This window comes from Rana temporaria, chromosome 6 (assembly GCF_905171775.1).
Source record: "Rana temporaria chromosome 6, aRanTem1.1, whole genome shotgun sequence".
Classification (NCBI taxonomy): domain Eukaryota; kingdom Metazoa; phylum Chordata; class Amphibia; order Anura; family Ranidae; genus Rana; species Rana temporaria.
Window position 1 is genome coordinate 31,384,275 of NC_053494.1, and position 122,650 is coordinate 31,506,924.

Consider the following 122,650-nt stretch of genomic DNA (forward strand, 5'->3'; position numbering starts at 1 on the left):
GAATGGGAGAAACTTCCCTAAAATAGATGTGCCAAACGTGTAGCATCATACTCAAAAAGACTTAAAGGGGTTGTAAAGGTACAATAAAAAAATAAATAAAAAGCCTTTGCTCAATACTTTGTTGAAGCTCCTTTGGCACCAATTACAGCATTAAAAAGGGGGTTGTAAAGGTAAAAAAAAAATCCTAAATAGCTTCCTTTACCTTAGTGCAGTCCTCCTTCACTTACCTCATCCTTCATTTTGAGGATTCAACACAATGATACGATGCTGGAATTTTGAAATTACACCGGCGTATCAATAGATACGCAGGCGTAATTTCTCTGTGGATCTGCCCCACATTGTTTTGAGGGTTTTATACAATCTTCAAGCCTAAAATTAATCCTTTTATGCATGTGTGCAAAAAATGTTTTATTGTCTCTGGCAGTGTAAGGGTTAATCAAAACAATATTCAGCCAACTAATTCATTATGAAAATATTTGGGAATTTGTATAAAGAAAGGTGTATTAGAAAAACAGGAACTGACCCCTGGCTTATTTTAGACGTTAAAATTTTCATTTTAAAATGTTACCAATTTGTAGAGTATTCAGTGTTCAGAAAAGATCTTTAGGTAAAATATGTTGATTTATTATAAACACCCTTTGAAAAGTAACAGGAATAAATATTCTGCCAGGTAGACACCGCGTTGATATGTCTTGTTTGTTTTGGTTTCCCCGCTTCTGTTTCTAAAAACAAAGCCTGATTGGTCAGTGCGCGGCAGTTACTCAGCCAGAGCACTAGAGGGAGACCAAAGCAGCACACTGTGACGTCAGCACACGCTTGCTCTATCGCAACGCACAGCGGCAAGTGGAATCATTCTGGAGTAGAGAGCGCTGAAAGCAGACGTGTTTTCTTTTCTCTGCAATAGAATTTCATTGATAACTGTGAGAAAATGATTTCCATAGTATTAGGACTTATTTTTATTCTTCTACCACTTGCAACACGTAAGTATTAAGATTAGAAAATTCGTTTTTTTTTTTTTTTTTTCAAAATATAAACGGTGCTTAGAGTAGAACTAAAACTGGCTTTGATATGATGGTTACTGATATGGAATTCAAACAGTAAAAACGAACTGGTGAACTTTAAATCAAGGCAAAATACTGCAAATAGTGTACATTGTAATCAGGACTTGCTGAAATGACATCAGATGAACATCTGGGGCTGTTTACCAGATCTGGGGCTGTTTACCCGATCTGGGGCTGTATACCAGATCTGAGGCTGTATACCAGATCTGGGGCTGTTTACCAGATCTGAGGCTGTTTACCAGATCTGGGGCTGTTTACCAGATCTGAGGCTGTTTATCAGATCTGGGGCTGTTTACCAGATCTGAGGCTGTTTACCAGATCTGAGGCTGTTTACCAGATCTGGGGCTGTTTACCAGATCTGAGGCTGTTTACCAGATCTGAGGCTGTTTACCAGATCTGGGGCTGTTTACCAGATCTGAGGCTGTTTACCAGATCTGAGGCTGTTTACCAGATCTGAGGCTGTTTACCAGATCTGGGGCTGTTTACCAGATCTGGGGCTGTTTACCAGATCTGGGGATGTATACCAGATCTGAGGCTGTTTACCAGATCTGGGGCTGTTTACCCGATCTGGGGCTGTATACCAGATCTGAGGCTGTATACCAGATCTGGGGCTGTTTACCAGATCTGAGGCTGTTTACCAGATCTGGGGCTGTTTACCAGATCTGAGGCTGTTTATCAGATCTGGGGCTGTTTACCAGATCTGAGGCTGTTTACCAGATCTGAGGCTGTTTACCAGATCTGGGGCTGTTTACCAGATCTGAGGCTGTTTACCAGATCTGAGGCTGTTTACCAGATCTGGGGCTGTTTACCAGATCTGAGGCTGTTTACCAGATCTGGGGCTGTTTACCAGATCTGAGGCTGTTTACCAGATCTGAGGCTGTTTACCAGATCTGAGGCTGTTTACCAGATCTGGGGCTGTTTACCAGATCTGGGGCTGTTTACCAGATCTGGGGATGTATACCAGATCTGGGGATGTATACCAGATCTGGGGATGTATACCAGATCTGAGGCTGTTTACCAGATCTGAGGCTGTTTACCAGATCTGAGGCTGTTTACCAGATCTGAGGCTGTATACCAGATCTGAGGCTGTATACCAGATCTGAGGCTGTATATGCCGTTCCTTCACAGCGCATGCGCCGGTAGACGTCACCCGCTGATGCCCACTAGAATATCTCCCAAAACGGTGCATTTAAAAATAAAGAGAATGTTCTACCACTGTAATTCATTTGTTTGTATGTGCTAAAAAAGACTGCTGTCGCCAGGGGCGGACTGACAACTCATGGGGCCCCCGGGCAATAGAAGATTATGGGGCGCCCGGGCTTACAGATGGCCACCACGCCAGGAGGCAGTGCAAAGGCGGGGCAGCTAAAATCGCAGGATTTTCACACCAAAAGCATGTCGGTTTCGGACATATCAGGGACAGATGTAAAAACAAAACATAGATTTTTACATACTGTCCCTGGTTTTACTGAGCCTGGCATTCCTGATGGGGCCCCCTAGTGGCATGGGGCCCTCGGGCAGTGCCCGAGTGACTCAATGGTCAGTCCGCCCCTGGCTGTCGCCATACTTCTGCCACACAGCAGTTGAGAGCTGTGGCTCTCATACAAAGAAGCAATCGTTTTGCCCCCCGCCCCTCCTTGCCATTTACAGGACACTTTGTAATCTGCAAACCAATACCTACTTAAGGGGAAACTTCACTTCCTCATGGTGGGTCCTGCCCTGCCATTCTCTCTTCTTGCTTCATCAGGGGGCCAGCTGTACCGTCTAGGTTCCTGAAGCCTGCGCCCTAATGTTGCACTGCAGCGCATGTGCAGAGTGGTGGAGATTGGCTGGCCCATGTGCAGAGTAGTGGAGATTGGCTGGCGCATGTGCAGAGTGGTGGAGATTGGCTGGCCCATGTGCAGAGTGGTGGAGATTGGCTGGCCCATGTGCAGAGTAGTGGAGATTGGCTGGCCCATGTGCAGAGTAGTGGAGATTGGCTGGCCCATGTGCAGAGTAGTGGAGATTGGCTGGCGCATGTGCAGAGTAGTGGAGATTGGCTGGCCCATGTGCAGAGTGGTGGAGATTGGCTGGCCCATGTGCAGAGTGGTGGAGATTGGCTGGCCCATGTGCAGAGTGGTGGAGATTGGCTGGCCCATGTGCAGAGTGGTGGAGATTGGCTGGCCCATGTGCAGAGTGGTGGAGATTGGCTGGCCCATGTGCAGAGTGGTGGAGATTGGCTGGTCCATGTGCAGAGTGGTGGAGATTGGCTGGCCCATGTGCATAGTGGAGATTGGCTGGCCCATGTGCAGAGTGGTGGAGATTGGCTGGCCCATGTGCAGAGTAGTGGAGATTGGCTGGCCCATGTGCAGAGTGGTGGAGATTGGCTGGCCCATGTGCAGAGTGGTGGAGATTGGCTGGCCCATGTGCAGAGTGGTGGAGATTGGCTGGCCCATGTGCAGAGTGGTGGAGATTGGCTGGCCCATGTGCAGAGTGGTGGAGATTGCCCCAAATTCTCCTGGGATGCGTGATGGAGATTTTGGGCATGGAGAGGCAAGAAAGCCCTATGCCGTGTACACAAGACCGTTTTTAATGTCATGGAAAAAACGTTGTTTTTCTCGACGTGATTCTTGTCAAGCCTGCCTTGCATACACATTAAAAAAAAAATGCTTGAGCAAATCGCGTGACGTACAACACGTACAAAGGCACTATAAAGGGTAAGTTCCATTCGATTGGCGACACCCTTTGGGCTGATTATGCAAATTTCCCTTCTCATAACCTGCTGCTGAGCATGCGTGTTTTTTCCCCCGTCGTTAAAGCGTACACATGACTGTTTTTCACGACGTGAAAAATGACGAGAAAAAATAGAGCATGTTCTAAATTTTTAATGCCCATTTTTCACGTTGAGAAAAATGCCTACACACGACCAATTTAAAAAATTGCATTTTTCTCGTCATGAAAAACGGTTGTGTGTACGCGGCATAAGAGCCCAGTCACACTAGGAAAATCCATGTGAGTCGCACAGTAACATCCTGCATTTTCTGGTGCTATGCACATGCACTTCTGTGCTGTGCGATTTCAGCCCATTCATTTTGAATGAGCTGAAATCGCACCGCACCAAAAGTAGTGCATTACTTTTGGAAACGCACTGCAACAGAATCACATGGTACCGGATTACATGCGAGCAAACACACTGGCCCGGATTCACAAAGCACTTACGCAGACGTATCTCGAGATACGCCGCGTAAGTGTAAATATGCGCCGTCGTATCTATGCGCCATGCCCACAAACTGAGATACGCCTAAAAATAGGCTTCATCCCACCGACGTAACTTGCCTACGCCGTCGTATCAGGGGCGCATATTTACGCTGGACGCATCTGGCGCTCCCATTGATTTCCAATTCAAATATGGAAATGAGGGAGATACGTCGATTCACGAACGTACGTGCACCCGGCGCATAATATACGCGGTTTGCGTAAGTTGTACATCCGGCTTAACCACTTACCCCCCGGACCATATTGCTGCCTAAAGACCAGAGTACTTTTTGCGATTCGGGACTCTGTCGCTTTAACAGACAATTGCGCGGTGCGACGTGGCTCCCAAACAAAATTGGCGTCCTTTTTTTCCCACAAATAGAGCTTTCTTTTGGTGGTATTTGATCACCTCTGCGGTTTTTAGTTTTTGCGCTATAAACAAAAATAGAGCGACAATTTTGAAAAAAATGAATATTTTTTACATTTTGCTATAATAAATATCCCCCAAAAATATATAAAAAAACATTTTTTTTCCTCAGTTTAGGCCGATACGTTTTCTTCTACATATTTTTCGTAAAAAAAAAATCGCAATAAGTGTTTATTGATTGGTTTGCGCAAAAGTTATAGCGTTTACAAAATAGGGGGTAGTTTTATGTCATTTTTATAATATTTTTTTTACTAGTAATGGCGGCGATCAGCGTTTTTTTTTTTTCCGGTACTGCGACATTATGGCGGACACTTCGGACACTTTTGACACATTTTTGGGACCATTGGCATTTTTATAGCGATCAGTGCTATAAAAATGCATTGGATTACTATAAAAATGCCACTGGCAGTGAAGGGGTTAACACTAGGGGGCGGGAAAGGGGTTAAGTATGCCTGGGTGTGTTCTTCCTGTGGGGGGGGGGGGTGGCCTCACTAGGGGAAACACTGATCCTCGGTTCATACATTGTATGAACCGAAGATCAGCATTTCCCCTGCTGACAGGACCGGGAGCTGTGTGTTTACACACACAGCTCCCGGTCCCGGCTCTGTACCGAGCGATCGCGTGTGCCCGGCGGCGATCGCGCCCGCCAGGCACACGCACGGGAGTCGGGGGCGAGCGGGGGCGCGCGCGCGCGCCCCTTGTGGCGGCTGGGAGAGAGGACGTCATATTACGTGCTCTCGCCCAGCAGAGCCACCTTGTGGACGTATATCGACGGTGCGCGGTCGGCAAGTGGTTAAAGTTATTCCCCATATATGAGGAGCAACCCATGCAAAGGTATGGACCAGGAAACATAAGCCGTCGTATTTTACGTAGTTTACGTTGTACATGAATATGGCTGGGCGTAGGTTACGTTCACGCCGTAGGCAGTGATCCGTCGTATCTTAGGCATTCGTTCCGACGTGATTCTGAGCATGCGCACTGGGATGCATTCACGAGATGGTGCATGCGCCGTTCGTTATTCGTATCTATCTGGTGCTCGGCCCATCATTTGCATGGGGTCACGCCTCATTAGCATGGCTCACGCCCACTTCCACTTACGACGACTTAGGCCCCGTACACACGGACAGACAGTCCGCTGAAAACGGTCCGCCGGACCGTTTTCAGCGGACATGTCCGCCCGGAGATTTCTGTCTGATGGTTGTACACACCATCAGACAGAAATCTGCGCGTAAACAATACGCGGGGACGTGTCGAATCAGTGTGACGCATGCGAGGGATGGCGGCCGATCGGACGTGTCCGGTGAGTCTTTACAGACGACCGAACACGTCCGACGGACAGGTTTCCAGCGGACAGATTTCTTAGCATGCTAAGAAATGTTGGTCCACTGGAAAAAGTCCGCTCGGCCGGGAATCCGGTCCGGTCGGCTGTACACACGACCGGATCTGTCCGCTGAAACTGTCCGTCGGACAAATATCAGCGGACAGATCCGGTCGTGTGTACGGGGCCTTAGAGACCCAGCGCAGATTTGGCAGCACTGGCTTTGTGAATCCAGTGCTTGCCTCTCTGCGATGCGTCGGCGTAGCGTAAAAAAGATACGCTACGGCGGCATAAATATGCGCCGATGTATGTGAATCTCCCTGACTGTGTTTGCGATCTGCATTTGGGGTGTCGTTATCTTTTGCATTGACACCCACTGCAGATCACAAAGGTAGTGCGTTTTTAAAGCGGTGCGGGAAACCTTCATGGAACATTGCATTCTAGTGTGAACGGGCTCTAATGTGGGGAAGTGCGGGGCCGGGTCGTTTTTAAATTTTAAGAATGAAAAGAAATGTAACTGTCTGATTTTGTAATGTAGAAGTGAGGGGTGAAGTCATTGGTGAGGGGGAAGTTTCTCTTTACCTAAAGCATCACCTGATCATTTCAATTTGGACACAATCTGGTTCTGTTTATTAAAATGCTTCGGCCCAGGTTCACACTGACCGCGGGAATGAAAGATTTAATTCCCGCATGTCAGTCCCGACTTCAGGGGCGATTTCAGAGATATCTATGTGGGTTTCTGCACAGATATCAATGGAAATCGCACCCCCAAATCACCAAAAGTAGTACAGAATCAATTTTTGGGATTCGGTGCGGCGCCGCAGATCCAGTATCGCACCGATTTGGACGCTGCCATTGCCAGCAATTGTTGCCGATTTGGCATGCGTATTTGACATGTCAAATCGCATTAATGTGAACCAGGGATTAAAAGTGACAATGTTTGCTACTAGGGATGTCCCGATACCGATACTAGTATCGGTATCGGTACCGATACCAAGCATTTCCCTGAGTACTTGTACTCGGGCGAAATGCTCTGATGCCTCAGCCGATACCTGGGCAGGCATGGGAGTTGCAAGTTGTGAAGGATGCTTCAGTTTAAATTCTCCCTGCTAAGTAGTAGTGTGTGTGTGTGTGTTAAGTGTAACAGGTGATTTCAGGTGTGACTCACCCCTCTGCTAACAGGCTTTTGAAATGTTAATGACCCTTCCTCAGCCAGTCCTATTTCAAAGGGTAATTGTGTGTGTGAAGGAGCCCTGTGTTTACTGTTTACTGTGATTAGATAAGTGGCTCATGTTAATTATTCTGATTGCTTCATTGTGGTAATTATCCCTTCTATATGCGGGGCCAAGCTGTCTAGATAATGTATTCTGTACAACTAGTAAAATTACCTTCACTGATGTCATTATCTAAAGAAAATGTGTTTTCAGGGTCGATTCCGAAGTGTCTGCCTATAATCTGTATCAGAGCCCCCACTGTGTGTGAGAAGGGGGTGGAGATTTCATTGTTCCTTGATTGAGGATTTAGCTTGAAAACTGTATATATACCAGCAGCAAGCTGCCATTAAAGTGTCTGGTTCCAGCATTCAGCCTTGGCTCATGTGTGGATGATTCTGTGATGTTCTGTTATGGGAAGAAGGGACTGTTTGACGGGGATATCATACCAATACCGTCACACAAGTGTTCTCCCCCCGTGCTGTCTTTCCCCCTTGCTCCGTGCTGTCTTTCCCCCGTGCTGTGCTGTCTTTCCCCCGTGTTCCGTGCTGTCCTCCCCCCCCCCCCCCCGTTTTCCGCGCTGTGCTCTCTTTCCCCCGTGTTCCGTGCTGTGCTCTCTTTCCCCTGTGTTCCGTGCTGTGCTCTCTTTCCCCTGTGTTCCGTGCTGTCCTCTCCCCCCCCCCCCCGTGTTCTGTGCTGTGCTCTCTTTCCCCTGTGTCCCGTGCTGTCCTCTCCCCCCCCCCCGTGTTCTGTGCTGTGCTCTCTTTCCCCTGTGTCCCGTGCTGTCCCCCCCCCCCCGTGTTCTGTGCTGTGCTCTCTTTCCCCTGTGTTCCGTGCTGTCCTCTCTTTCCCCCGTGTCCCGTGCTGTCCTCTCCCCCCCCCCCGTTGTTCTGTGCTGTGCTCTCTTTCCCCTGTGTTCCGTGCTGTCCTCTCTTTCCCCCGTGTTCCGTGCTGTCCTCTCTTTCCCCTGTGTTCCGTGCTGTCCTCTCTTTCCCCTGTGTTCCGTGCTGTCCTCTCTTTCCCCTGTGTTCCGTGCTGTGCTCTCTTTCCCCTGTGTTCCGTGCTGTGCTCTCTTTCCCCTGTGTTCCGTGCTGTGCTCTCTTTCCCCTGTGTTCCGTGCTGTGCTCTCTTTCCCCTGTGTTCCGTGCTGTGCTCTCTTTCCCCTGTGTTCCGTGCTGTGCTCTCTTTCCCCTGTGTTCCGTGCTGTGCTCTCTTTCCCCTGTGTTCCGTGCTGTGCTCTCTTTCCCCTGTGTTCCGTGCTGTGCTCTCTTTCCCCTGTGTTCCGTGCTGTCCTCTCTTTCCCCTGTGTTCCGTGTTGTGCTCTCTTTCCTCTGTGTTCCGTGCTGTCCTCTCTTTCCCCTGTGTTCCGTGCTGTCCTCTCTTTCCCCTGTGTTCCGTGCTGTCCTCTCTCCCCCCTCAATTTGTCAGGATGGAGAGCGGAGGTAGGAGCTGCTAAACCCGGCTCCTACCTTTTCAGAATGAACAGAGTCAGTGATCACTGACTCTGTCCAATCATATAACTGAGCATCGTAACCAGGGCTCAAGTCCTGCGGGAACGCATGGGAACGGAGTTCCTGCACTTTTTTCACATCAGGAATGCAGTTCTCGTTGCAGGACTAGAGCAGCCGAGCCAATCTTTCACTAAGCGCCGATTCCCAGCTCGAGTCACTGTCAGGGGCAGGCGAACCTTAGTAACCCTTTATGTTACTGGCCGCTTCCTGTATATGGATTCATCGGGTAGTGTGCGGGTATTCCGTCACTTCTTCTATGCCGCAATGTCTCCTGGGAGCTTTTGTCATTGTTCCCAGGTCTCCCGCGAATTATCGCATGATTTAGAAAGAACTTGCTAACTGAGGTACAGTGGATCGAAAGAAAAAAAACCCTGCGGTTTAGTAATTATGCATATGAGCGTATCATTTTTTTTTGGTGGGGGAGTGGATCTTGGGTGGGAGTTCCCATACTTTTTTCCCCAGGACTTGACCCCTGATCGTAACCTGTGTTTACGGTGCTTCAGTTTATGAATGGAGAGAAGCTTCCCTCCATTCATTTCAGCTGAAGCTGCAGAGAAAGGGACTGGGGAATCTGTGTTCTTAGTCCCATTCTCTGTCTTAAAGGGGGGATGTCAGAGGTCTGTTAAGACCCCTGATATCTCACCAAAGACCCCCAACAGGGCTGATTAAAAAAAAAAAATTGCAATAAATATTTTTTAAAAAAATAAAATAAAAATAAAATGTAAAAAAATAAAAAAATGTAAATAAAAAAACACACTGACAATCCACCCCCCCCCCCAAAAAAAAAATCACTGTAAAAAAAAATACAAAAATGTAAAAAAAAATAAAAAATACTGTCACATGACATTAAAAAAAAGTATCGGTATTCGGTATCGGCGAGTACTTGAAAAAAAAGTATCGGTACTTGTACTCGGTCTCAAAAAAGTGGTATCGGGACAACCCTACTTGCTACACTTCCAATTTGAAAATGTACTTATTTCAGTATTTTATTTTAAACTTCACATGATGTATAAAGTCGCAATCTCATGCTCTTTTCTTTTTGTCTTTCCAGCTATGCCTGTGTACTATGATAATTTCCAAAACAACCCGGACCATAGCAATGATGCAAAGGACTATTTCCAGTACTACAGACCGGATGATTTTGGCAACCCCCAAAGCATGCAAGGTAACCCAACTTATGATGCAGATGGGATAGGTAAGTTTAAATTTATATTTACAGACGTTTTTTTCTATCATGTATTGAATCAGAGGAGAATGGGCCAGGAATATCCTTTTGGATAATCTTGCCCTCTTACATATTTTTTTACATTTTTTCCCCGAAAGGGGAAAACCCTTAAAAAGGCAATGTGCATTCAGGCCCGGATTCACGTAGAATCGCGTATCTTTGTTCGGGCGTAACGTATCCTATTTATGTTACGCCTCCGCAACTTTGACAGGCAAGTGCCGTATTCTCAAACCAAAGTTGCGGCGGCGTAGTGTAAATAGGCTGGCGTAAGCCCGCCTAATTCAAATGTGGTAGATCTGGGCGTGTGTTATGTTCATTTTATGTGACCCCACGTAAATGACGCTTTTTACGAACGGCGCATGCGCCGTCCGTGAAAGTAACCCAGTGCGCATGCTCCAAATTAACCCGCAAGAAGCCAATGCTTTCGACGTGAACGTAAATGACGCCCAGCCCTATTCGCAAACGACTTACGCAGAGGACGTAAAATTTTCAAATCCATCCATTGGTACGCCTCATCTACGCCTCATATAGCAGGGGTAACTTTACGCCGGGAAAAGCCTAACGCAAACGGCGTTTCCGTACTGCGTCGGCCGGGCGTACGTTCGTGAATTGGCGTATTTAGCTGATTTACATATTTCTAGGCGAAAATCAGCGTACACGCCTCTAGCGGCCAGCGTAAATATGCAGTTAAGATACGATGGCGTAAAAGACTTACGCGGTCGGATCTAATACAAATCTATGCGTAACTGATTCTAAGAATCAGGCGCATAGATACGATGGCTCGGACTCAGAGTTACGACGGCGTATCTGGAGATACGCCAGCGTAACTCGTACGTGAATCCGGGCCTCAGTGTGTTATTTATGTATTCTTTATTATGTGTACAGCTACAAAAAAATAAAAATAAAATAAATGCCATGTCCAGCCAGCAGGAGGTGCTCTGTGCTTATTTGTAACCTGTTTATTCTTAGCTGCTCTGTTGACCAAAGTCTTTTGCGCACAGCGCTTAGGGGCTCATTTATTACATGGGGCCACCGATGGCCTAGTCATAAAATGTGGTTCCGTAATATGGAGCCCTGCAGCATATCTACATAAACCCCATCTATGGGCAGGAACAGTTTTTATAGGGTTGTAAGGAATGTAATACGTTTTTAAGCCGTGTCCTAAATAAAAATATCAGCTTTTTCCTGTGCAACCTTATCATGAAGGCTGACCTTACAGCCTACAAGTCCTGGAACACCTGTCATGGGGTGACCGAACCTGCTGTAGTTCGTTCGCTAGAGCAAAAGAATCTACAGGGTGGGCCATTTATATGTAAAACAGAAACAAAAGTTGGATTCAAAATGGCCGACTTCAAAATGGCCGCCATGGTCCCCACCCATCTTGAAAAGTTCCCCCCCTTACATATACTAATGTGCCACAAACAGGAAGTTAATATCACCAACCATTCCCATTTTATTAAGGTGTATCCATATAAATGGCCCACCCAGGTGGATCCATATAAATGGCCCACCCTGTATATTGGAGTGTTTAATATAATTAGGCACATTTTGTCCCCCCATCCAGGGCCTGTCTCTGCCCAGCTATTCATGGCTCTGACTACTGCTACCGTGTTTCCCCGAAAATAAGCCCGGGTCTTATATTAATTTTGGCAACAAAAGACACAGTAGGGCTTATTTTCGGGGTAGGTCTTACCATGTAATGTGTGATCTTCTCTCCCTGCCTGACAGGAATCCCCAGTGTGAACTGAGTTAAAATGCTTGTAAAATCATATAATCCACTCTATTACAGTAGTATATAATGTACAATGTTTTTGTAATATAATTGTCCCAAATACCTTTGTTATAGCGCCGCTCTGTGCTTCTGCGACCCGTCAGAGCTCTCTTCCCCACATTTATATTACAGAAACACACACATTGTACATTATACACTACTGTAACAAAGTGGATTATAGGATTTTATAAGCATTTTAAACTAGGGCTTATTTTCGGTGTAGGGCTTATATTGCAGCCCTCCTGGAAAATAACGCTGGGTCTTATTTTCGGGGTAGGTCTTATTTTCGGGGAAACACGGTATCTATATCTGGGAATAACGTTTAAAACTCATATGCAGCACATGTTTTGTCTTTTTAAAAGTGAATGTACAGAAAAATACCTGTTGATCCTGCAAGAAATCTAGTGTGCTCCTAACTTCCTGTTTGAGCACATAACCCCACTGCTATTGCACTGATATATTGGGCAGTGTTGGTGGTTCCCCCCTGCTGGACTGCAAAACAACACCCCACTTCCTCTTCTCCATAACATAGAAGGAGGTGTTTTGTAGTGCAGTTGAGAAGCACTCGGGCAGGGTTAAAAATAGCGCGTGGGATTTTGGTAGCAGTGTTGTCAGCTCACAATAGGAGGTTAGGAGCATCAATAAGTATTTGTCTGTACTTTACATAACATAATATGTATATTTATTTTGCCCAGGCAAAAAACTTTAAGCTGATTTTACACACCAAATGAATCAAAGGAATGACTTGTCCCCCCTGCTATTCCCTCCCTGCCTGCTCTGTTCAGATGGGGGGCTATAGGGAGTTTCAGTGAAAGAGAGTCCGAAGGCAAACATCTTATGACACACCTTCTCTTTAGAAAACCTATAATGTTTTATTAAAGGGGTTGTAAAGGTACAATTTTTTTTCCCTAAATAGCTTCCTTTTATTTAGTACAGTACTCCTTCACTTTCCTCATCCTTCCATTTTGCTTTTAAATGTCCTTATTTCTTCTGAGAAATCCTCACTTCCTGTTCTTCTGTCTGTAACTCCACACAGTAATGCAAGGCTTTCTCCCTGGTGTGGAGTGTCGTGCTCCTGCACCCTTCCTTGGACTATAGGAGAGTCAGGACGCTCTATACGTTGCAGATAGAGAAAGGAGCTGTGTGTTAGTGAGCGTCCTGACTCTCCTGTAGTCCAAGGGAGGGGGCGAGCACGACACTCCACACCAGGGAGAAAGCCTCGCATTACTGTGTGTAGTTACAGACAGAAGAACAGGAAGTGAGGATTTCTCAGAAGAAATAAGGACATTTAAAAGCAAAATGGAAGGATGAGGTAAGTGAAGGAGGACTGCACTAAGGTAAAGGAAGCTATTTAGGGAAAAAAATTGTACCTTTACAACCCCTTTAATCCGGTGTTATTAAAAAAAGGTTTAACCACTAGAGGGTCGCGCTATAGACAAAAGACGTCCTGTTGTTGTGATTCCCCGTGCGCGCCGCTGGGGGCGCGCAGCGGGGAAACAACGTGCCCGGCGCATCGCTCGGGAGCCGGTGCGAGTGCCTGGCGGCCGCGATGTCCGCCAGACACCCGCGATCGTCGGTGACACAGCAGGACGTGGAGCTCTGTGTGTAAACACAGAGCTCCACGTGCTGTCAGGGAGAGAAGAGACCGATCTGTGTCCCTTTACATAGGGACACAGCATCGGTCACCTCCCCCGGTCAGTCCCCTCCCCCCACACAGTAAGAACACAATGAGGGAATACATTTAACCCCTTCCTCACCCCCTAGTGTTAACCCCTTCACTGCCAGTCACATTTATACAGTAATTAGTAGGGTTGTCCAGATACCGATATCGGTATCGGGACCGATACCGAGTATTTGCGGGAGTACTCGTACTCGTGCAAATACCCCCGATACCTAAATAGAATACTTCCCCCCCGCCGCTGCCGCCGCCGCATCGAAAGCCGCCGCATCGCACCGCACCGCTGCATGGGTTAAACGCCGTGCGGGAACATCACAGCTATTCAAATGAATGCTGTGATCTTCTCCATGCGGCGGCAAAGGTATGGGGGACATGGCTGGACTCGGGACATGGCTGGACTCGGGACATGGCTGGACTCGGGACATGGCTGGACTCGGGACATGGCTGCATATGTGAGGGACATGGCTAGAGGGACATGGCTGCATATGTGAGGGACATGGCTAGAGGGACATGGCTGCATATGTGAGGGACATGGCTAGAGGGACATGGCTGCATATGTGAGGGACATGGCTGCATATGTGAGGGACATGGCTGCATATGTGAGGGACATGGCTGGGGGGGACATGGCTGCATATGTGGGGGACATGGCTGCATTTGGGGACACATTTAAAAAAAGTATCGGTATTCTGTATCGGCGACTACTTGAAAAAAAGTATCGGTACTTGTACTCAGTCCTAAAAAAGTGGTATCGGGACAACCCTAGTAATTAGTGCATTTTTATAGCACTGATCGCTGTATAAATGTGAATGGTCCCAAAATTGTGTCAAAAGTGTCCGACACGTCCGCCGCAATATCGCAGGTCTGACAAAAAAATCGCAAATCGCAGCCATTACTAGTAAAAAAAAAAAAAATCATAAATCTATCCCCTATTTTGTAGACGCTATAACTTTTGCGCAAACCAATCAATATACGCTTATTGCGATTTTTTAAACAAAAATATGTAGAAGAATACGTATCGGCCTAAACCGAGGGAAATTTTTATTTAAAAAAAAAAAAAAATTGGGATATTATTATAACAAAAAGTAAAAAATATTGTGTTTTTTTTTCAAAATGTTCTGTTTTTTTATGTTTATAGCGCAACAAATAAAAATTGCAGAGGTGATCAAATACCACCAAAAGAAAGCTCTATTTGTGGGAAAAAAATGATAAAAATATAATTTGGGTACAGTGTTGTATGACCGCGCAATTGTCATTCAAAATGCGTCAGCGCTAAAAGCTGAAAATTGGTCTGGGCACGAAGGGGGTTTAAGTGCCCAGTAATGAAGTGGTTAATGTAAATGATTACCTAAATGAAAATGTATAAAACATCAGTTTAAAAATGTATAACATAACCAGATATCTTTATCAATGTCTTGTGCTTTTTTGCAGGTGTCAATACTAGAAGTTATGACCAAACGGAAGACCAAGTTTCTGCGGCCATAGAGCCGCAAGACGAACCGACCAATGAGGAAGACCAGGTCACTGCAGCCACAGAGCCGCAAGAAGAACCGACCAATGATGAAGACCAGGTCTTTGCAGCCACAGAGCCGCAGGAAGACCTGACCAATGAGGAAGACCAGGTCTTTGCAGCCACAGAGCACCAGGAAGACCTGACCAATGATGAAGACCAGGTCTTTGCAGCCACAGAGCCGGATAAAGACCTGACCAATGATGAAGACCAGGTCTTTGCAGCCACAGAGCACCAGGAATACCTGATCAAGGGACCATTCCAAGTCGCCGCAGCCACAAAGCAGCAGGAAGAACTGACTGATGAGGAACTGCGAGAGCTTGAAGTCCAAAATCTCTTTAACGTGAAAGAGAACAAAATAATAGACATTATTATAGGCGTTGGAGCAGCTGTCTTAATGCTGCTTATTCTTTTGGGTTTGGGTGGCCGACAAATATACTTAAAGTAAGTTCATTTTATACTTTATCATCCTTTCTGGATCTTATTACAATATTCTGTCATTCAGCTTAATGAAAAGAGAAACTTATGAACTCATTAATCTTAATTGTCTTTTATCTCTACAGACTTAAGAAGAGACGGTTGAAATCCAAATGGAAGGAAGCCAAACGAAAGAAAGGCAAACGGAGGGTACCAGAGGTAACAGTTGAGGAAGGCCTCCCAAATGATACTGATGCCACCCCTCCGCAGAACACACCTCAGGAGTCTCTGCCAACTACTTCTGAAAGAAGAAACGATAAACAAAAGAGAGGCAAACAGAAGGTACCAGAGGTACCAGTTGAGTCTCCACCAACTACTTCTACGAGAAAAGAGGTCACCTTCGACCTTCCATTGCAAAGAAGTCCAAGTCCACCCTCTTCGTTAACAGGATTATCTATAGTGCCATCAGTTGAGTCTGGGAACACATCACAGTCTGCTGCTAAAGTCCCATTGGTGGAATTTCCCATCGATCCATCCAATGCTGTGACTTCAACTACCATTTACTATGGGCAGTCAAGTGCAGCCTCATCTATCACTTTTCAGTTTATTTCGAAAATTGACAAGGTGTCATTCACAAGAACGTACCTACTTATACACCCTGTGGGGGGACAATGATATAGGGGGGGGGACAATGATATAGGGGGCACACTGGTGTAAGAAATTACTCTGAAGTAATAGAAGACACAGATGTAAGGGGGGCTTTGATGCAAGGAAGACACTATTGTAAGGGGGGACACTAATGTAAGGGGACATTGATATAAAGGGGGAAGTGATTTAAGGGGGACTCTGATGTAAGAGGTGACACTAATATAAAGGGGGACTCTGATGCAAGGAAGGCACTATTGTAAGGGGGGACACTGATGTAATAGAGGAAATTGATGTAAGAGGGGACACTAATATAAAGGGGGACTCTGATGCAAGGAAGGCACTATTGTAAGAGGGGACACTGATGTAATGGAGGAAATTGATGTTAAGAGGGGACTCTGAATTAGGGGGGACACTAATATAAAGGGGAACTCTGATGCAAGGAAGGCACTATTGTAAGAGGGGACACTGATGTAATGGAGGAAATTGATGTTAAGAGGGGACTCTGAATTAGGGGGGACACTAATATAAAGGGGGACTCTGATGCAAGGAAAGCACTATTGTAAGGGGGGACACTGATGTAATGGAGGAAATTGATGTAAGAGGGGACTCTGAATTAAGGGGGGACACTAATATAAAGGGGGGACTCTTATGCAAGGAAGGCACTATTGTAAGGGGGGACACTGATGTAAAGGAGGAAATTGATGTAAGAGGGGACTCTGAATTAAGGGGGGACACTAATATAAAGGGGGACTCTGATGCAAGGAAGGCACTATTGTAAGAGGGGACACTGATGTGAATGTGAAATATTTTAGTTGTTTTTTAGTCATGTGAATTGTTTTCATTTTAGTCGTACTTTAGCCATGTGAACTGTTTAAAGCCGCCCCGTACACACGGCCGGGTTTCCCGTCTGGAAAACTCCAGGGAGAGCTTTTGGCCAGGAATCTCGGCCGGTCATTTGTCACATGACAAGGGGACAGAGGAAGAGGGGGAGTGTGCCCTCACCCCTCAACAGCGACGTGCTGAAACGGAGATGTGCTCTGTGTCAGCATTGGCTCTCTATCCCCCCCCTGGAAGCTGCGCCTCCCCTCTGCATGGTGCCTGGGGCAAGTGCCTGCTCAGCCCCTCCCTTTTTCCTGCCCTGATGCGGTGCATACTAGCACATTATGGTATTAACTTGCAGCGGAGGGGGCCAGCTGATTTTTTTATTCTGACTTTGCTATAGCTTAAAGGTTCCAGAGGGCAGCACAGCCATTTAGTGGTTAACACTCATGTCTTGCATCAATGGTGTCCTTGATTTAAATATCAGCCAGGACACTATCGGCATGTAGTTTTCTTGTTCTCCAGGTGCTTGCGTGGGTTCTCTGGTTTCCTCCCACACTCCTAAGCAGGGCCGCCATCAGGAATTATGGGGCCCCTTACACAGCTTCAGGCATGGGCCCCCTGGAGCAGAGTAGCAGGGGGGGTTGCTGCTGCCTGAAATTGAGAAGCGGGGGGGCTGCCGCGAATTGAGAAAATTGAGAAGCGGGGGGGCCCTTTAATAAAAAGAAATAAAAAATATATATAATTTTTTTTTTTTAAAAGGGGGGTTGCCATCTGGGGCCCTTTAATAATATATATATATATATATATATATATATATATATATATATATATACAATTTTTTTTTTTTTATAAAAAGAAATTACAAAAAAGGGGGGTTGCCATCCTCTGGGCCCTTTAATAAAAAAAAAAAAACCTCGGGGCCCTTTAATAAAAAATAAATAAAAAAAACATATAAATAAAATAAACATTTATAAAAAAAAGAAAAGGGGGGGGGGGGGTTGCCATCCAGTGCCCTGGGGACCTCTGGGCCCTTTAATAAAAAAAAAAAAATATATATATACAACAATAAAAAAAATAAACATTTATAAAAAAATAAAAAAATGGGGTTTGCCACATTGGGCCCTGGGGACCTCTGAGCCCTTTAATTATATATATATATATATATATATATATATATATATATATATATATATATATATATATATATATATAAAAATAAATAAAAAAAAATAAAAAAAATAATATGAAAAAAAATTGTATAAAAAAAGGGGGGCCTTTAATAATAATAATAATAATAATAATAATAAATATATATTTATAAAAATAAAAGAAATAAATATATATAAAAAAAAGTTATTTTTTTAATTAAAAAAAAGGGGAGTATAAAAATAAAAAATAATATAAAAAAAATAAAAAAAAATTGTATAAAAAAAGGGGGGTTGCCATCCGGGGGCCTTTAATAATAATAATAAATATATATATATTTATAAAAAAAAAAAATATATATAAAAAAAAAGTTATTTTTTTAATAAAAAAAAGGGGGGGTTGTCATCCAGGGCCCTGGGGATCTCCGGGCCCCTGGGGACCTCTGGACCCCTAAAAAAAAAAAAAAAATGTTTTTGTTTTTTAAAAGGGGGTTGCCATTCGGGCCCCTTACAGGTGTACTGCCTGTACCCCCCTGATGGCGGCCCTGCTCCTAAGACATGTTGGTAGGTTAATTCTCTTCTGTATGCCACTCCCAAAACACAGCAACTGGGGAGGGTTGAGGATAGACCTGCTATCCTACCTAGTAAAAATGTTGCAATGAAAATGCTAAAATCGCGCCGGACTGCAGCATAAGTAGTGCATGCTCTACTTTACAAAACACAGAGCAACTGAATCGCATGGTATTTCTGTACCATGCCATCCGGTGCAGGCAAACACACTGCGTGTGCGACTTGCGTTTGGGGTGTTGTTAGCATTGCGCCGACACCCACTGCTGATTGAAAGTGCAGTGGGTTTTGACCATGGTGAGGGAAACACGCATGAAATGCGGGTATCTTGTACCGCGTCCTAGGGGGGAACTAGCCCTAATGGCACTGGCTGGCACCCCCAGAGTGCAGGTACCCTGTGCAACCCGTGAAACCCACCTTAGTACTCCACTGTAGGAACGCCATTCAACTGCAGCACTGATCTGTTTATACTCGATCTCTATTATGATCGATGTGAATGGAGGAATCTTTTTCATCGCATGTATGCCCATCATTAGAAGTGGGTGGATGCAGGGTGGTTTATTTTAATGGTGGGCATACCACACACCTTTTCTGGAAGAGATTTCAGTATATATATAAAAAAAAAGCTTGTTGTTTTATTGTGTTAATGTTCAGTTCTTACTGTGTTTTACTGTTAAAGCAGAGTTCCAGGCTTTTTATGATTACTACAAATAGTGTAGCTGCTGACTTTTAAAGGGGTTGTAAAGGTAATTATTTTTTCCCTAAATAGCTTCCTTTACCGTAGTGCAGTCCTCCTTGACTTACCTCATCTTTCCATTTTGCTTTTAAATGTCCTTATTTCTTCTGAGAAATCCTCACTTTCTGTTCTTCTGTCTGTAACTAGACACCATAATGCGAGGCTTTCTCCCTGGTGTGGAGAAAGCCTCTTGAGGGGGGAGGGGGCTAGCAGGAGTGTCAGCACACTCTCTACTTTGCAGATAGAGAAAGGAGCTGTGTGTTAGTGGGCGTCCTGACACTCCTGCTCGCCCCCCTCAAGAGGCTTTTTCCACACCAGGGAGAAAGCCTCGCATTACGGTGTGGAGTTACAGACAGAAGAACAGGAAGTGAGGATTTCTCAGAAGAAATAAGGACATTTTGAAAGCAAAATGGAAGGATGAGGTAAGTGAAGGAGAACTGCACTAAGGTAAAGGAAGCTATTTAGGGAAAAAAAGTTTTACCTTTACAACCCCTTTAATAAACAGACACTTACCTGTTCCACGGTTCCAGCGTTAGAGCTACTCGAAGCGTCGGGCTTCTCTCCCTCCTCTCCGCCGGTGCCTCTATTGACACTCTGCGCACCCGGCCCTGGCATCTTTTGGCTTCACGGCCAATTCAGGCTTCCATGAACGCACACTTCCATAAAGCATATGGCTTTAACACTTACCACATACACAGATGGGGAGCCATTAGCATATGTGTTTATTTACATGGGACTGCAGAGGCTGTCTGCGTTTCGCAGGGGAACAGCACCTCTTCCAGTTGGTGGTCTTGCCCTTCGGGTTAGCCACTGTGCCTGGGTTTACAAAGTGCTGGGGCCCACCTCTAGCAGGACTAAAGGCCCAGGGTATAGCAGTGATGGCATACCGAGGCAATCTGCTGCTGATAGATCAGTCAGTAGCATGGCTGGACCTAAGTGTGTCCAGCATGGTCAAGTATCTGGAACTCCCGGGTTAGGATCCCAGTCTAAGGCCGCGTACACACGACCGAGAAACTCGACGGGCGAAACACATCGTTTTCCCCGTCAAGTTCCTTGTTCGGCTGTCAAATAACTTGTCGAGCCAAATTTTCCCATTTCCCAACGAGGAAATAGAGAACTGGCGAAAAGTGTACACACGACCGGTTTTCTCGGCAGAATACGTCTCCCATCGAGTTTCTTGCTGGATTCTGCCGAGAAAACCGGTCGTGTGTACGCGGCCTGAAGGTACATTTATACGTTTTATAAGAAGCTTGGAGCATTTGGGACGCAGCCCAAAAAATTTAACACAATTTTTATTTTGCCTCAGACAAAGTTTGCGCTATAAGAGGGCTGGTCTATGTGGTCAAGGCAAGGAATCGTTCCTTACATTCACCTTTTGCTTAAGGTGCTAGGGAAGATGGTGGCTTCATTCAGGGTGGTTCCCTATGCTCAGTTTCGTTCAAGGCTGCTATAAACATTATTCTGTCTGCCTATGCCTGGAACAAGTAGATCCTAACCTGGCATTATCCAAAGGGTCTGGTCTCAGGGATACGCTGGAGTCTCAGTTTGTGGTCCTTAACCAAAAGATTGGCAGAAAGGAAGATCCTTCATGCTGGTTACCTGGGAGGTGGTGGCTACGAAGACCAGTCTTGGAAGAGACCACTGCCCAGGGGAAGTGGTCAAGCTCCAAGAGAGCCTTGTCCGTCAACATTGTAGAGCTTCGGATGGCACGTCTGGTTTAATGGCCTGGGCGTTTAGGTTGCAGGATTGTTCTGTCAGAGTACAATCCGACAATGCCACACCAGTGGTTTACTTTGTTTTTCAAGGAGGCACTATAAATCACGCAGCCAGAGGGAAGTAAGCCATGTCCTGGCTTGGGCAGAGGTGCCTTGCCTATAGAGGTGCCTTGCCTATCGACAGTCTTCGTTGCATGAAATGGAGAATTGGCAGGCGGTTCTCTGGAGCCGTCAACAATTCTTCCCGGGAGAATGGCCTCTACACCCCCGACTTTTTTCTGAACAGATGCCAGAAAAAGGGTACCCCGGACATAAAATTGGCATCCAGGTTCAACAAGAAGTTGGACAGCTTTGTGTCAAGGAGAAAGGATCCACTTGCATATGGGACAGATGCGTTAGTGACCCCGTGGGACCAGTTGTCACTGGGTTATGCTTTCTCTTCCCCCAGTGCTGCGACTACCGCGGCTTCTATGCAACATCAGAGGGGAACGGAAGCTGGCCTAATAGCTTCGGCATGACCCAAACGACCTTACTGTGCAGGGATTGTAAGAGTCGTAGTAGAGGACCCAGGGTCCCTTACAACTTGTCCAGACCTACTTCTCAAGGGCCGGTATTCCATCCTGTCTTGCAAACATGGGAATTAATGGTTACAATTAATGTATGCCCATCTTCCATGGTTTTCTCTGGCTCTCCTGTCCCAACAGGGAACCTGAGAATGCAGCCAGTGGTTCTGCCAGCTGACCATAGAGCTGATCAGACACCAGAACGGCTCCAATCATCTCTATGGCCTAAGAAACCGGAAGCTACAAGCATTTCATGACTTAGTACCATTGTTCCAGGCAAGATGAACTCCGAATTGCAGATGAGTTCGGCTATGTACCCAGCTAAAAACAGGACTAACATTTATTTACTGACACACACTGGTCAACATACAATGACTGGCATGCACTGACCTACACTAACAGAGGACGTCCAGATGAACATAAACTGACTGGTCCATTTTTTAGTGAGATGCACACAGACAGACAACCAAATTAGGAGAGAGTAGATCGCACACACAGATTATAGGATGAGGCCTACTACAAACATACACCCAACATTAGAAAAATGATGACTAGCATCCAGTAGGGTAGCTTAGTGTAGTTTAGTGTAGGTCCTGCCCTAGAAGAGTCTACCTTGCCGTGGTGGGCAGGCTTGGAATCTCTTGGTCAAAAGTGTGTCAGTGAATGGGCGAGAGGATCACTAGATCTTTACTTCTGGTCAATTGATTTTACCAAAGGACTCTTGGTTTAATCAGATTATATATAGTTGGCAAAGGAAAAAATGTGTATAGGTCCATAATTATACTTTCATAAACACACAAAAAAAATTGGTATATTTACATTCGAATTGCTTCATCTTTTATTTAATCCTTTCATGACCGGGAGTCATTACCATACAATATATGGAGAGACAGATAAGAGAAGAAGGATACATAAAGAATCAAATGCCAGGAATATGGCAAAAATGGGAAGAAATTTGGTCCTCGACAAATATGATAGAATATCTATAAATGGAAAGTAATAAATAACCGCCTCAGTGATATACTAAGGAAAAGAAGGCGGGAAAGGGACATATAAAAAGGGGAGATAAATGTCCCCCCCCACCTTTTTTTTGTATGTTTGTTGTGTTATGGCATAGTGAATGGGTTTGGAAGATAGTAGAAGTATGTGAGTGAGACGGTAGAATATTTTTAAAGATAAGAAATAGGAACAAAGGGCCAGATTCCGAGAGAATGGCGTAAGTTTAGGCGGGCGTAGCGCATCTCATATACGCTAAGCTGCCGTAACTTAGACAGGCGAGTACCGTATTCACAAAGAACTTGCGCCCTAAGTTACGGCGGCGTAGCGTAAATGGGCCGGCGTAAGCCCGCGTAATTCAAAGTAGGCTGGTAGGGGGCGTGTTGTATGGAAATGAATCGTGACCCCACGTAAATGATGCGCCTTAAGAACGGCGCATGCGCGCGCATGCTCAGTATCACGTCGAATTTTCTCCGTAAATTACGCCGGCTCAATGATTAGTCAACGCGAACGTAACCTACGCCCATCCCCATTCACGTACGACTTACGCAAACGACGTAAAATACGACACTGTTCCGACGTTTCTGACGTCCATACCTTAACATGACTTACCCCTGCTTTATGAGGGGTAAAGTTACGCCAGTCGTACGCCTTACGTAAACAGTGTATTTTAATACGCCGGGCGCAAGTACGTTCGTGAATCGGCGTATCTAGCTCATTTGCATATTCAACGCGGAAATACACGGAAGCGCCCCTAGCGGCCAGCGGAAATATGAACCCCAAGATATGACGGTGTAGGAGACTTACGCCGCTCGTATCTTGGCCAAATTAAAGCGTAACTGATTCTATGAATCAGTCGCATAGATACGATGGCGCACTTTCGGACTTACGACGTCGTAAGTCCTTTGAGAATCTGGCCCAAAGAAGCTAATAGACAATAATCAAGGTTCTGTATCAATACATAAGGAGAAGGAATACATGTATACTGTAATGAATCTTGTATAACTGTAAAAAAAAAAATTGTATATAAGCTTATAAAGAGAAAGAAATAAAAAAAAATTCACGTAAACAAAAAGTGTTATGTACGCACGATCATTTTTCAGCATGAAAAAAAATGATGTTTTTCGGCATGTAGAAAAAACAACGTTTTTTACAACTTCATCATTAAAACGACGTTGCCCACACACCATCGTTTTTAAAAAATCATATGTGGAGTTACACCCCAAAATTCATACTGCTGCTTCTCCTGAGTACGGGGATACCACATATCTGAGACTTTTTGGGAGCCTAGCTGTGTACAGGACCCCAAAAACCAATCATCGCCTTCAGGCTTTCTAAGGGCGTAAAATTGTGATTTCACTTCCTCACTACCTATGGAGTTTTTTTTTTTTTTTGCACAAAGTTGTCACTAAATGATATATTGCTCAAACATGCCATGGGTATATGTGAAATTACCTCCCAGAATACATTCTGTTGCTTCTCCTGAGTATGTGGATACCACATGTGCAAGACTTTTTGGGAGCCTAGCTGTGTACAGGACCCCAAAAACCAAGCACCGCCTTCAGGCTTTCTAAGGGTGTAAATGTTTGATTTCACTCCTCACTACCTATCACAGTTTTGGAGGCCATGGAATGCCCAGATGGCACAAACCCCCTCAAATGACCCCACGAGGGTTTATAACCCCTTTAACCACTTAAGGACCGCCGCACAACTATATACTTCGACAAAATGGCACGGCTGGGCACAAGGGAACAGTGGACCCGATCGCCGCAACTGTCCCGCGATCGGGTCACAGAGCTGAAGAACGGGGAGAGGTAAGTGTAAACAAACCTTCCCTGTTCTTCCTAGTGTGGCTGTCACTGATCGTCTGTTCCCTGGCGCGACGATCAGTGACGTCACACGCACAGTCACGCCCCCCCCACAGTAAGAACACTCCCTTAGTACACACTTAACCCCTACAGCACCCCTTCCTGGTTAACCCCTTTACTGGCAGTGTAATTTTCACAGTAATCAGTGAATTTGTATAGCACTTTTCGCTGTGAAAATGACAATGGTCCCAAAAATGTGTCAAAAATGTCCGATGTGTCCGCCATAATGTCGCAGTCATGGAAAAAATCATTGATCGCCGCCATTAGTAGTAAAAAAAAAAAAATTATTATTAAAAATGCAATAAAACGATCCCTTATTTTGTAAACGCAAAACACGCTTATTGCGATTTTTTTTTTTACCAAAATATGTAGAAGAATACGCATCGACCTAAACTGAGGGAAAAAAAAAATTTGGGGATATTTATTATAGCAAAAAGTTTAAAATATTGAATTTTTTTCAAAATTGTTGCTCTATTTTTGTTTATAGCGCAAAAAAAATAAAAACCGCAGAGGTGATCAAATACCACCAAAAGAAAGCTCTATTTGTGGGAAAAAAGGACGCCAATTTTGTCCAGGGAGCAAAACAAAAGTGTAAAGGGAGCAAAACAAAAATGTCCAGGGAGCAAAACAAAAATGTCCAGGGAGCAAAACAAAAGTTTCCGGGGAGCAAAACAAAAGTGTTTGTTTTGCTCCCTTGACACTTTTGTTTTTCTCCCTGGACATTTTTGTTTTGCTCCCATGACACTTTTGTTTTGCTCCTGGGACACTTTTGTTTTGCTCCCTGGACATTTTTGTTTTGCTCCCTGGACATTTTTGTTTTGCTCCCTGGACACTTTTGTTTTGCTCCCTGGACACTTTTGTTTTGCTCCCTTGACACTTTTGTTTTGCTCCCTGGACATTTTTGTTTTGCTCCCTGGACACTTTTGTTTTGCTCCCTGGACACTTTTGTTTTGCTCCCTTGACACCTTTCTTTGCTCCCTGGACACTTTTGTTTTGCTCCCTGGACATTTTTGTTTTGCTCCCTGGACATTTTTGTTTTGCTCCCTGGACAATTTTGTTTTGCTCCCTGGACAATTTTGTTTTGCTCCCGGGACACTTTTGTTTTGCTCCCTGGACACTTTTGTTTTGCTCCCTTGACACTTTTCTTTGCTCCCTGGACACTTTTGTTTTGCTCCCTGGACATTTTTGTTTTGCTCCCTGGACAATTTTGTTTTGCTCCCTGGACACTTTTGTTTTGTTCCCGGGACACTTTTGTTTTGCTCCCGGGACACTTTTGTTTTGCTCCCTTGACACTTTTGTTTTGCTCCCTTGACACTTTTGTTTTGCTCCCTGGACATTTTTGTTTTGCTCCCTTGACACTTTTCTTTGCTCCCTGGACACTTTTGTTTTGCTCCCTGGACACTTTTGTTTTGCTCCCGGGACACTTTTGTTTTGCTCCCGGGACACTTTTGTTTTGCTCCCGGGACACTTTTGTTTTGCTCCCGGGACACTTTTGTATTGCTCTCGGGACACTTTTGTATTGCTCTCGGGACACTTTTGTTTTGCTCCCTGGACACTTTTGTTTTGCTCCCTTGACACTTTTCTTTTGCTCCCTGGACATTTTTGTTTTGCTCCCGGGACACTTTTGTTTTGCTCCCTGGACACTTTTGTTTTGCTCCCGGGACATTTTTGTTTTGCTCCCTGGACACTTTTGTTTTGCTCCCTTGACACTTTTCTTTTGCTCCTGGGACATTTTTGTTTTGCTCCCTGGACAATTTTGTTTTGCTCCCGGGAGACTTTTGTTTTGCTCCTGGGACATTTTTGTTTTGCTCCCTGGACAATTTTGTTTTGCTCCCGGGACACTTTTCTTTTGCTCCCGGGACACTTTTGTTTTGCTCCCTTGACACTTTTGTTTTGCTCCCTGGACATTTTTGTTTTGCTCCCTTGACACTTTTGTTTTGCTCCTGGGACACTTTTGCTTTGCTCCTGGGACACTTTTGTTTTGCTCCCTGGACATTTATGTTTTGCTCCCGGGACACTTTTGTTTTGCTCCCGGGACACTTTTGTTTTGCTCCCGGGACACTTTTGTTTTGCTCCCTGGAAACTTTTGTTTTGCTCCCTGGACATTTTTGTTTTGCTCCCGGGACACTTTTGTTTTGCTCCTGGGACATTTTTGTTTTGCTCCCGGGACAATTTTGTTTTGCTCCCGGGACACTTTTCTTTTGCTCCCGGGACACTTTTGTTTTGCTCCCTTGACACTTTTGTTTTGCTCCCTGGACATTTTTGTTTTGCTCCCTTGACACTTTTGTTTTGCTCCCTGGACATTTTTGTTTTGCTCCCTGGACAATTTTGTTTTGCTCCCTGGACATTTTTGTTTTGCTCCCGGGACACTTTTGTTTTGCTCCTGGGACATTTTTGTTTTGCTCCCGGGACAATTTTGTTTTGCTCCCGGGACACTTTTCTTTTGCTCCCGGGACACTTTTGTTTTGCTCCCTTGACACTTTTGTTTTGCTCCCTGGACATTTTTGTTTTGCTCCCTTGACACTTTTGTTTTGCTCCCTGGACATTTTTGTTTTGCTCCCTGGACAATTTTGTTTTGCTCCCAGGACACTTTTGTTTTGCTCCCGGGACACTTTTGCTTTGCTCCCGGGACACTTTTGCTTTGCTCCTGGGACACTTTTGTTTTGCTCCCTTGACACTTTTGTTTTGCTCCCTGGACATTTATGTTTTGCTCCCGGGACACTTTTGTTTTGCTCCCGGGACACTTTTGTTTTGCTCCCTGGACACTTTTGTTTTGCTCCCTGGACATTTTTGTTTTGCTCCCTGGACACTTTTGTTTTGCTCCCTGGACACTTTTGTTTTGGTTCCTTGACACTTTTGTTTTGCTCCCGGGACACTTTTGTTTTGCTCCCGGGACACTTTTGTTTTGCTCCCGGGAGACTTTTATTTTGCTCCCTGGACATTTTTGTTTTGCTCCCTGGACATTTTTGTTTTGCTCCCTTGACACTTTTGTTTTGCTCCCTGGACATTTTTGTTTTGCTCCCTTGACACTTTTGTTTTGCTCCCTGGACATTTTTGTTTTGCTCCCTGGACATTTTTGTTTTGCTCCCTGGACATTTTTGTTTTGCTCCCTTGACACTTTTGTTTTGCTCCCGGGACGCTTTTGTTTTGCTCCCTGGACATCTTTGTATTGCTCCCGGGACACTTTTGTTTTGCTCCCGGGACACTTTTGTTTTGCTCCCTGGACACTTGTTTTGCTCCCGGGACACTTTTGTTTTGCTCCTGGGACATTTTTGTTTTGCTCCCTGGACAATTTTGTTTTGCTCCCGGGACACTTTTCTTTTGCTCCCGGGACACTTTTCTTTTGCTCCCGGGACACTTTTCTTTTGCTCCCTGGACATTTTTGTTTTGCTCCCGGGACACTTTTCTTTTGCTCCCGGGACACTTTTCTTTTGCTCCCTTGACACTTTTGTTTTGCTCCCTGGACATTTTTGTTTTGCTCCCTTGACACTTTTGTTTTGCTCCCTGGACATTTTTGTTTTGCTCCCTGGACACTTTTGTTTTGCTCCCTGGACACTTTTGTTTTGCTCCCGGGACGCTTTTATTTGCTCCCTGGACATTTTTGTTTTGCTCCCGGGACGCTTTTATTTGCTCCCTGGACACTTTTGTTTTGCTCCCGGGACACTTTTGTTTTGCTCCCTTGACACTTTTGTTTTGCTCCCTGGACATTTATGTTTTGCTCCCGGGACACTTTTGTTTTGCTCCCGGGACACTTTTGTTTTGCTCCCGGGACACTTTTGTTTTGCTCCCTGGACACTTTTGTTTTGCTCCCTGGATATTTTAGTTTTGCTCCCGGGACACTTTTGTTTTGGTCCCTTGACACTTTTGTTTTGCTCCTGGGACACTTTTGTTTTGCTCCCGGGACACTTTTGTTTTGCTCCCGGGACACTTTTATTTTGCTCCCTGGACATTTTTGTTTTGCTCCCTGGACATTTTTGTTTTGCTCCCTTGACACTTTTGTTTTGCTCCCTGGACATTTTTGTTTTGCTCCCTTGACACTTTTGTTTTGCTCCCTTGACACTTTTGTTTTGCTCCCTTGACACTTTTGTTTTGCTCCCTGGACATTTTTGTTTTGCTCCCTGGACATTTTTGTTTGCTCCCTGGACATTTTTGTTTTGCTCCCTGGACACTTTTGTTTTGCTCCCGGGACACTTTTGTTTTGCTCCCGGGACGCTTTTGTTTTGCTCCCGGGACATCTTTGTATTGCTCCCGGGACACTTTTGTTTTGCTCCCGGGACACTTTTGTTTTGCTCCCGGGACACTTTTGATTTGCTCCCGGGACACTTTTGATTTGCTCCCGGGACACTTTTGTTTTGCTCGCGGGCAGTGGCATAGAGTGGGTTGTCAGCACCCAGGGCAAAGCAAGAAATTTGGGCCCCCTAATCCGCTGACTTTTAGAACTCCCTTCTGAGTGTGTGCGGCGTGCAGGGTTGAGGGGGTGCGCTGTGTGCAGCGTGCAGGGTTGAGGGGGTGCGCTGTGTGCAGGGGTGTGCTGTGTGCCGCATGCAGGGTTGAGGGGGTGCACTGTGTGTGGCGTGCAGGGTTGAGGGGGTGCGCTGTGTGCGGCGTGCAGGGTTGAGACGGTGCGCTGTGTGCGGAATGCAGGGTTGAGACGGTGCACTGTGTGCGACGTGCAGAGTTGAGGGGGTGCACTGTGTGCGGCAAGCAGGGTTGAGGGGGTGTGCTGTGTGCAGGGTTGAGGGGGTGCGCTGCGTGCAGCGTGTGGGGTTGAGGGGGTGTGCTGTGTGCGACGTGCAGGTTTGAGGGGATGTGCTGTGTGCATGGTTGAGGGGGTGCGCTGTGTGGGGTTGAGGGGGTACGCTGTGTGCGGGGGCGTGCAAGGTTGAGGGGTTACATATGTGTACATCTCCCCCTCCCCCTCAGCGCAGTTCTCCTCCTAGGCTCGGTTGCCACCATGCACTACATACAGAGCGAGCACTCACAGTGTCCGTGCAGGCTGACAGGAGGTGACCGGGGATTCTGTCTGTGTAGATACTGCATCTTTTTCCTCCTGGCCTAGGTTTCCTCCAGACAGTCCTGGGGTGGTCGGTGCAGAATCAGAGTGCAGGGGCCCGTAGCAGCACAGTGACAAGCAGGAGTCAGACTCGTCACTCAGGAGAAGCGGCGGCGGAAGTCCGGGCTGTGGGGCGGGCTAAGAGAACGCGGGCAGAGCGAGCGGGGATCCTGGAGGACTCAGTCACATGTATGGAGACGGAGGATGCTGCCCTCGCCTGCCCTAAATTCCCCTCACACTCTCTGAACGCTGTAACTGCCCGATCATATTCCCTGGCAATGCTGGCATAATCGTCTTCACTCAGTCTGCACTGTTCAGTCACTTACTGCGGACACCGCAGTGAGTGACTGAACAGTGCATAGTGAGCGAAGACGATGATGCCGAAGAAGAAGTGTTCAGTGTTACCCAAGCTGCACCACATCGCAACTGTTTTATTATAGCGCACAGCTGCTAATCTCCCGCTAAATCTCCCGCCTGTCACTGCGCCCCTCCAAATGTTGCGCCCAGGGCAACATACCCCCTTGCCCCCCCCCCCCCCCCACGCTACGCCACTGGTGACATGTCACATTAAAGATTAAAGTTGAGAAGTCGGGGGAGGGGGTGTTCTGCTGTCGGAAATTACATCTTACATTAAAGTGAAAAGGCGGGGGTGCTGACTTCTTGCCTCTTCTCCCATGCAGCCAGCGAGTTGAGAAGCGGGGTGAGGGGCCGAAAATGACTTCTCACCAGACGGGGCCTCTAGTAATTTGGGGGGCCCTCCACAGCCCTAAGCGGCTTGCATAATGAGCCTATAGGGCGGATCGGCCCTGCGCATACCAGGACATTATGACTTTAACAGATGTTTACTTCTGCTTTAACATTTGAAACTTATTTTTTGTGGGGGGAGGGGGTTATCATTTTTATTTTTTTTTTACTTTATGCTAAGTGTACAAAACATACACTTCACTCATTGCAATGTAGGGCAGTGCGCTGCCTTACTTACAGTGCGATTCGGCACGGTGCGCAGCGCTAAAATGCAGCATGTCTACATTTTAGCGCTAGGCTGGGTTGTAGTGTGCATGGGACACATAGGAGATAATTGTTCCCTTTGTGTCGGTGACACACGTTTTACAATACGGTAACATGTCTGTCGCCGCAGAGAGCGACAATTAGCCCTTACTAAGGTTGAAAAATGCCTTTACTTTAGGTGTAGGCCACTCAAGTACCTCATGAAGCCTGACACTCATTTGCACAGCTACTGGACAGCAAACTTTAGGATTTCTGACAAGATCAGTGATTTATTATCTTTTAACCTATAAAATAATTGACAATATCAGCTGACGTATTTTATGAGAAGCTTGGTATTAACATGATCATGCTACAGTAATAACAATCAGTTCTGAGCTGTCCCCAGAACGAGGCTTGGTTATAGGTGGTGCTTTTAGCTGTGCTGAGGTCCCACAACGAGGCTTGGATGTAGGCGGATCAATTGTGCTGAGGTCCCACAACGAGGCTTGGTTGCAGGAAGGAGCTTGGTACACAGTGTGGGAGATCCAATGAGGACTGAGAACTGATATCTCTGCTGGACTATAGAGAGGAGCCCCGGGGACAGGTACTGTGATGTGCTGCTGCAGGGTTATCAGCCAGAGTGGGGTGGTGTACAGATAACACTGGGGGGAGGGGATTATTGATGAACACACGTGTGGTAAGGGGGCATTCCTGGCTGAGAACTGTGACCACCATGGGGCTCCTTTCTATATATCCCAATAGGACATGCATGGCGCTAGACTGGTATACAGGGCATTTCCAGGGACACTGTGCTGTGTATCCCGGTATGACATGAATGGCACCAGACTGGCATTTCCAGGGACACTGTGCTAATATATCCCAGAATAACATGTATGGCACCAGACTGGCATTTTCAGGGACTATGTGCTATATCTCCCAGTATGACATGAATGGCACTAGACTGACATACAGAGAATTTCCAGGGACTCTGTGCTATATATCCCAGCATGACAGAATGGCACCAGGCTGGCATACAGGGCATTTCCAGGGACACTGCTTTATATCCCAGTATGACATGAATGGCACCAGACTGGCATACAGGGCATTTCCAGGGACACTGTGCTATATATCTCAGTGTGACATGAATGGCACCAGACTGGCATACAGGGCATTTCCAGGGACACTGTGCTATATATCTCAGTGTGACATGAATGGCACCAGACTGGCATTTCCAGGGACACTGTGCTATATATCCCAGAATAACATGAATGTCACCAGACTGGCATACATGGCATTTCCAGGTACACTGTGCTATATATCCCAGTATGACATGAATGGCACCAGACTGGCATACAGGGCATTTCCAGGGACACTGTGCTATATATCCTGGTATAACATGAATGGCACCAGACTGGCATACAGGGCATTTCCAGGGACACTGTGCTATATATCTCAGTGTGACATGAATGGCACCAGACTGGCATTTCCAGGGACACTGTGCTATATATCCCAGAATAACATGAATGTCACCAGACTGGCATACATGGCATTTCCAGGTACACTGTGCTATATATCCCAGTATGACATGAATGGCACCAGACTGGCATAGAGGGCATTTCCAGGGACTCTGTGCTATATATCCTGGTATGACATGAATGGCACCAGACTGGCATTTCCAGGGACACTGTGCTATATATCTTAGTATGACATTAATGGCACTAGACTGGCATACAGGGCATTTCCAGGTACACTGTGCTATATATCCCAGTATGACACGAATGGCACCAAACTGGCATAGAGGGCATTTCCAGGGACTCTGTGCTATATATCCCAGTATGACATGAATGGCACCAGACTGGCATACAGGGCATTTCAGGGACACTGCTTTATATCCAAGTATGACATGAATAGCACCAGATTGGCATACAGGGCATTTCCAGGGACCCAGTGCTATATATACCAGCATGACAGAATGGCATACAGGGCATTTCCAGGGACACTGTGCTATATATCCCGGTATGACATGAATGGCACCAGACTGGCATTTCCATGGAAACTGTGCTATATATCTTAGTATGACATAAATGGCACTAGACTGGCATACAGGGCATTTCCAGAGACACTGTGCTATATATCTCAGTTTGACACGAATGGCACCAGACTGGCATACAGGGCATTTCCAGGGACACTGTGCCATGTATTCCAGGATATGATATGTGGCACTGGACTGACATGCCAGTAATTTCCAGGGACACTGTGCTATATATCTCAGTGTGGCACCAGACTTCGATACCAGTCGGGGACGCTGTTCTATATATATGATCTGTGACATACCGGTCATTTCCAGGGACACTGTGCTATATATCCCGGCATATTGTGAATGGTACACAGGCCAATTTCCAGGGACACTTTGATATCCACATAAAGAGCCAAGAACCACGGAGGTGTACATACTATTATTTGCATGTATTGAGTATCTACCTGTCTGATATTTGTAAGAGATTCTTTGGCAGAAGTATAATAATTGGGCAAGACTCATCATGCATTGTATGTTGGCACGACTGCATGTGGTACCCATCAGGAGAGGGTGACTATGCTGGTGAACAGTCTAGGGCAGGGGTCTTCCAACTACGGCCCTCCAGCTGTTCAGGAACTACAATTCCCATCATGCCCAGTCATGTCTGTGAATGTCGGAGTTTTACAATGCCTCATGGGAGGTGTAGTTCTGCAACAGCTGGAGGGCCGTAGTTTGAGGATCCCTGGTCTAGGGACACGGCGTTGTCACCCTATAGCAGGAAGTGCTGGCACAAGGTCCTTCATGGCAGGATCACCAGCTCACATTTTAGAAATCTTGAGAATGACATTATTATGGGATTGTAGAGATTCCATTTCTTCTCTGATCTCTCGAAGGATAGAAGGTCCTCTTTAGCTGTACATGCCTCTGACTGCCTGTGTTTCATGTTGTAGGTCACAGCGCCCCCCTATGATGGATCAGGACATTCTGTCTGTGCGCTCGGCCGTCTATGGTGCCCTCGCCGACCTGTCCAAGATCTCTGATGGAGATAGATTGGTGGAAGTTCTGACCGGCATCAAATGTTTCCTTGGGAAGGGTGAGAATGCGGCGACCGCGCAGGAGACGGGCGAGTTTCATAGAACGCACTACACTCCTTTTCTTAGGGTTTTGGTGACAAAAATGGGTCCCCAGTGGTTGGATCTTCTGACTTCTGAACATTTAGATCTTTGGGACAGTTTCTTCCTGGAGGGTCCTGCGGACCAAGCCTTCCTGGTGCTGGTGGAGAGTCTGGGGCAAACCGGGTGAGTGACCGTGCCAAGTACAACTAAACACTCAAGTGCAAAAATTGGGGATTTTCTTTCGCTTTTACCATTAAGCTGCCATTGACGATTCACATTTTTTTTTTTTTTTTTTTAGTGTAGTCGGTGGGGGAGGGGGAGAGGCTGCAGCTGCTGGAAAATGTTGCATGTTCCACCCTAAATGCGTATGGAACAGGCACGTGTTCCAAAAGATCAACTTATCCTGTCACTGTCCCAGATTGACCCAACCTCCGCAAGTGCCCCCATAGGAAGCTGCTTTCCATGGGGGCACCACTCATGCCGTGCTCATTCTGAAGCCACCTCTTTGCTTCTGAGACACACAGAGTGCAGCCCGTCCCCCCTGCTTCCTCCTTACTGGCTGTGATTGACAGCAACGGGAGGAAATGGTGCAGTGAGGAGGCAGAGACCCGGGAGAGCTGCTTCTCTGCTGCACATCACTGGATCATGATTTGGGCTCAGGTGAGTATAATGTGGGGCTGAGCGGGGAGCAGTTTAGCCCACACACAATCATTTTTTACAACCCGAAAAACGACATAAAAAAATGCAGCATGTTCGGAAAAAAAAAATTGTCGTTTTCAGAACCCGAAAAATGTGAACCCCACACACGATAATTTTAAATGACATTTTTAAAAAAAAAACGTTTTTTTCATTCCCATTGGCTTCGTACGCCCGCATCGCTGGACCGTGGGACAGGTGAGTGTCTGATTATTAAAAGTCAGCAGCTGCACATTTTGTAGCTGCTGACTTTTAAATGGGTGGAACTCTGCTTTAAGGTATAATCTGTGAAGGTCTGGTAAAAAAAAAATGTTTAACCGCTTGGGATCCGCGCTATGGACGAAAGACGTCCACAGCGCGGCTCTCAAGTGCCGAGTGGATGTCTTTAGACGTCCTGTTGTTGTGATTCCCCGTGTGCGCCGCACGGGGAAACAACGTGCCCGGCGCATTGCTCGGGAGCCGATGCGAGTGCCTGGCGGCCGCGATGTCCGCCAGGCACCCGCGATCGTCGGTGACAGCAGGGACGTGGAGCTCTGTGTGTAAACCCAGAGCTCCACGTGCTGTCAGGGAGAGAGGAGACCGATCTGTGTCCCTTTACATAGGGACACCGCATCGGTCACCTCCCCCAGTCAGTCCCCTCCCCCCACAGTAAGAACACAATGAGGGAATACATTTAACCCCTTCCTCACCCCCTAGTGTTAACCCCTTCACTGCCAGTCACATTTATACAGTAATTAGTGCATTTTTATAGCACTGATCGCTGTATAAATGTGAATGGTCCCAAAATTGTGTCAAAAGTGTCCGATACGTCCGCTGCAATATCGCAGGCCTGACAAAATAATCTCAAATCGCAGCCATTACTGGTTAAAAAAAAAAAAAAATCATAAATCTATCCCCTGTTTTGTAGGCGCTATAACTTTTGCGCAAACCAATCAATATACGCTTATTGTGATTTTTTTTTTTTTTAACAAAAATATGTAGAAGAATACGTATCGGCCTAAACCGAGGGAAATTTTAATTTTTTTAAAAAAAAATTGGGATATTATTATAACAAAAAGTAAAAAATATTGTGTTTTTTTTCAAAATTTTCTGTTTTTTTTATGTTTACAGCGCAAAAAATTAAAATCGCAGAGGTGATCAATTACCACCAAAAGAAAGCTCTATTTGTGGGGAAAAAATTATAAAAATATAATTTGGGTACAGTGTTGTATGACCGCGCAATTGTCATTCAAAATGCGTCAGCGCTGAAAGCTGAAAATTGGTCTGGGCACGAAAGGGGTTTAATTGCCCAGTAATGAAGTGGTTAACTAATAAGTTGGAAACTGGCATTTGTGGGACAAAATAATCAGCAAGTCCGTTGAAGTGTGAATAACTGACTTGCACTTCAGATGTATACTGATGAGAATGGGCAAATGAGTTACCATGTTTTGTTTGCTTGTTTCCTAAAGGCCCTCTGCTCGCCTGGATCACTGTGTTCACGTTCTTGAGAAATTCTTGCAGCGCGGGGCCCTGGCGGAAGTCATTTGGGAGGTGTGTGAGCAGCAGCTGGAAGCCACGCCAACGCCTGTCTTGCATGAAGCCATCTTGGCAAAAATCTGTAACTTGCCTGACCACGTGGCCAATTGTCTGCAGAAACATAATAAGTCCATCTTTTATCCACAAAACTACTTCCCTCGCATCGGAAATGCCATCCTGAAAGTGCTGCAGATGGTGTCTGTGTCATTAAGAGGTAACTTGACATCCATGATTTGATTGCATTGTGTAGAAACCACTGTGAGAGTTTTACCTCTTAAGAAAAGGTCCAGCTGAAACTTTTTTTTTTTTTTCATAATTGCTTTGTCATTGGTACGTTTTTGGAGGGTTATCCTGAAGTCCGGGTACCCTGTGAGTTTATATGTCTTTTTTTTGTGACCGGAGACGCACATATATACTGGGATGTGCAGCCCAGTAAGACAGAGGCCCTCTCCCTAACGTGAACGGTGTGGTCGGTGGCGCAACGGTCCGGCTGATGCCACTTTACATTGCAGCCCATTGATCACTTCCTGGTCCTTCTATGTTTGGAATCTATTTCCTAAACCTTATGGGATAAATTTCCCTCCTATATGTATATGCTGCTTGATGCTTGCAATATCCTTACTGACCTAAAGAATTTGACCAGCCTATATATCTTGTGGCGCTTGCCTTTGGATTGATCCATCAGCTGTTTTACCATCAGGACCGCCTGTAAACCCAGACATTTTACTTATTTACCATAACCAGTTCCTCCTACCGGGCTCCATATTTAACCCTATCCATTACCGTGGATGAAAAATCTATAGCTCCTGAAGAAGCACTCAACTGCGAAACATGTATTATGTGAAAATTTACCAATACATACGTTAGCCATCAACAATCGTTGATGTCTCCATTGGACCAGTATTGGTTTTGATATTATTGTTTTGTAAAATTATTACAAGTTTTTTTGTGATAATTATTTTATTGTTTTTAATGTATTTTTACAAATGTCCACTGTAATGTAGATTCAATAGCCCTTTTGGAATTGCGTCAATAAAATGTATTCTGTGTCAACGATTAGTGCCTAGGAAGTCCACTTTTTCCTCCAACAACAAATTCTCCTATTATAGTTTAGGACGTGGCACTGTACTATTTTAGGACACCCACAGCCCATCCTGTGGTTTGTGTACTTTTACCTTCTTGAATACCTTAATGGGTATACATACTGTAGGTCAAGGCCCGGTTCATACTAGTGCGATGCGAGAACCCTGCGATTCCAGTGTCGGTTCCCGCATAGCACCTGAATCGTGGTTTACACTGAGATCTGCGAAACCGCTGTGGGTGTCAATGTAAAGTTAACAACACCCCCAGATCGGTTTGCAGATCGCAGTGCAAAATGTGAAATGGTACAGGAATCGGATTGCATAGGTGTGAACACCCATACGATCCGATTCCTGTGCGGACCAAAAAAAGGGTCCTGCACCATTTTGGTGCGGATACGATTTCAGCCATACAATTTGTATGGCTGAAATCACGTCGCACAGATATCGCATATGATCTGACCAGCAATGCGGTGCGAATCACATGCGATGTCTGGCATTGCACTAATGTGAACTGGGCCTTAAACACACACACTGCTTTATGTAAAGAGCAACTTATTACATATGTGTATATCATTTTTATATATATATATATATATATATATATATATATATATATATATATATATATATATATATATATATATATATATATATATATATATATATATATATATATATACTCCCCGATCAGCCATATCTTTATAACCACCTACCTAATATTGAGTAGGTCAACCTTTTGCCACCAAAACAGCCTGACTCCGTTGAGGCATGGACCTCACTAGACCTGAAAATAAGCTGTGGTATCTGGCACCAAGCTGTCAGTAGCAGAGACTTTAAATGGGTTGTAAAGGTAAAAAATCCTAATCATCTTTCTTTTACCTTAGTGCAGTCCTCCTTCACTTACCTCATCCTTCCATTTTGCTTTTAAATGTCCTTATTTCTTCTGAGAAAAATCCTCACTTCCTGTTCTTCTGTCTGTAACTCCACACAGTAATACAAGGCTTTCTCCCTGGTGAGGAGTGTCGTGCTCGACCCCTCCCCTGGAATACAGGAGAGTCAGGACGCTCTCTACGTTGCAGATAGAGAAAGGAGCTGTGTGTTAGTGGGTGTCCTGACTCTCCTGTAGTCCAAGGGAGGGGGCGAGCACGACACTCCACACCAGGGAGAAAGCCTCGCATTACTGTGTGTAGTTACAGACAGAAGAACAGGAAGTGAGGATTTCTCAGAAGAAATAAGGACATTTAAAAGCAAAATGGAAGGATGAGGTAAGTGAAGGAGGACTGCACTAAGGTAAAGCTATTTAGGGAAACTTTTTTTACCTTTGCAACCCCTTTAAGTCCTGTCAGTGGTTCTCAACCCTCTCCTCAAGTACTCCCAACAGGCCATGTTTGCAGGTTTTCCTTTATCCTGCACGGGTGCTTTAAATCTGAGTCAATGGCTTGGTATTTTGGACAGCTGTTTTATCTAAGAGAAATTCCCAAAACATGGCCTGTTGGGGGTGCTTGAGGACAGGGTTGAGAACCACTGCTGTAAGTCACGAGGTGGGGCCTCCATGGATCAGACTTGTTTTTCCAGTACATCCCACAAATGCTTAACTGGATTGAGATCTTGAGAGTTTAAACTTCAAACTCGTTGTGTTGCTCAAACTATTTTTGAACCATGAACCATTTTTGCAGTGCGGCCGGGTGTATAATTCTGCTGATAGAGGCCACTGCAGTTGGGCAATGTCGTTTCTGTGAAGGGGTGTACTTGGTCAGCAACAATGTTTAGGTAGGTGGTATGGTCAAGTAACATCCACATACATGGGAGGACCCAAAGTTTACCAGAAGAACATTGCCCAAAGTATTACACTGCCTCCAATGCCTTGCCTTCATCCCATACTGCATCCTGGTGCAGAGGAGGAGGGAACCTGGCAGTGCTGTGGGGGTAAGGGGCACACATGGGGCCCCGGCAGCAAATGGAAGGGGCACATGTGCTAGGACCAATTCCCCTGCAGTGCAGCAAGAGGGAGAAAGAGGAGGAGAAGCCAGGGGAGGCAGAAGAGGATCGATGTCTGCAATAAGACGGTACAGCTGGCCATACTGCACAGCAGGTGCCCAGACCCCCTTTTGAACTGACGTGGCCTAGGCCCAGTATGGGAGGGCTGGCTGTACCGCCTTATCAGTGGCCCCGTTTGTCATATTGAGGAAATAACTATTTGCATAATCTTTTCATTTATTTTTCTCTTCTTCATAGATGGCAAAGGCTGCTCCATCAATTTTGTGTCTCAGCTGCTTGGCAAAGTCTGCATGCAAGGCCGGCAAAGTGAGTTGACTTGAACAACATGGTAGAGGCATAGCGGTGAAACAAATCACCCAATAATACTGGTCTTCTTGTGCATAGCCACATAATGTATTATAGTGGTTTACTATTTACTTCTCTTTTCTGAATTTGGCTTTTTTTTTTAAGTTGCAGAGAATTTTTGTGGTGATCTCTTTTTATACACAGATCAACAATTCAGATTCCTGCTTTGTAGTTTTCCTCATATCTCTACAGATCTATAAAACAAGTCTGTCTGATGGAAAATGAATTCTCTAATTTTGTGAAATGCCCACAATCCTCAATACAGAGACTGGGGTCTAGATTTTATTTGTATTTGTTTTAATAATATGTTTTAGCTTTTCTAAAGTATGCCATGTTGATAGCTCCACTTTTACATGTTATTTTTATTAGTGGGAATGCTCTTAAAGCATTCCCAGTATTATTGTGTTTTTTTTTTTGTATTATTATTATTATTCTTAATTAAAATGTTATTTTTGTTCCGTACGTTTTTTTTGGCTCTGCGTAACTTCTGCATACTTTCAGCTATTAAAACCACTCAACTTTTAAAATGTTCAGTTCTTTCAGCTAATGATGGGACTTCTTCAACTTTTTTCCCACTATTTATACTTTTTAAAATATTAAGCTTTTTAACAAAATAATCTCTATCTATGTCAGGGGTGGGCAAACTTTTTGACTTGAGGGCCGCAATGGGTTCATATATTGGACCCGGGGGCCGGACCAAGAGTAGATGTATGTGTGAATTAATATAAATTACATTTAAATTTATAACATGGCACAGTGGCTGCATTTGCTGATGGCGGCTCCATGAAACTCGAAGCATAGGCCGCAAAGCCGCAGCCTCAATTAGAGGCGATCGCTGGACGACGCGATCACTTTGCGCGGCCGACACTCATAGGATACCCCCAGCTCTGCTGCCCTGTTAGCTAGCGCTCCGCGGGCCGGATTAAAAGGTCATAATATAATAGAACACTGTTAATGGTGTGTGTGTGTATTTATTATATTAGGACATCTATCTATCTAGCTATCTATCTATCTATGTCATAGGTGTGCGCACACCCTAATCACCCTGCTGCTTGGCTGCAAAGAAAGGGACTCAGGAATCTCTGTCTTCAATCACCTTTCTCTGTATCTAAAGTGAGACATCGGGGGTCAAAAAGATTGTAAAAAAAAAGTAAAAAATTATGAAATACAAATAAACTACTGACACCAATCTTTGCCCTACTGACACCTCCACTGCTCTACGACACCAACCTCTGACCTATATATTTTTACATACACACATGTGTGTTTGAGCTTTGGGGTGCACAAACTAATGCAATAGGCTGAACACACCTATGGTTGGGGTTTTCACGCACGTTAAATTTCAGATAGACCTGAAATGCATACCAGTGTGTTAACAATAATGATGGCGCACATTCTCTTGTTTATTTACAGGGGAGCTGTTTTCAGTTCTGTTGCCACGTTTGACTGCCCTGGTCCAATCGGATTGCATCTGGCAGAGGATTTGTTGGCGACTAGTGGAGTCTGTCCCCGACAGGTGGATGGAGCCGGTGGTGACTGGACTTGCACAAATGGCACCTGGGTAATGTCTTCTCTTGTGTGTTTTTTCTTTTGTTTCCTGGCTTCAGATTCCAACAGGAGTGTTATCTGAATTAGGTTTGTATGTTCTCGACACGCCTAGATTTCCCCTGCTATACTGGTTATAAACGAAAAACGTATTGGAAGGTTACACAGCCTCACGCTAACACTTTTCACATATTTATTTGTAAAAAAAAAATGAAAAACATTTTTCATTTTCCTTCCACTTCAAAATGATATGCCACTTTATGTTGGTCTTATATCTACTATGCACACATGTACCTTGTAATACTAAAATCTTTATTAACCTTCTCTGTTATTCTTAGACCTTCTGCTCTTTCCCAGTTGCTGGGTGACCTGGTTTTGAAAAATAAGAAGACGCAGTTCATTGTCACCCAGAAGCTGCTGTTCCTGCAGTATGGTCATAAGGTAAACGTGAGCTTGCCACTTACTTTGATAGAAATCACAGTGGTGATTGTATGTAAAATGGCTCTTTTCTTGTTCTTGTGCAGAACGAGATGCTGCAAACTATTCTGGGATATCTGGCTTTGGAAAATAGTCGCCGGGCATTGTTGATTAAGGTGGGTATGAGTGGTGGATATTTTTTGTTACAAAAAAAGAATATACATATGTGTAAATGCACATTTTGAGTTGAAAATGAGGACTAGTTCATACCACAAAAACGCACTCCAGATCAGTTCCGGGTGCGCGTTTTTGACGCATTCCGATGCATTCCAGATGCTTTTTTCCCCACTGTACTGGGGTTTGATGCATTTTTAATGCGTTCAGGTGCAGGAAAAATGCAGCTTTTTTTTTTTTCTGGAACTGGTTGTCTTTGCATATCTGTGTTTAGACCCAGTGACCTCATCACTGTGGTTCTCTATGGAGTGCAAGCAGATCATAGCTGGTAGAAAGGGGCAGGCAGGGTACTGTAAATAGCTTCCTGTAAATATCAGAACACCCCACCTCAGCACTGCTCTTAGCAACCCTCAGCTCTGATAGAAGCAATAGGAGGGCACTTTGAGGAGCTGTGCCAATATCCGAATGCCTTGATGGGTGAGTGTGTAAAGAGGTGTGGGAACTCCTAGGTGAGTTGTATTTGCATGCAGACTGCCCTAGGTAACACCCACATAATGCTGAGCCTCTATGATTGCAAAAATAATTCAATGAATGAAAGTGCTGAGCCCCAGAGAGTAAAGCCCTGTACACATGATCGGTTTATCCGATGAAAACAGACCGATGGACTGTTTTCATTGGACAAACCGATCGTGTGTGGGCCCCATCGGTTTGATTTCCATCGGTGAAAAAAAAAAGAACACGTTTTAAAGTTTTTCCTATTGATAAAAAAACAATAGAAAAATCTGATCATCTGTATGGAACTCCATCGGTCAAAAATCCACGCATGCTCAGAATCAAGTGGACGCATGCTTGGAAGCATTGAACTTCATTTTTTCGGCTCGTCGTAGTGTTTTACGTCACGCGTTTTGGACACCATCGGATTTTTGACCGATGGTGTGTAGGCAAGACTGACGAAAGTCAGCTTCATCGGATATCCGACGAAAAAATCCATCGGATTAGATTCCATCAGATATTCGATTGTGTGTACAAGGCTTAAGGCTGGGATGCAACAGGCTAGCTGATGCTGGACAACCTCCAGGCGGGAGTTGAGAAGTGAGCGGTGACCAAAACGGGACTAGAGGGTAAATCTTTGGTCTAATTTATACTGGCAGTCAGGGGGTGGTAAAAATAGTAGAGTGAAAAAATAGAGTGTTGGGGTAGGAAAATATGTTAGATAAACAGGACTGTGGTATGAGTGGAGAGGCAAGGCTCCCCCTTAGGCTGGCCATACACGGGTCGAATTTCGAAACAATTTTCTTTTGAAAATCAGAAAATACGTGCGTTTTGTAAACCGATGGTGCCACCATTGATTTCAAAATTCGACCAACAAAGCCTTTGATTTCACTTTTTACAGAAAATAATTTTCGTAGCTGTAAATATTCTTTTCTTTCCAGGAATTTTCTTTTCTTGCACATGCGCATTTCTTTTTCCCATCATTGATTAGAAAATCATTTGTTTTTTCAAACAATTTTGATTATTAAAATTCAATGGGCACACGAAAATCGGCTGTTGCTGCAGCCCACTAATGGTGCGAAATACGAACGAAAATTCTTAGATAAGATTTTCGAACCAAATTCGACCCATGTATGCCCTGCCGAATCGGCCGAATTAAATGCGCTGAGTGGCGCTGCAAACCTAGCTTGACAAAAATTGAAAAAAAATTGACTGGACCGAGTGGAAAATGTTTGGCCAAATAACGTGCACCCTATCCGATTCAATTTCTTTTCGGCAGCACCGCTGTATTCAATCTATTGTAATACAATCGCTGACAGTGGAGATTTCTACAGCCAAGCTTTTCACGTGGATAGGGAAATATATGTAGAAAGTTGAGCAGATGAACAAGACTGTAAAGGTAGAATATAGATCCGATATATAACCAGGATGAGTGTTATGAGTGGTAAGTTAGCATGTAGATCATTGTTTGCTCTTGTGACAGGTTTTACGGGAGCTTCTGGACGTTTGGTCATCGGGTAGCATGGTCAAACACTCGTCTTACCCCCAAATGCTACATCTCAGCCGTTGTATCTTCATCTGCATAAGTCTTCTGAATAAAGAGGAAATGGAGGGGTGCAAACAAGGTAGGAGACTGTACAACATGGCAGCAGTTCTTCTCCTGTAACATGTCTCTTTTCATTCACAATGCCAACTCATCTCTTGTCTCTGATGCACAGAACTGCTGCATGCTCTGACCTCCGGCACTCGCTTATACCTGGACAGCTCTCTTCCTCCAGTCAGGTGTTTGGGAATGGTAGTGGCTGAGTGCCTGAGCCAACAAATCAAACATGAAGGTCCAAGTCTTTCCTTCCAGGTAGGGACCATTGTTTACCCATTGGACAAGGTTTCCAAACTTCCTAATCGTGCCTTCACTCCTTTATTCTGGGAGTTGGGCTTTAAAGTTGAGTGTGACAGCCCATCTAATGTACACAAATTCTTATCCTGCAGTATGGGGAGGATGACGACATCAAGGACTTGAAGTCACTACTAAACCCTCCATGTATTTGTCCGTCAGACCCTCCAGATAATGCAAAAAATACAACTGAAAGGTCAGTAGATTTAATGCATGGGTGCTCAACCTGTGGCCCTCCAGCTGTGGTGGAACTACAAGTCCCATGAATCATTGCAAGGCTTTCAGTTAAACAAGCATGACTCCCAAAAGCAAAGTCATGATGGGACTTGTAGTTTGGCAACAGCTTCCAGCCACAGGTTGAGCACCCATGATTTATCGAATGCTTCATGCTGTGTGTCTTGTATAGAACTATGTAATAGATAGTATGTTGTCCTTATAGTTCTACGGTCCCAACCTCTAAGAAGGAGGTAAAACACCCGGAGGGACAAAAAACTGATACTGGGTCAGAATCAGAACTGGACAGGTGAGTTTTATTATTGGATGCTCATTTGTTGTTAATGCAGCCGATTTGCAGAATAAGGCTCTGTGCATTGTAAAAATCTTTTTTATTTTAACGATTTTTATACGGCTAGAAAGCGATGTATGTGTGTGTGGAGAGTTGACTATTCACTGAATAATAAAAAAAAGCATGGTTACGTTGGTCCCTCTATGTAAGCAAGGTCGCCAACCATACATTTTCAAAATGTATATTTCCACTTTACATTACTTTTACGTTTGCAATAATTATCTTTCTCAATAAAAGTAATTGTGAAAAAATAAATAAAAATTGACAGATGTCAAAATCACGGATTTTAAAAAACTGTCCAAGAATTTACTGATGGTTGGCGACCCTGTATGTAAGTGTTGGGTCTTTGATGTAGACATTCAGGGCAGCTTTCATGCCAAAGTACAGTAGTATGAGAGTGAAAATAAGACCTCAATTATTGTTCCTCTGAGGGCCTATTCACACTGTAGCAGTGCGTTAACACATGCCTTTTGACTTATGTTATGCTGTGGATCAATGAGCGTAGGATTAATGCAGCCCAATTAAAATACCGTATTTGCCAGTGTATAAGACGACCCCCTAATTTTACAGTTTTTTTTTTTTATATATTTTTTGCCTGTATTTACTGTATAAGACGACCCCGCTTCTTCATTCTTGCTGGAGCTGGAGCCAATCACCACGAGCAATGTATTCTATTAATCAATACAAACCTGCTTGGCTTGGCAGAGGTTGTCTCTCCAATCCAAGCAGGCTCTGTATTCATTTGAATACATCGATCACCGGGATTGGCTAAGCGGTATATACTGTATGTAGCCGAAGCTACATAAAGTATTACAGCACATCTAGCAGGCATCCAAGCAGCTGACCTGGCGTATAAGACAACCCCTGCTTTTTTGCCAATTTTTTTTAAGTGTAAAGGTAGTCTTATACGCCAGCAAATACAGTAAATGGGCTGCCAAAAATGGTGCATGTTTTACTTCTAGCAGTGCACCACAACTCTCATTAGTGTGTTGCCACATGTTGCGCTGTTCTGCAATGCACATCTCCTGGCAGGGTGGGTTGGGGTGCCATTTAGAATGAAAGGTAGCATATCGCACCAGCGCATGCAACATGCATTGCTGTACCCCAGTGTAAATAGGCTCTGAATTTTCTTTGGGGGACACTGCTAATCTTTGGGAATATAAGCGCTTCTCCAGGAGGATGGGCACAAAGCAAAATGATGTAAGGCATTGCTTGCCTCCTGTGGGCTGTACCCCTCTGCACAAGAGCTACAACATCAGTTAAATGTACGGTCAGTGCTACAATAAAGTAAAATAATCCAATATTTCTAATGTGCCAAACACAGAAGATCCACAAGTGCATCCTTTTATGCCTAGTACACACGTATGGGTTTTACCACCGGGAAACCCGAGGGGAAAACCGAGAACCTGCCTGGTTACTTTTTCCCCCTACACACGGCCGGGTTTCCCGACAGGAAAACTGACTGCCATGAGAGCTTTGGTCGAGAAACCCAGCTGTGTGTTTGCTCCACTGCAGTCTTTTCCCATAGGAAAACTGCCGTCTTAAAAAACGTCGGGAATCGCGGCAGGAAAAAAGATAGCTGATCTTCTTCTTTTTTTTTTTTTTTTTTCCACAACATTTTTCCTGTCGGGAAAACTGCGATGGAGCATACACACAGCCGGGATTCCCGGCCAAAAGCTCTCATGGCAGTTTTCCTGATGGGAAACCCGTATGTGTGTACGAGGCTTTATGTTCATATTTGCCCCATGTAGTCCCTTAGCTCAGTTGTGCTGTGGCAATCATGGCTTTGGAGCCAGGAGAGCCCAAGATCCGGCTTCTGTCGGACCAGTTCCTGACCTCTGATTAGAAGTGAGTGGAAGAATGCTTGGCTTTTACAGGAAAAGTCTTTGCAGAATTTCAGTTACTTGTATCTCTGGATCTAATGATGAAAACCTTTTTGCTTTTATGACAGATTTACTTTAAAGCTATAAAGTAAAAGTACAAAATCCACAGGAAATAGTAGGTGCCCTTTAGTGCTTGACCTACCGACCTTCCCTACATCTGTCTGCTTTCTAATTTGTTGCTGCAGTCCCTGCAAAAACTCAAGAACAATACAAAATAAATCTGAACCCCTACTTGTGATAGCACCTAGACCCAGTGGATGACCACATACAGTTAGGTCCATATATATTTGGACACCGGCACAATTTCCATACTTTTGGCGCTGTATGCCACCAGAATAAAATGGAAAGGAAAAAAATCTAATGAATTTGAAGTGCAGACTTTCAGCTTTTATTCAAGGTGTTGAAAATAAATATCAACTACAAATTATAGGAACTGCAACCATTTTTTATCCACAGTCCCACCATTTTCAGGGGCTCAAATGTAATTGGACAAATGAATATAATCATAAATAAAATGTTCATGTTTGAATAATTTGAAAATCCTTTACTGCCAATGCCTGAAGTCTGGAGCCCATGGCCTTTAACAAAGACTGGGTTTCTTCCTTTCTGATGCTTTGCCCGGCTCTAACTGCAGCTGTCCTCAGTTGCTCTTTGTTTTTTGGGCCTTTCTGCCTTTTTAGTTGTTGCCTTCAGCAAGTAAAATGCATGCTCAGTTGGGTTGAGATCTGGTGATTGACTCTGCCGTTGCAGAATATTCCACTTCTTTTCCTTCAGAAGCTCCTGGGTTGCTTTTGCAGTGTGTTTTGGATCATTGTCCATCTGTACTGTTAAGCGCTGTCCAATCAACTTTGCTGCATTTGGCTGAATCTGGGCTAACAGTATATCTCTAAACACTGCAGAATTCATTCGGCTGCTTCTGTCTTCTGTCACATCATCAATAAACACCAATGACCCAGTGCCACTGGAAGCCATGCATGCCCATGCCATCACACTGCCTCTACCATGTCTTACAGATGATGTGTGCTTTGGATCATGAGCTGCTCCAAGCCTTCTCCACACTTTTTTTCTTTCTTTCATTCTGGTACAGATTAACCTTGGGTTCATCCATCCAAAGAATGCTTTTCCAGAACTGGTCTGACTTTTTAGATGATTTTTTTTTTAGCAAAGTCTATTCTGGCTTTTCCATTCTTTTAGGCTTATGCATGGTTTGCACCTTGTGGTGCATTTGCTCTCCTGAAGTCTCTTCTTGATTATAGACATTGACAATGATACGCCCACCTCCTGAAGAGTGTCCTTCACTTGTCTGGATGTTGTGAATGGGTTTTTCTTTACCATAGAGAGGATCTTGCGATCATCTACCACTGTTGTCTTCTGTGGACATCCATGCCTTTTTATGTTGCTGAGCTCACCAGTATATTCTTCTTTCCTCCGAATGTACCAAACTGTTGATTTGGCCACTCCTAATGTTGCTGCTATCTCTCCGATGGATTTTTTTTTATTTTTGAAGCTTTACAATGGCTTGTTTTACATGCATGCACAGCTCCTTTGAAAGCATGATGTAGGTTCACAGCAATATATTCCAAATGCCAATACCACAGTTAGAATCAACTCCAGACCTTTTTACCTGCTTAATTGATAAGTAAATAAAGAGTAGCCCACACCTAGCCATGAAACAGCTTTTGATTCAATTGTCCAATTACTTTGCATCCCTTGAAAAAGGGGAGATGGCTATTCTTAAGAGCTGTAATTCCTAAACCCTTCCTCTGATTTGTACATACCCTCAAATTTAACCTGAGTGTGCACTTTCTACCCATATCCATTATATAACTATAGCTTGAATATGTTTTGGTAAATACCTGGGGGGAAAAAGTGGAAAATAAAAATTTTGCCTGTATATATGACCTAACTGTAGTTGCACTGAGCACTGCATTGTTGGAATTCAATGAGTATTGGGTATTTCTTTTATTTGGAACTACCTTAACTTTGCTAGTGGGGTTTGTTTTGTTTTTTTTGCCATATGAATGGATGTGGAATGGCAATGACATTGCCTGCCCCATTTATGGCGGTAAGAGCCGTGTTGACTCTGAGGCCACCATTATCCTTGGAGGGAGGTTGACTTTGGGAACTCTAAAAAGGTCAATGCAGTTTTGGTCTTTATGCCTTAAAAAGACTGCCACCTGACCCTACTTTCCTATTGCTCGTTCTTTGGGGGGAGTCATTTTATGGCTTCCTGAAAATTGCAAATTCTTGTACTTTGCAGTGCTGGGGACAGAGGAGGGAGCGCTGGGGCAGCTCTGTAAAGGCTGGTACAAATTGGTAATGGGTGGGCTTTAAAGAGACCTCACTTTGCCATGAGTGGGCAAGGGGACAGGGTCTCTTTTGAAGTGAACCTTTTAGTATAATGATAGTTGACTCCTCTTTTGGGTAGCAGATATCTTTTTTGCAAAGCACCCAGCTCCTATATTTTTGTCCTGACCAGTTTCTTCTAAATTTTGCCAATGCTTTTTCCAAATCTCCACAACAGTGACGATGACCTGACCCCATATGACATGAGTGCAGACACTGAGCTGAAGAAGAACAAAACTCCATCGTATATTCGCGATTGTATGGAAGGTGAGATGGACACCCATTTGGTTCATCTATTTATACCAGTTTATTGGATTTCATCAATTATTGCTATGGCTTGAGTAATCTGTTATGGGTCACGTTTTTTTTTTTTTTTTTTTTTTCCTTGTAGTACTGTTATCAGATGATGTGGAGAAAGTGGAAGTAACCATGTCTTCACTGGCCAACCTGATCCGCTCAAACTCTGCTGCCACCAAAGAGGTACTGGAATAATCTCATAATGGATCCGACTACTAGAAATGTTCCTTAAGGCCCTTTATTATCTGATCGAGCAAATAAATAAATATGTATGTATTATATAATATGTGTAGATCGAAAGGACGGTTTTATTTAACATATACATGTTCATTTTAGTAAAAATATTTACTTTCTGGTACATTTATTGTATGGATCTACTGTATATGACTGCATACAATGGGGTTGATTTATTTAAACAAGTGTGCGCAATTTTAAAGCATGACGTTGTCTATTTACTCGGCGTAACATTATCTTTCACATTATACAAAAATTGGGCTAACTTTATTGTGTGTGTGTGTGTGTGTGTGTGTGTGTGTGTGTTTTATTTTTTATTTTTTATTATTTATTTATTTTTTTATTTAAATTCATGAATGTGTATTTCTTCGGGGGGACAAAAAAATGATGTTGGCATACCCCCAGAACTACAGCTCCTAAGAGCCCTTTTCCTACACATCTCCCAAGGGCCTTTTCTCTGTTTTGCTGGGGAAGAAATGAATGTATGCATATGAAGAGGAACAGAGAGGGGTGGAGGATCAATTGAGTTCTGTAGTACAGCATGTAGAGCTGACAGTGCAGCAGTGTAGTTCACTCATATAGGAAATTGGGAGCTCGTTGGATTTCTGATAGATCACCAGATATTGCTGAGATGTACTGATTTTTCTACTTTTTTGCCCTGACCTACACTATAAATATACAATAGAAGCTTAGAAAAGGGGCTGAAGAATCACAGCTGTGCAACGACTACATTCCTAAGAAGTCATTCACTGAAAATGGCTTCTTTCATGTGAGCCTCTGTATGGCCTTGACTTTAGAGGATGTGAATTTTTGTATTGCTGCAATCACGAGGCATGCCGAGGGGCAACATAATTTGCTTGCGCAGCATTAAGGCTGCCAAAATAATTGTCAGTCTTCTGGAAGTTCACAGATCTGCTTGGTCATGTCACATCCGCGCAGATGGAGTCTATTTTGCAACAAACCACTAACTGCCTTTCATTGTCCTTTTCATGCAGGTCAGTACAGAACTTGCCAAAATTCTCTTGCACCTTGATGGCTCTCCTGGAGTGGAGAATTTTACACCGCTGAGGTTTGCAGCTATGGTTGCTGTCATTGTTACAGATCCTGTGCTGGTAAGACTTTCCAACCATCCAACAGCACTGTATTTACACTAAAGTGCAGGAAAATCTACAGTCTTACATTCCAACTATTGATCCCTTTTTATGTGATTGTAGATTGAGCCTTACTCTCTTGACAGGTGTCGCAGTATCTTACTGGAGAATTCTATTCCTTAAACTACAGCCTGAGACAGAGAATGGACATTTTGGATGTAAGTATGCCTCTAGATTGCAATGATGAGTTTTGTATCATCAGATGCACCGTTCCAGCATGGAGTTGGTTTGCACAGCGCTAGTAGTATAATCACTTAATGGCCTTCAAGTATAGACCAACATCTTTATGTGTTGTAACAGGGTGTAGATCTTCTCCCTTACTTATAGCAGTTTAAAGTGTAGATGTATGCAGAAACACATAAACACAAGAGATCCTATGCGCTTCCACTTTCACTAGCTTTATAAGTGATATTATTTAGGCAGCTGCTCACATTAGCTTCTTAAGTTCCACCCAAAAATTGAACTTTGGCTTTTCTGAAACCCTCCCCCCTCCAGTGTCACATTTGGCACCTTTTCAGGGGGGAGCAGATACCTAGATACCTGTGTAATAAAGGTATTTGCTCCCACTTCCGGGCATAGATACCCGAGCCACCCGCGGGTATCTACGCCACTTCCTTCGTCCCCCACCGTTTTCTGGGAGACACACAGATCCCAGAAAACGTCAGGGACCAGTGAAAAAGCGCGAGTCGCGCATGCGCAGTAGTGCTAGGCGGTCACGTGACCACTCGGCAGATGTCAGAGGGAGAGCTCAGCACCTCCCTCTGGAATACAAACAGCGGAGAAAGACTGCGTCGGGCGGTAAGAAAAATCAGGGATAAGAAAAACTGTATTAGAAAATTGCATATTAGTGTATACATCATATAATCCTAGCAGAGGAGCTGGCAGTGATTGGGAGCAGCAAAGTGCGAGCTGCATGGAACAGTGATAGGAGGGGAGGGGAGAGGCGGCTCAGACTCAGAGATAACAGGCAGAGAGGAGAGCTGTAGATGGAAAGCTGCAGATGACAGAGGTATGTAAACTGACTACGGTGTCAGGGCTCAGCAGCCATGGTGCACCTTGGTCAGTTTACATAGGGGAGGGCAGAAACTTGCAGGATCAACCAGGTGTTACAGGGGGTCAAATTACACAGCACAAGTACTGTGCTGTATAAAATGCTTTAAAGAAACAGGATCAATATATTTTTTGGGGGGTTAATAAACGCTTTAAGTAATTGAATGTAGCACTTTACTTAAAGTAAAATAAGAAAGTCCATTAAGTGAAGTTCTGTATGCAGAAACATCCTCAAAGTTGCACTCCAGCCTTATTCCTAGTCTTGCACAATTGTACGGCTCCTATCTTAATACTACTTAAAGAGGAAGTAAAACCCTGATGGGTTTTACTTCCTCTTTATTTCCCTGCAAAGGTAAAGCATAATGGGCTACTATGCATCGCATAGTAGCCCATTATGTGTCACTTACCTGAAACCGAAGCCTGCAATGTCACCGCTGTCTCCACTAGCAGCGAACGTCCATATTCATCCCTCTTCCTTCCGGGGACGCAAACTCTGACTCTGTGACTGGCATGACCTCCTTTAGAAACAGCATGATCGCCGTTTCTAAAGTGCGCCTGCGCCGTTGTCTATGGCACATGCACCGTAGACATCGGCGCACGTCTCTATTGTAAATATCTCCTAAACCGTGGAGGTTTAGGAGATCTTTCCAGCACCTACAGCTAAGCCTTAATCTAGGCTTACCTGTAGGTTAAAGTGGTTGTACAAGGTGTACAACAACTTTATTGTTCACTGCACTCCTGTGAGCTTCCTGTAGTGTGCATTTGAAGCTGCAGCAAGTCGCATGGAGCCCACCTCATTGCATTCAATTAATTTTAATCATGAATGCTCAACATCACATGTGGGCATTTTGATATATGCATTATTCCTTCCAAGAGCCAGCTCATTTCTTACATCAAGTCTCATGGCTATTGAGAGGAACACTGAGACAGGGTGATTTTGATGTTTTCAGCAAGCTATGTACAGCACATTGCCAGCCTCTCTCACCAGCCATGATCTGTCTGCATTGCATAGAAAAGCATAAAGACCCCGTGATAATATCAGTGGGTCTAAATTAGGGTATGCAATACCAAAACAAAAGCTTTATTTAAATATTTAATTAGCATGTTGATGGGGGGGAACTTCCATGGGCGTGATCCCTCTTCGTTCTCCCATGGCTTCTCGGCTCTTCATTGGATGGATAGATAGCAGCGCAGCCATTGGCTCCCACTGCTGTCAATCAAATCTAATGATGCGGCCGCCGGCAGGCAGGGCCAAGTCATACACACGGCGGCTATGTACGCTAAGTGTATGACACGGGAGCACTCGCAAGGTAACCCCCTCGGGAGAGAGCTTCCCAGAGGGGGTTATCTATTGCGGGGAGGAGCCGTGAGAGCCACCGTGGGACCCCAGAAGAGGAGGATTGGGGCCACTCTGTGCAAAATGAACTGCACAGTGGAGGTAAGTATGACCTGTTTGTTTTATTTATTTTTTTAAACTTGAAACTTTAGTATCCCTTTAATCTGCTGTATAAGGGCAGAGGCAGTAAGATTATGTGAATGATTATATCATCTGTCTCCTGTGGTGTAGACACATCAGCCTTGTACCAGAGCAGTGGTTCTCAACCTGGGGGTCGGGACCCCCTCGGAGGTCGAATGACGATTTGCCAGGGGTCACCGAATCCTGGACTGTTCCTGAATCCTGCACCGCTCTCCCAGCCTTTTCGCGGCCGCCTAGCAGGGCTGTCCCTGGAGCCTGTGGCCACCCAACTGGGCTGTTCCTGGAGCCGGCGGACGCCCACTCAGCCTCTTCACAGCCACCCATTCCGTTCACGGCATGGCTGGGGGGCAGAGACTAAAGGTCAGTTGACTGGTGTGGAATGTCAAGTGGGAGGGGCTGGAAGAGCCTGATTTTAGCATAGGTGTCACTGCTGCGAGACACCACAAAGTTGGAGACACAGTGAGTAAAACTACCTGTGATTATAGTTGCCATTAAAAGTCTCCACTGCAGTTCTCAGATCAGCAGATGACCTTGATCATGAGCACCTAAGTTGGCCGATCCCAACTCCCCACCAGCACTGCCACTGATCCCAACTCCCCACCAGCACTGCCACTGATCCCACCCACCACCCAGGCCCGTCGGAACCCGACAGGCAAAGCAAGCATTTGCCTGGGGCCCCGAGCTGGCCAGGGGCCCCAGCAGGGAGGGCCCTTGCCGCACCGCTGCGTCCTCCTGCAGTCCGGTCGGCCGTGTACCATAACCGCGCGGTACAGGAGAATCGGGTTCCTGTTCCCGGCCGGACTGACAGGAAGTGCACACACTGAGTGTTCACTTCCTTTCAGTCCGGCCCCGGGAACAGCAAAGTGAATCTCCTGTACCGCGCGGTTATGGTACACGGCCGACCGGACTGCAGGAGGATGCAGCGATGCGGCAAGGGCCCTCCCTGCTGGGGCCCCTGTGCGTACACCAACATCTGCCGGCGTGTGCGTGTGAGGCGGAGGATAGGGGTAAGCCGCTAACCCCCCCCCCCCCCCCACTTCTCAACTTGAAATGTCACTTTTTTTTTTGCTTGGGGCCCCCAGAATATGTGGAAGGGAGAGGAAAAGAGGGGGAGGAACAAAGGAAAACGGAGAGAATAAAGAAGAGAAAGACGGCCAGAGAAATGTATGGGGAAAAAAAAAAAAGAAATTAGGATAGAGAGAGATAAAAGGGAAAGAAATGAGAACAAAGAGAGTGGTACATCCAAAAATGTACCATAGAGGGTTTTAATACTGTACGAGTGGAAGGGACTCAGGGAGCGCTAAATGTCTATGGGTTAGGGGCACAAATTACTTGTCTTGCCTTGGGTGCTGACAACACTACGCTATGAAAATAATTTTACTGTTAGGGGTCCCCACAACTTGGGAAGTTTTATCAAGGGGTCACAGCACCAGAGAGGTTGAGAACCACTGTACCAGAGTGACATAAGAACTGTCTGTATTGTCCAGTCTCCGTTCTTATTTCAGACACTTGAAAACAAGGTCCATTGCTGTCAGGCAGACTGCAGCAGCACTGAGTTGGTCCTGTCTTCTGGCCAGTATGGTTTTCCTCTGTCTTTAGATGTTCCTCTTTTGGCAGGCTTTGGCATCGGCTGCTCAGGAACTTTCAGATGCGACAACCCCAATAAAACTGGTAGGTCCTGAAGCAAAGGCTGAAGATAGCCTTTCAGCTAGACACCCTGTGGTGACACATCAGAGTGAGGCACCTGTTGATTGGAGGAAAGTTGTGGAGGAGAGGATCGCGAGCAAGACTAAACGCTTTTCTAAGGTATCTGTCTGAATAAACAAAAAACTTAGGGCAAGGTGTACAATACACAGAATCATGACATTTGTTCTACTGTCTGTAGGGTCAGACAAGAGCCACCCCAACTCCAACCCCAAACAGATTTCATGCTGTTGCTGGCTACTTTTTCTTCCCTCTCATCCAGAACTATGACAGGTAATTTTAACAATATTGGTTGCAACATATGACTTTATCCGCGGGATAGGCTGGAAATTACCTTTGGATCACCTGGAGTGCTTTTCAGACTGCATTCTGGTAATAGTCAGCTGCAGATGTTTTCCAGATCCAGAGATGTTGGGTTACTTAGAGTGATTTAATGGGGTGCTTACTATTCCTGGCCTGCATATCTTTGAAGATCCAACTGATAAGCTCTTGGAAGCGCACAAGCTTTGTTCTTGCTGGCAGGCCCTGTCCTATATCCAATTTTGACCATGACCTTACTTTTTCAAACCAAGTTTGACTGGTCAAAATCCCTCCACTGGATCTCAAAGCTCTGAATGTCCAAAAATGTCACATGAAATCAAATCTGTCACTGCCTTTCTTCACCACAGAGACTTTTTGACTTGACAGTAAAACTCAAGGATGCTTACTTACATGGCCCCATCTGTGTGATTCCTTCTGTGGGTCCCCTAAACTACTGCTCCGTGGCCCTGCCCTTTTGCCCCTTTTAGCTTTTCATCCGCACCTTGAGTGTTCACCCATTATGGGATACTTGGCTAACCACCTGTTGAGAGAACAGTCAATGTGGGCTCTTTTGGACAACGTGAAATTTTACCATCAAATTTTAGGATTCAGATTTATCCTGTTCCCTCATATATTATCATTGAAATCAATTATTTGTAGTATTTGGATCTAGTCCTGTCCTGTTCCGTTTTCCTTTTATCTCGTTTATCAATTCTGCACTGAGAAGACAAGTTTAGAATAATTGTTTAATGTAAACCCTTTTTTTTCCCTTTTCTATAACTTAAAGGCCCGTTGTCACATTTAACCTCCTGGGTGAAGACCATCTCATCCTAGGAAGACTGGTACACACGCTGGGCATATTGATGCACCTGGCACAACATGCCACGGTAATGTATATGTGAATAGATAGGCCTGCTGATAGTATTATAGACCTATTGTGTAGTATTCGGACCCAAGGGTGTGTGCACCAGCTACCGTACATACTCGAGTATAAGCCTAGTTTTTCAGCACATTTTTTTTGTGCTGGCATACTAGCACATTCTTAAAGACTTGCCTTAAAATGAAACCCTCCAGGGTTGCGCTGTCACAGTTGAGAGGGTCTTCGGGGTCCGTTTACACCCAGCTGCCCATATAGCAGAGTGGGCTCTGTCTGTGTCTGCAGAAATTGAGCGGACACTGACCTGTCATCCGCTTACTCTGCTCCAATCAGCAGGGTATCTGTCTATTGATTCCCTGATGATCAAAATGGAGTCCTACCCCTGTGAAAGGGGCCTTACAGTCTCCTGTATAGCTGAATGTAGGAGGAGTTGACGCAGCACAAGAAACCAAGTATCAGCACAAGAATCAAGTGCTCTGCAATGAATATGTGCCAACAGGAACCATGCTGCTAGAAGGAAAGAACAGAGTGACAAAGAGATGAGTCTACCTGCTGCTTCTCCTTTTACTGTAAAGTCAGACTGGGAGAGGGGTAAAACCTGTAAGTGTCACATAACCCCAGGAGAAAGAAAAATCGGGTTGCCAACCCTGCGAGGCCAGGGTTGTGCTTTGTGTCGAGTTGTGTAAATCTGGGGACTGGAGGGACAAAAAGTCAAATCCATTATGTTATTTAATTTGTTTATTTAGCTATTTGCCTGGAGTTTAGCTTTAAAGATGTGTAAGAAGGCCTAGCACTGCTTACATACATTTTGACAGGCTCTGCTGTCTGCATGTATCATCCGTATTAGGACAGAGGGAGGGTGGTGTGGTCTTCCAATGATCACTCGATAACTTTGCATTCCTTTAGAAAAGTATCATGGTTCTATTTTTTAGGTGGTGTCCCAGATGGGGAAAGCGCTGCTGGAGTTTGTTTGGGTCCTCCACTTTCATTCTGATCCGTGAGTACGCCAGCTTTATGTAATCTGGATTTTTCAATTATTATCGCTTTGTAAGGGCACTTTCACACTGGGGCGGGCGTCGGCGGTAAAGCAGCTAGTGGCGTGTTTTACACCCCCAACGACCGCAAAAGGGTTAAACGTGGCTGCTGCCCATTGATTTCAATGGGCAGGGGTGCTGTAGGAGTGGTGTATACACCGCTCCTAAAGCGCCTCAAAGATGCTGCTTGCAGGACTTTTTTTTTTAGCGTCCTACCAGCGCACCGCTCCAGTGTGAAAGCCCTCGAGCTTTCACACTGGAGAGGCGCTATAGACAGTCAAGGAGGTGAGAGACCTAGACGATATTGTTAACCTGTTTAGTCTACTTATGTTTTACCTTCTCTGCTTCCTTCCTCTCTCATCAATACGCCAAAGAAATTATAAAATATTTTCCATTTTCATTACGTACCATGGTTCATAACCAGTGATGTCATCACCAGGCTATGTGCTTCTCTGTGCAATGCAGTCAGATTATGGCTGGCAGGGTGCTGTATATAGGTTCACAAAGACACCACAACACCCTGCCTCAGTACTCCTCCAAAGAGCCCTCAACCCAGAAGCAATTTGTGGGCTGGCTGTTGGGAGGAGTTATGCAAATAGCGAAGTGCCTTCGTGGGCAGGTGTGTGAAGGAGTGGGTATTCCCAGTCATTTGCATGCAGAGCACCCTAGGTAATGCCCACATGTTTCAGAGTTGCAAATGAAAGAGGAATTTCACTTTAAAAAGAGGTGAATAAGGATGGCCTCTGAGGTGCAATGCTATATTCAGAGGACCCGGATGCTGTCCAGCCACCCTCAGAGCGAGTTCACATAACATGTCATATGGCTTTGCTCCTATGGAAAGGGGTCAAGGCAGGTACCGCATGCAGGAAGGGCCAGGACTAGGGACTGGCTGGACTCCAAGATTGCATTGGTCAGGACAGGCAAGCAGCTGGCAGTGGCAGTCTGTTGCCCAGGCAAGGGTCAGGGCAGGCAACAATAAGAAGAGTAATCCATTACCCAGGCAAAGGGGTCAGTCATTGGGTAATTCAGAGAAGGCAAGGTGAGGGTACAGGAACTAGGTAGCAATCACTATCCAGAGCCCTGGGCTTGTAATGCTCTAATACAGCACTGCATCCAATCAGAGGGCATAGGAGGATAGGCAGACAGAGCTGATGCACTGCCTACCAATGGAAGCAGATGGCATTGTCTGCAGAGCAGGGTCTCCTGCCCAGAATGGCTGCCAGGGCAGGGAGGGGCTTCGGAGCTGCAAGAGGTTGCTCCCAAGATGGTTTTCATCTGATCAGGCTCTGATAATTGGTCCTCATTTGTTCAGGCTCTGATAAGTATTCCATATATATATATATATATATATATATATATACTCTGATAATTGTCTTCTGTGTTCTGTACAGTTTTGTCAGACAGGGTCTCCTCTTCTGTGTGTCCACCGTGCTGCTGAGTGTTCCTTGGGAAAGGCTTATGACTGACATGGCAGAAGAGGTCCTGGAAATGAAATGCTGGTTAGCAGGTGAGATATGTTTAACATTCATCTCCAGAAATGTCATTTCCTGATTGTGGGATCTTCCAGAGGGGATTGTTTTTGTTTTTTGCCGTTACCATGGCTCCGGCCAATCACAGTGCCAGAGCTACGGTACCCAGAAGTAAATCCAGGAGTGATGGGTACGGGCACCGCAGCGGGGACTTCGATCTCAGGTGGGTATTACATAATGAGCCAGTATGCTATGTATACTAGCTCATTCTGCCTTTGTCTTGCAGGCTTTTTTTTTTTTTACTCTGTGGGTTTAGAATCACTTTAAGGTCTATATAGTCAGGTTTGTCCATATCATCCTTCAAAGATACCATGGAATACCAGGGCTTTTTCAGAGTGCCTGACCTAATGAAACAAGTGTCTTTTCAATATTCTAAGCACAATCTTCCCGCCTTACAGATATTGCTGAGAAAGAATCCGATGAAGACTGCCGTCGTCTTGCTGTGAATGGCTTAATTCTAATGGACAAGTTAAGAAATAATCTTCAGCCAGCCCCTCTTGAGTGATCTCCAATGTGGACTTGCTTCAGAACCCAGAATTTGAGAGCTGCAGAAATTACAGAGTTGCAGCTATCGCTGCACATGGAAAACGCCTTTGCTCGGAGAGCCAATTCACACTTTGTTGTGTTAACAAACATGCATTGGGGTTGATTTACTAAAACTCAAGAGTGCAAAATCTGGTGCAGCTGTGCATGGTAGCCAATCAGCTTCTAACTTCAGCTTGTTCAATTAAAGTGATTTGTAAAGCTTCCATTTCTCATTAAAATAACAAAGGTTATACTTGTTGCCTGTTCTGTGCAATGATTTTGCACAGAGCAGCCTTTATCCTCCTCTTCCGAGTTCCCCTGCCAACACTCCTGGTTACTCTCCCTGCTGAGTGTCCACCTAAGGAAGCGTGGTGGTGGTGGTGGTGGTGGTGGGGGGGGGGGGGGGGGTTCTATTCAGAGCCGCAACAGATCTTGCATTCTCCAGTTTTAGTAAATTACACCATTGTGTTGCAGCAAAATGAATAGGTTGCCTTAGTACAAGTATGAATTATTATTATTATACAGGATTTATATAGCGTTAACAGTTTGCGCTGCGCTTTTACATTAGGCTCAATACAGGAGGGATCAGAGGGGCCCTGCTCGTTAGAGCTTACAGTCTAGAAGGGAGGGTCAAGTGGAACAAAGGGTAGTTGGATGTGGGGGATGGTCAGCTGGATTTAAATGAAAATACAGTTGTTAGGTGTGGGTAGGATAAGCTTCTCTGAAGAGGTGGGTTTTCAGGGATCCTCTAAACGCCAAGAGAGAAGGAGATAGATGGACAGATTGGGGTAAGGAGTTCCATAGGCTTGGAGAGGCTCTGGAAAAGTCCTGGAGATGAGCATGGGAGCAGGTAATGAGAGGGCTAGAGAGTAGGAGGTCTTAAGAAGGACAACGAGAACTATTAGGTTGGTATTTAGAGACTAGGTCATTGATGTAGCTGGGGGCAGAGTTGTGGATGGCTTTGTAGGTAATTGTTAGTAGTTTGAATTTGATTCGTTGGGTGAGCGGAAGCCAGTGGAGGGATTGACAGAGAGGAGTAGCAGAGACAGAGAGGTTGGTAAGGTGGATGAGTCTGGCAGCAGCATTCATGATGGACTGAAGAGAGGATAGAGTATGCAGAGGTAAGCCAATGAGGAGGGAGTTGTAGTAATCAAGGCGAGAGATGACCAGGAGTGAATTAAGAGCTTTGTGGTGTCATTGGTTAGAAAGGGGCGTATTTTAGAGACATTGCGGAGGTTGAGGCGGCAAGATTTGGACAGTGAATGAACGTGAGGCTTAAAGGAGCGTTCAGAGTCCAGGACTACTTCTAGGACCTTGGCCCATAAGACTTTGTCACTTCTAGAAGATTCTTAATTTACAGTTATCTACCACTCAATGCATTCCATGGAAGTGAAAAGGTTTTTTTCAAAAAGATGTAAATAAATATAATTCCTTACACCCATCTGGTTTGTTTGTTCTTGGGTTTGGTGGAAGCACAATGACTAACAAACTGAAATGGGCCCTACATGCAGTTATGTCTCCATGTGGTGAGCCACCAACACAAAACAACTGCAAATTCCAGAGCAGAGCTCTGGCCTCACCTGTTTCTGGTGCTTACTGTTTTGCTCTATAATTTTCCCTCCCTACTGCAACCTCTGAATTTAATTAAAGAGGAGGAGCTAAATATTGTAGCTGCTGACTTTTAATATTAGGGCACCCACCTATCCAGGGAGGCTTCGGATCAGCCCCTGGGTGCTGCTGCCACCATTCCTGGTAAGGGAACCCGGCAGTGAAGCCTTTTGTCTTCACAGCTGGTTCCCTATTGTGGATGTGCTTTCCAATTGGCCCGGCAGCAAGGGAGGGAGGAGGGGGGCCAAACTTCTGGGAGATTGGGCCATGGCCCTGTCTCCAGAAGTGGGGAAGGGAGGGTACCTGTCAAAAACAAGGCCCCCCCCCCTGAAAAAGTGCCAAATGTGGCACCGAAAGAGGGGGGGGGGGGGTAAAGTGTATAAGTGGAAGTTCCACTTTTGAGTGGAACTCCACCTTAAGGACATTGCAGCACGTCTACTTTCTGTCTATATGACTCCAGCCTGCCGGTAGACAAGGAGGTGTCAGTCACTGCTGCTTTATCCTGTGAGGTGCACACAACTTCCGCAGAGCCAGTTGCATCTGTATGAAAAAGAAATCAAGTTAGTTGCAGAGCCAACTTCATCCCTATGCATACTAAATCTCAGGACACTTTGAGGGTGAACAATTCTCTATTCTTGGTAAATCGGGTTCATAGTCTGCAATTTAAAAATTACTTAGGCTGCTTTCACATTGCAGCGTGGAGCCGTCGTATTTACCGCGATATTCGGGCGCCAGCGGTGAGGTTTTAACCCCCGCTAGCGGCCGAAAAAGGGTTAATACCGCGCTTTCCCATTGATTTCAATGGGAAGGCACGGTATAGGAGCGGTGAACACACCGCTCCTATACCGCGGTAAAGATGCGGCTAGCAGGACTTTTGGTGCGCTCCTGCTAGCGCACCGCTTCAATGTGAAAGCCTTCGGGCTTTCACATTGAACACTGCAGGGCATGATTTTTTACCGCATGAAAAATGCCCCAGTGTGCAAGGGGCCTAATGGTAGTTGCAAAGTTAGTTTTTTTTTTCCCAACAGTAAAGAATTATTTTTTCACCTATCAGTTGGTTAACATTAAGGCCTCATTTCCACTGGCGTTTTTACAGCCACTGTTGTTAGGCTTTTTTACAGCTTAAAAACGCCTGTCCATGTTTATTTTGTAAAAAAAAAAAAAAAAAATTTTTTTTTTGTGAGCTGCAGCTTTAAAAATGCCGCGGTCGCGTTTTTGAGCGTTTTTGCGCGTTTTTGAGCGTTTTTGAGCGTTTTTTAACGTCTGGCGTTTTTACAGCTCTACTCTGGAGCTTCAGAACGCCCTGGTCCCGCGTTTTTTTTACAGCTCAAAAACGTCTATGCCACTTGCAGCTCAAAAACGCCTATGTGGGAATGAAGCCATAGAATAACATGGACAGGCGTTTTTAAGCTGTAAAAAACGCTCAGAAACGTGGCTGTAAAAACGCCAGTGGAAATGAGGCCTAATACGTTCAACAGATCCTCATTTTATGGCATTAAACAATTTATACATTATACAATTTCCTTGTACTAGTTTCTCTTTAGATTTACCAAAATATGAGATCAAACCTAAACACTTTCAATTTAAATGCAATGAGGCAGGCCCTTGCACTACATAGTTAAAAGGTATATTTAAAGGAAGTTGAATAAGAAAATTGTATAATGTATGGCCAGTTTAACCTCCTCCCGCCGGCCGAATGCACATATGCGGCCTCTTGGCCTTCACGTCGAGCGGCTGCATATGTGTGGTCCTGTTTAACCACTTAACCCCTGGACCATATTGCTGGTCAAAGACCAGAGCGCTTTTTGTAATTCGGCACTGCGTCGCTTTAACTGACAATTGCGCGGTTGTGCGACGTGACTCCCAAACAAAATTGATGTCATTTTTTTCCGCACAAATAGAGCTTCATTTTGGTGGTATTTGATCACCTCTGCGGTTTTTAGTTTTTGCGCTATAAACAAAAATAGACCGACAATTTTGAAAAAAAAAAATATTTTTTACTTTTTGCTATAAATAAAAACTTTTTTTTTCCCTCAGTTTAGGCTGATACGTATTCTTCTTCATATTTTTCGTAAAAGAAAAAAAAAAAAATCGCAATAAGCGTTTGGTTTGCGCAAAAGTTATAGCGTTTACAAAATAGGGGGTATTTTTATGGCATTTTTATTCATATATATATATATTTTTTTTACTAGTAATGGCGGCGATCAGCAATTTTTTTTTTTTTTTTCGGTACTGCAACATTATGGCGGACACTTCGGACACATTGGCATTTTTATAGCGATCAGTGCTATAAAAATGCCACTGGCAGTGAAGGGGTTAACACTAGGGGGCGGGGAAGGGGATTGACATGGGGAAATTACTGATCTTCTGTTCATACATTGTATGAACAGAAGATCAGCATTTCTCTCCCTGACAGGACCGGGAGCTGTGTGTTTACACACAGCTCCCGGTCCTCGCTCTGTAACGAGCAATCGCGCCCGCTGGTCACGCGGCGAGCGCGTGCTCCTAGTGGCCTGCGCGAGAGCAGACGTATAGCTACGGGCTCTCGCGCAGGGGAGCCGGCAGGTCGGCAAGCAGTTAAAATGCTTACTGTGGCAGTTATCGGAAAGCTCCCGATGCATACTAGCCATCAGGACACGTGACAGCCAATCACAGCAGTCGGCTGCCTGCCTCTGCCTCCCGCCATTTAGAACCCTTAAAGGGCTGGGAGGCGGCCGTCGGGAAGGTGTTATGGATCTCTTCAGACCATGTGTTGCGGTAACCTAATATTTTAATGATGGGTGGAGTTTAAATACAAAATAAGACACTTGATACTTTGGATTTTTGATATTTTATTTACAAAAAAAAAAAAGTATGTACAAAGCGGTCCACATATGTTCCATTGAGCAGATTTTTCTCCACAGGCAACTGTTGCTGTGTTAGTGCAATTGTAAGAACGCAGTATTGTGGCTTTGTTATCTCCATGTATACAGAAACACAGCGGACATGTCATATTGACACTCTGGATCCAGCCAATTTAAATATCCTCTCTTCAGCTAGACAGAGCATTTTGTATCCGTGCTATAGATTCCCGAGGACCCAAAGCCATCATCATCTCTACTATACTGGGACCAGCCTAGGGAAAGGGAACACAAACCTTTCATAACTGGGAAAGGAACATTCAGCATTCCATCTAAACGTGGTTGGTTTCTCTTTGTATTTCATATATCCACTGTAACAACCTCCCTTCATTATGTGTTCAGGTAATACCAATTTTTCACCATTATTGTACGCACAAAAGTGATGCCAGTAATGCAGTTGCAGAAACTAAACCATGGAAGCAAAAAATAAAAATGTATATTTTTTTTAATCTGTGCCAAGCAAATCATTTTTAATCATTTCTGGTGTGTAAAAATAAATAAAAGGTTCATGTCACATCCAGAATCACTGCTCTTTTCTTGAAATCTATACTTTCATTTATGCCAGATACTACATTTCTCACTATAATTCTGGCCCACTGCAATTCCCATACATGGAAGGAAGTGTAAGGGCCCTTTCACACAGGGCGGATCAGTAATGATGCGCTCCGTGTGTCCGCAAAGCTCAGCGGGGATCCTCCGTATATCCCCGCTGAGCTGGCAGCTGACAGGGCGGTCCCCGCACACTGTGCAGGGAGCGCCCTGTGTTTCCTCCGCTCTCCCCTATGGGGGGATCGGATTAACACGGACCGTATGTTCCGTGTTCATCCGATCCGGCAGATGGAAGAAAAAATAGGATTTTTGTACGCACCGTAAAATCCATTTCTCGTAATCACATAGGGACCCATGTATGTCCCGTTTTCATTCACAAACGGACAGATGAAAATATGGACATACGGTCCGTACGTGTGAAAGGGCCCTTAGAGTCTTATCCACCCCTCCTTTGCTTTTTACAGAACTCCATTATAGTATTGAATCCAGAGACAGGTTAACTACCATGTTCAGAAAGAGGTCAGTGTGTGTTTAGGGCAAAGCATATTACATCCAGCATCCTCTGTAGAAGTATTGATAAGGAAATGGGTGGTCCTCAATTATGCATAATGGTGATACCCCTAAAGGGAGGTCTATGACTCCCTGCACCCACAGTATATTCTCAGTCTTTCTGGAATTAATGATGCTGGTCACCATTCAACCCTGGAGACTAAAGGACATCTAGTGCCAGAATGGGATTTATGTGGGAGAGGAAGTGAGTGTTGCAGCCAGAACTACATTTGTGTTCTTAAACTTTCTATATAAAAAAAAAAAAAGGCTGCTTTCACTCTAAGCACTGATAGGCGTCGGCGATAAATCGCTGCAATTTTAACAGCACTTTACCGTTATTTTTACGGCGCTATCGGCAGAAAAAGGGTTAAAACCACTCGCTTTGCCGGCAGCGCTGCCCAGTGATTTCAATGGGCAGGGGCACTTTAGGAGCGGTGTGTACACCGCTGCTGCAAAGATGCGGCTAGTCCTGACAGTGCACCGATCCAGTGTGCAAACCATTGGAGTGAAAGGAGAGGTGCTTTGCAGGTGCTATTTTAAGCGTTATAGCACCTGTAAAGCGCCTCTGTGAAAGCAGCCTTAATGCAGAGTTGGGCCTTAAAGCGGTAGTAAACCACAGCCTTTAAAACACAAACCTGCAAGACAATGGCATAATATGCTAGTATGCATCGCATACTAGCACATTATGAAATGTCTATCTTAGAACAAAGACCTCCAGTGGTGGGCTGACGTGGCTTCCGGGTTTGTGGGCAGCTGCTATTCAAATGGCCAAGCCGCAATGCCTTCACTCTCCCGCATGCGCGCAGGAGCCATGGCATGGAGCTCTGAAGGGAAGGCACAGGTATGCAGTCTCTTCAGAGCACATGCGCCAGTGATGTCAACGGCTACATGCAGTGCGAATATCTCCTAGACCATGGGTCTTCAAACTATGGCCCTGCAGTTGTTCAGGAACTACAATTCCCATCATGCCTAGTCATGTCTGTGAATGTCAGAGTTTTACAATGCCTCATGGGATGTGTAGTTCCACAACAGCTGGAGGGCCGTAGTTTGAGGATCCCTGTCCTAGACGGTGCAAGTTTAGGCATTATTCACTGTACCTACAGGTAACCTTATTATAGGCTTACCTGTAGGTACAAGTATTTAAAAAAAAAAAAAAATGTACTTTACTACTACTTTAAGGGAGGATGAAGTGGAAAGACTTACCTCCAAACCACTTAAAATCCTGCGTAGAAGTTTCATAGAAACACTGTACTTTGTTGCTTTCAACTGTTGCAGATGGATTTTGAGATCTTTGCTTAAGGTTTCCATATTCATGTCATTGTGTTTTTTTTCTAAAATGCTATAAAGAAAAATGTGCAAATTAGGAGTATTCCTTATTACTGAACTCAACGTTCATTACATTTACAGGTGAATAAAGTATAGTATGGAAACCCTTGCCAGCTTTTATTCGCTGTCTATATCTCCACTGGGGAGATGTTGTGACCATTGTCACTGGGAAAGAGTAATGATAAATCCAATATGTTACGGTTGATATTCCAACAAAATTAGAAGATAAATCTTTTAATGGGGACATCAGTTCTGATGTCCAACACAGGATTTTCCCCCACTTGGGAGAGATTTCTGCTCCCGTCCTGTTGTGTCTTTTGGGACAGTAAAACAAAGACAATCTCCCATGTCTCTGGGCAGAACAGGCAATGCCTTGATTACATGGGCAGGTCCCCGTTCTGCCTCTCCTCGCTGCAGTATATCTGCATGAGCAGGTTGGCAAATGGTTAAATAAAAAATTTGATCTCTGATATTTACCAGATTCAACCTCTTAACAGTATATCTCTTCTGTCTGTTATTCTCAGAGTAGATTAGAGATTTTCCTCCCTTATCCTGTTATTTATATTTACCAGTGCATATAGATATTTAAGAATAGATTGCCTTTTTTTACATATTAACTAAATTATACACCACACTTCTTTTTAAGGTTATTATCCAATTAATCAAAACAATAAATCGGCCAACTAATCGATAATGAAAATAATTGTTAGTTGCAGCCTTAGGCCAAAAAGCACTTTCCAGACAGAGGGTCAGGGGTCCTGCAGCCTCATAGGGCAATCAGGGAAAAATGAAAACTCCTCCTACATGCTTTAACCAGACACTGACAGAAGTCAAAAGACTGCTATATACTGCTGATGAGAAAAGGTATTTAGCAGTTTATATTTATTAAAATAATTGCATTTCCATGTTTAGTGTACTGTGGGAGACCAGATATAACGAATGCAGGGTCCTGGGTTTAGTAACACTTTAAGATACGCTATGTGCCAGTTAGCCAGCAGGTTCCTATGTTTGACTTAAAGCGGAACTTCACTCAAAAGGGGATGTACCATTATTCCCCCTCTCCTGCTTTAGATTTGCCAAATTATTTTATTTGGGGAGACCGGGTACCCATTTTTGACAGGTACCTGCTTCCCCACTGATGGGTACTTAGGAGTGGCACTGATGGCCACTGATACATGGCACTAATTGCACCTATAGGCATTATTGATGGCACTGGCAGGCATTGGGGATGGGCACTGTTTGGCAGCTGCCTGGGCACTGATTGGCATTCCCTAGTGGTCTAGGTGGCATACCTGGTGGTCCATTGTGGCATGCTGGTGGTCCTGGGTGGGCATCCGAGCAGGGGCTGCGCTGTTAAACAATCAACCCCCCCTGTCAGGGGAGCAGCTGATCAGCTCTCCTCTACTCGTGTCTGTCAGACGCGAGTGAGGAAAAGCCGATCAACGGCTCATCCTGTTTACATCGTGATCAGCCGTGATTAGATACGGCTGACCACTTGGTAAAGAGTCTCCGTCAGAGGTTCTTTACTGAGATCAGGGTAGTGGCGTATCAGACTGACACAGTGCACCACTGATGGCCGCAATGCGCGCCCCTACGGACATGCAGCGGTTGTTATCCTGCTGGACGTCATATGACGTCCAGTCAGGATAACTGAACCACCGGCCGGGCGGGAAGTGGTTAAATAAAGAATTTACAAAAAAAACGTACAGTGTGCATAAGGCATTAGTGTTACAAATTGGATGATGAAAGATCAAAATTAAACCCTGCAGGGCTAAAAAATAAATAAATATACACACCCCACAACCAGCCTCCCGATCTCAGTAGCCTCATTTGACAAACTGTGAAGATCTTTGAGGTGTACAGAGGGCCGAATCCACAAATAGGAGTAATTTGGAGACAAGAGGTCTGTGAGCATGCACAGGTGTCCCTGAAAAAGGCAAAAAAGAGGATTTTTTTATTTAGAACAAGCATAAAAATATTAGTCATAATACATTTAAATGAAAAATTACATAAAAATTCTTATTTTAAAATAATTCTTAGAGGTCTATATAGACCCCTAAAAGTGTTTGTAAACCTGAACAACAACCTTCCTCATATTTAGTACCTTTTCCCCTGTTAGATGGCGTGGTGGACATGTGGTAAGGCGTTGGTCCCGTAAACTGAAGATCACAGTTTTGACCCCCGTCCCTGCCAGGTTGGATGGGTGATACTGTATATTTCTCCATTCACAACTGAGTCCCAAGCTACATCACCAATATTGTCTCAAAACATTACTCAAGCTGTTCTCTCTTCTCCCTCCCTAGTGGTCATTACACTGACAACAAGAAGTACTAATGCACTACGGCGATCGTTGTTGCAGGGTGTCAGTCAGGTAAAGAGTCTCTCACGGAGACTCTTTACCACGTGATCAGCCGTGTCCAATCACGGCTGATCACGATGTAAACAGGAAAAGCCGATAATCGTCTGTCAGACGCGAGGAGAGCCGATCGGCTGCTCCTGTGACAGGGGGGGTTTGTGCTGATCGATTATCAGCACAGCCCCCCCGAGGATGCCCACTGGACCACCAGGGATGCAAAAAAAAAAAAAAAAAGGTATGCCACCCTAGACCACCAGGGATGAGAAGAACACAAAAAATGGATGCCAATCAGTGCCGCAATGGATGCCAATCAGTGCCAACAATGGGCATCACTAATTGGCAGGCATTGTTTGGCACTGATTGGCATCCATTAGTACAACACATACGATAGTGCCCATCCGTGCCACCTATCAGTGCCCATCCATGCCACCTATCAGTGCCCATCCATGCCACCTATCAGTGCCCATCCATGCCGCCTATCAGTGCCCATCCATGCCGCCTATCCGTGCCACCTATCCGTGCCCATCCGTGTCGCCTATCAGTGCCCATCCGTACCACATATTAGTGCTCATCGGTGCCCATCAGTGCCACCTTATCAGTTCCCGTCAGTGCAGTACCATCAGTGCCCATCAGTGAAGGAGAAAACGTACTTATTTACAATGTTTTATAACAGAAACAAAAAAAAAGTTTTTTTTCAAAATTTTCGGTCATTTTTTTATTTTTTTTGCAGAAAATAAATATCCCAGAGTTGATGAAATACCACCAAAAGAAAGCTCTATTTGTGGGTACAAAATGATAAAAATTTTGTTTGGGTACAGTGTAGCATGACCGCGCAATTGTCATTCAAAGTGCAACAGCGCTGAAAGCTAAAAATTGGTCTGGGCGGGAAGGTGTATAAGTGCCCTGTATGGAAGTGGTTAAAAATGGAAAATAAAAACAATTAAACTTTGGTGAAATAAAACTTCTACAGTGACAGCAGACATAAAAAAGGGAGCAACTCTGTAGTTTCCCAAGAGCCTGAAATAAAAAGGTGTTCAATCACGCAAACGGTGGCCTCAGTTCCTGAAGCATTTCATCATTGATCTGTAAAGCTGCCCACCAAAGCAATGGACCAATTGTGATCAACCTTGCTATTTGCATGTTTGAGAGTACAAATACATGTACCGTATTTATTGGGGTATACCGCGCGCCGGCGTATAACGCGCACCCCAAGCTTAGAAAGGTCGTTTTTAAGGAAAAAAAAAATGTAAATTTTTGCCCTGCGTCCATCGGCGGCCTTGTTCGGCGGCCGTCTGCGGCTTCCTTGCGCGGGGTCTGTCCAGCCTTGTGGGTGTCCGTCTGCGAGTCCATTCGCACCTTGTCCGGGGTTGCAGCGGTGTTTGTTTTTGGATTTGGCGCCTCGGCTAAGCCGAGAAGAGCCGGATTTCCTGTGTGTTCAGCTCCTCTCGCGTGGCTAAGGGCGGAGCTGAGCATGGCCGAGCCTAGCCGAGTGCGCAGTACACTCGGCTCGGCTCTAGGCTGCGGCGCTCAGAGACAGCGGGGATGATTTTAAGGGGGAAAAAGTGCGCGGTATACGCCGATAAATACGGTAATTGTGCTGTCCCCTGTTACATTGTAAAGCGCTGCGCAAACTGTTGGCGCTATATAAATCCTGTATTATAATAATAACTATAAAAGCTATAATGAGCATGGTCTGAAATGTCTTCGTAGTTTGCTAAATACAAGTCATCTTACCTTTCTTAATATCAGTATCCTCTCAATATAGTCTTTATTTAACGTCAAGTCTTTGTATTTCTCTTGCAGCAGAGTCTGGAGTTGTGTGATCAGCTCTGCCCGACTTTCTATGCTGTCAATCCTCTTGGATAGATGAATCCTAATAGGAAGATGAGAAGGCCAACCATGGAAAAGGATTTGCTGTGAATGGTCATGATTGCACGTTGCAAATAATATTTACCTGTTGTACTCGGGGAGACTGCTAAGGTCTATGAATGCGGAGTGAGAGCTCACTCTTTCCAGTTCAAATTGCTCTATGAGTTCAGGCAGAGTACGGCCCATCTGATTTCCTGTATAAAGAGAAAACACACACATTAAATCTGAAAGCGTGAAATCTGGAACCAGTACAAAGTGAACTACAAGTTTTATTTAATGTTGTAGCCCTGATGAAGTGCAAGTTGTATGGCCCCCGTAAAGCACTGGCTTATGCATTTAATAGAAGTTTGGAGTAAAATCACACTTTTTCGATTTTTTTTTTTTGCGGTGCCAATCACATGCAATGTCTGTGCAATGCAAGTTCAGCCATACAGTTTGTATGGCTGAACTTGCACTGGATTTGCACAAAAAAGGTGCAGGGACTTGTTGTTCCCCTCACTGGAATCGGATCGCATGGGTGTTCCCACCCATGTGATCTGATTCTTGTCTGAATCCACAGTTCGCACTGCGATCTGTGAATCGATCTGGGGGTGTCATTAACATTGGGGTTGTCCTGATACCGATACTAGTATCGGTACCGATACCAAGCATTTCCCCGAGTACTTGTACTCGGGGAAAATGCTCCAATACTTTACCGATACCGGACTCTCCTTCCATGCTCCTGTGTCCCCCCCTCCGTGCCGCTGCCGTTCTGCTCTCCCCCTCCGTGCCGCTGCTGTCCTCTTTCCCCCCCCTCCGTGCCGCTGCCATCCTCTTTGCCCCCCCTCCGTGCCGCTGCCATCCTCTGTTCTCCCCCTCCCCCTCCCCCTCCCCCTCCGTGCCGCTGCCGTCCTCTGTTCTCCCCCTCCGTGCCGCTGCCGTCCTCTGTTCTCCCCCTCTGTGCCGCTGCCGTCCTCTGTTTTCCCCCTCCGTGCCGCTGCCGTCCTCTGTTTTCCCCCTCCGTGCCGCTGCCGTCCTCTGTTTTGCTCCCCCCCTCCGTGATCTGTGTCCCCTCTCCGTGCTGCTGCTTCCCCCCTCCGTGATCTGTGTCCCCCCTCCATGTCCTCCTCCGCCCCCTCTGTCAGGATGGAGAGCGGCGGTAGGAGCCGCTAAACTCGGCTCCTACCTTTTCTGAATGAACAGAGGGAGGGGGCGAGCACGACACTCCACACCAGGAAGAAAGCCTTGCTTTACTGTGTGGAGTTACAGACAGAAGAACATGAAGTGAGGATTTCTCAGAAGAAATAAGGACATTTAAAAAGCAAAATGGAAGGATGAGGTAAGTGAAGGAGGACTGCACTAAGGTAAAGGAAGCTGTTTAGGAAAAACATTTTTTTACCTTTACAACCCCTTTAAGCAGGGTATACATGCAGTGTATTACTCTCTGTTCAATAGAAGACGGTTGTTAGACCTGCTTCTGTCAAACAGTCCTGCTGGAAAACCAGCATGCGAGCAGCGCACACAGCCAATCGCACCTCTCCTCTTATTTTTTCAGTGGACATCCTGACTGATCCTGTGGGGCTTTATCCTGCCCTACAGTCTTAACCCCTTGAACCTCAGAGGGCCACAACCAATGACTCTCAGATGTGTTGGATGCTTGCATCCCCGCAGCATGCTGTGGCTGCTTCCATTGGTATCTACATCACAGGACACAGTGGTGATGTATAGGACATCAAGAGGTACCACAGCACACATCGGGGGATCAGGCATCTGACACACAAGGAAGGGTGTCCGATGAAGAAGTGCTGCTATGGGTGAGTACTTAAGCCTCGTACACACGACCGGTTTTCCTATCGGGAAAACTGCCATGAGAGCTTTTGGCCGGGAAAACCGGCCGTGTGTATGCTCCATCGCAGTTTTCCCGACAGGAAAACTGACAGAAAAAAAAAAAAAAAAACAGCTCTCCTTTTTCCCACCGGGAATCCTGCCGGTTTTTAACCCGGCAGTTTTCCTATGGGGAAAACCTGCGGTGGAGCATACACACGGCCGGGATTCCCGACCAAAGCTCTCATGGCAGTTTTCCTGTTGGGAAACCCAGTCGTGTGTAAAGGGAAAGAAGTTACCGAGCAGGTTCTCGGTTTTCCCCTCGGGATTCCCCGCGGTAAAAAGTATGCCGGGAAACCCTTACGTGTACGAGGCTTAACTGTGTTCAATTGCAGTGTGTTTGTCTAATGGAGTCAGAGCCACTTTAACCACTTAAGGACCGCCTCCTGCACATATACGTCGGCAGAATGACACGGCTGGGCACAAGCACGTACAGGTACGTCCTGTACTAGTACCCAGCCGTGGGTCACGGTCCGAAGCTCCGGGACCGCGGGACCAGCGGACCCGATCGCCGCTGGAGTCCCGCGATCGGTTCCCGGAGCTGAAGAACGGGGAGAGCCGTATGTAAACACGGCTTCCCCGTTCTTCACTGTGGCGGCTGCATCGATTGTGTGATCCCTTTTATAGGGAGACTCGATCAATGACGTCACACCTACAGCCACACCCCCTACAGTTGTAAACATACTTCAGGGAACACATAAACCCATCAGCACCCCCTAGTGGTTAACTCCCAAACTGCAATTGTAATTTTCACAATAAACAATGCATTTTAAATGCATTTTTTACTGTGAAAATGACAATGGTCCCAAAAATGTGTCAAAATTGTCCGAAGTGTCCGCCATAATTTCGCAGTCACGAAAAAAATCGCCATTAGTAGTAAAAAAAAAAAAAATAATAAAAATGCAATAAAACTATTCCCTATTTTGTAAACGCTATAAATTTTGCACAAACCAACCGATAAACGCTTATTGCGTTTTTTTTTACCAAAAATAGGTAGAAGAATACGTATCGGCCTAAACTGAGGAAAAAAAAATGTTTGTATATATATTTTTGGGGGATATTTATTATAGCAAAAAGTAAAAAAATATTGCATTTTTTTCAAAATTGTCGCTCTATTTTTGTTTATAGCGCAAGAAATAAAAACCGCAGAGGTGATCAAATACCACCAAAAGAAAGCTCTATTTGTGTGAAAAAAAGGACGCCAATTTTGTTTGGGAGCCACGTCGCACGACCGCGCAATTGTCAGTTAGGCTGCATTCACACCTGAGCGTTTTGTCGCCTGAAGCGCGACGCTCAAATACGCTAGAGGGGAAAAAATACATTATTCCCTATGGAGATGGTTCACATCTCCACGCCAATACGCCTGACACCGACCGCCTGAAGCTCAAACAAGTTCCGGACCCTTTTTTGTCGCGCGAATCGTGCGGTTTGGGCGTATTTGAGCGTTTCCATTTCCCATAGAAAGTACTGGAAACGCTCGATTCAAGCGACTAGCGCGACAACGAGCGTTTGCTACGGGCGTTTCGTCGCTTTAATCAATAGAACTTTTCACCCAGGCAGAAGATTAAAAAAATCTACCAACATAGCAACAAGTGATGAAAAGATGATCATTTTTTCTATTGGCTAAAATAAAAAACGTCGAAGTACAAAAACGTCGGACTACGCTGTATGCAAACGCGCAAATAAGCATGAATACGCGCGACAAAACGCCGGGAAAAAAACGCCTGAAAAAACTACTGACCGATGCTCAGGTGTGAATGCAGCCTTAAAGCGAGGCAGTGCCGAATCGCAAAAAGGGGCAAGGTCCTTTAGCTGCATTTTGGTCCGGGTCTTAAGTGGTTAAGGAAAAACCTTTGCATATGCAATGCATACAACTTTCTCCAGTGTCTGTTATTCACCCTCTGCCAAGCTTAGTTCTAAGTCCATGTTCTTCGAAAATGGACACCACTCGCTTTCCAATGTTACCAAGAAATCCTGATCCACAGTTTGATATAATGTCGAGCAGGGTGTCCGGCAGGTATCCACTCTTTGCGTAGTGCTGGATAAATATGTCCCCCTGTCGTTTGGACAATTTGCTGCCATCTTTGTTGAGGAGAAGCGGGAGGTGAGCATATGACGGAGGCTGCCATCCGAAGGCACTGTATAGGAGTAGATGCTTAGCAGTGGAGACCAGCCATTCCTCTCCTCTAAGCACGTGGCTCACACACATTTTGTGATCATCGACCACATTGGCCAAATGGTAGGTTGGAAAACCATCTCCTTTCAGGATCACCGGATCCCCTTCTATGCTCGCCACATCATGATGAGTCCAGCCAAAAATCAAGTCCTTAAAAGACTGAGCTCCCTCGACCAGCTGGAACCGCACCACAAACGGCACATTTTTGGACAGTTTGTCTTGTATTTGTGCTGTGGTCAAATGTCTGCAACGATTGTCGTACCTACCAAGAGAAAAATACATTTTACAGGACTGTATTCTTCATAATCTCAAAATGGCTCACATATACCTCACTGTAACATATAGATCGGCATGAAGATCATCCAACCTTGTTAGATTTATGTAAAGCGGTTGTAAAAATCGATGTTTAAAAAAAGAAAACTGCAAGGCATTGGCATAATGTGCTAGTATGCATCGCATACTAGCACATTATGAAATACTTACCTTGGAACAAAGCCCTCCAAGCACTGTAAAGTCACCACTGAGGGGGCCGACATGTTCCCCCTGTCTGTCTTCCAGGTTCGCAAGCTCCGGCTATGTGATTGGCTGGAGCCGCTATGATGCAACTCCCACGGCACGGGCTCTGAAGGTCCGGCACTGTAAGTCGGACCTTCACAGCACATCGGCTGCATGCACTTTGAATATCTCCTAAACCAGGGATCCTCAAACTACGGCCCTCCAGCTGTTGCGGAACTACACATCCCATAAAGCTTTGTAAAACTCTGACATTCACAGACATGACTAGGCATGATGGGAATTGTAGTTCCTGAACAACTGTAGGGCCATAGTTTGAAGACCCCTGTCCTAAACTGTGCAAGTTTTTTTTTTGACAGTAAAAAACTGTGCAAGTTTAAGAAATATTCACAGTACCTACAGGTAAGCCTTATTATAGGCAGGCCCGATCCGCCCTATAGGCTCACTATGCAAGCCGCTTAGGGCCCCGCAAATTACTATTACTTATAAGAAGTCAGCACCCCCCCCCCCCCTTCTCACTTTAAGATGTAATTTCCGATAGCAGAACACACCAAAGTTATCAACTTTAATGTGACATGTGATTTTGCTTAGGGCCCCAGGGAGGTCAGGATCGGCACTGCCTGTAGGTACAAAAGGTAGTACAGAGTTTACTACCACTTTAAAGTGGTTGTTACCCTACAAAAAAAAACAACCTGCAAGGCCATGGCATAATGTGCTAGTATGCATCGCATATCAGCACATTATGAAATACTCACCTTGGAACAAAGCCCTCCAGCACTGTAAAGTCACCACTGAGGGGGCTGACATGTTTCCTGTCTGTCTTCCGGCTTCGCATATAGCTCTGGCTATATGATTGGCTGGAGCCGCAATGATGTAACTCCCGCGGTACGGGCTCTGAAGGTCCGGCACTGTAAGCCGGGCCTTCAGAGCGCATGTGCCAAGGGAGGAGAGCAGAGGGGATACGTATGGTGCTGGGATGCAATCAGACCATGTGGTCAGGGCGGAGTAGCCCTGATTTTCATGGTCTGTTTAGAGAGGGCATACAGGAAGTGACAAATTAAAATTTTTTTTTTTACAGTTTAGAGAGGTGGCAGATTATACGGCACAGGTCCCAGACAGCAGGGACCAGTGGGATCTCGCAGCGCGAGTCGGGCATTCGCAGTAGGGAACCAGGCAATGAAGCCGCAAGGCTTCACTTTCCGATTCCCTTACCAAAGATGGCGGCGCCCCCACCCAAGAGCCGAGGGACAGATTGGCTTCGGGTGCCGACATCGCGGGCGCCCTGGACAGGTAAGTGTCCTTATTTTAAAAGTCAGCAGCTGCAGTATTTGTAGCTGCTGACTTTAAACTACTTGCCGACCAGCCGCCGCAGTTATACGGGGGCAGGTCGGCTCCCCTGTGCGAGAGCCCGTAGCTATACGTCGGCTCTCGAAACGGGCGCGCCCCCGCTCGTCCCTGACTCCCGTGCGCGTGCCCGGCAGGTGTGATCGCGCCGGGCACCCCGCGATTGCTTGTTACAGAGCGAGGACCGGGAGCTGTGTGTGTAAACACACAGCTCCCGGTCCTGTCAGGGGAGAAATGTCTGACCGTCTGTTCATACAATGTATGAATAGCAATCAGTCATTTCCCCTAGTGAGGCCACCCCCCCCTACAGTTAGAACACACCCAGGGAACATACTTAACCCCTTCCCCGCCCCCTAGTGGTTAACCCCTTTACTGTCAGTGTCATTTTTATAGTAATCAATGCATTTTTATAGCACTGATCGCTATAAAAATGCCAATGGTCCCAAAAATGTGTCAAAAGTGTCTGCCATAATGTCGCAGTAGCGGAAAAAAAAAAAAAAAAAGCTGATCGCCGCCATTACTAGTAAAAAAAAAAAAATATTAATAAAAATGCCATAAAACTATCCCCTATTTTGTAAATGCTATAACTTTTGCGCAAACCAATCAATAAACGTTTACTGCGATTTTTTTTTTTTACTAAAAATATGTAGAAGAATACGTATCGGCCTAAACTGAGGAAAAAATAGTTTTTTTTATATATTTTTGGGGCATATTTATTATAGCAAAAAGTTAAAAATATTCATTTTTTTTTTCAAAATTGTCCATCTATTTTTGTTTATAGCGCAAAAACTAAAAACCGCAAACGTGATAAAATACCACCAAAAGAAAGCTCTATTTGTGGGGAAAAAAAGGACGCTAATTTTGTTTGGGAGCCACGTCGCACGACCGCGCAATTGTCAGTTAAAGCAACGCAGTGCCGAATCGCAAAAAGTGCTCTGGTCTTTGACCAGCAATATGGTCCGGGGGTTAAGTGGTTAAAAAAAAAAAAAAATAATAATAATAAATTTGGCGGAACACCGCTTTAAGGATTTGTAAATTTTTTAAACTAATACATTTTGTTTTTGCGATTTAAGGCATGAATATTAGAGCTATAAAATAAAAATTCTATATACTGTATATTTATGTACAATAATTCTACAGCTCCACAATCAGGAACACACAGTCATACCGGGGAGTCTCTCTGTTCCTCAGAGCTTCTTTCTTCAGCAGTTCCAGTCTCTGTGGGGTGCAGAAACAGCGATACGCCGCCTCACTCTCCAAAAGAGTTTGTACAGCCTCATGGTAGAGATTAAGTCGCTCAGACTGTTCATAGGGGCCAAACATTCCCCCTCTCCTCGGACTCTCATCTGGTGGGATCCCTAAGACAATAAACAAGAACACTATTATTATTATAAGAACACTCTCAGTCATATGTAGAGAATTTTAAAGACAGTGCTTAGTGACTTTGTATTTCTTTTCTTCATTTCTTATGGTCAGGTCTAAAAGAAATCAGGATGGATATAAATCAATAAAAAAAAAAAAAAAAATGTATGTATATGTATATATATATATATATATATATATATATATATATATATATATATATATATATATATATATATATATATATATATATATATATATATATATAGTGATTTTTTTTTAATTTAAATTTGATTTTTTGCTTATAAATCGATTTATTTTTTTATTAAATTTATTTTAACCACTTCCATACAGGCACTTACGCACCTTCCTGCCCAAGCCAATTTTCAGCGCTGTCGCACTTTGAATGACAATTGCGCGGTCATGCTTCACTGTACCCAAACAATTTTTTTATCATTTTGTTCCCACAAATAGAGCTTTCTTTTGGTGGTATTAGATCACCTCTGCGATTTAAATTTTTTGCACAACAACTAAAAAAAGACCGAAAATTTGGGGGGGAAAAAAAAAACGTTTTTTATTTCTTTCTGTTAATTTTTTTGTAAATAAGTAAGTTTTCTTCTTCGATTACGGGCACTGATATGGCGGCACTGATTGGCACCGATGGGCACTCATAGGCGGCACTGATGGGTGGCACAGATGGGCACCGATAGGTGGCACTGATGGACACTTAGGGGTGGCACTGATGGCATTGCTGGGCATCACTTGTTGATCCCATATTGTGCCAGTCAGTGCCCATGTTGCCAATCAGTGCTCATTTGTGGGCACTGATTGGCATCTATTCTCATTTTTTTTTTCTATTATTGCCCCCTTCCCTGGTGGTTCAGTGTGGGTATCCAAGGGGGGGCTGCGCTGATAAACAATCAGCGCGAACCCCCCCTGTCAAGAGAGCCGCCGATCGGCTCTCCTCTACTCGCGTCTGTCAGACACGAGTGAGGAAGAGCCAATCAACGGCTCTTCCTGTTTACATCGTGATCAGCCGTGTCGGCTGATCACGTGGTAAAGAGCCTCCGCCGGAGATCGGATCGGATCGGAGATCGGATCAGAGATGCAGGGTGTCAGACTGACACCCCGAATCACCGATCGCCGCGCTGCCCGCCCCAACGGGCGTGCCCTGGCATGTTATCCTGCTGGACGTCAATAGACGTCCAGTGAGGATTTCAGAACCACTTCAATTTACTATTGACCGGGCGGGAAGTGGTTAATAAAATGCTTTTGGAGTAAAAATCTATCTAAAGGCAATTTTCTATTTAGGATACATTAATAATTTAGTTTATTCAGCATGAAATGGAGCTTAGTTATGTAGCATAAGACTGTATATTCTGCAATATTTACATTTTTGGTAAACTCATTCAGTGAATCCAAGCTCTGCAAGCAGAGATCACATGCACTGCATTGAGGCATTCACACAATTTCACAGTAACCATGAGATAAAACAAAGTTCGGGAATATTGCTTTAACCCATTGTTTTGTACACTACAAACTGTATGATTGAATCGGTTCTGATATCGCTGTTTTAGTAACCCGACAGCTTATTATTCTAAATAGGAAACCTTCATTTTGTTTGCAAATATTAAAGATTCTAACTACCAGCAAGAATGAGTCCTTACATTTAAAGAGCACCTGTCATTTCAGATCCATCATGGCAGCGCCTGTTAGCAGGCATCATCTTACCTGCTGCCACCATGTTCCTCACCTTGTTGTGTCCCTGCCGCATCCCCAGCCATCCCATTAAAGTAAATGGGACTGTCGTGAGTCATAGCGGGTCAGAGGAGGAGCCGCTGCGGGACAGAGATGACAGTTGCTCATTAAAAATTATGATTTAAATGAAGTTGATTTAAAGCAAGCCTTTTTACTTGTGATTTAAATTGACTTAATTTAAATCGAATCCACCCTGAGCCCAGGTTCACACTGGGTACGATTTCCTTCGATTTGAGATGCGATTTCACATGTGAAATCGCATCTCAAATCGGCGGCATTTGCCGCCAATTGTCGGCAATGACACTGTCCTAATCGGTGCGACGCCGCATCTGCGGCGCTGCACTGATTTCAAAAAGTAGTTCCTGTACTACTTTTTGCAATTTCGGGCCGCGATTTACATAGACATCTGTGCAGAAACCTGCACAGATGTCTCTTAAATCGCGGCTGAAATCGGGACTGCCGGCGGGAGTGAAATTGTGCGAGTTCAGCTGAATTCGCACGGCTTTACTCCCGCAGCCCAGTGTGAACCAGGGCTCAAAGAAATCATTTTTTTTCCAGGTAGGATGTAAAATATCAGTTTTGAATATTCTGCATTATCATCTCCTCCACCGGGTGGAGCTCTAGACTCTTTCATAGGTTTTCCAGGCATTCCTTAACTGCTTTGCTGAAAAAAAGCTTGTTTTTTTTTTCTTCAAAGTTCAACATCTAAATCAGCACACACGTAAATTTATTAGGATAGGGATTCATCTTTGCTGATGTCAGACTCAGTCAAGCTCTTCTTGGTGGAGTTCAAGGCATTCCCAAATGATGAGCCTTGTAGCAGATTATATATCCCTGTAGATATTATATACGCCTGGACAAGAGCAGCCGCCATTGTGTGATCATATATGCTTGTATCACCCCAATTAGCTAAAACAAGCACATACCTGCCCACTCCAACATGTCTTCGATGCCATCAGCTGCTCCGGGAACCAGGCGGCTTCTATCTGTGTCTTCGAGTCGTAGAATGAAAGATCCTCCATGCTTCTTCGCAAAAATATAATTGTAGAGTGCTGTGCGCAGTCCACCCAGGTGAAGAAAGCCTAGGAAGAGACAGAACAGTAAACAACAAGAAACTACAAAATGACAAACATAAATATGCCAACACTAAATCAGGTCATACCAAACGCTGGGTTTACATTAGCCGCAGTGCTTGCTTCTCCTCCGAAAAGCGATCCACAGTGGATCGCTTTTCACAGGAGTTTGACAGGCGGTGAGGAGGCGATAGACGTCCTCCCAGAACTACGCCGCGCATTGTGCGTGTTCTGTGAACGCTGTGTCCTTCAAGCACAGCGGATCACAGATTGTAGTAAAGGGCCAATCACAGTTGATCAAATGTAAACGGACTTGTTGGTTATTGGCACTCCTTTCCTCACGCGTTGTGTCTGTGTGAGGAAAAGAGTGCCGATAACTGGCAATTCTTGTCAGCACACTGTTTACACTGATAATCAGGGCACCGATCATCAGTGCAGCCCCATTAGTGCCAATCAGTGCAGCCCCACCAGTGTTGTCCCATCAGTGAAGAAGAAAAATTACTTATTTGCTAAATTTTATAAGAGCAACGAAGGGAAACTTTTTTTTTTTTTTTTTTAAATGGTTATTTAGCCCTGGAAGGTTTTACCGCCTTAACCACTTCAGACCCGCGCTATAGCCGAATGACGGCTTCAGCGCGGATCTGAATATCCAACAGGCCGTCAATTGACGGCCGCCCCTTTGGGCGTTCCCCGCGCGCGCTCCAGAGCGCGCTGCGGGGAAAGTCTGTGTTGGCCGTGTCACTTGGACACAGCCAATCACAGATCGCCGCGAACGGCCAATCAGAGTGGCTGTTTGCGATGCGATCTGTGCGGCCAATGAGAGATGATCTCATATGTAAACATATGAGATCATTTCTCATTGCCGGCTCACACAGAGACAGCGGTGCTGTCTCTGGAGAGGAGACCGATCTGTGTCCCTTGTACATAGGGACATAGATCGGTCACCCCCCCCAGTCACCCCCCCCTCCCCCACAGTTAGAACACTAAGCAGTATACACATTTAACCCCTTCCTCACCCCCAAGTGTTAACCCCTTCCCTGCCAGTCACATTTATACTGTAATTAGTGCATATTTATAGCACTGATCGCAGTATAAATGTGAATGGCGCCAAAAATGTTTCAAAAGTGTCCGATGTGTCCGCCATAACGTCGCAGTCGCAATAAAAATCGCAGATCGACCGCCATTTCTAGTAAAAAAAATAAACTAAAAAAATAATAATTCTGTCCCCTATATTGTAGGCGCTATAACTTTTGCGCAAACCAGTCGCTTATTGCGATTTTTTTTTTTTTTTACCAAAAATATGTAGAAGAATACGTATCGCCCTAAACTGAGAAAAAAAATGTGTTTTTTTTTTAAAAACTGGGATATTTATTATAGCAACAAGTAAAAAATATTGTATTTTTTTTCAAAATTGACGCTCTTTTTTGTTTATAGCGCAAAAAATAAAAACCGCACAGGCGATCAAATACCACCAAAAGAAAGCTCTATTTGTGGGGAAAAAAGGACGCCAATTTTGTTTGGGAGCCATGTCGCACGACAGCGCAATTGTCAGTTAAAGCGACGCAGTGCCGGAAGCTGAAATTTCACCTGGGCAGGAGGGGGGTATATGTGCCCGGTAAGCAAGTGGTTAATGACTAGGTCATTTTTTGCGATACGGCACTGCATCGCTTTAACCAACAATTGCGTGGGTCGTGCGACTTTGCACCCAAACACAATCAATGTCCTTTTTACCCCACAAATTGAGCTTTCTTTTGGTGGGATTTCACCACCTCTGCGATTTTTATTTTATTAAAAAAGAGCGACAATTTTTGAAAAAAAAAAAAAAAAAAAAAAAAGAAGATTTTTTTACTTTCTGCTATAGAACATAAAAAAATCGATACCAAGCATTTCCCTGAGTACTTGTACTCTTGGAAACTTCTCCGATGCTTCACCCGATACCTGGGCAGTCAGGGATGATCAGTGCGGCGGGGGAGGGGGAAGTTGCAAGCACCGATCTCCCTGTATAGATTTCAATACAGCCTGACAGCTTCTCCCCGAACCCCCCTTTCAATGAAATCTATACAGCGGTGATCGGTGCTTGTAACTCCCCCCAAAGCTGCACTGATCACCGCTGACTGTCCCTGTATCCTCCTCCAGTCCCCCCTCCGTTCTGCTGCTCTCCCCCTCCGCGTCTTCCTCCGTTCTGCCGCTCTCCTCCTCCGTGTCTTTCTCTGTTCTGCTGCTCTCCTCCTCCGTGTCTTTCTCTGTTCTGCTGCTCTCCCCCTCCGTGTCTTCCTCTGTTCTGCTGCTCTCCCCCTCCGTGTCTTCCTCTGTTCCGCTGCTCTCCCCCTCCGTGTCTTCCTCTGTTCTGCTGCTCTCCCCCTCCATGTCTTCCTCTGTTCCGCTGCTCTCCCCCTCTGTGTCTTCCTCTGTTCCGCTGCTCTCCCCCTCCATGTCTTCCTCTGTTCTGCTGCACTCCCCCTCCGTGTCTTCCTCTGTTCTGCTGCTCTCCCCCTCCGTGTCTTCCTCTGTTCTGCTGCTCTCCCCCTCCGTGTCTTCCTCTGTTCTGCTGCTCTCCCCCTCCGTGTCTTCCTCTGTTCCGCTGCTCTCCCCCTCCGTGTCTTCCTCTGTTCTGCTGCTCTCCCCCTCCGTGTCTTCCTCTGTTCTGCTGCTCTCCCCCTCCATGTCTTCCTCTGTTCTGCTGCTCTCCCCATCCGCACTCCATGCTCTCCCTCCGTTCTGCTGCTGTTCCCCTCTGCACTCCGTGTCCCCCTCCATATCCTCCTCCACCCCCTCTGTCCCCGATCTGTCAGGATGGTAAACCCGGCTCCTTCCTTTTCTGAATGAACAGAGTCAGTGATCACTGACTCTGTCCATTCATATAACTGAAACATTGTAACCTGTGTTTACGATGCTTCAGTTTATGAATGGAGAGGAGCCTCTGTCTCCTGTCCACTCATTGTCAGTGCAGCTGAGAAAGGGACTGGGGAATAAAACACTGACACCATCCACCTCACCCAAGCATAGCGTTGTAAAAAAAATACTGACACATGTGCCACTGTCACGTGACATAAAAAAATTATCGGTGAGTACTAGGGTACTCCCGCAAATGCCCCCGATGCTTGAATAGAATACTTGCCCACGTACACCCCCCCCCCCGCCGCTATGATTAAGCATTGACACTCAATGCGAAACGCGTCAGCTGTTTATCCCACTGTGTGCTGATATCTGTAGTGCATTTTTTCCTGTACCCAATAAAGGGCACGTCTTTTTTCAAGTTACTGGAGTGCGGCTGTCCATATCCTTATTGCTTTTGCATATACCGCCCAACCACAAGAGGGCACTATACCACCCAACCACAAGAGGGCACTATACCGCCCAACCACAAGAGGGCACTATACCGCCCAACCACAAGAGGGCACTATACCGCCCAACCACAAAAGAGGGCAGCATACCGCCCAACCACAAAAGAGGGCAGCATACCGCCCAACCACAAAAGAGGGCAGCATACCGCCCAACCACAAAAGAGGGCAGCATACCGCCCAACCACAAGAGGGCACCATACCGCCCAACCACAAGAGGGCACCATACCGCCCAACCACAAGAGGGCACCATACCGCCCAACCACAAGAGGGCACCATACCGCCCAACCACAAGAGGGCACCATACCGCCCAACCACAAGAGAGTACTATACCACCCAACCACAAGAGGGCAGCATACCACCCAACCACAAGAGGGCAGCATACCGCCCAACCACAAGAGGGCACTATACCACCCAACCACAAGAGGGCACCATACCGCCCAACCACAAGAGGGCACTTTACCACCCAACCACAAGAGAGTACTATACCACCCAACCACAAGAGAGTATTATACCACCCAACCACAAGAGGGCACCATACTGTCCAATCACAAGAGGGCACCATACCGCCCAACCACAAGAGGGAAGCGAACCATCCAACCACAAGAGGGCACTATACCACCCAACCACAAGAGAGTACTATACCACCCAACCACAAGAGGGCACTATACCACCCAACCACAAGAGAGCACTATACCACCCAACCACAAGAGAGCACCATACCGCCCAACCACAAGAGAGCACCATACCGCCCAACCACAAGAGGGCACCATACCGCCCAACCACAAGAGGGAAGCGAACCACCCAACCACAAGAGGGCACTATACCACCCAACCACAAGAGGGCACTATACCACCCAACCACAAGAGGGAAGCGAACCACCCAACCACAAGAGGGCACTATACCACCCAACCACAAGAGGGCACTATACCACCCAACCACAAGAGGGCACTATACCACCCAACCACAAGAGAGTATTATACCACCCAACCACAAGAGGGAAGCGAACCACCCAACCACAAGAGGGCAGGATACCACATTCTGTGGGCAGTCTGGGCACACCATGTGTCAGTCATGTAGAGATGAGTGGTGACAGGTTCTCTTTAGGCCGATGACATTACCTGTAGGGCTTGGGGCAAAGCGGACCCGAACTTTACTTTGTGTCCCCCCCGAGCACCTTCTGACCCCCCAGGGCAGAGCCGAGCACACAGCCCGGAGAAGTCTCATCTCCTCACACAACGTCCTCGGCCAGCAGAACCTCTACGACCTGAGCCCCAGTCTATCACTTCTAATTCTTCTCAACAGTAAGTGTCTTAATTACACGAGACATTTTGTCGAAGTCTTCCCCATAGCTCTCAATGCTTGGTCCACAACAAAATGTCCGCACCTGGCTACACTCTGCAGTAAGCGCTCTGGCCGGCCTCTTTTGTCTCTATGGTACTCAGACCTCCGAGAGGCTCTCTTCCGGTCCTGGACAAGGCTACAGTTGCCGGTTGGGTCCAAAGAGGCTGAGTCTGAGTTTCCCGGCAGCCCTCGCGCTGGAGACTTGTACACAATCATCATGGCGTCCCAGGACGGTGGGTACCGGGTCCCCCGAGGGCAGAGCGCATGTGTGACCCGCTTTGGGTTCACCGGGCGCAAGCCGTTATAGGATGGGATGTTATTGGCTCTGTGTTTATTAATGACAGCTGTTCTTTACCCGCTGACAGTGTCTGCCTGATCACCCTGTGTGTGCCAACCTCACCACCCTGCCTGACATGTGTCCTGTGTGAGGGCCCTCTTCTGACACCCCTTATCAGGACCTCACCCCCTGTGTGCCCCCTACATGGGTGACCCATCTCTGTAATCCCCTACATGGATGACCCCTCTGTGTGCCCTCCTACATGGGGGGCCCCTTTCTGCCATCTTCTTCCTCTGTGTGCCCTTCTACATGGGGGGCCCCTTTCTGCCATCTGCTTCCTCTGTGTGCCCTCCTACATGGCTGACCCCTTCTGTGCAATCTGCTTCCTCTGCGTGCCCTCCTACATTAGTGACCCTTCTGTGCCATCTGCTTCCTCTGTGTGCCCTCCTACGTGGGTGACCCCTTTCTGTCATCTTCTTCCTCTGTGTGCCCTCTACACGGGGGACCCCTCTGTATGCTTTCCTACATGGGTGACCCTTCTGTGCCATCTGCTTCTGCTGTGTGCCCTCCTACATGGCTGACCCCTTCTGTGCCATCTGCTTCCTCTGTGTGCCCTCCTACATTAGTGACTCCTCTGTGCCATCTGCTTCCTCTCTGTGCCCTCCTACATGGGTGACACCTATGTGACATCTGATTCCTCTGTGTGTCCTCCTTCATTAGTGACTCTTCTGTGCCACCTGCTTCCTCTGTGTGCCCTCCTACATGGGTGACACCTATGTGACATCTGATTCCTCTGTGTGCCCCCTACATGGGTGACACCTATGTGTCATCTGCTTCTTCTGTGTCCTTCCCTACATGGGTGAACCCTCTGTGCCATCTGCTTCCTGTGTGCCCCCCCTACATGGGTGACCCCTCTGTGTGTGCCCCCAAAATAGGTGACCCCATTCTGCCATCTTCTTTCTCTGTGCACCCCTGAAATAGGTGACCCCCTTCTGCCATCTTCCTGTGTGCCCCCCTACATAGGTGACCACCTTTATGTCATATTCTTTCTCTGTGTGCCCCCTACATGGCTGACCCCTCTGTATGCTTCCCTACATGGGTGGCCCCTGCCATCTGCAGCCTCTGTGTGCCCTCCTACATGGATGAATCCCTCTGTGCCATCTGCTTCCTCTGTGTGCCCTCCTACATGGGTGACCCCTCTGTGCCATCTGCTTCCTCTGTGTGCCCTCCTACATGGGTGACCCCTCTGTGCCATCTGCTTCCACTGTGTGCCCACCTGCATGGATGATCCCTCTGTGCCATCTGCTTCCTCTGTGTGCCCTCCTACATGGGTGACCCCCCTGTGCCATCTGCTTCCACTGTGTGCCCTCCTACATGGATGATCCCTCTGTTCCATCTGCTTCCTCTATGTGCCCTCCTACATGGGTGACCCCTCTGTGCCATCTGCTTCCACTGTGTGCCCTCCTACATGGATGATCCCTCTGTGCCATCTGCTTCCTCTGTGTGCCCTCCTACATGGGTGACCCCTCTGTGCCATCTGCTTCCTCTGTGTGCCCTCATACATGGGTGACCCCTCTGTGCCATCTGCTTCCTCTGTTTGCCCTCCTACATGGGTGACCCCTCTGTGCCATCTGCTTCCTCTGTGTGCCCTCCTACATGGGTGACCCCTCTGTGCCCTCTGCTTCCTCTGTGTGCCCTCCTTCATGGGTGACCCCTGTGTGCCCCCCTACATGGATGACCCCTTTCTGTCATCTTCTTCCTCTGTGTGCCCCCCCTACATAGGTAACTTCTTTCTGACATCTTCTTCCTCTGTGTGACCCCTACATGGCTGATGACTCTGTATGCTTCCCTACACGAGGATCCCTCTTTTTGCTCCCTTACATAGGTGACTCCTCTGTGACATCTGCCTCCCTGTGTCCTATATGGGTGATCCCTGTCTGCCCTCCTACATGGGTGACTCCTCTGTACGATCTGTGTCCTCTCGATCCTGCATGCTGCCTGTGTTCCCTCCTAATTGGGTGATCTCTCCTGACGTGCCAGCCAGTCTTCTGTGTGTGTGCGCGCCATATTCCTGGTCTGATCTCTCGTGATGTGCCAGTTTTCTGTGTGTGCGCCATGTTTCTGGTCTGATCTCTCGTGATGTGCCAGTCTTTTGTGTGTGCGCTATATTCCTGGTCTGATCTCTCCTGATGTGCCAGTTTTCTGTGTGTGTGCCATGTTCCTGATCTGATCTTTCCTGATGAGCCAGTTTTTTTGTGTGTGTGTGAGAGAGTATACCATGTTCCTGGTTTGATCTCTACTGATATGCCAGTCTTATGTGTGTGCCAGTCTTCTGTGTGTGTGTGTGTGTGTGTGCCATGTTCCTGGTCTGATCTCTCCTAATAGGCCAGTTTTCCACTGTTCTCTGTAGAGTCATGTGTGTGTCATGTGCCTGACATGGCTGCCCATTGAGTCATCACCCTGACATCATTTACTTTCATTTTCATTTTGGTGCGGTCTATTGGTGGCTCATAGATTTTTCTGTGTTTAAGGTATTTATGGATCTCTCTGCTTGTCTGTGTTGTTGTTTCTACCACCCTTTGTAGAATGCCCGGTATTGTTGGTACTCCTGCCAGCTTTTTACAACTTTGTGGCACTTGTGTGACTTGTCGCCTCTTGGCTGTAATGACAGGTCATACAATCTCACCGGGTGTATGAAGCTGGATTTTTTGTTGTTTCTTTAACTCAGCAGAGAACATGCAAGGGGGCGCTTTATTCAAGACAAGGTTTAGAAGAAATGGGAAATTGTTTCAAAGGGAACGTAGACAAATCCACAATTTTAGTATAGTGGGGACGGGTTCGAATTTCTGACTACTTCTTCTGTTGACAAAACTGTTCTAATTTTTCTACTGGTGTAACAGGGACAGGAAGTGAGGGTAAATCTCCCCAGTTGGGTCACAGAAATTGAAGGGAACCTCTTACAATTGTGGCCACAATACAGTGTGCAGGGCCTGCAGTCAGACGGGGTTTTCCTGAACAGCACCAGATCAACCAAAGAGAATCTTTCAGAATATAGATATGTTGATCTAACAATGAACCCGGATTCTGAGCTGTCATCCTGGTTGTTGCTTCATTACCTAGAGACCTGAAAGAAGCATGTACTGTATATGACAGGAGCTGTCACTTTTCAGACTTTAATGTCTTCTTGCTTCAGCCTATTCATTCATTCATTCACTAGGAAGTAAAGTCAGTTTCTTCAGAGATCAATAGGGAGGTGAGGAGAGCAGGAAGGGGCAGGGAGGCGAGGAGAGCAGGAAGGGGCAGGGAGGTGAGGAGAGCAGGAAGGGGGCAGGGAGGCGAGGAGAGCAGGAAGGGGGCAGGGAGGCAAGGAGAGCAGGAAGGGGGCAGGGAGGCGAGGAGAGCAGGAAGGGGGCAGGGAGGCGAGGAGAGCAGGAAGGGGGCAGGGAGGCGAGGAGAGCAGGAAGGGGCAGGGAGGCGAGGAGAGCAGGAAGGGGCAGGGAGGCGAGGAGAGCAGGAAGGGGCAGGGAGGCGAGGAGAGCAGGAAGGGGCAGGGAGGCGAGGAGAGCAGGAAGGGGCAGGGAGACGAGGAGAGCAGGATGGGGCAGTGAGACGAGGAGAGCAGGAAGGGGCAGGGAGACGAGGAGAGCAGGAAGGGGCAGGGAGACGAGGAGAACAGGAAGGGGCAGGGAGACGAGGAGAGCAGGGAGGCGAGGAGAGCAGGAAGGCGAGGGGAGCGGGAAGGGGCAGGGAGGCGAGGGGAGCGGGAAGGGGCAGGGAGGCGAGGGGAGAGGGGAAGGGGCAGGGAGGCGAGGGGAGAGGGGAAGGGGCAGGGAGGCGAGGAGAGCGGGAAGGGGCAGGGAGGCGAGGAGAGCGGGAAGGGGCAGGGAGGAGAGCGGGAAGGGGCAGGGAGGCGAGGAGAGCGGGAAGGGGCAGGGAGGCGAGGAGAGTAGGAAGGGGCAGGGAGCTACTCACAATTTCCTTAATGGAGCATTTTATCTTTGTACAAAATATATGTCTGTAGTCATTGGTTGCCTGTCCCCAGGCCAGGATAACCAATGGCTTTCTTTACTGTACTCCAGATTTCTGTTGTTTTTAATTTTCAGAAAGCTCCTGCAGTCTAAGGCTGGCCATACATTATGCAACTTTCATAGGTTGCCATTTATCGGGACAGGGAGCCTTCCCCACCGGCAGAATACAGTGATAGCTGCTGGCGGAACGAGTGAAAAAAAAACCTGGATATGCAAAGCAGACAGAGCCCAATCTACTCTATGGGCCCTCTGATCCAATCAGATGGAAGAGGACAGGTCCACTTCTGTTTTTTTTACAGATCAGACTGGAGGTAGGCGGGTGTACACGGACAAAAGTCTGTTTACGTCTGCTGCTCTAGAGAGGTGAATGGAGGACCGTTTGTGTAAAAAGGGGCCTAAGGCTGCTTTTAAACTGAATGTCTGCAGTCTACCCACACCGTGGGTGCGGTGCAGTTTTTCCTGTGGTTTTCACGCCAGTTAGCTGCACTTTGCCATAGACGTCTATTGTATCCTGCAGGTGTGGTGCACTTTCTGAAAAGCTGATTGCTTCCTCTACCGCCGGCTTCATTCACAACACTGATGCTCTGGGATGGCAGGTCGGCAACTTGCAATCTGGGCTTGCCAACCAGCCATTCCAGAGCAGGAGGTCGCGGGCCACATCAGAGGGCTCCGCGGGCCACTGGTTGGGCACACCTGATGTATGGCCAGGTTAAGTATCCAGATCAGGGGATTAAAAGAGATTCCTTTGTCTTGATTACCAAATTCAAGTCATGTCTCGGTTGAAATACCTATAAAGATAACATTATGGGAGGTCATATTCTTTGTCTTTTTTTTTTGTAAAACCTGATTATGTTCCTAGCATGAGCTGTAGGTTGGGATGAAGAAAAGAGCCCTCTGATTCTGCTGACACCATTTGTCATTCATTGTGGAATAATCTGCTTTGTACGTTGCTGTCCTGACCAGCTCTCATGTATTTTATTCCCCCCCCTACAGAAGTGGAAGAGCTGGGCATGGAGGCGGATGGACAGAAGTTAGAGCTGAGCTGTGCGGAGGGTGCAGACGCAAGTTCTCAGGACGATGGCCCTGCACAGCCAGAGGCAGTCAGCAATGGAGAGGACTCTGAGTCAGAGAAAGAACATGTGGAGTTTAAAATCATCTGGAATAAGAACAAGTACGACGTGAGGCTCCCATTGGACAGCACCGGAGCAAGCCTTAAACAGAAGATTCATACACTCACAGGTGTGGCTTCTTTCATATGCGGTCATCAGGATTGCTACACTGGGATATATAGCTTTAGAAATCAGTCTTATTAGACGGTATTAGTTATCAATCTTGACGGCAGTATGGCAGGCCACAGGCTTTTTATCACTGCTATTTCATTGCGATGCAGGACAGTGATCTTTAATAACGAAGCGTCAAAAACGTTGAAGCCACTTTAATAGTGGGAGACTACATATTTCTGTCTTTCTTTAAAGCAGGGATCTCAAACTGGCGGCCCTCTAGCTGTTGCAAAACTACAAGTCCCATTATGCCTCTACCTGTGTGAGTCATGCTTGTAACTGTCAGCCTTGCCATGCCTCATGGGATTTGTAGTTCTACAACAGCTGGAGGGCCACTAGTTTGAGACCCCTGCTTTAAAGTGATCCCTGCGCTGTAATAGAAGAGTATGTATGCTTAACTTTGTGGCAGCTGGGGTCTTGAAATTGTATTCAACACTTTTAGGTTTGACAAATACCTGCTCCACTTTGTGGCACGCTTTGGTTCTTCCCTCTGCCTTTCGCATTATCTATTGATGTAAGTCAAGAGATGACAGGAGGAACCATTGTACAGTGGGAGGAGTAGGTCTTTATAAGTTAAAAAATAGAGAATACGTTCAGCGGTCCGGGAGCAGCAAGGTGGTGGTGTTAAGACACCGCCCACAGTAAAGGTAAGTGTTATGCCGCGTACACACAACCATTTTTCACGATGTGAAAAATTAAAAAAAAATTTAATGTCATTAAAACCGATCGTGTGTGGGCTCCAGAGCATTTTTCGCGACGTTAAAAATGGGCATTATAAATTTAGAACATGCTCTAAATTTTCGCGTCGTTTTTCACGTTCTCGTTTTTAACGTCGTAAAAAATGGTCGTGTGTAGGCTTTAACGACGTGAAAAAAAACGCACATGCTCAGAAGCAAGTTATGAGACGGGAGCGCTCGTTCTGGTGAAACTAGCGTTCTTAATGGAGATAGCACATTCATCACGCTGTAACAGACTGAAAAGCACGAATCGTCTCTTACCAAATGTTTACTAACATGAAATCAGCAAAAGCAGCCCCAAGGGTGGCGTCATCCGAATGGTACTTCCCCTTTATAGTGCCGTCGTACGTGTTGTACGTCACCACGCTTTACTCAAGCATTTTTTTTTTTTCACAATCGTGTGTATGCAAGGCAGGCTTAACAAGAATCGGGTTGAAAAAAACGTTTTTTCTAGACCATTAAAAATGGTCGTGTGTACGCGGTTTTAGAGATGACAGGAGAAACCAGTGCTCACTTTTTATATATAGTGACCATGCAATACCCAACAATGAGAGAGGTTTACTAGTGCGATCTGAATCTGCCGCAGCTGTGCATGGTAGCCAATCAGCTTCTGACTTCAACTTGTTCTATTTAAGCTTTGATAATGAAACCTCAAAGGTGATTGGTTTCTGTGCAGAGCTGGACCAGAGTTTTCAGTCTACTTGCAATTTGATACCTGTTGCAGGTTTAAAAAAAAAAAAAAAGAAGGTATATCAGGGATGTAATATCCTCTTCTGCCCCAGGCTGCAACAGTAATGACCACTGTCTGGGGTATAACCAGTTGTAAAAACCCATATGGAGCGTGGGACACTAATGGGTTGGGTTACTAAAACTGCAGAATGCAAAATCTGGTGCAGCTGTGCATAGAAACCAATCGGCTTCCATTTTTTATTTTTTTTGTCAAATCTTAAAGGGTAAGTTCACATTTACAGAAAATCTGTAAGGTAAACTAACACTGGAACCCCTCCCCATGTCCCCCCGCTGTCAGGGACTGGGACGTTGCTTTACCGGTCCGGAGATTTGAAATCCTCCTTGCTTTCTCTCCTCCAGCGCTAACAGGACGGGCTAGGCAGATTCTGATAAGTCAGTGCCATCCATGTGAAGGTGTTGCTATATCTGTACACGTTGAAAGGTTACGGATAGGGGATTAAGCCACAGGAAATCCCCAGACCAGTGAAGCGGTGTCCCAGTGTCTGACAGCGGGGAATTACAGGATTGCGGTACAGTAGGGAATGTGGCGGGAAGTGTAAGTTCATCATACAGATTTTCTGTAAAGGTGAACATGCACCTTAAGGTGGCCATACGCGGTTCGAATTTCGAAATAATTTTCTTTTGAAAATCGTATCAAAGAATTTTCGTACGAATTTCGCTCCATTAGTGGGCTGCAGCAACAGCCGATTTTCGTGCGGCAATCAAATTTGAGGAATCCGACATGTTGCAAATTTTTTGAAAAACAAACGATTTTCTGATCAATGATGGGAGAATCGTGCGAGAAATGTAATAGAAAAAAAATGTGCAAGAAAAGAATATTCCAGGAGAGAAACTAATTTTCCCGGAGAGAAAATTCCCGGCAACATGAAGGTTTGGTCGGCCGAATTTCGAAAATCAATGGTGGCATCATCGGATCACAAAAAAACGAACTTCCTGACTTTGAAAAGAAAAATTGTTCTAAATTCGACCGTGTATGACCTGCTCCTAAGCACCCAAGGATGAGTTCCGGCGTGTTCGCAAAGCCCACGTGCAGAGCCCGTCAGGAATTCAGCACTGTGCTGCGCTGATCACAGGCAGTGAGACATTTCCCAATCTCTGCAGCCACGCATCGGGGCAATGTCTCTCTGCCTGTGATTATCAGCGCAGTGCCAACTTCTTGGCGGGCGCTGCACGTGGGCTTTGCAAACACGCTGGAGCTTTCTATGGTAGAGATTATGTACGTGGATAAGTTTGCTCGTATATGTTAATAGCAGGAAAATGGAATTGCAGATAAAGTAGATCTAAACTAAGCCTCTAAAGTCTCATATAAGCTTTAACATATTTAATGAAACTTCAAGCTTTTCTTTCTATCTTTTTAAATCTGCAAATTTCATTAAAGTGGAGGTTCACCCTAAAAACTAATTTTTAACATTCGAGCCAGCATACTAAGTACATTTACTTTTGGCAGGTCATTTTTTTTTCTCTGTACATACCTTTATATCCTGATTTTGTCCAGGGCTTCCGCGTTCTGATGACTCTGGGACTGTGGGCGTTCCTACCCCAGCCTCAGGGTTCCGATGACTGCGGGACTGGGCGTTCCTATCCTTCGGTTCGATGATTGATGGCTTGTGAAACCGGTCCCCTGTCGCACAACGCGCGTCACCAGATTCCCGGAGATAGCCGAGCTGCGAGTCGGCACTATATGGCGCCTGCGCCCGCCGCGTAAAGCTGACTGCGCAGGCGCCGTATAGTGCCGACTCGCAGCTCGGCTATTTCCGGAAATCTGTTGACGCGCGTTGTGCGACAGGGGACCTGTTTCACAAGCCGTCAATCATTGAACCGAAGGATAGGAACGCCCAGTCCCACAGTCATCGGAACCCGGAAGCCCTGGACAAAATCAGGATATAAAGGTATGTACAGAGAAAAAAAAAAAAAATGACCTCCCGAAAAGAAATGTCCTTAGTATCATTAGTATGCTAGATCTAATTTAAAACATTTTTTTTTTTTTGGGTGAACCCCCGCTTTAAAATAATATGTGGTAATCATGCCATGCAGTTACTTCCTATTACGGGGTGCCAACTACCTCTCTATTGTGCTCCTGTGTTGTTAACCTGTCACATGCACTCCTAGTAGAGACCATAAGCCTCCATGGCATCACACATTGTGCAGGCATTGTTCGCGGTTCTTGCTATCGGGAAGCCAGTCCACATCAATGATGTGCAGCTGATGCTGGAGGGTATGCATGTAGACAGGAAGTGGCTGAAGGAAAAAAAGGGTGAAAAGTGATTTTTTTTATACTACGAAGTGCTTTAGCAAACTAAAGGCGTGTTGTTCCAATTTAAGCTAGCTCTATGAGTTTGTCATATACCAGAGCATGAAAACACCAATTTGCTCTTCAGATATTTCTGACTCTCTTCCTTTGTCCTTTTGCAGGTCTTCCACCAGCTATGCAGAAAGTCATGTTTAAGGGGTTACTTCCCGAGGACAAAACACTAAGGGAAATCAAAGTCACCAATGGGGCAAAAGTAATGGTAGTGGGATCCACCATCAATGACGTATTGGCTGTTACCACCCCCAAAGAAACCATCCAACAAGAGGTGAAAGAAGAAGAGAGCAAGAAGGAGCCACTGTGCAGACAGAAGGTATGTGTAGATCAACCTACTTGTGATTCCATAAAAAAGGGAGCTTACAAATTTACTTAGTCTTACTAAACTCACAACAGTAAAATCAGTCTGTATATGCAGTAAAGCATGCTTGTTGTACTCGCTGTAGAACCCAAGTGATTAATCCTCTGCATTGTGCTAAAAGGCTGTTTGATCCTGTCTTCTCTGATCCTCTCCTCCTTCCACTGTCCCCTGAGAATTTCCTGATAACACAGAGCCTATGGAGTCAGGCTGCACATGCTCAGTTTGGTGTGTATTGCTAGAGGTTTTTTTCTTCTTGGGAGAGTGCATGTCATCAGCACCGGGCCAATCGGCACTGTCCAGACAGAGGGCCAGGGGTCTTGCAGTCTCATAGGACAGTCAGAAAATGCCTCCTACAAGCTCTAACCAGTACTTGACTGGACACCGATAGAGGTCACAAGACTGCTCTAACTGCTGATGAGAAAAGGTATTTAGCAGTTTATATTTAATAAAGGGGAGGTTACTGCTAAGGGCAGTGACAAGGCAGACTTTTAAGGCAAAACAGGAACATAGGGTTTAGAAAAATATAAACTTTTAATTACAAAAATACAATAAAATGCATAAAGAAAATACAGAGTATACGTTCAATTGCAAAAAAATCCTTTTCGTCTCGTCTACGCGTTTCACATTTTGGCTTCCTCAGGATGTTCCCCCCCCCCTATTTTTTTGAGCAGTTTATATTTACTAAAATAAATGCATTTCCATATTCTGTGGGAGACCAAATATAGTGAATGCAGAGTCCTGGGATTAGTATCACTCTAAAGCCTTGTACACGCAATCTGATTTTCAGAAGACATCAAATGTCCGATGGAGCGTACAAACGGTCAGATTTTCGGCCAACAGCCTGTCATCACACAATTCCCGTTGGAAAGTCAGATCGTGTACGAGGCTTAAGGCAAAACTTTTTTTAGTGGAGGGGGATTAGACATCTGGTTTGTATTTCTGTCTGTGTCCTTATTAGGAAGAGTCACCCTCTCTAGTTGTCCTGTTTACCATTATCGAAAGTGAAAATAAAATAAAATCACAAATTATGGGTTTACGCCAGAACGTTAATAGTGGGGAAATCTTCCAATGGGAACTCTAGTTCTGGTGACCCTGACACCCCAGGATTTCTTCTTTCTTCCTGTTTGGCTATGGAGTAGGAAGTGAAGGTAAATCTCCCCAATGGGGGACACAGATGACAAAAAAAAAATCCAAAATGGTTCATATCCCTCCTTCGCTCTATCCAAAATGCCTTTTAGTTCTTCTTTAACCACTTAACGACCGCCGCACGACGATATACGTCGGCAGAATGGCACGGCTGGGCAGATCGAGGTACCGGCACGTCGTTTACATATACCCAGCCGTGGGTCGCTGGCGCGTGCCCGCAACCCGGTCCTAAGCTCCGGGACCGCGAGACCCGCGGACCCGATCGCCGCTGGGGTCCCGCGATCGGTCCCCGGAGCTGAAGAACGGGGAGAGACGTATGTAAACACGGCTACCACGTGCTTCACTGTGGCGGCTGCATCGATCGTGTCATTCCCTTTATAGGGAGACACAATCGATGACGTCACTCCTACAGCCACACCCCCCTACAGTTGTAAACACACACTAGGTGAAACATAACTCCTTCAGCGCCCTCTGTGGTTAACTCCCAAACTGCAACTGTCATTTTCACAATAAACAATGCAATTTAAATGCTTTTTTTGCTGTGAAAATGACAATGGTCCCAAAAATGTGTCAGAATTGTCCGAAGTGTCCGCCATAATGTCGCAGTCACAAAAAAATCGCTGATCGCCGCCATTAGTAGTAAAAAAAAAATTTTCTATAAAAAATGCAATAAAACTATCCCCTATTTTGTAAACGCTATAAATTTTGCGCAAAGCAACCGATAAACGCTTATTGCGATTATTTTTTATTTTTTATTTATTTTTTTGCCAAAAATAGGTAGAAGAATACGTATAGGCCTAAACTGAGGAAAAAAAATGTTTTTATATATATTTTTGGGGGATATTTATTATAGAAAAAAGTTAAAAATATTGAATTTTTTTCAAAACTGTCGCTCTATTTTTGTTTATAGCGCAAAAAATAAAAACCGCAGAGGTGATAAAATGCCACCAAAAGAAAGCTCTACTTGTGGGAAAAAAAAGACGTCAATTTTGTTTGGGAGTCACGTCGCACGACGTCGCACATGCAATTGTCTGTTAAAGCGACGCAGTGCCGAATCGCAAAACCTGGCCTGGGCATTTAGCTGCCTAAAGGTCCGGGGCTTAAGTGGTTAAAGTGTATGTCCAGTCAAAACTTGTTTTGTATAGAGTGTTAAAGATCAGAACTCTGTCTGGGAGAGATTCCCTCTTGCTTCTTCTTCCTATGACAGTAGCTCTAGCCTTTCCCTACTCTGCTAAAGAAAAAAAAAAAGCATTTTTATTTCTATCTATACTGCCATTGAAAATATACCCCCATTCCTTACCAACGCTCCATACGCATTCTATGCACCACTCCTGATGTCTAATGCTGCATACACACGATCATTTTTCAGCATGAAAGAAAACGTTGTTTTTCAGCATGTCCAAAAAACGAAGTTTTTCCAACTTCATCATTAAAAACGACGTTGCCCACACACCATCATTTTTAAAAAATTATGAACAAAGCGCGGTGACGTACAACACGTACAACGGCACTATAAAGGGAAAGTTCCATTCGCCTTTGGGCTGCTTTTTGCTGATTCCGTGTTAGTAAAAGGCGATTTGCACTTTTTTGTCTGTTACAGCGTGATGAATGTGCTTACTCCATTATGAACGCTAGTTTTACCAGAACGAGCGCTCCCGTCTCATAACTTGCTTCTGAGCATGCGCGGGTTTAAACGTCGTTTTAGCCCCCACACGATCATTTTTTACAACCCGAAAAACGACATTGTTTAAAACGACGTTAAAAAATGTAGCATGTTCGAAAAAAAAAATTGTCGTTTTTCAGAACCTGAAAAAGATGTGCAGCCCACACACGATCATTTTAAAGTGTGTACGCGTCATGATAGATGCCAAGAATGGAACTTTGTCCCGGGACAGTATAATACATATGCAAGAGTTGCATCATCAGCGACTTCCCAGTGGCCAAAAGGAGACGACACTGGGCTGGAAGAAGACCAGGAGAAACAATAGTGTACAAATATCGTCATGCTCCAATAGGCTTACAGGATAACTCCAGGCTGGCAGCTAAATGAACTGTTGAAATACATAAGTATGTGTCAGCAATTGTACATTTCAAGACTTGTAATTCTGTTCAGCTTCTCTTGTGATTCTGATACACCTTAGACAATGAATCATACTCAATGCATTTTTTTTATTTTACAGATGTTACCAATTAGGTAGGTGACACCGTGAGCAGGAAGTCTGATAAAGAAAAAATGGTGTCACCTGCCTGGCTATGCAGTTTGTGTGAGTCACAAGATTGGCTAAACAGTGTTGCAAAAATGTTGGCAAATCAGGTCATGTGCAATATATATTTTAATTGCTTATTATAAAGGTTGCCGGGCACTTTTAACATAAATATGTATATATTAAAAGATTTACAAAGAATATATATTTCCTTTACTGGCTTACTTTGCCCAGTGTACCTAATTGGACGAGCCCCGGACTGAGTGCCCCTAGATCTCTATTGCCTCTATTTTATACAAGTGTTTATAAGATATTTGCAGCTGTACAATCTGTGTGTATGTGTAATATATATATATATTTGGACACAGGCACAATTTTCATACTTTTACCCTGTATGCCACCAGAATAACATTAAATGAAACCTTGCAAATGAATTTGAAGTGCAGACTTTCAACTTTAATTCTTAAAGGGGTTCAACATAAATATCTAGTACAAATTTTAGGAGCACCCACGCACCGAGCACTCAGCACCCACGCACCGAGCACTCAGCACCGAGCACTCGGCACCCACGCACCGAGCACTCGGCACCCACGCACCGAGCACTCAGCACCCACGCACCGAGCACTCGGCACCCACGCACCGAGCACTCGGCACCCACGCACCGAGCACTCAGCACCGAGCACTCTGCACCCACGCACCGAGCACTCTGCACCGAGCACTCTGCACCCACGCACCGAGCACTCTGCACCCACGCACCGAGCACTCTGCACCCACGCACCGAGCACTCTGCACCCACGCACCGAGCACTCTGCACCCACGCACCGAGCACTCTGCACCCACGCACCGAGAACTCTGCACCCACGCACCGAGCACTCTGCACCGAGCACTCTGCACCCACGCACCGAGCACTCTGCACCCACGCACCGAGCACTCTGCACCCACGCACCGAGCACTCTGCACCCACGCACCGAGCACTCTGCACCCACGCACCGAGCACTCTGCACCCACGCACCGAGCACTCGGCACCCACGCACCGAGCACTCGGCACCCAAACACCGAGCACTCGGCACCCAAACACCGAGCACTCGGCACCCAAGCACCGAGCACTCGGCACCCAAGCACCGAGCACTCGGCACCCACGCACCGAGCACTCGGCACCCACGCACCGAGCACTCGGCACCCACGCACCGAGCACTCGGCACCCACGCACCGAGCACTCGGCACCCACGCACCGAGCACTCGGCACCCACGCACCGAGCACTCGGCACCCACGCACCGAGCACTCGGCACCCACGCACCGAGCACTCGGCACCCACGCACCGAGCACTCGGCACCCACGCACCGAGCACTCGGCACCCACGCACCGAGCACTCGGCACCCACGCACCGAGCACTAGGCACCCACGCACCGAGCACTAGGCACCCACGCACCGAGCACTCGGCACCCACGCACCGAGCACTCGGCACCCACGCACCGAGCACTCGGCACCCACACACTGAGCACTCACTCACCAAGCACATCCCCCACTACTATCCCACCCACGCCCTATACCGATCGGGGGGGCCCGAGGCGAGTAGCAGTCCGTACTACTCTACTATTTTTTTTATTTTATTTTTTTCGGTACAGCTGTCCTGTACTTCTCCCCCATCTTTTCTCTTTTCCTACACCAATTCCATTCTATATTTCTCTCTCTCTCTTTACCTTACCTTTTTTTTCCCCAATAACGACATGATTGACCAAATGCTAGCTTGGAACCTTGCCACGGGCTCCTAATGTTTATAAGGCCACAGCAACATCGAGCTTGAGAGCTCTTACATGACCACAGATAGACCTGACGTTTTTGGTCTATGGGGGTCTTTGCAATCTTATGCAGGCGTACGTGCTCTCACTTAAATTCTTGTTCTAACTGGGATTAGGTGTTGATAATTTGTAAAATTCCCATATGCTTGAAAAAGTTTTCTTTATATATCCACATTCCTGTCATACTCCCTATGATTTTTGTGGCCTGATCAAAATGTCTTCCTTACATTGGGAATGTTAAATATGTTGTACATGTAACCTAATTTTTTCCTCTCAATAAAAACTTTTGTGAAATAAAAAAAAAAGATGAGAAGTATGAGAAGTGAGGGGGAAAAAAAAACTCCCTAACAGGGACATGGCCATAACAAAAATCAGACACAGATTCTAGACATTGCCATTTGCATATATATATATATATATATATATATATATATATATTGTGTGTGTGTTATATATATATATATATATATATATATATATATATATATATATATATATATATATATATATATATATATATATATAATGTGTATATATGTGTGTGTGTATATGTGTATATGTATATGTGTGTGTGTGTGTGTGTATATATATATATATATATATATATATATATATATATAAATATATTACAGCAGGTTTTGGCTGGAGTTTAACCTCCAAGGTAAATTTTTATTTTTATTTAGCTTTCTGCTGCTTTGAACTAACCTTTGAATATTATTTATTTTAGCAACATAGAAAAGTGCTGGATAAAGGAAAACCGGAAGATGTAATGCCGTCTTTAAAAGGCGTTCAGGTAAGACAGCATGCTCCTGCTCTGGAGACCATTGGAAGTGTAAAGTAATCCGCCCTCTAACTATTGGTAGAAGCTGTCTAGTGTTTAGGAAATGTGGGCAGCCATTTCATTGGCAGTCATCTGTGGCATTTCCAGCAGCAAGTGAATAGAGAGATACTGCTTAAGTCAGCTTAAAGCGGAGCTCCGCTGAAAAAAAAAAAATATTAAAAGCCAGCAGCTACAAATACTGCAGCTGCTGACTTTTAATATTAGGACACTTACCTGTCCTGGAGTCCAGCGCCGTCCGCAGCAGAGGAAGAGCGATTGCTCGTCACCCTGCTGCCCCCCCCCCGCCATCCTCGGTGAGGGAACCAGGAAGTGAAGCGCTCCGGCTTCACTGCCCGGTTCCCTACGGCGCATGCGCGAGTCGTGCTACACCTGCCGATTGGCTCCCGCTGTGTACTGGGAGCTGAGTGTTCCCAGAACACAACGGGGGGGGGGGGGGACGGGAGGTGACGTCATGCCCGCAGTCTGCCTGAGACTGTGTGGCCGGAAGTGGGTGCAAATACCTGTCTTTAGACAAGCAGATAATAAATAAAATAAAAAAATCTTGCATCTCTGTATATATTAATATATCCTTATTTATTTATTTTTCCTATTAATAAAGTGGATCTCCACCTTATCCGCAGCTTTTTTTTTTTTTTTTTCAAATGAAAATTTTTAAGGCAGATTTAGGATAGTCACCCGCCCAGCGCATCCAGTGGTGCCCTGCAGAATCTTCTCAAAATTCTGCCCCACTCGGTTCCTCGCATCCATCTTCTTATCTGATGTCCTTGTCAGGCCCGCCGGCTTTTCCAGGTTCAACTGCCAGGCCTCACAGTGACACAATGCTAGGTACACCCCCCTCCTTTCCTAATGAAGGATATGCCTCCTGGGATATGTGACGTGTATATCCCAGAAGGGGCGTCTGGGAAGGCCTGAAGATTTTACAGAAAAAAAAAAGTGAGCGCTTTGTGAAAAGGAGGGGTGGCTAAGGGTGAAGAACCACTTTAAAGTGGTGTAAGTACCTGCACAGATCACTTGTGCTGCAGTTCAATGAGTCTGCTGGTAGGAGGAGATCGCAGAGTGACAGAGGAATGCCTCATTCTGCCACTTCTCCTTACACGGTCTAGTCACAGGGCAAGGGAGGGACAAGACTTATAGGAATTAACTGCAGCAGAGAAAGAATCCTGCCCTACCAGACTGGGCTGTGTGTGGCAGAGCTTTGTAAATCTCAGGACTGAATGGACAAAAAATGCAAATCCTTTTTACGTAAAACTGTTCCCTTGTGTGTAATTTACCTGCGTATTTATCTGTTTCCTAGAGTTTAGCTTTTAAGATGTGATAAGGCACCGAGGCACTAAATTGATAGCAGATTTTACCAGGAAGTACCATCCCTAAGGCTCCATTCACACCTAGGCGTTTTAATGCCTGAAACCCGACGCTATTGCAGCCTAAAATACGCTGGAGGGGTGATTTAACATTGTTCTCTATGGAGATGGTTCACATCTCCACGCCGAACGCCGTACGCCTGAAGCTCAAAACAAGTCCCTGACCCTTTTTTTCAGGCGGCTTCGGCGTTCGGCATAGCCGACAATGTGTAAATCACCCTCCAGCGAAAACCGCGGTAAAAAACGCCACGTTTTGTCGCTGCAAATCGCGGTAAAAAATGCCGCAATTTGTCGCGGCAAATCGCGGTACAAAACGCCACGCTAAGGTGTGAATGCAGCCTTAGTAAAGCCCTTGTTAGATGCTTGTCTAGTAAATCTCTGAGATATTTGTGATTTGTAGTAAAGGACGGGTCTGTAGTGGGAACACAGTTGGCACTGCATGTTGCAAAGTTTTTTGTACAATTTTATACCTGAGAATTAAGGATGAGCTCCAGCGTGTTCGCATAGTACACGTGCAGAGCCCCGCCAGAAAGTCTGCACGGCGCTGCGCTAATCGCAGCCAGGGAGACATTTCCCGATCTCTGCAGCCGAGCATCGGGACCATGTCTCCCCGCCTGTGATTAGCGCAGCGCCGTGCAGACTTCCTGGCGGGGCTCTGCACGTGTACTATGCGAACGCGCTGGAGCTCATCCTTACTGAGAAGTACAATCCTTGTTGAAATGTGATTTTATGATTGCCACTACAACATCCACAGCCTGTGATCACTATTACTGTGTGTGTGTTACAGGAGCGGCTTCCAACTACGCCAATATCCGGTATGTACAATAAGTCTGGGGGGAAAGTCAGACTGACATTTAAGCTGGAGCAAGATCAGCTATGGATTGGTACAAAAGGTGAGTAATGAAAGACTGGAGTAGAGGTCACATATAAAAACATACATTCCAAAATTAAACGTCCAGTCCTGCCAATAGTGATGTTTTATTATACAGTAATTGCAGCCGTATGCTCAGATTCAGCCCCTAGTTTAATATGTCTTTGGGTACTGCTACAGTCCGATCTCTCTGCCATAATTTACTCTGCTACTCTCTTTACCTTATTGCCTGTGGTCAGTAGGTTTAACTCTCCAGCATCTACTAGAAACTAAATAATTAAAGGGGTTGTAAAGGAATTTTTTTTTTCATAATAAGCATCCTTTACCTGCAGACATTCCTCTTTTCACTTCCTCATTGTTCGTTTTTGCTCAGAAGTTGCTCTATTTCTTCTCTGTTCTGTTCACTTCCTGCTTGTCTGATTTTACTCACCACCGTGAAGGGAGGCTTTACTGCGGTGGTCAGTGACGTGCTCACCCCCTCCTGGGAACTACATCTGTGCGGTAGGGCGCTCTCTACATGTTAGAGACTTCAAGTAGGTGTGAATTACTGGGCGTGCCGCAATTCATACTGGGAAATGTAGTTCTTACATGAACAAGCGCTGCAAACCAGGAAGTGAATGAGAGAACCGAAACTAGAACGCCGGAGGTGATATAGATGAAGGAATTTAATAGATATTTACTCGTTTTTTAACAGAATCATTACACTATTCTGTCTGTCTACCTTGCAGACATAAATTTTAGGCAAAAAATTTTTTCCTTTACAACTCCTTTAAGATTTTTGTACCCCAACAAGGTGGTTTTGTTGAACAAGTTGTGGTAACCCACTAGACAGAGAAACATTCCCAGGGTGACGGTAAGACACCTCTGTCCCCAGCCAGAAACGAAATACAGTAAAACCTTGGATTGCGAGCATAATTCGTTCCAGAAACATGCTTGCAATCCAAAGCGCTTGTATATCAAAGCAAATTTCACCATAAGAAATAATGGAAACTCAAATGATTGGTTCCACAACCATTTATTTATAAGTCCTTCAGTTTATAGTCCATATAAAAAGATCATAGAAATGTGGTAGGTTGTGTAACCATAAAATGTCTATCCACAAATGGAAGCCTCCATAAGGGGATTAGAAGCAAAATCCAGCAGGAGCTACAGGGTATAAAAAGAAGAGAGGCGCCTCTAAGTGTAGCAATATGTTGCTAAATGTTGTATCTTTATTAAATGTAACCATATTGCTAAACTTAGAGACGCCTATCTTGTCTTTTGTGCAAAGTTGTGGCATGATGCTACTTGTATATCAAAACATTGCTTGTATATCAAGTCAAAATTTATTTTAAAAAATGTGCTTGTCTTGCAAAACGCTCTCAAACCAAGTTACTCTCAAACCAAGGTTTTACTGTAGTAATATCTTGAACTTGTTGATTTCAAGGGAACATGTGGATGCCTTTCTTTGAGCCCAGCCACCCCAACAGCAGTGGGGTAGCTTAAGGTAAGGAAGAGAATAAAGGTCCACAGGAATAGGATCTCTTTAGTGAGGGCCTAAACTAAACCTCTTTGCCGATTTGATGAACCAAAATTACCAGCGCTAAATCCAGGAGGGGCCATCTCCAAGTGAGGCCTGCACATGTAAGGTCCTGCAGAAGAAACTCAGACTGCGAGAGTGTTCCACAATTGAGATGCAAGAAGAAAAGCACTAGGGTAGAGGTAAATTCTACTGCTTAGAGCGCGTACTTCTTGGGACGCATAATAGATGGAATCTCATCATCAAAGGAACTGCAAGCTTTTCTGTCTGAATGAGAAACAGGCTCTAAATGCCTATATACAGGGGCCCAGATTCTCAAAGGAGATACGTACGGCGTTTCTCCAGATACGCCGTCGTATCTCTGAGTCTGAGCCGTCGTATCTATGCGCCTGATTCTTAGAATCAGTTACGCATAGATTTGTATTAGATCCGACCGGCATAAGTCTCTTACGCCGTCGGATCTTAACTGCATATTTACGCTGGCCGCTAGGGGCGTGTACGCTGTTTTACGCCTAGAAATATGTAAATCAGCTAGATACGCGAATTCACGAACGTACGCCCGGCCGACGCAGTACAGATACGCCGTTTACGTTACGTTGAAAATTTTACGTCGTTTGCGAATAGGGCTGGGTGTCATTTACGTTCACGTCGAAAGCATTGGCTTCTTGCGGGTTAATTTGGAGCATGCGCACTGGGATACTTTCACGGACATCGCATGCACCGTTCGTAAAAAGCGTCATTTACGTGGGGTCACATAAAATGTACATAACACACGCCCACATCTACCACATTTGAATTAGGCGGGCTTACGCCGGCCTATTTACGATACGCCGCCGCAACTTTCTTTCAGAATACGGCACTGGCCTGTAAAAGTTGCAAAGGCGTAACGTAAATAGGATACGTTACGCCCGCACAAAGATACGCCATTCTACGTGAATCCGGGCCAATGACTGCAGTAGTTGATGGAATACAGTGTGGTTCCTCTGACCTTTCCACAGACCTCCTGCATTGAGGCGGGAGCATGCCCAGGCCATTGCCAGCATTGCTAATGTCAAGAGCAGGTCCTAAGGGATTGCATCCCATAACGGAAAGTCAGATATTCTTTTTTTCATACCATTTGGCGTCCTAAGCACTGAGAGAGCCCTACGCATTTGAACAGAGATCAGTCCAATGTGAGAAACAAGTTTTAACGCTTGCAAAAAGCTATCGCAACTTAAGCACAAAACTCCAGACGTTTTTTTTCCAATCGTTCATTCACACAAGGGCCTGCTTTGGCAGTGGAGGGGTCCCTTTTAAAGAAGTTAACCTTGGCATGGTTTAGCAGATTTAGGCCACTGCCCAAATAGGATCTGAACAGGGAGTTTAGCTGTCTGTCAGTAAAATTCTGAAAGATGAGAACACCTCTAAACTAGCTTGTGGTTTGCCAGTAAATGTAGATAACTGGCGCATATTCAATGGGAAGAAACAATCCATTTATGAGGTCTCTCTGAAAAGGGAAGGCGAGCTCTGACACACTGTCTGGAGTGGCCCAGAACCCCTTGGTGGTTTTCCATTCCTCATAGAAGAATGCGTAGGTGTAGCGGGAAGGTCTTGGCAGCTGTAGGAGCTCTAAAACACCTAAGGCCTGTAACGGCAGGTTGAACCCACAGTTGCAGGGTATCAATCACATTTAAGGCAACCCCTTGTCATTAGCAGGTGGCTCAATATTGGCCTCTATAAAGGAGGACTGTCGGACTCAGATGGTGACCGGGCCCTTAAGCCTGGTCCACACAATCTGATTTTCTGAAGACAAAGCGTAGGACTTTTGTCCCCCAGGGCGTTGGCCTGGAATTTGTCTTGCATACAAACGGCACACAATTGTCAGCCAAACACGAAACTAAGTGTTTTTTAAGCCCTTTGGCGCCACCCTTTGGGCACCTTCTGCTAATGTTGTGTTTAGTGAGCATTGATTCTGAGCATGCGTGTTTGTACTTTGGAGTTTTGTCTGTGTACACACGATCGGAAAATCCAACAACACACAATTGTTGACAGAAAATTTTACAGCATGCCATCCAACATTTGACCATGGAAAATTCGACAACAATTGTCCGGTGGAGCATACAAACAGTCGGATTTTATGACAACAGCCTGTCATCACACAATTCCCGTCGGATAATCCGATCGTGTGTACGAGGCTTATGACTCAACTACATTTTGGGGCTCAGAGGTTGGCTCTGCCAGAAGATGGTGCCCAAGCATGCTTCGAACCTCTGCGGACAAATTGTTCCAGTAACTGGGCACAAACAGACAGGAGGTCCAGAGTGGACATTGAGATCCCTGTGGACATGAGCAAGGCCTTGGCTTCACCCCAATGGAGATGCAGGAGAATCTGACAAAGGGGACACAACAAAAAGGCCTCAGGTTGCATTCATTCTTGGGATACCAGATACATTTCCCCAGTGGGGTTCGGGTATGGATTCCAAAGCTAGTGCTGAGGAAATACTGATCCAGATAGCTGCTGCTATGTAGAGACCAGCTTAAGCAGCGTTCTAGCATGGAGTCTTGCTTGAAGTCACCAAGAAAAAAACACCAGCAGCAAAGTAAAAAATCTTCAGGTACTTGGGCTGTTTAAAGCCTGGACTTGAAGTGGTTAAAACAAGCTCATGGCTGCAGCTATTTTTTTTCAACTAGCTGTTCATTAACCACTTAAGGACCGCCTCCTGCAGATATACGTCGGCAGAATGTCACGGTTGGGCACAAGCACGTACCTGTACGTCCTCTTTAAGTGCCCAGCCGTGGGTCGCGCGCCCGCGACCCGGTCCGAAGCTCCGTGGTCGCGGGACCCACGGACCCGATCGCCGCTGGAGTCCCGCGATCGGTCCCCGGAGCTGAAGAACGAGGAGAGGTGTGTGTAAACACAGCTTCCCCCTTCTTCACTGTGGCGCTGTCATTGATCGTGTGTTCCCTGATATAGGGAAACACGATCAATGACGTCACACGTCCAGCCCCGCCCCCCTTCATTTACAAACACAGATGAGGTCACACTTAACCCCTTCAGCGGCCCAATGTGGTAAACTCTCAAACTGCAATTGTAATTGTAATTTTCACAGTAAACAATGCATTTTTAATGCATTTTTTGCTGTGAAAATGACAATGGTCCCAAAAATGTGTCAAAATTGTCCGATGTGTCCGCCATAATGTCGCAGTCACGAAAAAAATCGCTGATCGCCGCCATTAATAGTAAAAAAAAAAAATTTTATAAAAAGGCAATAAAACTATCCCCTATTTTGTAAATGCTATACATTTTGCGCAAACCAATCGATAAACGCTTAAAAAATGTTTTTATATATTTTTGGGGGATATTTATTATAGCAAAAAGTAAAATATATAGCATTTTTTTTCAAAATTGTCGCTCTATTTTTGTTTATAGCGCAAAAAATAAAAACCGAAGAGGTGATCAAATACCACCAAAATAAAGCTCTATTTGTGGGGGAAAAAAAGGACGCCAATTTTGTTTGGGAGCCACTTCGCACGACCGCGCAATTGTCATCAGTTTAAGCGACGCAGTGCTGAATTGCAAAAACTGGCCAGGTCCTTTACCTGCCTAAAGGTCCGGGTCTTAAGTGGTTAATAGTGCAGTGATGTTTGCCAGTCTCCTAACTCCCTGTAGGAAGCAGTATAACCTGAGTGTAGATGAACTCCTGTGTCCTTCCATGAACGGTAAAGAAAATCAGTTTTGAGTTGAATGGCACTTTAAAAATTCAGATATAAAGAGAGGGATTTCGGTAAGTACTAAAATCTTAGACCAGTAATGGCGTCCACCAGTTTCCTTTACTCCTGTGCCTTTTTATTGAATGTATTTTGTGCCAACTTTGTATTGATCAATTCTGCTCATGTAAATGGGGAAAAGATGAACGCACAATGAAACATTAATTGACCAATACAGTCTTACATTATTTATGAACTGATACATTACTTGCCACTAGTAATTACATATAGTAATTGCAAAGGGCAAACAAATCATCTCTAGTTTTTAACTTGCTGCAAACGTGTTCTAGGTCAGTGAGCCAAAGAAATGAAATCGGAGACAAGCAGGCAGATGGCTTTGTGATTCCAGCCTTAGAAAAGCAGAGGAGAGTAGCATGACCTAATGCCCCCTTATAACTATCACAGCCTTTGTCTATGATTCATCCTCAATAAATACAGTTGCAAGAAAAAGTATGTGAATGGAATGGATTTCTGCACAAATTGGTCATAAAATGTGATCTGATCTTCATCTAAGTCACAACAATAGACAATCACAGTCTGCTTAAACTAATAACACACAAAGAATTACCGTATTTATCGGGGTATTGCGCGCTCCGGCGTATAGCGCGCACCCCTAAAGTGGACCCGACATTCCTGTAAAAAAGAGGAGCCGAGCCTGCCCGACTATACACGAATGTACTACGCTCGGTATATGCCGGCGCAGTATTCAAACTCGGCGCGGGCAACGGCGTATACCGCGCACCCACGATATAAGATGCAATTTTCCGGCGGCCGCTGGGTGGCGTTTCCGTTGTATTCCGCGTTGAGTATGCAAATTAGCTATTTCCGATGATCCACGAACGTATTAGCGTCCATCGCATTTTGTTACGTTGTTTTTGTTCGGCTTTTTCCAGCGTATAGTTAAACCTGCTATTTGGTGGCGTACTCAATGTTAAGTATGGCCGACGTTCCCGCGTATAATTTTAAATATTCTACGTCGTTTGCGTAAGTCGTCCGTGAATGGGGCTGGACGCCATTTACGTTCACGTCGATAACACTGACGTCCTTGCGACGTCATTTGGAGCAATGCACCCTGGGAGTTTTGACGGACGGGGCATGCGCAGTTCGTTCGGCGCGGGGACGCGCTTCATTTAAATGAAACACGCCCCCTACTCGCCGCATTTGAATTCCACGCCCTTACGCCGCGAGAGATAGACTACGCCGCCGTAACTTACGGCGCAAATTCTTTCTGGATTCAAACCAAACCCGATTAAGTTACGGCGGCGTAGCGTATCTCACATACGCTGCGCGGGTGCAGATCTTTGTGGATCTGCTACTTTGACTATAAGGTACAAAGGGTCACACTAGGTTTGTGTGCAAAGTTAATTTTAGGTTCAACTATGATAAAGCTGTAGCACAAAATGCAAAGCATCTGCCTGTGTGAAACCTAAAAATTATTGGATTGTTGGCAATAGCCAATTGTACCCGTGTACGCTGTGTGTAGGTGGCTATTTGACTATTGCTAATTTCAGTACAGCCTATTCTCCACACCGGGGCTAACATGGGTATGTAATGAACTGGCTGCATTCTGTGTATTGGTTCATGAACCAATACCTACTTATTCCCTTCTTTAAAAAAAAAAAAAAAAAGTCACATTTGATGTGTGGTGTCCATGGCTGCAACAACCAAAGCAGCACCTTCTGCAATGTATTTTAGTATATTTTTCCTTTTATTTTTCTGCAGAAAGAACAGAGAAAATCCCAATGGGTTCTATTAAAAATGTACTCTCTGAGCCAATTGAAGAACATGACGATTATCACATGTTGGTGAGCATGTTATGTATTTTCCAAGCTTGTTTGCTCCTCTTTAAAACATTGTTTTGTGACATACTGTATTTTTATTTATTTTTTAATAACATAATAAACATGTTATACATGGTTTTGTACAGAGCGGCCCCGATCCTTCACTTCCGGGGTCCCCCCTGCTGATGATCATGGCTCCTCCTCTTCTTCATTTGCACCCATTGCAAGCCACTTGCTATGGGGGCACACAGTGCATGCTTGCTCCTAAGCTGTATGTGTCTATGGAGCCGCACAGTGGGGCTCCCCCCTCCCCCTTCTCACTGCATTTGGATGATGGCAACAGGAGCCAATGGCTCTTGCTGCTGCCCGAGTTTTTTGGTGAAGAGGAAGAGATGCAGCTGTGCACAGCTCTGGGTCTGTTCTACTCTCTCTTTCTCTTGATACAGGAAAGGGAAGGACAGAAAGCCATAAAACATTTTGTTTACCTTAGTGCAGGAAATGCCTTAAGGTAAAAAACGTTTTGGCTTTAGAACCACTTTAATGTAGGTATTGGAATCACCAAGGTATGTGTAATTCTTGGGAATACAACCCCTGTCAACTTTTGTTTCTGTCCGTGCCCCTGTTAAGGAAATTCACCCTCTATATTTGTCCCGTTTACCATTATTTATTGAAAGTGACAGTAAAAGAAAATGTCAAATTTGGGTTGTCCCCAGAAAAGTAATAGGGGAGAAATCTTCCAACATCCGATTGGAGGTGAACCACTTGGCCTTCAGAGGAAAAATCAAAACCTATCTCTTCTGAGGGCAAAAGTTTCACTCAGAAAATGGATACTAAGCGCCCAGAGGCGATTCAGTTTGCATGTGTTGCGCTATATGCGTTTCTCACTCACTCACTAGTTCTGTTGTTTTAAGGGGGTTATAACCCTCCTTTACTCTATTTAAGTGGGGAAAAAAAGTGTTGCCTATAGTTCTACTTTTTTTTTATGTCAGCTCCTCCATGTACCAATATAGCATTCATGTACTTGGCAAAAATAAAAAAAAGCTTTCCATTTATTCTACACATGCTTGTCTCATTGTCCTCGTGAAAAAAAAAACAAAATAATACAGCGCTATTAACTTGACCTGTGAAAAATTTGTGTGTGAAACAAATAACCAATAATAATTGTGAACATAATAAGTGAATTATAAAAATTAAATTAAAAGTTCAGAATGTCAGACCCATCCAAATGAATGAATGAGTGTAGTATACAAAATAGTCCATAAAAAAATCAGTGAGTTGAGTCCATCTAAGTAACCACCAGTATCTGCGTTTAAAAAGATCCTCCACCGGAGATGAAGAAGAAAGACACCCAATGTGTGGGAAATGAAATCTCCTTACCAGAGAAAAAGACCGGGCTTTCAACGGTCTTATAAGATGTAAGGATGTTTAAAGTCTTCCCTGAAAAGACTACTCCAGATACTGCTACTACACCAACACAAGAACTCCAAGGGACAAGATCCTAATCAAATCCACTCCAGTGAGCAATTGGCGTTGATGAAATTCATAAAATAGAGAATGATGGGAAACCACATAGTGCGTTACTGTATAAGAGGTTGATTTAATAAAAACAGGTGTGCACTTACAATAAAAACTTGATACAATCGCATGTGGGATATGGCGTGGAGGGGATGGCGTATCCTCGATCCAGGATTCGAGGAAACGCCATCCCCTCCACGCCATATCCCACATGCGATTGTATCAAGTTTTTATTGTAAGTGCACACCTGTTTTTATTAAATCAACCTCTTATACAGTAACGCACTATGTGGTTTCCCATCATTCTCTATTTTATGAATTTCATCAACGCCAATTGCTCACTGGAGTGGATTTGATTAGGATCTTGTCCCTTGGAGTTCTTGTGTTGGTGTAGTAGCAGTATCTGGAGTAGTCTTTTCAGGGAAGACTTTAAACATCCTTACATCTTATAAGACCGTTGAAAGCCCGGTCTTTTTCTCTGGTAAGGAGATTTCATTTCCCACACATTGGGTGTCTTTCTTCTTCATCTCCGGTGGAGGATCTTTTTAAACGCAGATACTGGTGGTTACTTAGATGGACTCAACTCACTGATTTTTTTATGGACTATTTTGTATACTACACTCATTCATTCATTTGGATGGGTCTGACATTCTGAACTTTTAATTTAATTTTTATAATTCACTTATTATGTTCACAATTATTATTGGTTATTTGTTTCACACACAAATTTTTCACAGGTCAAGTTAATAGCGCTGTATTATTTAGTTTTTTTTGCTTTCTTGTTTACTATGGTATTTAGTAATTAATACTGGCAGCTTCTTATTTCATTTCACATGGTTTGACACTTAATTGATTTCACACGTTAGCGCAGTGTTTTTTCTGTTTACACAGAGAAATCCCTTTCCATCATTGTCCTCGTGGCTGTTTGAAAACCCTGCTCCGTACTTCTGCCTTACTTCCCAGACAGACTTTTTAAGTCATGACACAGGAAGGAGTTGACCAGCTGAGGGTAGATGATGCATGGTGTGTGATAATGAGATCAGCTGGTCAACTCCTTCTTGTGTCATGACCTAAAAAGTCTGTCCAGGAAGGAAAATGGAAAGCTTCTATTATTTTTGCAAAAGAAGTACGTTGATGCTATATTGTTACATAGGGGATCTGAAATATAGGAGAAAAAAAGTGAACTTAGCCTTTAAGAGTTGCCTTCCCAACCTGCACAAACTTGTTTTCTTTCGCTCTTCTTCTGCTGTTTGCCCATAGTAGTTAAGAGAGTAAGCCCTGTGTAAGTTCCAAGTTTGCACTTTGGGTGAAGATTCTCTCCCTACCCCTATGTAAAAGTACACAGAGTGCCCAAAGGGCTAATCACCAAGTACCTGTGCTGTCAAGTGACAGGGAGGTGGATTACAGACTTCCCTAATACCCGGAAGTACCAGGTATTTCACTTCCCTTTCCTAGTGATGAATGGAGGGTGAGTATATGCTTCTGTGGACAGCAGCAGTTAAGTGAACCTGTTGCATTTTCCGCACAGGCATCATTGCTTTCTGCATTTGGCCATTGCCTTTGACAGTGAGGGAAAGGCAAATCTTTGAGTTGTTACCAATGCAGGAATAGAAGGGACATTTGGTGTTGTGATAACTAAGAGAGGATAGCCTTCACTTTTGAGAGAATTCCTCTAGTTTCCTGTAGTGTCTATGGAAGCGGAAGTGAATGTAGATCTCTCCAGTGGGACACAGGTGACCACAAAAAATAGGTGTCTTGACCTTTTCCTACTCTATCGAATCGAAATCCTAAAATTAAAAAAAAAATTATTGGGCTAGATTCTCGTAGAGTTACGCCGGGCGTATCAGTAGATCGTAGATACGCCGTAGTAACTCTGAATCTACGCCGTCGTATATTTAAGCGTATTCTGGAAACCAGATGCGCTTAAATTGGGCGTAAGTCTCCTACGCCGTCGTATCTTAGGGTGCAATATTGAGGCTGGCCGCTAGGTGGCGCTTCCGACGTTTTCAGTGTTGAATATGCAAATGACCTAGATACGCCGATTCACAAATGTACGTACGCCCGGCACTATTTTTTTACGTCGTTTACGTTAGGCTTTTTCGGCGTAAGGTTACTCCTGCTATTAGGAGGCGCAGCCAATGTTAAGTATGGACGTCGTTCCCGCTTCGAATTTTGAATTTTTTACATTGTTTGTGTAAGTCGTTCGCGAATAGGGCTGGACGTCATTTACATTCACATCGAAAGCAATGACGATTTGCGGCGGAATTTAGAGCATGCGCACTGGGATTCTTTCACGAACGGCGCATGCCACCGGGGTCACCATTAATTTAAATAAAACACGCCCCCCTCATCATTTGAATTGGGTGCGCTTACGCCGGCCCCATTTACGCTACGCCGCCGTAAGTTACTAGGCAAGTGCTTTGTGAATACAGCACTTGCCTCTCTAACTTACGCCGACGCAGCGTAAATACGATACGCTGCGCCGCCGTAATATTGCGTGCAAGCTACCTGAATCTAGCCCATTATTTTTTAGATTGAATCTGAAAGGTTAAGCAAAAATCTGGTATCCCATGCCACAATCGGATCTATGGCTAGCTTTTCAGGGTAAGCTAACCAGGACAATGTTAATATGATGCTCCTTTGCAATGTAACTGCTCACTGGGAATCTTTGACCTCAAGGAGCTGCTAATGCCGGCCATAGATGGTTCAAATTTCGGCCGGTTCAGCAGGAACCAGCCAAGATTCAAACCGTGCATGGGCAAGTTGATCAATCAACTTGGGTACAGCCAGCCTGCCGGATTTTACTTGGGATTATCGCTAGCAATAATCAGTCTTCTCCCGGTGGTCACGGCTTCCCTCACCCCCCTGCCGTGAGAAGACAATTGCTTGGCAGGAGGGCTTCCCCTGTCAACGCTGTCTGTGTTGATAGGGAAATCAAGTGAATTTAAGAAATTGTCACCGTCTTTGGCTTGCCTAATGAGGTGTCTGGCAGTGAGTGGTTAAGTTGCACAGTATCATGTAACTAAAGCCTGCCATAGATGGATTGAAGCTCAGCCAATCAGCAGGGACCACCTGAGATTCGATCCATCTATGGGCAGGCTGATTTGTACCCAATTCGATCCAACCAGCATGTTGGATTTTGAGCATGCAGTTATTGCCAGCGGCTATAGCCACTAGCAGTAATTAATGTGCCCTCCCTGCTGGGTCGGCTCCCCACGCCCCTCTTTCCCCAACCCCCTCCCCTGAGAAAACACAATGGGCTAGATTCATGTAGATGTGCCCCTTCTTACGGCGGCGCAGCGTATCGTATTTACGCTGCGCCGCCGTAAGTTTGAGAGGCAAGTGCTGTATTCACAAAGCACTTGCCTCGTAACTTACGGCGGCGTAGCGTAAATGGGGCCGGCGTAAGCGCGCGTCATTCAAATGATGTTGAGGGGGGCGTGTTTTATTTAAATTAGGTTGACCCCGCGTATTTTACGTTTTTTTTAGGAACGGCGCATGCGGCGTTCGTGAAAAAAACCCAGTGCGCATGCTCGAAATTCCGACGCAAATCGTCATTGCTTTCGAAGTGAACGTAAATTACATCCAGCCCTATTCGCGAACGACTTACGCAAACGACGTAATAAATTCAAATTTCGAAGCGGGAACGACGTCCATACTTAACATTGGCTGCGCCACCTAATAGCAGGAGCAATGTTACGCCGAAAAAGCCTTACGCAAACGACGTAAAAAACTCCCGCCGGGCGCACGTACGTTCGTGAATCGACGCAACTTGGGAATTTGCATATTCTACGCCGAAAACAACGGAAGCGCCACCTAGCGGCCAGCGTGAGAATGCACCCTAAGATACGACGGCGTAATAGAATTACGCCACTCGGATCTTAGGCTAATGTCGGCGTATCTAGCTTTCAGAATACAGAAAGTAGATACGCCGGCGCAGCTTTGAATTTACGCGGCGTATCTATGGATACGCCGGCGTAATTCTTTGCTGAATCTAGCCCAAAATCTCCACGGGTGGAATTCCCGGATTAACACTGTGTTGATGGGGGAATCAAGTGATTTTCTTTCCTGCAAAATGTGGTTGCAGGAAGGAAAATCGCATAATCTATGGCTTGCCTAAGATCTCCGGAGTGGCTTAGCCCTACAGCTAAGCATTGATATGTTATGGCAGTCAGGCATGGTACTCTGGATCTTTACATAAACCTTTATACACCTATCCCAAGAAATCTCAGGGGAGGTTAGAAAGCCCTGGCCAGTCTCTTGTTTTTCCGCAATATAAACTGTCACTGGTTGTCTACACTCCTTTCCATTCTTCCCGCTTCACACCATAAACATGAATGTGTATTTATGGTTCTGTCTAAAACTAAAGAACCCTCGGGGGGAATTGAATTTTGTCAACACACCCAATAATGTTCTCTTGATTATTGCCAATCTAGTGCACTTGCTCCCCATAATCTCTGCTTACTTTTGATGTTTCTTTGCTGTGTTGGCAGGCTCTCCAGCTGGGTCCTACTGAAGCATCTTACTACTGGGTATACTGGGTGCCATCGCAATACGTGGATGCCATCAAGGACACAGTGTTAGGAAAATGGCAGTATTTTTGAAGTTACGTTCACCTCTGGCATAGAATACAAGACGCTGGGAGGAGCCAACAAGACCGCCTTTTCCCATCCTGCACCACAGTCACCGATTTTTCCCCACCCCCATCCCACCATGGTGATTTACCCATTTTCCCAGCGCTCCACAGAACCTTACAGGGGTGGAACTTTTGCCATGCGAAGCATCCTGTGGGGGCAAAGAAGGCTTATTCTATAGGAGCCAGAGGTGACTGATCGTACCTAGTTTACATTTTTAAACGTTTTTCAAGTTGTGGGATCCTGACCGCAGCTGCATCAGCCATATACCCAAGAATAAAAAAAGAAAACTTTTTTTTTTAAATCCTTTATTGGCAGGGGAGACTAATAGAGATCATTCCCCCCTCCCCTCTTTCTCTATTGGTCTCCCTGAACCACATTGACAAATATTGGTTATTTTGATGCTGACAAGCCGCTATCTGGAGACACGGCCTGCAGGGGGCATCCTCACAGCAGGCAGCTACAATACATGCTGACCACCCCCAGTTATCGCCGTTCACGAGATTATACAGTGACCGCAAGACAAGTCTTTTCATGATAAAAAGCGTTTGCCACAACCACGATGGAGGATGTCAACCTGTTTCATAAAATTGTTTTTTTTTTGTTTTTGTTTTGTTTTTTTGAATTAATAATTTAGAAAACAAAATAATTAAATCGGTGCAGGAAAGGCTGTACTGTCTAAATTTGTGTTTGTTGGTGTGTTTAATTTACTTGTGCAGTTTAATTCTATAATACACAGGTGTCAAACACAAGGCCCGCGGGCCGAATCCGGCCCTCCAGACCATTTCATTTGGCCCTCGCACCTCCCTTGCAGCTGTGACAACCTCCTTGTTCCTGCCCACACCTTGTCTCACCAGTCGGCAGCACAGAGGAGGACAGATCTCCTCTGCCAGATCCTGCCCTTCTATGTGCAGCTGTAGAGGGGCTCATGTCTGCCCCCTCCCCATCTCAGCAGTTGGCAGCAGAAAGGAGGCCAGAACTCCTTCTATTGATCCTGTGCCTCTTACAGATCTAGCCGCAGCACCCCCTGGTCTCCACCCTCTCCTGGTCTCGCCATTTAGCTGGCTCCAACCCCCCTCTGGTTCTCCTCCAGGCCCTGCACTTTTTGCTTTCCAGCTCCACCCCCCAGGAACACAAGGTAAGGGGGGTGAACTGTGATGTAAGAGATGGTGGGGGACTCTTGACTTCTGATGGTGGGGGGGCTCTTAACATCTGGTGTAAGGTGGTGCTCAACTGGCCCTAATGCCCATGCGGCCCACGATGACAACTAAAATGCCCATGTGGCCCACAATGACAACTAAAATGCCCATGTGGCCCACAATGACTTTGAGTTTGACACCCCTGCTATGATAGGATGTAGATTAAAGTGTATAACAAGCCAAATCTTAAAAAAATATGTGGTTTTGGATAAAGTTTTTATTGCTATCCAGTTCCCCATTAGAGAGATCTACCCTCGCTTCCTGTCCAGCTGACAGCAGTTTCTCCAGACAGGAAGTAAGGGAAAATCTTCAGCATAGATCCAGACAGAAATAAATATCTGACAGGGGTTCTATTTTCCCCTTCTCTACTAAAGAAAAGCATTGTTCACGTCTATCACTTTTGGAAAGTTATCCTAACTTTCTATCTAGGAAAAAATTGTCAGCAGGACAGGAATCTAGCATTAAAGGGTTTGTAAAGGAAATTTTTTTTTATCTTAATAGCTTCCTTTACCTTAATGCAGTGCTGTTTTCATGTCCTCATAGTTCGTTTTTGCTCTCAAGTTGCTGTAATTCTTCTCTGATCTCCACACTTCCTGGTTGTCTGTTTCCTGATGACCACAGTACTGGGAGCTTTCTCTCTGTGGTCACTAATCAATGAGGTGTGATTACTGTGTGTCTAGTTTCTAGTTTTGTTTTCCAAACCATCACTGCTCTATGGCTCTGTATGCTCTGTACAGCACAGAGACAGGAAATAACATGCAAAAAACGAAACTAGATGCAAAAACGAAACTAGAAACTACAGGTACATTATATGATTGATTTTTATCTATTTTTAATCGTTTTTAAAAGGAATCAGTTAACTATTATGGGCCAGATTCTCAAAAGAGATACGCCGTCATATGTCTGAGTTGCGCTGTCGTATCTATGCGCCTGATTCTTAGAATCAGTTACGCATAGATTTCCCTTAGATTCGACAGGCGTAAGTCTCTTACGCCGTCGGATCGTAACTGCATATTTACGCTGGCCGCTAGGGGCGTGTACGCTGTGTTACGCGTCGAAATATGTAAATCGGCTAGATACGCGAATTTACGAACGTACGCCCGGCCGACGCAGTACAGTTACGCCGTTTACGTTAGGCTTTTCCCGGCGTAAAGTTACCCCTGCTATATGGTGGCGTAAGTGCGGCGTACCAATGTTAAGTATGGCCGTTGTTCCCGCGACGAAATTTGAAAATGTTACGTCGTTTGCGTAACTCGTCCGTGAATGGGGCTGGACGTAGTTCACGTCAAAACCAATACGTCCTTGCGGCGTATTAGGAGCAATGCACACTGGGAGATTTCCACGGACGGCGCATGCACCGTTCGTGAAAAACTTCAATCACGTCGGGTCACAGAACATTAACATAAAACACGCCCCCCTGTCCCACATTTGAATTAGGCGGGCTTACGCCGGCCGATTTACGCTACGCAGCCGCAACTTACGGAGCAAGTGCTTTGAGAATACAGCACTTGTCCGTCTAAGTTGCGGAGGCGTAATGTAAATCGGATACGTTACGCCCGCGCAAAGATACGCGGATGTACGAGAATCTGGCCCTATGTCTTTATACCCTGTAAATAGTCATTTCAGCAAAAAAAAATGTTTCCTTTACAACTCCTTTAAGCCTGGTACACACGATCAGATTTTTCACGGACAAATCGTAGGACTTTTGTCCAAAGGGCGTTGGCCGTGAACTTGTCTTGCATACAAACGGCAAATAATTGTCGGCCAACAAACACAAAAATACGTGTTTTTTTTCAGCTCTTTAGCACCACCCTTTGGGCAATTTCTGCTAATGTTATCTCATGGTGAACATTGCTTCTGAGCATGCGTGTTTGTTCTTTGGATTTTTATTTCCGATGAACTTGTGTACACACGATCAGATAATCCGACACCACACATTTGTTGTCGGAAAATGTGAAAGCATGCTATCCCACATTTGTTGTCGGAAAATCCGACAACAATTGTCCGATGGAGCGTACAAACGGTCGGATTATGCGACGACATCCTATCATCACACAATTCCCGTCAGAAAGTCCGATCGTGTGTACAAAAACTTTTCAGATGCTAATCTTTCTCACTTTTGCCAAAGGGAACCACTTGGGCTGTATTCACACCAATGCGTTTTTACATGCTTTTTGCAGAAACGCAGGACATTATTTTTAACATGGGTTCTTATAGAACGCCTTCACATCAATGCATTTTTGTACCTCTGTGTTTTTGGAAAGGGTCAGGGACTTTTTTTTAAACACAAAGCCACGGCTGTTTTTGGTTCAATAGACTTCAATGGAGAAGCTGCAGAAAAGCATGTAGTGCATTTTACTGTGATTTTCTTTTTTAACCACTTGCCGCCCGCCAATGACAGATTGAACTCGGCAACGTGGTTTCAATATCCTGAGTTAACGTCATATGACGTCCTCAGGATATTGAGCCACTGCGCGCCCCCGGGGGCGCGCATCGCGGCGATCGTTGTTGCAGGGTGTCAGTCTGACACCCCGCAACACCGATCTCGGTAAAGAGTCTCTCACGGAGGCTCTTTACCTGCTCCTCTAACAGGGGGGGTTTGTGCTGATCAATTATCAGCACAGCCCCCCCCCCCCCCCCCCGAGGATGCCCACTGGACCACCAGGGATGCCCACTGGACCATCATGGATGCCACTAGACCACCAGAGATTCAAAACAAAAGTATGCCACCCTAGACCACCAGGGATGACAATGACTCAAATAATGGATGCCAATCAGTGCCCGTAATGGGCATCACTGATTGGCAGGCATTGTTTGGCATCCATTAGTACAACACATACGTTAGGTGGCACGGATGGGCACTGATAGGTGGCACGGATGGGCACTGATAGGTGGCACGGATGGGCACTGATAGGTGGCACGGATGGGCACTGATAGGTGGCACGGATGGGCACTGATAGGTGGCACAGATGGGCACTGATAGGCAGCATGGAGGGGCACTGATAGGCAGCATGGAGGGGCACTGATAGGCGGCATGGAGGGGCACGGATAGGTGGCACTATCTGTGCCCATCCGTGCCGCCTATCTGTGCCTATCCGTGCCGCCTATCTGTGCCCATCATTGCCACCACATCAGTGCCACCTCATCGGTGCCCATCAGTGCCGCCTTATCGGTGCAGTACCATTAGTGAAGGAGAAAACTTACTTATTTACCATGTTTTATAACGGAAACAAAAAAAAACGTATTTTTTCAAAATTTTCAGTCATTTTTTTTATTTTTTTTACAGAAAAAAAAATCCCAGAGGTGATCAAATGCCACCAAAAGAAAGCTGTATTTGTGGGTACAAAATGAAAAAAATTTAGTTTGGGTACAGTGTAGCATGACCACGCAATTGTCATTCAAAGTGCAACAGCACTGAAAGCTAAAAATTGGTCTGGGCGGGAAGGTGTATAAGTGCCCTGTATGGAAGGGGTTAATCTGCCCAACAACAAATTGCGGCAAAATCGCATGTTCAAAAAGCACTGCAGAAACGCTCAAAAGCAACATGCATAGATGTGAATGGAGCCTTAAGGGCTGCCCTATGGCAGATTTACTGCTACAGGGTGGCTGTTCTGTGCAGAATGACATGCAGTATAGACGTGATTCTGTACTTTATAGTAGGGGTGCGAACCCCTCATGCTGTGATTTTTCACCGAATGAGGCAATCAGCGGGTGCCGGCCACTGGTTGTCTGCTGGCACCCTGCTGATCATCAAGCAGAGACACAGGATGGAGCTCTGCCTATGTAAACAAGGCAGAGCTTCATTCTGACAGTGGGGATGTGATGGATTTTGTGTCCCTGAAAAGCATCCATCGCATCCCTTAGTGAAAGCACCTGCCACAGTACACAAAAAACACACTAGTTAGGCACACATTTAACCCTTTGATCGCCCTAGATCAGGCGTTTCAAACTGGCGGCCCTCCAGCTGTTGCGAAACTACAAGTCCCATCATGCCTCTGCCTCTGGGAGTCGTGCCTTGGCAATGCCTAATGGGACTTTTAGTTTTTGCAACAGCTAAAGGGCCACCAGTTTGAGACCCCTGCCCTAGATGTGTAACCCCTTCCCAGCCAGTGTCATTAGTACAGTGACAGTGCATATTTTGATCACTGTATTTGTGTCGCTGGTTCCCACAAAGTGTCAGACCGTCTGCCATACTATCGCAGTCCCGCTGTAAGTTGCTGATTGCCGCCTTTACTAGTATACAAAAAATAAATTTTAAAAAATCCATAAATATATACTATAGTTTGTAGAAACTATAACGCTCATGTAAACCAATCAATATACGCTTATTGGAATTTTTTTTTTTTTTTAGAACGCCAGCAAAGCTCCTCTACAGAGGTGATTTGCGGTGGTATTAACGATTTCTCGCCCCGCTGCGGGGGGGTGGGGTTAAAGCTCCCCGCTAGCGGCCAAATAGCGCAGCGAAATTGACGGTAAAGCGCTGCTAAAAATAGCAGTGCTTTACCGCCAACACCGCCCCAGTGTGAAAGGGGCCTTAGGGAAACCTTAAAAATAGCGCTATTAAAACGCTCTCCATGCATCTCAATGGACCCTTTCACACTGAGTCCTGCAAGCAGCATCTTTGGAGCAGCTTTTGGGAGCTGAAAAAAACTCTCCAAAAACGCCCCTCTCCATTGAAATGAATTGAAAGCTCTGTAAAAACGCCTTACCCTTCCACACTGAGGGTGTTTTTGCAGTGCCTCAAACATTAGGGTCTTAGCGGTGCTTTACCAGCACATTGGGGTTGCACTCTGTACATAACGCACTCCTGAACTCTGCACTCTGTACATAACGCACTCCTGAACACTGCACTGTACATTACGCACTCCTGAACTCTACATTCTGTATGTAATGCACTCCTGAACTCTGTACTTAACTCACTTCTGAACTCTGCACTTTGTACGTAATGCACTCTGGAACTCTGCACTGTACATAAAGCACTCCTGAACTCTCCACTCTGTAAGTAACGCACTCCTGAACTCTGCATTATGTGCGCAACGCACTCCTGAACTCTGCATTCTGTACGCAACGCACTCCTGAACTCTGCATTCTGTACGCAACACACTCCTGAACTCTACATTCTGTACGTAACGCACTCCTGAACTCTGTACGTAACGCACTCCTGAACTCTGTACGTAACGCACTCCTGAACTCTGTACGTAACGCACTCCTGAACTCTATACGTAACACACTCCTGAACGCTGTACGTAACGCACTCCGGAACTCTGCATTATGTGCGCAACGCACTCCTGAACTCTGCATTATGTGCGCAACGCACTCCTGAATTCTGCATTCTGTACGTAACGCACTCCTGAACTCTGTACGTAACGCACTCCTGAACTCTGTACGTAACACACTCCTGAACTCTGTACGTAACGCACTCCTGAACTCTGTACGTAACACACTCCTGAACTCTGTACGTAACGCACTCCGGAACTCTGCACTCTGTACGTAACGCACTCCGGAACTCTGCACTCTGTACGTAACGTACTCCTGAATTCTGTACGTAACACACTCCTGAACACTGCATTCTGTAAGTAAAGCACTCCTGAACTCTGCATTCTGTACGTAACTCACTCCTGAACTCGGTACGTAACGCACTC

The 122,650-nt window shown here is 45.4% G+C and overlaps 4 protein-coding genes across 5 annotated transcripts; 3 read left to right on the forward strand and 1 right to left on the reverse strand.

Moving 5' to 3' along the window:
• The first annotated feature begins 9,792 nt into the window (after window positions 1-9,792).
• LOC120944387 lies at window positions 9,793-16,035 on the forward strand. The gene is made up of 3 exons (XM_040358444.1): window positions 9,793-9,957; window positions 14,865-15,387; window positions 15,507-16,035. Exons 1-3 carry the CDS (start codon window positions 9,816-9,818, stop codon window positions 16,033-16,035), a joined length of 1,194 nt encoding a protein of 397 aa, XP_040214378.1. The 5' UTR covers window positions 9,793-9,815.
• Window positions 16,036-30,898: 14,863 nt separating this feature from the next.
• On the forward strand, window positions 30,899-59,101 carry TELO2 (telomere maintenance 2). 2 transcript variants are annotated; one of them, XM_040356591.1, is made up of 21 exons: window positions 30,900-31,064; window positions 33,428-33,775; window positions 35,737-36,017; window positions 39,121-39,189; window positions 40,642-40,789; window positions 41,112-41,214; window positions 41,298-41,366; window positions 43,340-43,481; window positions 43,575-43,711; window positions 43,846-43,946; window positions 44,190-44,273; window positions 48,723-48,811; window positions 48,936-49,024; window positions 50,071-50,187; window positions 50,313-50,384; window positions 54,371-54,559; window positions 54,639-54,730; window positions 55,545-55,644; window positions 56,567-56,631; window positions 58,060-58,175; window positions 58,596-59,101. In XM_040356591.1, the coding sequence occupies exons 2-21, from the start codon at window positions 33,444-33,446 to the stop codon at window positions 58,700-58,702; spliced, it is 2,502 nt and encodes an 833-aa protein (XP_040212525.1). In that variant the 5' UTR covers window positions 30,900-31,064; window positions 33,428-33,443; the 3' UTR covers window positions 58,703-59,101. The 2 variants fall into 2 exon arrangements, with proteins under 2 accessions (XP_040212526.1, XP_040212525.1); XM_040356592.1 differs by lacking the exon at window positions 44,190-44,273 and having other exon boundaries at window positions 30,899-31,064.
• Window positions 59,102-63,144: 4,043 nt separating this feature from the next.
• On the reverse strand, window positions 63,145-84,663 carry EARS2 (glutamyl-tRNA synthetase 2, mitochondrial). Its single transcript, XM_040356593.1, has 9 exons — window positions 84,431-84,663; window positions 79,822-79,977; window positions 76,944-77,133; window positions 73,708-74,180; window positions 69,965-70,073; window positions 69,745-69,883; window positions 67,451-67,581; window positions 65,532-65,667; window positions 63,145-63,445 (listed from the first exon to the last, which is right to left on the reverse strand). The coding sequence occupies exons 1-9, from the start codon at window positions 84,534-84,536 to the stop codon at window positions 63,362-63,364; spliced, it is 1,524 nt and encodes a 507-aa protein (XP_040212527.1). The 5' UTR covers window positions 84,537-84,663; the 3' UTR covers window positions 63,145-63,361.
• Window positions 84,664-84,753: 90 nt separating this feature from the next.
• Window positions 84,754-116,488, forward strand: UBFD1 (ubiquitin family domain containing 1). The gene is made up of 7 exons (XM_040356594.1): window positions 84,754-84,886; window positions 89,952-90,197; window positions 94,138-94,346; window positions 100,269-100,334; window positions 102,531-102,636; window positions 109,603-109,685; window positions 115,669-116,488. Exons 1-7 carry the CDS (start codon window positions 84,871-84,873, stop codon window positions 115,777-115,779), a joined length of 837 nt encoding a protein of 278 aa, XP_040212528.1. The 5' UTR covers window positions 84,754-84,870; the 3' UTR covers window positions 115,780-116,488.
• Window positions 116,489-122,650: the final 6,162 nt, after the last annotated feature.

Bases quoted from the DNA above. Each gene is read 5' to 3' on its own strand.
- LOC120944387 (XM_040358444.1), top strand. From the start codon at position 9,816: ATGCCTGTGTACTATGATAATTTCCAAAACAACCCGGACCATAGCAAT. The intron at 9,958-14,864 runs GTAAGTTTAAAT...GCTTTTTTGCAG, and splicing joins TTATGATGCAGATGGGATAG to GTGTCAATACTAGAAGTTAT. The intron at 15,388-15,506 runs GTAAGTTCATTT...TTATCTCTACAG, and splicing joins GGCCGACAAATATACTTAAA to ACTTAAGAAGAGACGGTTGA.
- TELO2 (XM_040356591.1), top strand. From the start codon at position 33,444: ATGATGGATCAGGACATTCTGTCTGTGCGCTCGGCCGTCTATGGTGCC. The intron at 36,018-39,120 runs GTAACTTGACAT...TCTTCTTCATAG, and splicing joins GGTGTCTGTGTCATTAAGAG to ATGGCAAAGGCTGCTCCATC. The intron at 43,947-44,189 runs GTCAGTAGATTT...TTGTCCTTATAG, and splicing joins GCAAAAAATACAACTGAAAG to TTCTACGGTCCCAACCTCTA.
- EARS2 (XM_040356593.1), bottom strand. From the start codon at position 84,536: ATGAGACTTCTCCGGGCTGTGTGCTCGGCTCTGCCCTGGGGGGTCAGA. The intron at 77,134-79,821 runs GTATGTGCTTGT...TTATTGTCTTAG, and splicing joins AGACATGTTGGAGTGGGCAG to GGATCCCACCAGATGAGAGT. The intron at 70,074-73,707 runs GTAACATTGGAA...CTCTTTATACAG, and splicing joins CTGTGGATCAGGATTTCTTG to GAAATCAGATGGGCCGTACT.
- UBFD1 (XM_040356594.1), top strand. The intron at 100,335-102,530 runs GTAAGACAGCAT...TGTGTGTTACAG, and splicing joins CGTCTTTAAAAGGCGTTCAG to GAGCGGCTTCCAACTACGCC. The intron at 109,686-115,668 runs GTGAGCATGTTA...CTGTGTTGGCAG, and splicing joins ATGACGATTATCACATGTTG to GCTCTCCAGCTGGGTCCTAC.